This window comes from Lepidochelys olivacea (assembly GCF_965140295.1).
Source record: "Lepidochelys olivacea isolate rLepOli2 genome assembly, chromosome: 6".
In the NCBI taxonomy this organism is placed as follows: Eukaryota; Metazoa; Chordata; order Testudines; family Cheloniidae; genus Lepidochelys; species Lepidochelys olivacea.
In genome coordinates this window covers 40,756,388-40,900,566 of record NC_140416.1, presented here as the reverse complement: position 1 = coordinate 40,900,566, position 144,179 = coordinate 40,756,388, and the positions used below count along the sequence as shown (strand labels likewise).

Genomic DNA, 144,179 nt, shown 5'->3' with positions numbered 1-144,179 from the left:
ATCTGTTCCTGGGGGATAGGTCCATCAATGGCTATTAGCCAGCATTGGCAGAGATGCCACCCATGCTCTAGGTATCCCTCATCTCTCATTGCCAGGAGCTGGGAGTGGATGACAGGGTATGGATCACTTGATCACTTGAACACTGTTCATTCCCTCTGAAACACCTGGCATTGGCCACTGTCGGAAGACAAAATACTGAGCTAGATGGACCATATGGCTGTTCTTGTGATGACTACACTAATTTTCCAAAACAGCAAAGAGTATCATTATTTAATTCAAACATGTCTGCCAGGTATGTGATAGGCTAAGGAGCTTAACTTTAGATCATCCAATTGCACACCCTCCAACTCATCTATTAGTCTTAATGTCCAATTTAAAACATGATGGAAAGCACTGGCAATTCCATGTGTCCTTAGACCAAACTTTGACTTCAATCAGTTGCTTAATTTTCTACCGGTTCACATGGCACCTCAGGATCCTTCGTACACAGTTTTGAAATTTGCAATTATCCTATCTGGAACTCCATATGATTTTAATAGTTTCCATAATGCTTCCCTCCAAACCAAATCAAATGCTTTCGTAAAGTAGATGAAAATAGAAAACGTCTTTAATCTTCATTCTCGCTTTTTTCCATTAGCTGTCAGAACATGAATATCTTCATGATCAATGCAATTTTGGCCTGGTCTACGCCATACTGTTCCTTGCTTGCTAATGCTAAAACTGGCCTTAATCTGTTAACTACTTTCATCATGATTTTTCCCAGTACTGGCAATAAACTCATACCTCTATAATTATTTGGATTGGCAGGATCGCCTTTCTTCAAGATTAGTACAACTATTGCCTTAAGCTAGTCATCTGGTACCTCCTTTGCTCCTATACCTTCTTGTATATTTTTTCTAATGCTTTGTTAGCACTTGTCCCAGCAGCTTTTAGCAATTCAGCTGTTATATTGTCTATTCCTGAAGATTTGCCATTTTTAACTGCTTCACTGCTCATTGACACACAGTTCTTTTTCACACAAGGCATCTGAACTCTTCTATTAGTGCTGCAGAATTCTGCAACAGAAAGACAATAATCTCCTGAGATTAAAACCTGATGGACAAGAAAAAAAAAGAACTGAAATGAAAACTTCTCCATCTGAAAAATGATCACTTTAAAATGAACTGTGAAATATCGCTTTTGATACTTCTGATTATAGTCATTTGTAAAAATGTCCTGCATTGTTATAATTTTGAAAGCAAGAATTTAAATTTGGACAATGACATTAAAATGTAAGGCCGTATGGGTCTAGAACCAAGGCCTATAGAGCTGCTAGGTAGTGGGCCATGGCAGGCTGCCACCCAGCGACAACTCAAGCCAGCTTGCACTCCACTTCCCATGACCCACTGTGGACTCAGACCACGGGAAGTTCCACCTCAAGGGTTTGACAGACAACAGCCCCATGTCCTGATTGACTCGCTGCCCTATATCAACCCTATATAAAGCCAAGGGGCATTCTGGGAAGCATCCAGATAACCGTGTGGATCTCCAGTAGTGGCCCTGTCTGTTCCTGCTCCTGAATTCATGTCTTTGACCTTAGCTTGATTTGGACTTCACCTCCTGACTTGGACCCTGAAATAAAAGTTGGACTCTGTCCCTTGGTATTGACCCTGGCCTGGAACCTGAATTCCTCTGCTACTGCCAGCCTCAGGTTTGCCTCTGTTCTGACCCTTGGCCCAGACTGCCCTTGTTGAGATCCTGACAGGAAGTTGGAGTACTGAGTAAAAAAGGGGCTTATGTCACTTTAGCATTTCAGGCATAATTGTCAGTTTATGAGGATGAATGGAAGTTGCAGGGGTGTAAATGGAGGGGAATTTTGTCTTTTGGACTGTTGGAAACAAAAGAAGTTTAATAACTTTGAAATACAAAAATATGACTTTTTTTGCCAAAATCAAACAAAAGATCTCCAAAGTATCCCTATAGCATGATAAGCTGATAGGAAATTTAGTGACAAATCCTGATGTTCAAACTCAAGTGAATGGTGTTACTTGCATGAGTACAGTGAGCAGCATTTAGAGCTTGTACCTGAAAGAGTCTAAAGCATTTAGCCTTTCCTGCAGCCACAGTTGAAATCTGTTAGAGGAGCAGGAAAGAAATTGAGTATGAAGAATATCCCTTGGTAACTGTCAACATGTACTCAGAAGGCTGTACTACACAATCTTTTCTCCATCTTGAGCCTTTGCTCACATAAGTACCATTTACTTCAGTGTGAGCATCAACATGAGTGAGTATTACAAAGTCTAATCCAAATGTGCCGTTGCGCACACAAGGATCCAGTGCCAAACAGACCAAATAATATACTGCTTGAGACACCTTCTCTACTCAGTGGGACAATATTATAGGTCAAAGTATTGCTAGCCCTGTGAGGGCGTGGTAAGAGAGAGGAGGACCCAGGGAACCCCCTTTTCACTCCAGTGCAGGGGGCAGCCATAATTTGATTTCAAAGCACTGAGGAGTACAGAAGGAGGGAAGTCAAAGAACTCTAGGGTTGGCTGAGTTCTACAGCCTTCTGTCACAACCAATATATGCAAAGAAGCACTGAGGTGAGTGTATTCTATACCTGAGTAATAAGTGTTTCAAGTTGTGTAGGCACCCGGCACTCCCCAGTAAGCATTATCCTGCTCCTGGCTTCGATAACCATAATGCCCACAGGGTCTCCATGTGAGCAATGCCCTTCTGCCCTGCCATCCAGAGCAGCTCAAGCCTTAATAGTGTTAAATTCCCACTGGCACCAACAAGTAGCCTGTGCACAATAATCAAGGTGGGCCATTACCAGCAGGAGAGTGGGGTGGGCGGGAGAAAACCTGGATTTGTGCTGGAAATGGCCCACCTTGATTATCATACACATTGTAAGGTGAGTGATCACTTTAGATAAGCTATTACCAGCAGGAGAGCGGGGTGGGGGGAGAGAAAACCTTTTGAAGTGATAAACACCCATTTTTTCATGGTCTGTGTGTATAAAAATATCCTCACTGCATTTTCCACTTTTATGCATCCGATGAAGTGAGCTGTAGCTCACGAAAGCTTATGCTCAAATAAATTGGTTAGTCTCTAAGGTGCCACAAGTACTCCTTTTCTTTTTGCGAATACAGACTAACACGGCTGCTACTCTCAAACCAGTAAGTAAGGAGTAGCTTGAGTATTCAAGAATGATTAAGCACCTAAGTGTATCTGGGTTTGCATGAATCACAACTGATATTGAAAACACTGATTACACATAATGCTTCTCATTGTTCAGATACATGTTTCATTATGAATGTTTTATCTGTGAAAAATAGGTTAGGACTGTGCTGTGAAAGAGGTTGTTTGTGACTATAAACTAATTAGCTATAAATCAGAACATATTTGTTCTGATTGTACTAGGTTTTGGTTATGAACTATGACATGCTTCTCAAGCTCATTCTAGAGGTTAGTCCCATAAACTAGCCAAAATATGTACTAGAACTAATGTCATGAAGAAAGAGATACTCTGAACAATTAGCACAACACACACTCAGCTACTCCTCCATACATAAGCATACATATATAATCTTAAAAACACATTGTTTCAGTACTTCATATTTTGTGCTAATTCCCTGGTTTATTAGATCCCACTTTTAGTATCTTGCCTCTTCTGCAGTGTATGCACTAACTAAACAATTCCAGTGCTATTAACATTAGGAATAAGTATTTTCAACCACAGCCTTCAATCAGATTTTCCACAAAACTCCTGTTGACTTCAATGGAAGTCCTACGCCTGGAAAAACAGCAGAATATATGGTCCTTTCTGAGTCCTGAGACATTGACGTGTAGCCAGTAGGTAAGCAAAGTCAGTTGGAAGACCAACTGGCACATAGCATTGAAAGATGCAAAAAGCACAACTGCAGAACAGTGGGTGTAATTCATTAGCAAGTGGCACTTATGAGAAGTTGGGAGTTTAAGCCTCAGTAAGAGTATGGCAGTTTTCTTCATGAAAGGTATCATGATTGCATGGATTTTCCAAATGTCTTTCCGAAACCCAAATGAGTCCATAGAGGGCTACACGTGAAACTGACACCATTTTCCTGGAAAAGGGTATGAGTGAGTATTCCAGAATCCAGCCTTATTGTCAGGAGGATTATGAAGGAGGAAAGACTCTTTTGTAATCAGAACCTGAGCAGATGTGCTACAATATGGGATGATTTGGGGGGTTGGAACAAAGGCAGGATATGGTTCTTTTTGAGTACCAAAAGATTGATATGCGTGGCGAAGGGAACAAGCAAAATACAGTAACATATCATTTCGTTTTAGTGGCTGCCTCTTGAAGATGCTGCTTCTATGGATTCTTTTCTTCCTCTAATATCTATTAAGAGTGAAGAAAAGGTCAGAACTGCAGATGTAAGAATAGGGCAGGCCCGGGGAGGGGAGGCCATGCAATGGGTAGAAGGTTAGATTGTAACTATCATCTGATTCGTTGACCATGCTACCTTCTCTGCCAGCTGCCTTCTGCTTTAGTATGCAACTATATAGATTGTGCGATTATCCGAAATGCGTTGGAACTATCCAAACCCCCTGAGTCTCCAAAACTAGGCTGGATATCTCACAGGGAACAGTCTTTTTAGCATCTTGCCACCTCCAGTTATTACTAGAATCCCAAAAGAGCTGCAGACATTTTGCAGAAATGGCAAATGTGCAGCCAAATACTTCAGAACCTTAAAACAAAATTTGGCTCTAAAAATGGACGAAAGTTTTGGAGAGATGCTGGAGTGTTTTATTACACCCATTTCACCTCTCTATCTAGTTGCATCTAAAGTAATCACTGGACTGGAAATCAGGAAACTGTCAGTGTTCTAAGGGATATATCAATCCCTTTACTCCATAGGTTCTCACCTTAGGGGTCCCAACCTCCTTCCCTGTATACCTAAAACATTTTTCTCTTGTAGCAAGGTGTCACAATCTGGAAAAGGTTGAGAGATGTTGATTTACTCTAATGAACTAAAAGTTTTTCAACCCACCCCAATGAATTTCAACACAGACCCTTGAATCCAAAAGCAGTCAATTACCGCATGAGCTAAAACAGGATCCTAAACAGCTAGCAAAATATTGGCACTTATACTCTCTTTTTCAGGCGTCTAATTTCTATGCAGCATAGCCATCATAGTGAGCTGGTAAGTAGCATTCTTAGTTAATTCTCAGTACAATTTGAGCCACCAGTCCTTTTCAGTCTTACTGTTGATAAAACATTTTCCCTTCATTGTATTAAGAATTGCCCTTTTGGTGTTTAAGTGTTAGCAACTTGAAATTAAAGCATGCATTAGGTCTTACAATCTAAAAATATTGGACCGGATCTTTAACTGGAGTAAATCATCACAGTTCCATAGAGATGTCTGTTTACATCAGTTAAGGATCTAGCCCCTTGTATTTGTATTGTTCATCTCATGTCTACATTCTTCAAGGATGAATTCAAGATCAGTGAGAAGCACCATTAAAAATTAGACTCTGACCACCCAGGATATTTCCTGTTCTAAGAATAGGGAGGACTCTGGGAAAGGGAAATAGTGTGGCTTTTTAAACAGCTATGTTTTACCCTTAGATGTTTTTTCTTATACACTTCTGTACTCAGAAATGCATGGACAAAGGAGCTGATTATATCCCATATTGCAGGTGTACCGGTATTGATATTAGCATGAGTAGGAAATCGAAAGGTGTCAGCCTTATATAAATGCATTACTGATTCGTGAAATAGACTGGTTCATTCAGCACTATTAGTTGTAGCTGCACAATTAAACCAAGCTTTAATTGATAGTTTTAAAAAAGGTTCATGGAAAAAAAGCTTAATATTGGATGATTTTGCAGTTATGATTTAAAGGAAAAGACATTGTCTAACAAATCTGTATTTGTTTCCTGCTCTTTTTTTTTTTTTCTTTTTTTTTTGTAAAAAAGGAAATCAGAATCCTGGCCTGATCAAACAAGAATGAGTGGGAAAGTTCTTTGGCAAGATTACTCGAGGAACTTGGCTTGTATACAGTGAAAATACACTACAGATGTATAAATTATGCAGGTTGGAACAGTGTTGGTTAAAACCTTCCATACTGGAGTCATGTGGGAAAGAAAGTCTAGACGACATGGATTAATCTGTTTCTTTTAAACTCCTTCAATCTAGAAACTGCTTAAACTAGCATCTGCACAAGTCCACATACAGAACTATGTAACAAACGCTCTTAACTAGGATCTTACAGGGGGAACAATCACAGGGTTTCAGCCAGTTGGCCTATCAGCTCTTGGTAGAACTCCCATAAAATCCTAGTTAGATCATTTATTGATTTTTTTTTAAACAAAAGAACACTTTATTTTATTAGAAAGGCTTGCAATTGAGTTTAAAATGCTAAGGCATCCTGATGTCATAGCAGCAAACAAGCTCCGTCAAAACAAGAATCCAAACTTCCAAATTCAGCTGGTACACAGGTGTAAATCTAGAGTAACTCCATTCATAGTTCAATGGAGTAATTATGGATTTACAGTCTTGTGACTGAATAGAATTGAGTCCTAGAAGCTGGCTAGAGAACATGTTATCAAATGCACAGCTGTGTCATGTCAACAGTTTCTCTGCCAATATCAAACAAAACAGAGTTTTAGAATTTCAAGTCATGATAATTATTGCAGAGAAGAGAAGAAATAATTTTTAAGTGATGAGGTCTGTCTAAAGCAGGTTAGGAAATCTCTAGTGGGATAAAACAGCTGGAAATATAAATTAGCTTTTGTTCTAACTGAAGACAATAGAAGTATCTCTACAAAAATATTTCAGAAGGAAAACAATAGAAACTTAACTAAACCCGTTGCAAACCAATGATGGTTTACTAGTTTGGATCTCTTTTGTTGACTGTTAAAAGTTTTGTTATTTTTCAAAGACTTTACATTTTTGATCAGTCCAACTACAAAAAAGGTTTCAGAGTAACAGCCGTGTTAGTCTGTATTCGCAAAAAGAAAAGGAGGACTTGTGGCACCTTAGAGACTAACCAATTTATCTGAGCATAAGCTTTCGTGAGCTACAGCTCACTTCATCGGATGCATCTGATGCATCACGAAAGCACATGCTCAGATAAATTGGTTAGTCTCTAAGGTGCCACAAGTCCTCCTTTTCTTTTTGCGAATACAGACTAACACGGCTGTTACTCTGAAACCTGTGGGTATGAATTGGGGTTGTACAGTGAAGAAGATTGTTGTCTGTAGGACCCTTCCTCATTTGTTGCAGATGTTGAAAGGTGTATAGTGAATGAGGCAGGAGACTGCAGGAAAAGGACTGTTGGTATCTTAGTTAAGGTAGTCGAATGCCAAGCTGGAGAATTGGATTCTGTCCTTGCCAAACTGGTTTTGACAAGCAGGGCAAAATGCTGGGAACTGATCATACAATAGAACTTTCTCTCCTCTCTCAAGAGAGGAGGTAGTTGCCAGGAAGCTGGGTGGGGGAAACCGGACTGACAGAGGCACTGGGTAAGCGCAGTTGATACACGCAGTTGATACACAGGGTGCTGTAGCCCACAGTAGTGTATATGCAGTAGCATGGATAGCAGCAGCAGCAGAGGCATGGTTTAGCCGTGCCAAGTATATAACCACTGGTTTCAGACAGGTTTGTACTCAGCACGGCTATGCTGTCACTTATACTCAGACTAGCTCAGTGTGAACTAGCATGAGTACATGTACATGGGCAGGGGAATCACACCCCTAGCTAATAGTGTAAACTTAGCCCATGAGTGAGACAACTGCAAAATTTCACCCCAGCAGAGGTAAAGGCATGCGATCTGAGGGAATGCACTCAGAGATCAAGAAAGGGGACAGGTGCAGCTAGCCCTGCAACCGTAACAGTCATTAATTGTGTGTTCCTCAGTTTCTTGGTGCCTGACTTGAGATCCCAGGGCTCTGATTTGCACAAATTCTGGGAGCTCACAGCTGCAGTTGAACTCAATGGGAGGTGTACTTTGAACATATGAAGTGCCATATAACACCAAGTTCTCTGAAAAATCAGGACTTGTGTGTCTCAAATCAGGCATCCAGAATTAGTGGATACCGAATCTCTGTCCCTCAGTTTGCCATCTGTAAAATGGAGATAATGATACCACCTCATCTCATAGAGATGGTGTGAACATTAATGTCTGGGGCAACTTTAACTCTGGCATTTGCTCACTATTGAGTGTTTGACTTTGCAATCTTAATAATGTTCCTTTAATGTAATTTCTATGTGTAATATTATATAAACTGAATTTCATTCAGGTGCTATTTTCCATAATCATTTGAATGAAACTTTGGCATCATTCACACACAGAATATCAGGTCTAACTCGAGAAGGAAACAGAGGAGTGTGTTTTCTCTGTATAGGATTCTCCTTCATTTAGATCTGAATTTTCAAGCTTTGCCTCAGACATTTTTTGAGTTTGTTTCCTTATTCAAAAGAAATGCAAAGCTGAGAAAGAGAATGAGGATATACATGACTACTGTTTGTGTTCATTCCTGTGCCAACTGAATTTTCAGACTGAGATTGAAGGTAAAACTGTGGGCCCATTCAAGTCAATGGGAGTTTTGCCATTGACTTCAATAGAACCAAAATTTCACTCTGAAACTTTAAAATGTTTCCTTAAAACAATAAGTAAAGTGGTCCTTAATGATCCAAGGATTTTAGCTTAGACATGATTCAGATGTGTCAAAGACAAAGGAAAAAAATCATGAAGAGCACCTGTGACTTTCTATTTTAAGAGAAATCTGCCAGACCTGTAGGTCTGCATAACTGATTATTACCACAGTTGCATGAGACATTCATTGTGATACTGAAGTCTTGCCTGATTTCAAGTATTATTACAAACTTCCCACTCTGCCCGAGTTACCTGGGAGGTTTGCAAGTTTTGTGACCATTGGCCAGTTTTGAAATGAAACCTTTTCCATTGCTTCAGGGTCCAGGGAGCAATTTATGGGTCTGTTAGAAACCAAGCAAAGCTTGACTTTGTCTTCAGCTGAAGTTAGATTTGAGTTTTCAGGTCAATTTGTACCTAAAACTTTGTACAAAAGTCCAAGAGTGTGAATTCATGACAACTGCAACTGTCTTCCCGACACTGATAATGGGTTACCTCCTCTGGTCTCCTTTTATGAACCAAAAGATGGGCACATCTGGAATGGAGAAAATGGTGTTTCCTTAACATAGGTCTTACTCCAGTTTAATTTGAAATTAGGGCTCCTCTGGCTTCCATTGGAATGGAGGCTGGAATCACCCTGAGATTTGCAAAATCATGCAGCCAATTGCAGAACCTAATCCATTGTCATCTTGGGTTTTTTTCTTTGCTTATCACTTTGAATGAAGCTCTGCAGTGGTATATATTCTATCTACCTACACAATGAATAATCTTTAGAAACTAATGGATGATTTGGGGGTTCTTAGAAAATTCAGTAAAGCCTAATAAAGTAGCAAAGATTTGGTCTAGATCCCTTCCTCCAAAGGTCAAAGGTAAATTGATTTACACTGGCTAAGAATCTGGCCCAAAGCCTCAGTGTTTCATTAAAGAAAATACAAGAACAAAATTACATCAGATCTACATCTTCCTTTTAATTTAAGAGGGTGCATTGTTCTAATAGAAACATAGAAATGTAGGGTGGGAAGAGGTCTCGAGAAGTCAGCAAGTCCAGCCCCCTGCACCGAGGCAGGAGCAAGTAAAGCTAGACCATCCCTGACAGGTGTTTGTCTAACTTGTTCTTAAACATCGCCAGTGATGGCGATTCCACAGCCTCCCTTGGAAGCCTATTCCTGAACAAACTACCTTTATAGTTAGAAAGTTTTTCTAATATCTCATCTAAATGTCCCTTGCTGCAGATTAGCCCATTACTTCTTGTCCTACCTTCAGTGGACATGGAGAATAACTGATCACCATCCTCTTTATAACAGCCCTTATCGTATTTGAAGACGGTTATTGGGTCTCCCTCAGTCTAGTCTCAAAAGTAAACATAGCCCGTTTTTCTAGCCTTTTTAAGTTAGGTTTTCTCAACCTTTTCTCTTTTTTGTTGCTTCCCCCAATTTGTTGCTCCAAGTTGCCCACATCGTTCCTAAAGTGTAGTGCCCAGAATTGCTCCCAGAACTCCATGTCAGGCCTCATCAGTGCCAAGCAGAGTGGGACAGTTACCTCCAGTGTCTTAAACACAACACTCCTGTTAGTACACCTGTGAAGCTCCCAATGGTGATGCAAGAGTGTGAGTACCCACCTCAGGGCAGACTGTTAAAAACCAGGACACACACGCCAAACTGGTTTGTAATTAGATTTCACCAGCCAGTTGCACTTTAACAGCCTGAGTCACAGACAATCCACTTGGGTATTCCAGTCCATCTTGCCAGCCAGATGAATGTATCTCTGTGATAGATGGCCCCTTGCACTAAGAATCGCAACAATATTCAGCAAAAACAACAAGGAGTATTTGTGGCACCTTAGAGACTCGGCACCTTAGCCCCCGAAAGCTTATGCCCAAATAAATTTGTTAGTCTCTAAAGTGCCACAAGTAGACCTTGTTTTTGCTGATACAGACTAACATGGCTACCACTCTGAAACCTAGCAATATTCAGGTTATTCCTAATCCCAAAGGGCCAGTCACTTATCCAGGTCAATTGTGCTTTAGGTCTGATGCCAAAAAGAATGCTTGTAGCCAAACCTATAGTAAACTTTACGAAGATGTATTAAATAGGAAAAGGAAATTAGAGTTATTTACAAGGTTAAAGCAAGCAAATATAGACATATGAATGAATTACATCTTAGATTTCACAAGGTATGTGACGGGGCAGAGCAGCCTCGCACTCCTACTGCAGGGGTTAACCCTTCCTTCCTAGCAGAGGAAGCCCTGAGACTCTACTGGGCATGGTCCAACTGGAGAACAGGTATAAAAGCCTGCAGAGCTGCTCAGTCAGGGCTGATCGCTGGAGGGGAAGGAAGCATGCTGCCAGCTCCCAAGGAGGGACAGTCTGCGCTCCAGGATCCGGAGGCCAGCCAAGCCAGGATGCACCCTGAGGCCAAGACAAAGTATGTCACAGGAGGGGAACAGACCAGAGGACCCCCCCGAACCAGAGAACCCGGAGATTGTGTTAGGAAGTGACCCAAGGGAACTTTAGAGGAAAACGGTGTTAGAGCTGCACAGAGGCTTGGCGTGTTTCGGGCTGATCCCTACCGAGCCAATGGCAAGGGGAACTTGCCTCTACCAGAACCCTGGGCGGGACCCGGTGTAGAGGGCAGCCCAGGTCCCCCTACTACCCGCCTGCACCATGGGAATCGTACGGACTCTGGCCGCTAGGCCACACTACCCTGTCTGAGAGGGGTGGCTATATGGCCCCTGGCCACTGGGCCTCACTGCCCTGACACTTGGGGTGAGTTACATGGACTCTGGCCGCTAGGCCGCACTACCCCGCCTGCAAGGGAGGAGTTATATGGAATAGAGATCCTTATTTTCTTTGGTTTGGTGTTTTTATCCCCCTCCTGCCATGGCAGTGGCAAGATACGGTCACTGTTGGCAAGATACGATGTACTGGCAAAACACAAAAATATTTTTATAGTTTCTCTGACTATTTTTGGTATTCTTGGATGATTGTTATAATAGCAGACAGTCAAAGGCTGGAGGCAGTATAGCACTCTTATATTAGCAGCATACAACAACAAAAATTGATATTCAATTGAACTAATCTAGTTGAGACTTTACACTCAACTTGTTTAAGGTGGCATGTTGAATATCAAAAAAATGTGCCCATAATTAAGCATTTGCCAATGTAAAATGTTTTTTAAATGTTTTTAATCAAATTCGTATTATGCTCACAGAACTGGGAAAGTTAGCAAAATGGCAAAGACAAACTGAAACCATCTGAACATTATAACTGTTATTTTCACAAAATATCACATTGGACTTAAACCAGGTCTAATCTTCTGGTTAGAAATACTGGAAATGGAAAATAGAAGTAATGGAGAAGCACATGCATATAATTCAGCTCTAATCTTCTCACACTTGATGTCAACCCTGGTGGTCTGAATGTCTCTAATCCAAAGATTATAATCTTTGGATACTACTTTGTGTCTGATCCAATGTCCAGTGAAATCAATGGAAATCTTTCCATTGACTTCTGTGGGTATTGGATTGGGTCCTGTCTTGCTAGGATGAAATTCACCCCTGTGCTGAAGGCCAGTGCAAGTCCTAGGCGCTATTTAAGTGCCACATTATCCCTCAAAGTAAGCACTTAATTAGCATCCAGGCCTTGTGCTGTCTTGTGTCCTGCAATGAATTTCACCAGTAATAGCAGAGCTATCCTATGGAACCTGATTTAATCAACAACTCCAGGGTGATCTTCTAATAAAGACAGAGCAAATTTATATGCATTTAATTTGAGATAGTTGGGGTATTTTCTTAACACAGGAGATGGTTTAACAAGTGATTTCTTGTAAGTTATTTATATGATAATTTGAGGGGGGCTTGCTGTCTAAGCAGTATCCTGGGCAAATAAATTTAGAGGCTGATGCAGCCGTAGCCCAGGCTTTGGTTATCACCAAGTTAACGGGGTACCCTTTCAAGTAATTATTGTACTGAAATATGTTTTCCATCCTATCACTCTTATACTTTGTTAACTGCTGTAAACCATGTAGGATGTCCTGGAACTTCCCTTCCACAACAAACGTAATTGCCTCAGTCTGACCCTTTCCCCACTGTTTCGTAATAGTGAACCTAAGTCATCAAATGTCTACTTAGTTTCAAGTGTTCAGAGCATGATACATGAGCTAGACTAAAGTTTGCAAGTAGTATGCACAGCAGGCAAAGGACAGTAAATGCTGAGAAAAATAATCCCTAGGAAACAGTGGCTGGCATATAGTCTCCCACATATACATATTTTTTTATGACACAGGAACAAAATATAATAGACCTAACTCAGACATCCTGTAACTTCACTGAAATCAAGGCATTGAGCTACATCAGGATATATTTGGACCAATATGTTTAGAAATATGTATTTATAAGAGTTTGAACTTTGAGGTTAAAACATTCTTATGTTTGGTTTCCTGGCTAAGTCCCTTTATGGCTAACACTATTATTAATTATTATTATTTATTATTAGTTGAATTACAGTAGTGCCTACAGGCCTTATCCAAAATGGGCCCATATTGTGCTAGGCACTGTGCCAACACAGAGTGAGAGATGGTCTCTGCCCATAGGCCTTACAATCCAGATAGATACCTGGGGGAAGTGACTTCCCCCGATGTGCCTCTGTTTTGCTTCCCACCCTTTATCTATCTTTTCTATTTAGATCCTTGGGATATGGATTAGGGGATGTCTCTTGCTACGTGTGTGTACTGGGTCTAGGACAAAGGGGCCATGGTTGATGACTGGAGTCCTAGGTGCTATCATAATACAAAAAAACAGTAAGATAAGAGAGACAAAGGAAACAAAAGTGAAGTGATTCGCTCAAGGATGACACACAGCAAATCACAGGCAGAGCTAGGAATAGAACCCAGGTTTCCTGGCTCCCACTTCAGCTTAGCCACTGGTTGCCTCTGCCACCCTAATATTATCTCTGATCAGGTAAAATGGCCACTGATCATGTTACTACATGAAGTCAACTTTAGGGTGAAGCCGTGCAAATGACTCAGTAACTCGTGAGTCAGCATGAACCCCTGCTCCAGCCACAGGTTCTGAGGGGAAAAAATTCACTGGCAAATTCCAGGCTCACACTTGGCTGTGAGACTGCGGTGGGGGAGAAAGAGCCCCTTTTCCTCCAGCTCAGGGCCTTACCTTCCACTTGCACTCTTGCTTCAGACTCTCTATGTTCTATGGCCAGCCTGTCAGCAGGTTGTGCCTCTGTCATAATGATGAGCATGTGCACTATACAATTAGCAAGCTACCTCCATTGCCAAATTCTACTTTAAGAACAAGGTACCAGATGTACCCTTTCAGTTTTTCATGTTTACTTTTGTGTATTTGGACTACAACAGGTCAGTGATATATCTCCCAAGCCTACGGCCACGTCCCCGCTCCCCACTAGCCTCTCCCCATTCCTGTTAAACAACTGGTTTCCTCCCTTTGACTCCCAAGATAAAAATCTTACTACAGGCTGGCTAGCCAGCAGAAAAGCTGTGCCCCAAGTAAGCATACCTCTGTATATCTGTACACCATCTGCAACACGTGCTAGTTTCTGTACTTCGGGGCTATTCTTTTTCTACAGACATGTGAGTCCCCAGATGGACAGCTTAATATGAATGGGAAAGACAAATGCATAAGAGGGTGAAAGACCTAATTCAATAATGCAATAAATTACGTCCCTAACTTAAAGAATCTTTAAGTCCCTAACTTAAAGAGTAGTCCCAATGACTTCAATAACACTGCTCATACTCTTAAAGTTAAGCATATACTCAAGTGCCTTGATGAATGGAGGCACAAATGAGTAAAAAAGAGAGATAATTTTCAAGATCTAGAGGCTACTTCCAGCAAAGGAGAGTAGAGTATGAACAACTACTTTCAAAATATTTGACACTGTCTCCTACTTAAATTGAAAGAGAGCTGTTTTGCGTGCCATACTTTCCAACGGAAAAGGCTATGGTATGTCAGCATATGAGCAAGTTTACTAAAACCTATTAAGAAATATTCTACAGCTACATAAGGATAAAAAAATCAAATGAGGCCAGAGTGCAAGCGTTTCATACCTATGAAACAGTCACGACCATTCACTAGACTTTTACATGAATTAATGCAATAGGAAACTCAGGCAACGGTTCTTCAGTTCCAGACAAAACTGAAATGGAGTCTGAGGATTGCTACACTGAATCCTCTTCTCTCTACTTACTCTATATATTTCATCATTCCAGCCCCTCAACCTCCATGGAACATTAGGAGAAAACCTGGTTAGGGGATATAATTATTTTCTTATCAGCTTTGAAGTGCATTGAAGACATTTCTTTTTAAAAGTTTTTTTTTTTTAAATCTGTTTGCTTTTACAAACCTTGTGGACAGTTTAGATGTCATATAATTAATGTAGCCTTGCACTTATGGAAACTTGGCTTTGCTGCTTGGGATGTTTTTAGCCAAGGGTATGTGCTTGCTTCTCTACCAGGGAAGGAATGGGTTGTTGATTATTTCTGAGCAAAGCGGCAAATCCTATTCATAGTGTAGTGCTGACAGAGAAAGTATTTTCCCAGTTTGCTATTCTTTTTTCTCTTTCCCTGGAAGTGCTTGTTCTCTCTCCATAGAGGGATCCAAATCGGCAGAGTCTGTTTCCAGCAAAATAAAGAAGTTGGAAAGAGGTACTTACAGCATGGTTTCTCTTGTTGCAGAAGGGACATACTTAGAGGCTAGAGTCATAAAAGGATTTGGGAGTCTAACTGCCACTTCAGGTGCCTAAATTCCAGAATCAGGCCCACTGAGAATCACAAAACCCCAACTCAGCTGCCTTCAAACCCTGTAGGTGCCTAAAAATGCTCAGCCCTTAAAGCTTTGCTGTAAAAGTTGCCCTAGGTATCCATGTTTCTGCCTCCAAGCATGCTGCCAGGTGTCCAGATGCCTATGCCCTAGCAAGATGTACAAACTGAAGGAAGATGGGTGTTCCATGGGTGTTCCACCAAAGTGTGCTCAGACATTGTCTATCAGATTGGGCTCCTACAGATGAAAATGGGAAGAGGAAGCAACTGCCTCATAGCTTCTAGATAGGGTATTGATCTCCCGGTGACTATTGAAAGCAATTCAGGAGATTTTAATAGGATATTTTAAGAAAATTATATTACATCATGTTGGGGGAAAAAGTCTCCCGGAATAGCTTCAGTCTGAGTTGGCAACTCTACTGCATGGCCCTGCCCACACACCACTCCCAGACCCCCTCCTACTTCCCACCATGCTCTGCTGTGGCTCTTCCTTCCCATGTGGCCAGGGCCCTGGGCCAGTGGCGCCAGAACCTGGGGGGCCACTCTTTGAAAGTGAACAGGCCTGGCCCATCCACTTTTCACCAGAGCAGCTTCCTCCCCCTTCTCCTACTTCCCCTACCCTACCTCCCCCCACCCCTCCCCAAGGCCCCGACCAGACCAGGCTAGCCTGGAGCCCTGCTGGGGAGAACGCCCCAGGCAGCTGTGGGGAGCCGCATTGGACCCTCCACCTGCCCAAGGTGCAGGGGGCTGAGATCAGCCCTCAGGCCCGTGTCCCCACCCACCCCAGGCTCCCCGGCTGTCCTGGGCGGGAGGAGCATCCGTGACTACAGGCCGGCTCCCCACAGCTGCCCGCGCAGCTCTCCCCAACCCAGCTCCTGTTACACTAATAAAATAATACCAATAGGATCTTATAAGAGGGATAAGGCAAAATACCACGTTTATTGTAAGTACAAGAGTTAGTACATGGTTTTCAGTCACACAACAAACATATACACACACACACACACACACACAAGTCCTGCAGATGGTCTTTATAGTTACCAGTCTGTGGTAGCTAAAGTCAATCTAATGGCCAGTTAGATTGAGCATGAGAGAGGAGCAGGGCCATGTCGGTTATGATCAGATGCTCCGAGGCTTTGCAGGACTGAACCCAGAGTTCCATGGCAAAACACCCCAGCTTTATAGTTGTAAATTCCCATTTGAGTCCACACATTTTGTAATGTCATCCTGTAATCATTACTCCTTAAGTGGTGTTAATTTTGAGGGTTTCTGCTGTTATCATTCGCCTTCGGGGATGCCTGCCTCATCTCTGAGGTTGTCAATGCTGCTAACATGTTTAGCATGGATACAATGGATATTTTCTGATTGTCTCCCTTTGTTTCCAAGTCTCTCACTTTTTCTTGACCATCTGAACATTTGTGATGGCTTTTACACCTTATCTTTTCCTGGTGCACGCATTCCTCATTCACACAAACAGTCTCTCACAGAAACCTTCAAAGGTATACAGAATACATTGTAAATTAAGCCTTGCTAAATCTTATAACTAAAACAATTCACATTGGGGCTTCAAGCCCTCAACATTTCTCTAATCTATTTATCATAGACACAATAGGAAATTCTGTCTTTTACTAACTAAACTTTATAACAGGTCCTAATTGTAATGCATATGGGAAACAGGATCCCAGTCTCAGACAGTCATTCCTTTCTGTTATTCAAAAAGGGTGGCTGGCAGAATGAAATCAAGGTTTACATCAATTCTTATAGTACAATTATAAAATTTAGCCCTATTCTCCAACCAGAGGGAAGGGCCTTGAAAGAGCTACGAAGGCAGCTGCAAGAAGCCGCGGACCCTCCCCTGCCCCGGGCTAGGGGCTGCTCAGGCACCCCACACCACAAGCAGGTAGAGGGTCCACTGCAGCTCCCCACAGCTGCCTGCCTGAATGGGGGGCCTGGGACATGGTCAAGGGGCTACTTTCACCTCCACCTCAGACACACTTTTGGGAGGGCTCCAGCGCCCTTGGCCTGGCTGGGGCTACTGGAGGCCATGCTGCAGCCAGGGACTCCAGGTGGCTGGAGCCAGTGCTCATCCCACCGAACCACCTGGTGCTCTGGGGCTGGGGGCCGTGCTGCCTGCTGGCCCTTCTGCCGCACAGGGGCTGGGGGAGGAGCAGGTGCTCGGGCAAGCAGGGGAACCCTCTGGGCTCCGGTGGGAGAAGGGGGCAGGAGGCATGGGGCCCTGGGCAGAAGGGGTGGGCTGGCTGGGGGCTAGCCTTCCCAAGCCCATGGTTCACCCACCGCCTATGCTGTAAACCTGGGTTCCTGTCCTGTCCCCACAGAACCTCACAGCTGGCTGGCTGTGAATCTATTTTCTCTCTCGCCATCATGTACAGTACTAGTTTAAGTGCTCCAAATATATCTGGGTCTGGTTCTCCTCCCAATTACACTGGTGTAATCAGGGTAGTGACATCAGTGGGGCGGTCATTGACTTTTCACCACTGTCAAACCAATACAAGGGAGAGAACAGGGTTAGTAGCAGCTGGATGAAGGAAAGAGGGACTATGTGTAGGTAAAGGGGAAGGTTTACAGACCAACTCCTTAGATCAATATAAATTACTGGTTTTTTAGTTGTTTTTCTCCAAGAAACCACCAAATTCCTTACTAGGAGCCCAATTGTGAAATCCTTAGCTCAGCAATACTCTTGTTTAAATGAATGGGAGATTGGCTGAGGATAAGGAAGACTTCAGGTTCATCATTGGATATTGCATTCATAGTTGCTAATGCCAGCTGCATCTTCTGTGGGGCTGTCTTGCTTATAGGTCACGCTAATGTCCTGGAGACATCAGCCACTTCAACTTCCTGAGCAGTGTCTTGGAACAAGCAAATGTGCAAATTTTCAAAAGTGGCCTCAAGTTTTTCAGACCCATCATTCGAGGCCACTTCTGGAAATGCTTTTGGAAGGCCAAAGATACTGCCGCAGAGAATCCAGACCAGTTTTTACAGACTTCTGTTCATAGTAAAGAAATTGGAGAATTCAGTAAGTGCTGTTACAGTGAAGACATGACCGTTACACCTGAACTACTGTTGAATAGAGCTGGTTGTTAAATGAGGGTGTGGTAATGTCCACAGACTTTACTGCTTTTCATCAAACAAAACCCAAAACATTTTGGGTTTTGACTAAAAAGGTTATATTTTTTTATGAAATCTCAGCTTATTTTTGAGTCTGATATTGTGAGAATTTCCTTTTTTTCTTGAAACACGTCTATAACTTGATATAAACTTTATAACTAAATTCCTTGCCTCTGTATTCTTCCTTACTATTTATTCTCTATAAAGATTGCTAGGGTTTTTATAATCTCAGTGTCTCCAGGTCACTGATAACAACTGTGAACAAAACAAGCTACCACACAAACTAAAAGTTATTATTGTCTCAGTGCCTCTGTGATGCAAACTGTCAGACCTTTTCAGTAGATTATGGACTGCTGTGATGAAAAATGAAAAGATTGCTCTTTTTTTTTTAATCCCTGCAGCAAATTTCTAATAGGGATGGTTTGACTCTATCCAGGAGTATTCTGTTAAGAATTTTTGTGCCAAGTTGGAACAAAATCTTGGTTTAGGTTTCAAGAGGTATGACCAGTTGTATTAATATGTAATAAGTACAGACAGAATAGCTAGATAAATAGGTAAAGGAAGGCCCTGCCTTGCTAGCTTTGACTAGGGCATTAATTCTATCATCCTCTGTCATCAGACTACTAGCCTTGGAGATTGGAAGCTCTCAATCCTCTTCCCCCTGTTGCTCAACTAATATGCCTCCTCCCTGATCAGGAAGCATCACTTTAGGGAGGAGGGAGGGAACAACTCCTTCTCCATGCTGATGTAATTAGTAGGGGTTCTCTGCTAGCACACCCAGCATGGGCACCAGTTGTGATATGGTCATTTGTCCATTAGGAAATGAACTGAATTTCATATTTAGAAAACTAGATATTTAAAATTTTGAATTAAAAAGAGGAAAGCATGGGCCAGATCCCCCCAGGAAAAATCCCACTGGAGGCAGGTGTAGTGAAGAGGGACCACCCTTTGAACCCAGGTGGGTAGAGCCAGGCTATGCTCGCCCCTCCCACTAGAAGTCAGGAGGTGGGACAGGAAGGATAAAGGGCAGGTTCTGGAGCTCAGTTGGTCTCCAGCCGCTGGAGGAAACAGATGCATTCTGCCCGCTCCCAAGCCTGAACACGGAAGGGGAGCTCCACCAAACTGACAGAGTGGCTGGAATCTGCTAGATACCCGAGGAGTGGCTAAGACTGCCATTAGCTACCTACCCTGAGGAGCTGAAGGACATCCCACGGATCCAGGTACACCCTGAGGGGAGAAAGTGGCCCAGGGGCAGCTGACCTCAGTCTGGCTGCATTGCTGCCTAAAACACTGTCAGCGTGTTGTGGCTGGATTCCCCGCTGACCCAGTGGCGGAACACTCCACCACTGTTAGGGCCCTGGGCTGGGGCCCAGTGGAGTCCGATGGGCCCGGGTTTCCCTAGTCCCTGCCACCCCACCCCTGGGGTGGCAGCCTCCTCTCTCTAGGCCAAGAGGCCTGTGTTTTTCGGCCATCTGCTAGAGCTAGGATGCCTGACCCCTTTGCGATTCTGCCCTGATTAGAGGCCAGAGCTATAGACTATTTGCTGCCCCACCCTGCATGAAAGCCTGGGCTGAGGGACTCTTTTGCTGTTCATCCCTGATTGCAGGCCAGAGCTCCTAACTGTTTGCTGTTCTACCCTGATTACAGCTCAGAGCCATAGACTGTTCAGTGCTCTGCTAATTCCCTCACTGTAGGCGACACCCACTGACATAGTGAGGCGAAGTGAACCATAGTGAACCAAAGCAGGCGGGACCACCACTAATGCACTACAGGGGGCAATGGGAAGGAAAACTCCTTGAGGGACCCCTCTGTGGAATTGCCAACAGGTCATTCTCTGCTAGGTTTTCCCTCTAGGGAATGGGCAGGGGTACAGATCCTGAGAGCCACTGGATGTTGCGGCCATATGCAAAGAGGCCCTGTGCCTCCTCACTGCCTTGAGCTCCCCTGCATTGTCGGGGCTTCCTACACTGGTCATAGATCTTCTACCACCCTGCCCCTTCCCCCACCCCATCCGATAAAACAAATTCACAGCAAGAAGGAGCTCTGCCGAAAGTTTAACGCACTCCCAGGCATGAGCAGTTTCAGAAGACTCCCTATTTATTTATGGTGGGTTGGAGATAAAGGACCAATCGGCTTTCCTGTCTCTTCCTGCCCTTTCATGAACTAAGTCTGGAGTAGGGGTTAACACCATGGAGGCAGCTGCTCTCCTGCCACACAAGCTGGGGAGCCCTTCCATGCATAAATAAGAACATAAGAATGGCCATACTGGATCAGACCAGTGGTCCATCTGCCCAGTATCCTGTCTTCCAACAGTAGCCAGTGCCAGATGCTTCAGAGGGAATGAACAGGACAATTATCAAGTCAGCCATCCCCTGTTGTCCAGTCCCAGCTTCTGATAGTCGGCCTATTAATTAGAATAAACTGATGTTTAAAATTCTCTCTGCTGTGCAAACAGTCAAAGAATGTAATGTATTGCTCACAAGTCTTCTGAATTCCAACAAAAGTACAAACTGTGGGTAGTTCTGACCTAACACAAAACATGAGCTCTTGGTTGCTATGGTAAATACTCCTTTACAAACAAAGTAAGTTCAGTAGTTACCAGAACCCCCACATGTATAAATAAAACCAGCTGTGCATTAAAGCAAGACATTCTTTCCTCCTATTTTGCCTACAAGTACAGTAGCCTATAGGGGGAAATATACTGTTATTCACAAGCAATTTCGTTCATTAACTAAAATCTCCATTCAAAAGTCTTCTTTATGATGAGAACAATTGCAGATTCTAACTATTATGTTTTCCAGCTGGTGCCAGTCATGCTAATGGAAGTTGCAAAAGATCCTGCCTTGAAATTAAAGGAGCAAAGGACCAGTTGCCTCTGAGCAGCTACATTGTTGCTGTTCTGTTATAGGATGGCTTTCCCTTTCATGTACTCTAATGTCTCTTCCATTTTCACAGGAGACATTACTGAGGAGAGCTATAACTAGAAGTCCTATCAGCGTATTCAAACTCTGAAAACCCCAGGAGTGTTTTGATAGTTCTTTAAGCAGTCCCTTGTACCTTCTCAGTTTACAGGAATGTCAGGATCCATGTCACACTGTCACTCAGATAAAATAATTGATGTTTAGGTTTAAGTATATTTCATTACAGGCTGCACCCGGGAACGTCAACTAGTGTTTCTCCATTTGTATATGGGATATTGCTAGATCCACCAAGTACATAAGCAATTTCAGTATCTTCTCCTGTTGCTGTCCAGGAAAAGTAAGTCTCCAAGAACAATGAAGCAGGAGTAGTCTTTCTAGATGTTTGTCAGATTATATCCTAGAATAGGCATATGACTGTGCACTAGTGCTATAAATAATGCTAAAATCAATAGAACTCTTTTCTTTTCTAATGGCATATGCTAGACTGAATTGCAGCAGATATTATTTGTGATCTTTATAAAATAAGTACCTGGGGAGAGTAAGCAGTTTAATTTCCATTCTAGTACAACATGGGTGCACTGCTTGCTAATTTTGTCAAACAGGGAGGAGGGGCTGAAGAAATATTCATGTTCAGAAGAGAAAATGCAAGACAGAATTTTCTTCCACCTGGAAAATATTGTGTAATAAAAATGGCAAATTCACCATATTGCCAATAAAATTACAAAAGTAAATCAGATCCTGCCAGCTCTTTCTCCTGAATAAAGGCCAGGAAAAAAATTAGAAAAAAACCTGTGCTGATTGTTTGTCATGCAGGTTCCTCTTTAACAACCTTAAAACCTGTTGCTCATGCAATAGTCCCATAGGATTCATGTGACTAAAGATTGCAGGACTGGTCTCCAAATGACATGAAACATCTTATGAAAGCATGCACACTGGAACTGTATTCTGATTCCTAACAGCTGGTCTTGAACCCCCTAATTTCCACAATTTTTATACTCACCCCTTCCCACACATAGCACTGCTACTGCAATAGTTGTACTCCTGCCAAGAGGTGCCTTTGTGCACAACTATACAACCAAAACAATGAGGTCTAAATTAGCTGTTACCACTCAAGAAAGATCTTGGAATTATCATAGATAGTTCTCTGAGAACATCCATTCAGCGTGCAGCGGCAATCAAAAAAGCTCATAGAATGTTAGGAACCATTAGGAAAGGGATAGATAATAAGACCGTAAATGTCATAATTCCACTATATAAATCCCTGGTACGCCCACACCTGGAATACTGCATGTAGGCCTGGTTGCCCCATCTCAAAAAAAGATATATTAGAAATGGGAAAGATACAGAGAAGGGCAACAAAATGATTAGGGGATGGAACAGCTGCTATATGAGGAGAAATTTTAAAAGATTGGGACTGTTCAACTTGAAAAAGATGACGCGGGAATATGAGAGAGGTCTCTAAAGTCATGAGTGGTGCGTAGAAAGTGAATAAGAAAGTGTTATATACACCTTCACATAACACAAGAATCAGGGGATCACTCAATGAAATTAATAGGCAGTTGGTTTAAAACAGGAGGCTACATACAATGCACAGTCAACCTGTGGAACACATTGCTAGGAGATGTTGTGCAGGCCAAAACTATCCCTGGGTTTAAAAAAAAAATAGGTACGTTCATAGAGGATAGGTCTGTCAATGGCTATTAGCCAACATGGTCAGGGACACAACCCCATGCTCCGGGTGTCCCTAAGCCTCTGACTTCCAGACGCTGGGTCTGGAGGTCGGGATGGATCACTTGATTATTACCCTGTTCTGTTCATTCGCTTTGAAGCATCTGGCATTGAAGCCATTGTTAGACAGAATACTGGGGTAGATGGACCATTGGTCTGACCCAGTATGGCTATTCTTAGGTTCACCTAAACCCATTTCCAATGTAATTGACCAACAGAGATTGTTCATAAATGGATCAATCCCGCTAGCACTGAAATCAACAGAAGCACTATAACTGACATCAATGGAAGCAGGATTGTACCCCTGGGTACGCCACACCTATAAAGGCCTGCTTGAGTACTCAGACTCCATAATTTTTAAAGAAGCTACACATGCATCTAAAAATCAGGATTACAAAGCAAAAATATAAATTAATATAAATACAAATAAAGAATATACTTAATCTCATACTTACTGTAAATCTAACCTGACTTCCTATTGTTTATTTACTATTTATCATTTGTGATGTCAGTCTACATGGGTTATTTCCTTGTTAGCATAATGGATTACAGAGGGATAAATGGCAGCTCACCCACAAACCTCCATATGAAGTACAGTAGAGCATAATAAATGTGAGCAGTGTAAAGTACCTACAGACTCGAGAGCTCTGACACATACTGGTGTGGTCTGGAGTCAGTTGTTAGGCCTGTGTACCTGGGTACTGTCAGGTGTGTTGCTTCCATATCACTGTGGGAGAGGCAAGGAGTTGGCTGTTGCTGGAGTCAGGATATGGGGACCAAGCATAATGAATGGACTACTGGGGACTAGGGCTGTGTACTGTTGATCACTGCTCTGCAGCTACATGTCTGCCCACCACCTACCTGTGATAGAATGGTATAGAAGCCCTGCAAACTGGAGTGCACAGATTCTAGCAGAAGGTGGGGAGGACATAGCAAACTCTTGTGATGTCCCTGCTTTTCTAGATCAGTACTTAAAGAAACTGTATAGCCTTGATAGTTCCACTTAGCACACTGCCATGGAATGGAAAGTGCAGTATGGAGCCTGTTTCCTACACACAACTATCATCTAGCAAGCCCACTTTTGTTGGCTACAGAGCTAAGAGCACTTCCTTTAGTGTAGCTGGTGCTGCTCTCACAGAGCAAATGTGAGGGTGAGATTGGCACATCTGGAAAAGTGCCTGGGCATGATATCCATCAGGGATGGACAGGTCCTTTTGCTGTTAATCTCTCTACCTCACGTGGTCCAGTGCATTGTCTTTTGCCATAGAACAGTAGATTCCATTGTGGATTATTTCATGTTATGTCTATGAGTTAATGGAATGAAAGGATTCATATCAAGTGGTGTCGGAACATTTGCTTAACCCCAGATGTGTAAGCCAGATAAAAGGATTGAATTAAAACAGAAGCAGAAAGGGCTGTTAAAGTGGAGGAAATATGAGTGTCTTCCTTGTTTGGTGTTGTCACGCCAGTGTGGGATTCCTTTTCTTCTTCTTTTAAACTTACCAAAGAAAAGGAAATAGCTACAACCAGAGAGCATGCAGTTACAGCAATGCTCCTGAACCGTACACACGTCACACACGGCATCAACATTCCTAACATAATACACTGCATTTATAAAAACCAAATGCAGCCCCGGCAAAGCAGTCACAGATTGAAGTCAATGGGAATTATGCCCACTTACACCATGGCCAAATTTGGCCCATAAAATTAAAAGTGCATTTAAAAAACCCTAATTAATCCTCAATATCTAATAAGCACGTGGTAATTATTAAATTATCCTCATCCTACAGAGGGGACTGAGGTGACTTGTCCAAAAGTCACACTGAACCCATCGAGCTTAGCACTAGAACCCAAGAATCAATGAATTTCTGCTTGCAGTGCTGTGCTCAGACCTGCACTCGCCTGATAACACTGGGGTTCTTAGAGGGGTTCACTCAGCCTAACTCAAGAGCAAATAGTTTTATATTGATAAATACGCTGGTTATAGAGCCGTAATTAGGTTAGATACTGACCATAACATGAATACTGATTCTGGTGTATAAAATGTTTTCAGACTTGCACTTGGCCTGATCAAACGAGCTAGTTTAAAAACTGGACTCTTTTAAAATGACCATGAAGTGTCAGGTATGTTTCACACCTGCACTCTCTGAATGGTTTGCCAACCTCTCTCCCTCCTTCTCTTAAGTGCGCTGAATGGAGGCTGTTTGTTACTAAATATACTGCCTGTAGCTAGGTGTGAGCACCACCCTGGATCTGAAACAATAGCAGTCAAGGGAAGCATTTTGTTTATTTCAAACTCTGTGCATTTGACAGTGTACATTTGTACAGACCTTAAAGCATTTTATTGCTGGCCCAAGTAAAGTACAGCAAATCAACTGACAAGTTACACAAGGCCTGGGCATTTCTGAACCGTCCTAGTGCTGGAGCATCCAAGTGTGCCTTGGGATCCAATAAAACTTTCGGGAGAGGATTAGAGACTCTTTCTGTGACAGCAGAGAAGGTATAACTGACAGCAATTTTTCAAAATTGGTAATTCCCAAAGGGGAATGTGGAATAATTCTTTGCCAGTAAATTAATACAGTGAGATTTCTCCACCAAGTGTATTGCACCTGATCTGTGCTAATTTGCAGGTGCAACTAGCTTACCTGTCTTCTCCCACTCAGACTTACAGGGCTATATGTTATATTTTTCTTCTTTGAGCAAGTTGAGAAAAGGTGCTTTGTCCAGCTGACATATAGGGTTATATTTAGGCCTGGATTCTTCCAGCTTCTACAGGTATAACCCAGGGCCATGAGCTTTTGGCCTAGACAAAGGTGACTCAGTGTCAGCACAAGGTTCCCACAGTCCCCTGTATATTGTGAGCCGTGGAGGTCATCCGTGCAGCCCCATCAGAGTGCAGTGCTAGCTGGAGAGAGGGGAAGGACTAAGATGACTGGAGGAGACACCGGTTCAGCACAGGCAGCCTCCAGTGGTGAGTTTCTGTGGATTCCCAGCTGTATTTTGAACTTGCTGTCTCACCTGGTGGGGCCTCTGGTGAGGATGATGGTGTAAATGACACCTGCCCTCCCGTAGGCCCTCATCCTGCTTCACTTCACTTTATACATCTGATTAGCCACACAGTTCAATGGGACTACTCATGTGGCTAAAGTTAAGCAGGTATATAAATCTTTACAGGAATAGGGCCTTCAGCCTTAACTTTCCAAATGTACAGATGAGGAATTGGATCAATTTGCTCCCTTTGCAGCTGCAGGTGTTGTCAAACTGTGCCCTCCATCACAATATGCTGATCTACCCTGAACAAATTCAAGGACTATCAGTACTTTAATCTGGTAAACCAGAGTAGATGGACGATAAATAGAAGGGGGTGGTAATACCATTGGAAAATCAGAGCTCTTTTGGCCAGGGGATGTGTCCTGCTTTATGATTTTTTATAAAAGCTTTGGGTCTTTTAAACATAACATGCTTCTCAAATTGCAAGCTGTAAGGGTGAAATCCTGGCTCCATTGAAGTCAGTGGAAGTTTTCCCTAAATAGCTGTAGCGTTTTCTTTGGCTATTAAACATTATTATGGAACAAAATGAAGATTCCCTTGGACTTTCACTGTTTCCTACATCCCACCAGATGAAACTAGTGATGAACAGTTTTTGATACTAAGGTATTTGTTATGATAGTTAAAATAGGACCCTCCAATAATACAAAATATTAAGCAGTTTCTGGTGTCTATCCGCTAGTGACTAGCCAGGGGCCATGCCATCAATTTCATTTTACTTCTGACATGGCTAGTTTGAGTTCTAATTCCAGTGGTGAAGGATTTTTTGCATTAACCACATATTCCCTTTCAACCTGGAGTCTTCTGCTTTTGCTTTGCATGATATTTGTTGGTTTGAGAAACTATGACCTAATTTTCAAAGCACGTTCAATGACAGCTGATCCTGGTTTTCTGTTTTAACTTTTCATGCTCAATCTCTTTGACTTTTTTTTTCATTGTCATGCCACATTTTTGTGTCTTGAGAAAAAATAAAACTATTCCTTTTATGCATTTATAAGTATACAACATAAAAACACTTTACTGGGATTTCTGTTTGTTCCCAGCTGAGAAGGTGAACATTTGTATCTAGAGTTCTAAAATGTTCTTAGAAAAACAATGAAATGATCAGGTGTAAAAATGTAGCTGATACAGACAGACTGCAAAATAGCCTGCACTGGAAAGTCCAAAGCAAATTGTCTTGGGGAAATTAATGTGGTTTTGAAATAACTTTAATTTTGCTGTTCCACATCACAGGTTTCACTTTTAAAAAAATACTCCGTAAGCATTTTTAACAGAGCTGTTTCATGTAGAAATGAGTTTGAGTGAATACACAACAAACAGGCCCCAGTAATACAACCAATCCAATGGCAGGCTGGCAGAGACATCCCTGTATTGGGAAACATGTTCAGCTCCCATGGCAGATTCCTAGCAGAATCTGAACCCCCATGAAAAATGAAAATGCTTCTCAGGTAAATACTAACCTTTCTCTTAGCACCTGGAATGTCTACTGACTGAATTTGAAATTGGAAACACGGGTACATGCTGTTGAATGCAAACAGCAAAAGTACTTCGATAGGGGCTGTCGGCTACATACATGGGGAAAAATACAGGCAACATGGTCTAGTGACTAGGTGTGTTAATATAATACACAGTAGCTTACAACAGTAAATATAAGAGAGAAGCCTGAAACAAAACCCTTCATTCAAACACTTCTGAATGATGTGTTTCAAATCCAGATCCAAATATTGCAGCCAGGGTTGGCCTTCAGTAAAAATGCACATCAGGCAAAGTCCCTGTCATGAATTGCTTAGAATCTTTAAAAGGACCTTGTAGAGTCTCATTATAGCTGGGAACTCTGTGTCAGGACTACTGTGTTTCATTCCAGGCCTTGCTACTGGTTTGTTGTGTGGTCCTGGGCAAGTTACTATATATCTCTGGGTAGAAATCTGTATAATGGGTATGAACCTACTTAGGTACATCATAGAGGTGTGGGGAGGTATACTTTTCATGTTTATAAACTGCTTTAACATATGTCTATCAAAGGTGTGGTATACATTCAAAGTGACATTAGTACATTTTGTATACTGTTAAGTACATATACTTTTTTTTCTATCCTAACAATTGACATCTGACTCTCTCCTTCATCCTAGCCTCTTTGTACTGCTCTGGCAGCTCCAAAGAGACCAGAAATATCCATCGTATTTCCCCACATGAAGTTTTTTCCAATGTGGGGGAATCCCCAGCTGGCCCACTTTAGAGGAGTTCCTAAAGAGTCTTCCAGAAGCGACAGTCTTCTGCTACAAACCCACTTGTCTCCCACAAACACAGCACTTATCTTCAAAGAGGAAAGTACTTCACCCAATTGGAACAGAATTCCAAGTTGTGGAAGGAGATGCCCAGGCAGTCTGCTGCTTTTATTCACCAATGTGTTACATTTCCAACTTATTTACGGCTGTGACATCTGGCCACAAAAAACGGTGTTGTTTGGTAACTAGTAAAACAAGCTGATAAAATTATGTATCCAGCTGTAGGGTTTCACCTGCAATTAGTTATAGAGCCAGATGTTTTACATTTGAAGAAGGAATAAAGATGAAATGTTGAGTCAAGCATAAAGGGAGACCTATATCCAGTAGTTTAGTTTCCATATTAGATTTGATTTAACATTGTTATCATTAGAGTTGGTTAAATAACACAAAAAGTGATTCATGCATATTTCCCAAGTAAATGTGCTGCATTCACTGGTTTTAATGGGATTGTATTGCTAATTGTTTGAGAGTGTTTGGATGATTGAACATGTTCATGAGTCCCAGGGCTGTGCAGCAGAACTGATTATTCATCAGAAATTGTTTAGCAGAAGTACTATTTACTTTCTGTGATTCTTTCATCCAATAGCCTGTAACCCAGCTGACCAATCATACATCATTAATCATGAGTGTTGAATAGCAAATAGTCAAAGAGAACAGTTTGTGGGCATCACATAGACTGGCATTTGTTCACATGAACTCTTTGGCTAACATTAATGAATAACACATAAATTTCCAGAAATTGGTACTGATGCCCAGTTTATTCACAGGGTTAATTCCCAGATGAGTCACAAAACATAACTGCATTCATCAAATGTATTTGCAATTAATAATTAGACCAACTCTAGTTAGAATCCAGTGGAAAATGTTCTCTAGCATCTAAGGACTTTCAAAAGTATTTAGCATTGACCTAACTTTGCTCCTGTTGAAGTCAGTGTACATTGAGTTAAACTGCCACTGATTTCAATGAGATCAGAGTTAGGCCAACATCGAGTGCTTTGGAAAATGCAGCCCCTAAAATCTATTTATTTTAATCCACTAGTTTGTCTGTAAGAAACTTATTAGTCTCTGTTTATGTAGAACCTTTGCAAAAGGAAAGTTTTGTGCTTGTGTTCCCTTCTCTAGAACACACAAACACTGTTCCCAGATGTGTGCTCACATTCTTGCCATTTCAAAAAACAAGAAAGTAAAGAAAAAGGCTGATTTAATTTAGAATACAGTGAAGGAAAAACATACTGTTTGCCAAACGGTAACAAACAGAGATTCTCAAAGACACAAATAACACTGAGACACTTGATTATCACTGAGTCAATGAGCATTAGACACTTAACTTCCGTTTATGCCTCTGGAAATCTCCCCCAAAATCACTAGGGAAAATAAATGGGACTTGTGCTCCAAAGTCAGTAATGGTATGTCAAGACTGCAGTGTAAGCCCAGGCTCAGGCTCAAGCCCAACCCCCCCTTTACATCTACACACAAAGCTATCTGACTCAGGCCAGCAAGCCCTCGGGACCCAGACCCTAGGACCTGGCAAGTGGGGATGGGTCTAAGCCCAAATTCCACTGGATCTTGGGTCCACAGTTCACTCCCATTTTGCCCAGGTCCCTCTGACTCAAGTGCTGATACTCCACCAACACTATCCCCCAGTCCAATGGGCCAATGTTCCTATCATTTCTATCCCGACACTAGCCAATCAATTCACAGGAATTGGAAACAACCTCTTGGTTCTAGTACAGCTGTTTGATGTTTAACCTTCCATTCTATTCTGACTGCTGTGCTGCAAACAGAGTGAACGATCTCCTGCATTAGCTATGGCCACCAACAGGAAGAAGTCCTTTGCCAAGCATGTTGCTACCTGGTCATGGAACTGTAGTCAGATTCTGGTAAATCTGTGGTGGGACGTGAGCAAGATGTTCGACTTCAGTAAGAGTACCAGAAATGAACACGTGTACTAAGAAATAACAGACAAGCTGGCAGTGTTGGGGATTCACCAGGCCAGTGACCAGTGCAAGGAGCAGATTAAGTGGCTCAAGAGCAACCACTGGAAAGCCAGGGTTGAGAACCGCATCTCCGGGAGTGCCCTTCCTCTCCCCGCCCTCCATCATCTTGCCTCTTTTACAAGAACTTTGATTGGATGGTGTGTACTGTGCCAAGCACTGAGCCACCAGCTGTTCACAATAGCCTGGTCAGCCGGGATGGTCACCTTCTGACTTCTGAATCTAATGTAGGACCAGAGGGGCGCCAACAGGCACCGGATCAGGCTAGCAAAGTGACTGGCACTCACACCAGTCCCCAAGGAGGATTTGCTGCTGGAGAAGCTGCAGCACATTATGGGTCCATAGTCGGAGGAATTGTGTAATGACCCCACAGAAGAGCAGCCAGCCATAGAGCTTGCAGAAGAGACAGAAGTAGCCACAGTGCCTGGTAAGTGTCTGGCTCAATGTTTTTTGTTGTTGTTAATATATGAATGGGAAGGATTTCTGGTTTATGATCCAATGCAATTTTTTACCAGGCATGGGTAGCAGTGTATATCTGCTAATGGCAGAATGCGTGCCAGCACCTTGGCCTCACCCCACCCCACCCCGCCACCACCATCACCACCACTTCCAAAATAGATACCATGAAGCACAAACAATGGTTAAGCAAGCATTTAATGTTAAACTTTTACTAGATACTTTCACATTCTTCCAAAGATGTGATGGGGTGTTGAAAGTAAGAACCGTATGTTGCCTCCCTTTTAGTTCACCACATCATACAAATTGGCTATGTCACAGCATAAAGAGCTGCCTCCAAACAGAAAACTGTGGGGGGAAGGGGAAATGTAGTGCATGGGTGACTAAATCAATGTCTGAAATAAGACAGGGGATTGTATGTAGTCCAGACATATGCCAGAGAAGCGGGTCTAGATGTGCAGTTCTTTGAGAGCCTGTATTATTGTATGTTTGTGTTTGCATATAGTCCATAAGTAGATGTAGTCAGAGCAGGCTGTATTGTAAGCCGTAGGGAGTCAGTAATCTATGTGGATGCTAAAGCAGCATCCTGCTGATTTCCGTCATGAATTTTGACCCAATCACAGGTGCTGATACCTGCAAACGTTTGCTAAAGTAGGAACACCAAACAAGTAGTCACATTCTGGGGATGGGACACCAGCCTACTCCACTTGTTGCTCAGATGCCATAAGCTTGAACAGCTCTGTGATATGCATGGCTGTAGCTTGGAATAGAATGTCCCTTTGCCATTCAGGAACCTCATGGATTGTTATGTCCTCCACAATGTGGAATGCCTGATAGGACTGAGAAACCTTAGGTAGTAAACCATGGCAACCTTCCATGTCTGGCTACAATGGTCTCCAATTTTTAAACATTTGTAAATTTCATCTTACCACTGTTGGTGCACTTTTTCACTCTGCTCGACCCAGTTGTGTCTGCAGAGCTTCTGGGAACTGAAGTGTTCCTAAGACTTTACTGAAGTGGAGTTTTACAAATTATCATTTTTGGCATTGAGATTCCACAGGCTCTTTTCTCTGAGGATATACCAAACCTTTTTTGAAGCAGAGACAATAATGTACTATTTGTCTGTTTTCAGGCCCTTCCACCTCTGCAGCCCAGCTACGCTGCAGCAGGAGTTTGATTTCAAACTGTCATGGAGTGGTCAAAGAGGAAGTGTTTCCCTGATGAACGTATGGTGGACATCCTGGACAGGGCCAATACCAAAGTGAAAAGGATTCACAGCAAGTGGAAAGGCACAGACAGACTGTAAAGTGCAAGGAGAGACTTGCAGCACAGTTTTCGTAGCAGGGATATCACTTGAAGGAGGAAGACAGAGCGCAGCAGAAAGACCTGTTTGAGAGGCTGCTTGTGCTAATGGCTACAAGAATTCAGGTTCCTGCTCCACTCACACCACATCCTGAGTCCTCTCCACAGCACCATCTCCTGCAGACCAGAAACACATTGGACAATACCCTGGCTGGGTGGCCCATGCAACTGGGACTGAACACTAGCTGGAGAACGCAACTGTACCCCCAGCTGTCCTCCACCCCATGCAATAGTGCCAAGTATATGCTAAACATGCTAGAAAGGGAACGGAGAACAGGGGGCCAGAGGACGCACAAAAGTAGGGAATTTATTTATCTGCACTTGCTTCACTGTTCAATGTTTGTGTTATGTACTTTAGTTTATTACTGGTTTGAGTGTTGGTTTATTATTCGTATTTTAGTGTTGTGAGGGCAGCTGGTCTGCCTGACAGTCTTTTAATAGTGTTTGTTTATAATACAGCCATGTTAACAAATAAAGGCTTTTATTTTATTATCATCATTGCATCACACGATATGTTTATTACAAAGAATAAAGATAAAGACACAATAGGGCACAACAGAAAAGTTGTATCCAAACACAACTTCTCAGTACATCTGTTCAGATAAATCCATAATGAAAATCCACAGTTTATGTCACACAAACCACCATTATTTTCCCCACCCCGTTCATTGTAAAGCAGTCATTTCATCCACAATCAACAGTTAGAATCATAGAATATCAGGGTTGCAAGGGACCTCAGGAGGTCATCTAGTCCAACCCCCTGCTCAAAGCAGGACCAGTCCCCAACTAAATCATCCCAGCCAGGGCTTTGTCAAGCCTTACCTTAAAAACCTCTAAGGAAGGAGATTCCACCACCTCCCTAGGTAACGCATTCCAGTGTTTCACCACCCTCCTAGTGAAAAAGTTTTTCCTAATATCCAACCTAAACCTCCCCCACTGCAACTTGAGACCATTACTCCTTGTTCTGTCATCTGCTACCACTGTGAACAGTCTAGATCCATCCTCTTTGGAACCCTCTTCCAGGTAGTTGAAAGCAGCTATCAAATCCCCCCTCATTCTTCTCTGCTGCAGATTAAATAATCCCAGTTCCCTCAGCCTCTCCTCATAAGTCATGTGCTCCAGCCCCCTAATCATTTTGTTGCCCTCCGCTGGACTCTTTCCAATTTTTCCACAACCTTCTTGTAGTGTGGGGCCCAAAACTGGACACAGTACTCCAGATGAGGCCTCCCCAATGTCGAATAGAGGGGAACGATCACGTCCCTCAATCTGCTGGCAGTGCTCCGACATCAGTTCATAACAATGACTCACCCCCATTTGTCAGGCACAGAGACAGTACTTCATTGACTGTAAGAACTGCTGTACAAAATACTACAGGGCACAAGGCTGGGACAGGAGACACCCAGCAGTGCCAGCCTCCCACAGGGCCTCTAGGGGTATCTGAACTGGGGCTGGTAGTAAAGGGCCCCACCACCCTGCCCTGGGGATTGGAGGAATTGCGGAGGGGCGGGGTGGTATCTGGACCCTGTTTGAGGCTAAGGGAACCTGCTGCCAACTCTACAGCTAGTCAGTTACAAAACAAGTGTTTAGGTTCTGTGTGTGTGTGTGTGTGTGTGTGTGTGTGGTTGGGGTAGGGAGGGGTGGAACTTGAGCTGATCGCACCAAAACAGCAACATTAACAAACTTCCTCAATGGGACTAAAGCACATGTTTAAAGTTAAGCATGTACTTCAATGTTTGCTGAAGTAGAATCAGTGACTGCTGATGGGAGCATCAGGGCTATCTGCTGCACACTCATCTCTAGGGCACGCAGGCTGGAGCAGCCATAATGTGATCCCAAAATAACCTAATCCTAAATTTTCCTATAAACCTTGTTCATTCCCATTTCTTTTCATAACATCCAATCACCTTTCTTTCAATTTCCTTTCTAGTATGTGTGTATAGATTGGAGCAGGGACCTTGTCTTCATCTGTACCTTTAAAGCACCTAGCACACAGTTGATGCTACACAAATAATAACCAATAACTGTGAGTTTAGCCTGCAGGCTGTGTACAGTTGCAAGTTTTTGTGGGTGCAAAGGGTTCGAATGCAGTTTTACCAATCTGCCCATTGCACCCAATTTGGAAAAGTCCACAAAGACTTAAGCAAGTCATGTTAAATACCAGTACCTAAGTCATGCTGTTATAGGTAGCAGAAGGCATGAATTCCCAATCAATATTCTACACAAACCTCTGGGGCTGCAAAATAACTCAGTGTTAGGACTGTTGAATGAAAGCACTGTATGTGCAGTCATTAAACTGTGGAATGGTCAAACGTGTGTATGAAAATAAATATAGAACTGGCTGGAAATACTGTTTCTTCACCTGCTTCTAAACCACTCATCGTGCAGAATTTTATGAGAATGTTTGTTAAAGTGAGAGATTTATTTACAAGGAAATATTGGTATATTTCAGTTGAAACCATATGTTTGGTTTTATACTATTCAATTACAAAATGTATCTAGTTTTAAACATAATGCACTCTAAAAACACCTAGAAATAAAATCCCAGAATGAATATATTTGGCTACAAAATGGACAGTTTCTAACTTTTAAAGACAGAACTGGGAGTTTAAGGGAATTTTACTCTGAAAGTTTTTTAATTTTCTTTTTTTGCTGTATTGGGTAGTGGTCTGAAAGACAGGAGGTTCAAATTGCAAAGTCAATAAGGTCCTAGGATATTTGTCACTCTCTTCTCACCATTATAATGCAATTGATTTTATTTGCCACTGCATTGTGGCATTATGGAGTCTATAAATCCACTCAGATGATAGGAACACACCCTAGGCTGACTTGGGGAAGTACATATGAAAAGGAAAATACTGTGGACACTGTCAGGCTATAGCAAACATGACAAAGAAAATTCAATGTACCTGATTAGAATAAACACTTAGGTACTCATTCTATGTTCAAAACCGGGGACACTTAAGTGATTAGTGAAAAAAACTGTAGGGTGACTGGCCAATCAATTAAAATTGTGTTATAAACTAATTTTTCCCTAATATTTTCAGCTCAGGGAGCCTTCCACCTACCACATCCACACAGGGGAGCAGGTAGCTTACTCAACAGGAAAGGCAGCAACAAAACTGAGGATTATATTTAATGAAAGCTATCAGGGCTGCAGAGGGACAAATTGACCTAAAAAAAACCCACTCATGTGGGCTGCATGCTTCAGAGAATTGGAATGTATGTGGTGGTGTCAAGACATTTCAATTACATCAAATCCAGGACTTGGCAATTTATAAGGTGTAAAAGTGAACCAAAGAATTATTTTATTTATTCTTCAGTACCTCCTTCATGAAACACAAAAAGGCAGAGATGTTAAATGTGCTTTCTTTTAAAATTCTCTTAGCATCAGTTTCTTAAATATGCTGGGCCAAATTTGGCTCTTGTTTATGCCTGTGTAAATCCAGAGTTAACCCACTGAAGTCAGTGGTATTACTCTGATTTCCCTCAGTGTAAATAAGAATACAATTTGGCCATCAGACTTGTTAGGTCAGGGATAGGCAACCTTTTTGGCTCGAGGGCCACATCAGCATTGCGAAACTGTATGGAGGGTTGGGTAGGGAAAGCTGTGCCTCCCCAAACAGCCTGGCCCCCACCCCCTATCCACCCCCTCCCACTTCCCACCCCCTGACTGTCCCCCTCACAAGCTTGCCCCATCCAACCCTCCCTGCTCCTTGTCCCCTGACTGCCCCCTCCTGAGATCCCACCCCCATTCAACACCCCCCCCACTCCCTGTCCCCTGCCTCCCCGCCCCCTATCCACACCCACACCCCCGACAGGCCCCCCAGGACTCCCACACCTATCCAACCCCCCCATTCCCTGTCCCCTGACCCCCTCCCAGAACCTCCACCCCATTCAATCTCCCCCTGCTCCCTGTCCCCTGACTGCCCTGATCGCTATCCACACCCCTGCCCCCTGACAGCGCCCCCCCCCCCGCCCCAGGACTCCCACGCCTATCCAACCGCCCCCTGCTCCCTGTCCCTGACTGCCCCCCCAGAACCTCTGCCCCACCCAACGGCCCCGTGTCCCCTGACTGCCCTGGGGACCCCCTGCCCGTTATCCAACCTCCCAGCCCCCTTACCATGCCACTCAGAGCAGCAGAAGCTCGCAGCCCCGCCGCCCAGGCTGCCAGGCAGGAGCGGCATGCCAGCATGCTGGCAGCACAGCGCGCTAAGGCTGTGGGGAAGGGGGAACAGCAGGGGAGGGGCCAGGGGCTAGCCTCCCCAGCCGGGAGCTCAGGGGCTGGGCAGGATGGTCCCACGGGCCAGATGTGGCCCACGGGCCGTAGTTTGCCCACCACTGTGTTCAATCTTTCACAGTGTTCTGTTCAAATTTCTTTCCAGCCTCTTCTCGGGCAGAACATGTCAAATTTTAAAATGTGTTGTTTTCTCCCGACCCCGGCCAAAAAAAACCCTCTTGATACTACATACAGCCAGTGAAATGTATTTCTGCAGCACTTGGTGCACAGTTTGCTAGGGAGAAAAAAAAGCCAAGATCAGTATTATAACTTCCACTTGTTCCCTTGGGGAGGTAAATAGGACTAAGTGCAAGAATCGTGCGTCCCATTATATACCATTATCCCTTAAGAAGGAACATTCTATAGGCAGTTTACTGACAAACTGTGGGTAATCATTGGTGTACTGGTTTTGACTGGAAAACACTTATCTTACATGAATTAAATATGGATATAAAATAATATGAAATCTATTCAAAACTATGGTACATATAAAAAATTGTCCATTTACAGGCTACACCATTGGGGTGTCATAGGCTATGTTGGCAAAGTCTCTGCTGCAGTGTCACATTGGCGTAGGAATCAGTGAATATGGACAGGGCCAGCAGGGCCGGCCCACAACATTTTGGCACCTCAGGTGGGGAGCTCAAAATGACACCCCCATGGCCCCTCACTTGGGCCAAAACTTTGAAAGGTCTCAATTCTGCCTTCTTCCTGTTCTACTCCTCTCATGCTATTGCTCTGCTACCTACCCCAATAAAGGAGAACTAACAACTTAAAATGCCTTGTTCAAAAATTTTAAGTAACACTTAACTTTCAAATGCCTGAACAGCAAACTTAACTTTTCTTGTCTGCATAGTAAACATTGGCATTTTTATCTGTTTGAATAATCAAAGTAGTGCTTTCCGTGCCTTCTTTGTTGCAAAGATTTGAACTTCTTCCTGAAGGTCTACACTCTGGGCCAGCTCATGCTCTATTGAGATGGTTGCAAGGCCAACCAGCCTCTCCTGTGTCATTGTGGAGCGTAGATGTTTTTTATTAACTTCCACTTGGAGAAGCTGCGTTCTCCACTGGCAACTGTTACAGAAAGTGTTAGAAGTATGCGCAGAGCAACAAAAGCATTTGGAAAGAGGGTGGTCATCTTATTTGTGCACATATATTCCAGAACAGCCTTTGGAGTTGATCCTGCTGAAATGTATCTTGAAAGGGCTTTCAGTTCATCATCTAAATCACTTGCATCAATATCATGCATGTTATCATGTGTCAACACTGTCTCTAGTGCCCCGCATTGCTGGTGTAGGTCTTCTTCAAGTATAGTGAGGAGTTTTGGAAATCATACAACATCCCAAATATATTGCTGTGTTCCTTGAGCTGCATGAAATGTTCTTCAACTGACTGTATTGCACAATCTAGCACCTGGTTAAAGAAGTCAACTTTGAATTGTTGTTTGGGGTCTCTTATGGGATTATCCCATGCCTCATAATCAAAATGTCATCTTCTTCGGTGACTCTTGTATTCCTGAATGGGTGGGAAAATAGCTTCAGTGTGAAGTTCCTCTGCCAACTTCTGTGAATTCTTCAGAAGGTTTTGAAATCCCTCATCTGACCAGTAAGACTGTCAGTTGTCAAGCTTTGTCCAGTTGTTCCATTGCTCCAGATATATCAGGGTCAACATCTTGGTGTCTCTTGCTTACAACATTTATTTCAAACAGTATGTCATGCCACGGCACTAAGCCACACAGAAATTTGAAGTTACGTATGTTTCTGGTGATTCCATTTGCCTCTGCCACTGTTCTCCCACGAACAGTTCCTGTCATAGCATTATCCTCCATAAAGGCAACTATGGCATCATCTATCTTCCCAATTTGGTGTTTGGTAGGCTTTATCACCTCCACTCGACTTTCCCATCATGTGGCACTCAGTGGTTTCAGTGTCAGAGAGGATGTTCCCGATGTTGCTTCAAAATTTGCCATCGATGAGTTGATGCAGAGAAAAATACATAGATGCTTTGAATTACATTAAAAAATTCAGCAGCCTCACTAGAAACTGATGCTGCATCAATGAATCTAGCCTCACTAGAAACTGATGCTGCAACCAAGGTCAATGAATGAGAACTGCATCAGACAAAAAAAGCTTGAGGGTTTAACTCTTGGATCCGTGTCTGCACTCCTCTGTTCTTTCCTCTCATGTTGGCACTGTTATTGTAGCCCTGACCTCTCATGTCAGCTGTTGCAATTCCCGTATCTTCCAGCTTTTTAAGAAGCACATTTGTCATACCAGCTCCTGTAGTATCACCAATGTCAATAAATTATAGAAAATGCTCTGACAGTCACCATTGCAGAGACATTTTCACTAGGCTCTGTTGTTGTTACAAAACGCACCATTAAAGTCATTTGTTCCATATGGCTGATGTCAGGTATGCAGTCCAGAGTAACAGAGTAATATCTTGCTAATTTCAGATCTGCCACAATCTTCTGTTTGACATTTGTTGCCAGTAACTTGTTGATCTCATTTTGAATTGTTTTTCCATGGTAGTGGTATGTGTACATTTCTTGGGTGGTGACTCTTCTTAGATGCTCCTGGAGTATAGCATCAAACTGAGCCATCAGCGCCACAATTTTAAGGAAGGTTTCAGAGTACCAGCCATGTTAGTCTGCATCTGCAAAAAGAACAGGAGTACTTGTGGCACCTTAGAGACTAATACAGCTGATCTGAAGTGCCACGCAGTGCTAGGTTTTGGGGAGCAAGCATTCTCACAATGGCAATGAGCCTTTTCAGAACATTTTGCCAGTAAAGAGACTCTGGTGCAATCTTCTCTTGATGCGGGTAATCTATGGTGGCCTTTAACCTCAGTCTCATCTCAAGTTCTTTCCACCTATGGAATGCTCTCTGGTGACTTGCTGCCTTCTCATGGCATGCCAGATTTCTAGCCAGATTTTTCCAGTCCTTTGTTCCTGTAGAACACAATGTGGCTGGAACATTAGACTGGAAGAGTTTGCAACAAAAACAGTATGCAGCATTCTGGGCTTTTGAGTACATAAGTCATGGCCTTTCTACTTTGTCACCACTGGGGATTTCACACCAGTAATGTGTTGGATGGAAACTTCTATTTTCATTGTCTTTGGGGAACATGAAGTTTTTCACTTGCTGTGGCCCATGCAGTACAAGGAAGTCCCTCAGGCTACTGCTCAAGTGGGTCCACAGTCCTGGATCATCCAGACTTAAGGAACTAAACTCAGCAGCAGCTGTTTCTTGCGCCTCCACCACAATCTTCTCTGATCTACACTTTTCTTCAGGAATGTGCATGGTTACATCCATTTGAGATGGAGACATGGAGGCTGCAGTAACAGCCGGTCACCTCATGGTAAGGCCAGCCCTGATGGCCAGACCTAGAACAATGAAATATTATGTATAATGTGCTAAGTACTTCTCTACCCTTCACTATTTGAGACAGTCAAGTATGTAACCCTGTAATTAGATTAATTTCTACAAACACTTTCAGGTTATCTTTAACTTGTCTGATGTTTCCAATCCATGGTATGAATCTAGGGCAGAATTTGCAGCCTAGTGGCTTCATAAAATGCTGAGGCCAAATTCCACTAGACTCAGTGGAGTTACACCAGAGTTAAATTGGCACATAGTAGAGAATTTGCCTATCAGAAATGTTTGGTATTCAAAAGTCAACTTCAAGCAATAAAATGACCCCCTACAAAAGACATCTTTGCACAGCAAAATGACTTCTGCAAAGGATGTTTCCAAAATGTTTCAACATTCTAATAAAAAGGTGCAAGAAAAAAGCAAATGTCTATCTCATCAAAATTAAGGATGGGATTTTCAAAAGTGCCTAAGTGAGATGGACACCTAAATCCCACTGAACATCAATGGACATTGGGTGCCTAACTCACCTAGGTGCTTTTAAAAATCTCACCTGAGTGTTTACATTCTGTGCAAAGCTGCCGATGGCATATCACGACTGGTGGTGCCTTGGTATACGACTGTGCTTTCGCAAGTACTTCTAAACTGATCTCGCCAACCGTTACATAATTAAAGTTCAGAATGAAACTGTCTCTAGCTCTAGTAACTGAAGTGTACATTGCAGCCCATAATATTATTCCTGTGTATTACTTTGGTATGCAATATGTGCTAAGGGCTATGCAGACAAATAGGAGGACACAGTCTTTGCCTCAAAGCATTTGCAGTCTGAAACTAAAAACAGACCCTAACTGGCTGGGAGTTCATTAGATCTGGCAATACTCTCTCCACCCTATTTTGTAAGGTAGCCGATAACAATCTCCTATGTGGAGCAAAGCAAATAATGGATTTTTCACTTTGGGGGCCAAAGGAGGGAGAGGGTGAAATCAGTTCAATTTGAACCGAAACTTTTTTATTTTATTTTTTGGCTTTTTCTCACCGAAACAAAAAACAACCAAAGTCATTTCCAGTCAAACAAAATGTTTTGTTCAACCCAAAACACTTTTTTCTTGTTTTGCTTTGTTTGTTTCATTTCAGACTGCTGTTCAGGGTTTTCACCCTTTTTTAATGAGCTCAATTTCAGAATGAAACACTGTCTCAAAAGAAAACGTTAAAATGTTTCCTTTCAGAAGGTGTCGAAATGATGTGTTTTGCCAATCCCAGGAAAAAATAATCAGGTTGGTGGGTTTGGTTTTTTTGCCAAAACAATTTCACTAAATTCAATTTGAATCCGCAAAGAATTTCGGTGCCCCCAAATATGCACTTACTATTTGCCACACACACAAAAATGCCCTGCTGTAATCCTATAGCCATTTATGAGACACCAGCCAGTCATGTGTAACCGTCAGTAACAGGATCCTTTAGTTCTTATTTGCTTTGGCACCCTCTGCCTGCTGAAAGCAGTTCTGGGCATTTTAAGTAGAGTAGGGATACACCTCTGTTCACACTGGGAAAAGAAGTATTACCGTGTCGTATACTATCATGTACCAGTGGTAGAGTGCTGGGATAGGTTATAAATGGCTTGTCAAAATAATGCTAGACCTGTACCGTTAAAGTGAGCATTAAATATTTAGGTAAGGAGCTTCAGAATGATTTAGGTGTAACTTGTGAATTGCTCTAATTTATATTGACTTTGACACAATATTGTGCTTATATAAACTGATCTTTAGAAACTCCTCACTCAGGTTAGTATCTTGTCATTAGGGCTGATGCATGTATCATTTTGTAAAATAGTGACCATGCTCTTATTTAATTTAACCCAGTGCTCTTTATGGCAGATAACAAGTTTTAGCTCCATGGAAGAGAAGGTAAAATAGTAGCACTTTCTTCCAGGTTCCTTGCTGTTAGCACCAGCAGGACTTAATATTAAAGAGAGAAGATAAATGCAGAAACTCAGGCCAGCAATTGTTAGAAACCAAGACTGGTGGGGGATAAAAACTTATGTTGAAAATGCCTCTCTAACCTGCTGCTATTTGGTGCATTCAGCATGGAACCCTACAATAAGAAAACATACACACCTATGTATGTGTGGTTCCTTTAAAACAAGTTGTCTTTATATGTCTTTATATATATAGCTGTATAACAGTTCATGGCAGAATAGCAGCCAGTAGTCAGAAAAAGACTGTCAAGCTTTTCCCATATTTCTCTTATTTAAAATTCCTAAGTTCACTAAAGGTTTTAGGTCCCTAAAGCCTGTAGGGCCTTTAGGACCTTACAGCATGCATCTGTTTTCAAAAGACTGGTTGTTTACACCCAAGACCTTCTGATGCTGCAAGGGCGTCCCTGTCAGGTTGCCATGACCCAGGGAGAACTCAGCCACTGCAAATAGCAACATTCTTTTTTCTCATTGGAGCCAAGTACTGAAATTAAACTCTGCTTTAAATAAAAGTAACAGGAGCCCAATTCCACCCTCAGACAAGTATAACTCCCATCTGCTTCAGTGGCAGTTGTATTAGTACAAAACTGGGCATTGATTTCAATGGTTTTGCATGGGGAGTCAGGGCAGAATTTGCCCAGGAGATCAGATTCTGCTCTAATTTACGCAGTTGTAAACCCAATATGACTGGACAGTAAAAGGACAATATCAGTTTGTTTGTTTTTTTACTTGCTTGTAATTCTATCATACAGAAGGAACTGAAGACAGTTTGGATAGGCACCTGGGGGTAAATCGTGGGCCCAGTGAAGTCAATGAGTGTTCCCATTAACTTCAATGTAGCCAGGATTTCACCCACAATCTTCATGGGAGCATACCACAGAGAAGAGCTGCTCCATGGATGGACTCAGAAATTGCACAGAGCTCACACGCGATGACTTTTGTGAGGTCCCTGCAGGGAAGGAAACATATGCAAAGACACTGCTCCCTCATCTAGTGCTTTTGAGGTATTATTATTTTACTTCACTGCCCTCTGAGCCCCACAGCAGAGGAGAGCATCTGGGCCTTTGCCTTTAGGATTTCGGTTTGTGTCACAGAATTTCATGACTGTGTTCTGTCCATGCTTTGGTGTTGCTGCTACCCTGAATTGCGACAGGAAAACACTGAAACTGGAACTCAGGTCTTGGTAGATAAGTAAAGCAGCGGCAGGATATTTTCAAGTATCTTGTTTTAAAATCTTATTTGTCATTGTTAATGTTTTCAGTTTAAACATGTATAGTGGTGGTGGTTTGGAATTTTTATGTCATTTTAAAATGTATGTATTTTAGAAAAGCTCTTCAGTTCATCTTTAAGGCATTTGCCTTCTTTACCATGGAATTCTAGAAGAGACAATGTCCATCCCTGCAAAGTAGTATTCTTCCCGACAGGATGGGCATAGATATTTTATAGTTTGAAAACTACTTTAATTCCATTCTCGATCAAAAACTAGGCTGCTGTTGTGTCCCAGTTTAGAACCATGTAGATGTCGCCTCTAATAAGGTAGCTGCCTGTCTTATTACAGCAAGCTTTGGCTTTTATTCAGGCTTCAGCTATTGAGTCATCGAAGTAACAGAGCCTGTCTCATCATCTTCCTACAGAAGCAGGCATTCCAAAAGTATACCATAGGGAGCAGAGTTGTATTTTGATTTAGTAGTATTTAATTAAGAGCTTGGACAATACATATAAGAGGGAAAACAGCCAGGGACTGAGAAACCAGCAAATGCAACACTGGCAACAGAACTGAAAAGGAAGCACTTAATCTTCTACAAACAAAGAATGCAAAAATGCTGCTAAAATTCCAGGATATTTTCAAGGTCTTAATATATGCAGAGAGTGGAGCAACAACAGTACTAAAAGTGAGTCTTTTGCCTGCTTCTGTAATAGCGAAAGCACCTGCATGCTGTCCAAGCTATAGTGAAGTGATTTACAGCACTGTGTTTCTGGAAAGATAGATAGAAAGCAGAGCCCACCTTAACTCAAATATCAGCCAAACCCATAGACTGGCCATGACACTTGCTTTGAAGGAGACCTATGCAGATAAAGTACTATGTGTGGCAGAAAGAACTGGGAACCAACGAGAATCTGAAGTGAAACAAGAGCATCCCAGGAAGGAGGCTGTTTGAGGCAGCCCCTGCGAGCAAGCACCAACCAAAGGAAGGCTGCCAAGCAAGCTTAGATGAATAAGCTTTAAAACTTTTACAAACACCCAAGGCACAAAAGTTCAGACCAGTCCACTCTGTGTTATATGACAGTTTTCTAAACTTGATCACAAATTTAAGCATTAAAATGTTTCCAAGTGTGTAGGTATTTTGGTTGGTTGGTTGTTTTGTATAGGGCTTTTAGCAATGCAAAATACATTGATTAAAATTAAGGGCCTGATTCTGAACCCCTTACTCACTTTGAAGTACATGTGCAAGTTGTCCTAACTGAGTGTACTGGGATGGCTGGTGTGAGTAAGTACTACTCAAGGTGCATGAGGGGTTGCAAATATTATCCGAGTTATATTGGTTGGCTGGTTTTGTTTGTTTGTTCGCCTTGGGCCCAGCAAAGCACTTAAAAGCATGTGCTTAAATCCCATTAAAGTCAATGGGATTTAAGTAATAAGGGTGAGATCCCTGAAGAGACTTAGGCATTGCAATGCTAAGCATCATAATGACTGCTCCACTGTGGTTAAATATTGAAATAGTTAATGGGCCAGAGAGGAAATGGGAGAATGGGTGAGAATGACTCTGTACTGAGTGTGCTAGCCGCTAAGCTAAAAGTTGTAGGGTGAACACCACCAGCTCCTGGATACTGAGAGAGCCCCAATCTGGTAGGCAGCCTCTGAGCGCACCTACCAGATCAGGCCCTGCATGCGAGTTAGGTGGCTGAATGCCTGTCTTCCCCAGGTTTGTGAGTGTGCTGAGGTTTAGGCATGAGAGATGTATCCAGGATCCCAGAGGGAGGCACCAGCGCACATGCCTACAGGCAGACACACAGGTGCCCAGGGAACTTTTATGGCAAAAAATTAGACAGAGTGAGTTTGGGCACCTACAGGTTTCGGTGGGAGTTTTGTGGATCAAAGTGGAGACTAAACTGGGATATAGGTCCCTAAGCTCGAGACTTAGGTGACTAAGTACCTTTGTGGATCTGGGCCTAAATGACCAAAATAGTGATGAGAAATGCAGAGGGCCCAATACAACTCCCAGTTCAGTCAATGGGAGCTAGATCAGGTCCTAAGTGCCTTAGAATCTTATAACATGCAGAAAGGTTCAACACTGGTCTATAGCTGAAACATTTATGTCAAAGGGACCATCTTAACATTAATGAAGGCCTTCTTTAGGCAAAGCTCTCATGAATTCCAATGGAAGTTTTGCCTGCCTAGAAGTGCAATAAAAATGGTGCAAAGAGAGTTGGGGCAATTCCAGAGCGTATATATGCTGAATTTCTTCTTACCTTATTCTTAGCTTGAGACTTCCACTGACAATTAAAAGCTGATTACACACTAGCCACCATCCCCAGTAACCCAACTGCTGAAACCAGCCAGAATAGTGATTGATAAAAAAAAAATCAAAATGTGTATTTTTGCCCCTAGAAGACAAATATAACTGTATTTTTCATAACTTTTCCCAAAAATACACCCAGCTTTTCACACAAAAACAGATTATCTTGAACACTTTGTGCAGATGTGGCTGCCCCATCTCAAAAAAGTTATATTGGAATTGGAAAAGATTCAGAAAAGGGCAACAAAAATGATAAGGGGTATGGAACAGCTTCCATATGAGGAGAGATTAATAAGACTGGGACTTTTCAGCTTGGAAAAGAGATGACTAAGGGGGGATCTGATAGAGGTCTATAAAATCATGACTAGGGTGGAGAGAGTAAATAAGGAAGTGTTATTTACTCCTTCTCATAACACAAGAACTAGGGGTCACCAAATGAAATTAATAGGCAGCAGGTTTAAAACAAACAAAATGAAGTATTTCTTTACACAACGCATAGTCAACTTATGGAACTCTTTGCCAGAGGATGTAGTGAAGGCCAAAACTAGAATGGGGTTCAAAAAAGAACTAGATACATTCATGGAAGATAGGTCCCTCAGTGGCTACTAGCCAGGATGGGAAGGGATGGTGTCCCTCACCTCTGTTTGCCAGATGCTGGGAATCGGAGACAAGGAATGGACCACTTGATAATTACCTGTTCTGTTCATTCCCTCCGAAGCACCTGGCGTTGACCACTGTCAGAAGACAGGATACTGGGCTAGATGGACCTTTGGTCTGACCCAGTATAGCCATCCTTATATTCTTATGTTGCCTGATAAGATGAAATTTCATTTTCAGCTTTAACTTAGAAAGTTTTATCATATTAAAGCTTTATTCTATATCCTTTATTTTCTCTTTCCTGTTATCAGTGACTAACTGTGTGCTTCGAAAGAGTAAATATCTTCTTTTTATCTTTCCAGACCTCTCATCCTTGTATTTATTTTTCCACACCTTGAAGCCTATATAGAACTATAGTGAAACACTTTAAAAAATACTATGATTGCTCAATTTTTAAAGGGTGGGGAGGGCATAGCCTATTTTCTACCTTCAATAATCAAGTCTGTTAACTTCTTACTTAAAAGGAAGCACACAAAACACTGCTGTTTCTGCAAATGACTGTGTTCAAGAAATGTTAATTACAGAGATTGTAAGGGAGAAGATGCTAGTTAAGTAGGAAATCTTTTTTGGTATTTCTGTCTAATCTTTTCAAACTAATATATTCACTGCTGCCAAAACATTGACTTGTTAAATGACTGGTGACACTTTTCCCTTTGAACCCCTTATTTACTTTTTCAGCACAAATCGGTAGTGGCAGATCTTTATGGACCCACTCGTAGGCATGGTACTGTAGCTTTAATAAGAGAGTCCTATTGTAAGGACTCTTTCCAAACTCGCTTCTTGGCTTTTTAAGTGAGGGAACCGTGGTGTAATTTGAGAGCAGAGAGATCCTAGGGATAGCATTAGCCAAAAGCAAAGCTCCACATTGCCAGTCCAGATGTGAAAGAATAGTAGCAAAGGTCTCCGGAGCCCCAGACCGAGCTATCTGATCTCAGCCTTCCTCTGCACCCCCTCGGCTTTGCTACATTTCATCGGCAAGAGAAAAGAGGGGGAAGAGGGGGGAGAAGAAAATCACCAAGTTTTGGTTGAGACCTGGAAGAGGGGCGGGGGGTGGGATCCCCGACGTAAGTCCGGGCAGTAGGGGATCTTCCAGAGGATCTCCTCTGGCTTGGGAGCCCTGGATGCAACTGGGAGCCAAGTCAGTGCCTTTAATGAAGCATGCTGAGTCTGTGAGGAGTGGCTGGAGGAAGCGGACTGCCTTAGCTGCCGCGGCTCCCTAGGCTGCCCTGATCAGGGGGGTAGCCGGGCAGGGTCGTGTGCGCCTGTTTGCTCCCGCCGATCCCTCTGCGCCCCTTCTGAGCCCCTCTGGCTCACTCCCGCCCGCGGGATGCTGGGGCTGCGCTTGCTGTGGGTCAGCTGCCTGGGCAGCCTGTGCCGAGGCTATTTCGACGGTCCCCTGCACCCGGAGATGTCCAACGGGACCCTGCACCACTACTTCGTGCCGGACGGCGACTACGAGGAGAACGACGACCCGGAGAAATGCCAGCTGCTCTTCAGGGTGAGCGAGCACCGGCGCTGCAGCCCGGGCGGGGAGCAGGGGCCGGCGGGCGGCTGGCCCAGCCTCACCCTGCGGGACGAGTTCACCATCCTGGGCCGGCAGGTGGAGGACGCGGGCCGGGTGCTGGAGGGCATCAGCAGGAGCATCTCGTACGACCTGGACGGGGAGGAGAGCTACGGCAAGTACCTGCGCAGGGAGTCCCACCAGATCAGCGACGCCTACTCCAACTCCGACAAGTCCCTGGCCGAGCTGGAGAGCAAGTTCCGGCAGGGCCAGGAGCACGAGAGCAAGGAGGAGAGCCGCCTCAATGATGACTTCCTGGCCATGCTCGTCCACACCGGGGCCCTGCTCAAGGAGACCCTGGACATCTCCGCGGGGCTCCGGGATAAGTACGAGCTGCTCTCCTTAACCATCAGGAGCCACGACGCCAGGCTGGCCAGGCTCAGGAACGAGTATCTCAAAGGGTGACGCCCCGGGGCAGCAGAGACCTGGGCCTTGGGTTGGGAAACAGCTTCTTGTGGTGGGTACTAGGAGCAGTGGGCACAACGCTGGGAATCCCACCTGCGGGCTTCTCCTTGGAGCGGAAGTGACATTGACAAAAGCAAGCCAAACCTACAAGCCTAGCCTCACCTCCCTGCCCATCATGGCGAGGGGGACTCTGCTTTTCGCCATGCTCTTTGCATTCAACCCTGGGCCGCTCCGTACCACAAAGTATAGGACCCAGCTACAAGGCAGTGGAGAATCAGGCACATTGGTGAGCATTTGCTGGCAGGACTTGTCCCAGTGAAGTTCTGGAGGTAACTGCTCAGCACCAACAAGAAGGTGGCAGTCTGGCCCTAAATAGTGCCCAATATTCAGATCAGCACAAAGTGGGGGATTTTCCCCCTAATAAAATCTTTTTTATATTAATAGAGAAAAAAATTAAAAGCAAATATCATCAGTTAATAGGGCGATTTAGCACATTGCTATGACAGTGTTATTAAAGGGTAAATGTCATGGGCCTGCTACTCTACTTGCCTTCCACTTCTGTCCTCACTCAACACCTATGCAAAGTAAGTATAAAATGCTGCCACAGGGCCAGAGTCTGCCACCTTTACTGATGGTACCTTGTTCCACAAGAAGCTCTGTTGATTTCAAAATAATAAGCTTACTTATAGTGCTACTCAATAGAAGTAAAGGTGCTGTAACCTGTCCTTTGCTAGCATTTTACAGGGACTTTGCATAAGTGTAAAATGGCTGCACAAGGTACCAAACAGCAGAGGATCAGGCCTTGTTTTTTTCAAAGTAGGTCCTAATTGCAGTTTAATAACAGGTGGAGTGTGTTCTGAAGTTCTGTAGATTTTATTATGTATCTCCCACTAACACACAACTTTCTTTCTGGGACTGTATTTATTAGATTTGATTTCTGGTTTATTTTTTTTTAAGGTATGGGTTGTAAATTGTAAACAAATAGCACGTGTATATGAAGCTGAAGTTTACAGGTATGTTTAAATTAAGTGTCCCAATATTTAAATTAAAAAACCTCTGTATTATGTTGTGCATCTCTGATTACAATAAAGTAACTTTGTCATTTTAGATTTTCTACCATTAGTTAATATGCCATCTTTTCCAACTAGATTCTTGATTCAACTACCATAAACATGGACAAAACAAGGTACTTTTTTGGATCCATATTCAAATGCATATGTACTGGACTATGGATCTCTTGAATTGCTTTCATTTTCTTGTTTTGATTTTTTTTTACTCATTCAAATATAGGACCTCTGGCCTGCCAGTAAATCCTTAGCTTTCTTGGTTTGTTAACAGCACATATATTCTGCTTATGTAAAATATTGTTCTGCTAAATAATTTAAAGCTGTGATTTTCATTTCTGTTTTGATAGAAGAAAACCATTCTGGCAAACCTTGTACTCTTTAAAGCTTGCTTGTATGTGACTCTAAGTTATCAAACCCCAAGAGCCAGCTGAAAAGGCATTTGAGATTCAGATCCTGCAAAAACTTATGGACGTGAGTAACTTTAAATAAGAAATAGAAAGCAGAAATAAGCACTACTGCCAGTACTGTTTGTAGTATTAGACCCTCGACTTTTAGAGTCTTATTTTTCTAAACCTGATAAAAATCATTGTCTTGGAACAGACAAAACTTTTATTTGTTGTTACCTCTGTACTTTTGCTAGCTAATCTGTTATTATTTGTGCTCCTAGACAATAGCAAAAGTGCATAGCAGGTTTTTGCATTACGGTTAAATCTTTATTACCATCACTGTTTAATGAATTGGGTGGAATATTAGCTACTGCAATACTGGTACTGCAGGCAGGATCACTGTTTGGATGAAAATAAGAATTGTTCATTTGTTTTTTTAATAAATATTTGAACACAAAATTGAAGCACACATTTTCTTTTATGGTTCTATATGAGTCTAATTTTAATCACAAGGTTGTCAAACGTATCTTTTCAGCAAAACTGCTGGAATATGAAGTGCCTACCTAGTGAGAACTTGCCTTTTACTGAAAAATGTAAAATTATTCAGCACACAACTGCTCAATGCAAGTAATGCTACAGCAGATTTTTTTGCGCTCATAACCATTAAAAAATCAACATATGGAACTTGCAACTTTATGAGTTGCAACAAAAGTTGTTTTGTAAACATGTAGGGCCCAATTCTGCCATCCATACTCATATTTAGCAGTACCTTACTCTACAACTAGTTAATTGGTAAATTATTCAGAAGTGCTCAGTCAGGGACAGATTTTCAAAGGTATTTAGACACCTAAAAATGGACATAGGTGCCTAATGGGATTTTCAAAAGCACCTAGGCACCTAATTCTCATTAGATCAATGAGAGGTAGGCATCTGGGCACTTTTAAAAATCTTATTAAGTGCCTATCTGAATCTTTAGGTGCCTAAAGAAAATCTGACATTAAGGCCTCTTTGAAAATTTTGCTCATTCATTTCAATAGGACTTTCACAGGGTAAGATACTACTTAATGTGAGAAAAGGTGGTAGAAGCTGTCCCTAAAGGCAATATACTTACTTGTGGTGTTTTGCTCTCGAGTCCACACTACTCCTTCACACCAATATATTTGAGCTAGGCTATTGACCATACCTCGGAGAACTTGGGGATTAATTCATACTTCACTGTCTTTCCTATCTTTCTTTATCTCATCTGCTTGGAATTTTGTGCCAAATACATCCGTACTATAACTCCATTTATACTAAGATTATTTAAAAATAACTTTATGGCTCCACTGATGCCAACAGAGTTACCCCAGAGATGAATTTAGCCTTTTGCTTTTAAATTTAATTTAAAGGCTCATCTATGGCCTCTGCACAATCAGCTTTTTAAAAAACAGTATTAAAGCTTGAGTTTTAGAGTCTCAATTTAATAAGTCACTGGCCACAATATAATTTCTAAACCTTATTAAGGGAAGTGAGGTGGCAATTAACATGGCTTGAATCCACACTAGAGGTTATTAAAACCATTTTATACCTCTATTCTGACCCTACAAGAAAGAGTCTCAGACACAGTTCTCTTGAACATAGCTTACGTTAAATTGGTTTAGCTGTACTATGGAGAGGATTTGCTGTCGCATAATGTTATTTGGTCCTTCCAAGCAATCCAACAACACAGAGCACAATGTCAAGAAGGTAAAGGCTTTCAGGGTAGCTACTTCCAAAGCAGGAATTATATAGGGATGTTTGGTATAACTGCATAGAATCAAATTTAATTAATTTAAGCAATTTCCACACACCAAGCTTAGCATATTCAAGTCTGTAACTTTAAAATAGTTCTCCTCCCCTCTAATGTTGTATCTCTGAGAAGAAAATACCTAAGGTATGAGAATGTTTAGGACATAGAACTGACTCCAGATGTAAGCTACTTGAGGGGGAAAAAACAGTTTGTTTACTGACTTAGAGAATCATCTGTAAAGTTTTGGGGCTGAGTGAGTTAAAGGCTCCTTCAAAACTACAGTAACAAGTAAGCTTCTTTACGATAGTTCCAGATATATGGTTTGCTTAAAAAAAAAAACTCCATCACCTGAGTCTACTTCAACAAACTGATATAACACCAGCTTGGAAATGAGCTGTAGTGGATGGGGTGGAGTCATAACAGACAAAGGCAGCTTGCTCTTAGTTCAGCCTATGACTTTTTTTTTTTAAATGATTGAGCGCCAAAAGGGGTGCAATATTTTGACATGATGGTATGAGTTACTAGACAGAAGTAACTGCTGCAATCATTCAATAAGGCCCTCTATTTAAAATCCTCAAGAAATTATCAACGAGATGCTTGAAAGTATATGTTAACTCCTTCAACATACAAACTCAGGAGTTTAAAAACAGAGGACCAGACACTCAGCTGCTGTAACTTGGTACACCTAGATCAACCTGGCCCTAGATCAAAACAAACAAAAGCAAGTAGGCTACAAAGTGAATTGCAATCCTCTGTCATTTTAAAAAGGTCTTAATTGTAATTTTAAGGGCCCTAAAAAGCCGGACAAAATCACTGATAATCCAGTCCTGCAAACTCTTTGTACCAGTACAGTTTATCACTGAGTTCAGTGGGATTACTTGCTGTAGTAAATTCTACACCCATTGCTAAGGATTTTTAACCAGTCCAGACCCCTGCACTCATGCATTTATAATGGTTTTTAAATGGTTGTATCAGGTTAGTTTGTGCCTACACATTTACTGACACAAACTGAACAGATATAAATCCAGTTTAAATACATTTAAGTGTCCATTCATGGTTTTGCATTGGGTTAACTAAATTGGTTCAAAATCACACCTTTAGTTAAACAGGTGATTTTTTTATAATCCAGGCCTAAGTGTTGGCAGAATCAAACCCCCATTTTATTTGGTACTCATCTTAAAAATGGCAAAGTAGATTTTTTTCAAACTTTAGATAAGCAACATTGTGTTAATGACTTATGACCTGATTTGCCATTCCAATCTGGAGTATATTTAAAAACATTTTTGCTGAGATGTAAATATCCATTGGAGAGACTTATCACAGAAACATGATCACACTAGCATGAATTTCAAATAACTTTAGGTGTATATACATACACAGGGACATTGATCTGAATATGGGAATATGGTGGGATAACTCACATGACTGGAGTACTGTCATGGATCGTTATAAACTGTTCAGGAAGGACAGGCAGGGCAGAAAAGGTGGAGGAGTAGCACTGTATGTAAGGGAGCAGTATGACTGCTCAGAGCTCCGGTACGAAACTGCAGAAAAAACCTGAGCGTCTCTGGATTAAGTTTAGAAGTGTGAGCAACAGGAGTGATGTAGTGGTGGGAGTCTGCTATAGACCACCGGACCAGGGGGATGAGGTGGATGAGGCTTTCTTCCGGCAGCTCGCGGAAGCTACTAGATCACATGCCCTGGTTCTCATGGTTGACTTTAATTTTCCTGATATCTGCTGGGAGAGCAATACAGCGGTGCATAGACAATCCAGGAAGTTTTTGGAAAGCGTAGGGGACAATTTCCTGGTGCAAGTGCTGGAGGAACCAACTAGGGGTGGAGCTGTTCTTGACCTGCTGCTCAGAAACCAGGAAGAATTAGTAGGGGAAGCAAAAGTGGATGGGAACCTGGGAGGCAGTGACCATGAGTTACAGATTCGAATATGCTAAGCTTGGTGTGTGGAAATTGCTTAAACTGGGCTCATATCCATAGCAGTGCATAGCAATTCATCAAGATTTGCACCTGAAAAGAGAAAAAGGCAATGTAAGATCTCTACACTGTGAACAGTAAGGTAGTAGTCAACAGGTTGAGCTAAGGACAGAGCATAATCTGATTCTTGGCTTAGCTCAGAAAATCCTTGTTTTTGTGGGTTGCATATAGAACCTTCAGTGAAAGAAATTTGACAGCTATGAATAATGAAGTAAACATTATGCTTAGAATTTGGCTAATTGCAAAAACGTAGTTTGCCCAAAGACTGTTAAGGAAATTTGTTTCCTGAATAGTTGCCCAACTATTAGCCATAAAACAAGCAAATTATGGGTCTATGTTCAGTTCTTGAAATGTGTGACTCACTGACAAAAATAGAGAACCTGCCACATAAACCATCCAGACACTTTTTCCATGTTTTACCAGTGTAGTTATTACAAAAGAAAATAACATCGTGATTGTTTTCATTTTCTTCTTGGTCTTCTTGCTTACATCAGTTAACAACTGGAGAATTCCAAGTTTAAGGAACAAAGCTGTAAAGAAGAAAACATCTATCTTCCATAACTATTGTAGCTCCCAACAGTGTGTCTTGGAAATTCTTGTACTTTGCAGTTGTACTTGAGTTCTGCTGAACCTTGAAGAGGTACCATGGTTGTCTGCAACATGTCATTAGCATTCTCTCATTAGAAAATGCAATGCTAAGTGCACCTTTTCTTCTCAAAAGGCAACCATGTTCAGTATGTGCATCCTTTTTCACTACTTCATTACTTTCATTAGTTAAGTCTAAAGCAGACTGAAGAATTAAAAGAGATTTCACAAAACTGGGAAACTGGACAACAAAATGGCAGATGAAATTCAATGTTGATAAATGAAAAGTAAAGCACATTGAAAAACATAATCCCAACAATACATATCAAATGATGGGGTCTACAATAGCTATTACCACTCAAGAAAGAGATCTTGGAGTCATTGTGGATAGTTCTCTGAAAACATCTGTTGAATGTGCAGTGGTAGTCAAAAAAGCTAACAATGTTAGGAACCATTAGGAAAGGGACAGATAAGAAGACAGTAAATATCATAATGCCACTATATAAATCCACGGTGCACCCACACCTTGAATACTGCATGCAGTTCTGGTTGCCCCATCTTAAAAAAGTTATATTAGAATGGGAAAAGATACAAAAGGGCAACAAAAATCATTCCATATGAGAAGAGATTTAAAAGACTGGGATTTTTAGGGGTCTGGAACACATGATTTATGAGGAGAGGCTGAGGGAACTCGGATTGTTTAGTCTACGGAAGAGAAGAATGAGGGGGGATTTGATAGCTGCTTTTAACTACCTGAAAGGTGGATCCAAAGAGGATGGATCTAGACTATTCTCAGTGATAGCAGATGACAGGACAAGGAGTAACAGTCTCAAGTTGCAGTGGGGGAGATTTAGGTTGGATATTAGCAAAAACTTTTTCACTAGGAGGGTGGTGAAACACTGGAATGTGTTACCTAGGGAGGTGGTGGAATCCCCTTCCTTAGAAGTTTTTAAGGTCAGGCTTGAAAAAGTCCTGGCTGGGATGATTTAGTTGGGATTGGTCCTGCTCTGGGCAGGGGGTTGGACTAGATGACCTCCAGAGGTCCCTTCCAACTCTGAGATTCTATGATTCTATGACTGTTCAGCTTGGAAAAGAGACTGAGGGAGGGGGACATGATAGAGGTCTATAAAGTCATGAATGATGTGGAGAAATTGAATAAGGAAGTGTTATTTACCCTTTTACATAACACAAGAACTAAGGGTCACCTGATGAAATTAATAGGTAGCAGTTTTAAAACTAACAGAAAGAAGTATTTCTTCATACAACACACAGTCAACCTATGGAACTCATTGCCGGGGAGGTTGTGAAGGCCAAAACTATAACTGGGTTCAAAAAAGAATTAGATAAGTTCATGGAGGAGAGGTCCACCAATGGCTATTAAGCAACGTGGTCAGAGATGCAACCTTATGCTCTGGATGTCGCTAAACCTCTGACTGCCAGAAACTGGGAATGAATGGCGGGATGGATCACTAGTTAATTGCCCTGTTCTGTTCATTCCCTTTGAAGTACCTGGCATTGGCTACTGTCAGAAGACAGGATTGTGGGCTAGATGGACCATTGGTCTTACCCAGTATGACCATTCTTATGTTCTTATGTTCTTAGAAACACATCCTGAACCTTTTTTCCATGTGAGAGCAGTTGGTCATGTTTGAACTTATTTTGGAGGGAAAACAATCCTAAGGGAAGGTTGGCTTAGAGAGAAAGTCATAATTCAGAGTTAAGATTGGCAAGTGTGGGATGACAGAAGAATTCCCATACTTAAATCATATTTTCCGTACACTTTCCATATTTCATATTACACATTCCACATTTTACTGCAGGAGCAGTTGCCATCATAAATTTTGTTTCACTGGTAATAACACATTTTACAATAAACAGACTGTCAATGTTTCAAGAGGTTTTTCAGTCTCCTTAATATATTATCTCTTCCTACAAATATATGATCATCATAATTTACACAATTTAGCCTACTAAAGTCAATAGAAAAACCTCAATGGGCTGTGGATCAGGCCCTTAATCATCACTTATTTTCCTCATAATGGTTATTTGAGAGCTGAAGAGCCACATATCTGGACAGTGACAAAAAAGATCCTTCCTGTAAATTGTTTTGATGTTACTGAATAGTTCTTTGATACCATCCAGACATAGAAGGACATGATAAACTTCTTGAGACACCAGAACCTGACCTTCCTTAAGAATTAGAATCTGTCCTAGTTTAATATAAATTTAGTTTATGATATGTGATACATTAACATTTAAACTCAGTTTAATTTCTTCCAAGTTATTTTCATATTTTGATACTTTCATACTGAAATACGATCCTTATGCCCTCTGTAATCCAACATACTTTGCACTAAACATATATATGCAAATAAATGCATTGTTGAAGCTGCATAAATACAATTAATATAATATTCTTTTTGTAATATTTATTCCCTCATATTGCACATAATGTGTATATTCAATTCAGATTACTTGTGTTAGGCTCTAATCATACAAACATATAATTGTATGAGTAGATACTAATCAGACCAGCAGTCCTATGGGCTTCAATGAGACTACTCATGTAACTTGTGGGAGTAAAAATGTGTAGATTCTTACTTTGTACAGGGCAAATACTTCTCTGAATTGAAGTCCAGGTTAAAAGACTTGATACAGCTTTAAGCCTCAAACACATACATACACACTTTTAAGCATAATCTCAGTACATACCCACAACCCATATATGAAACTCCCACCAAACTCAATAGGGTTTGTGTATGACCATTATGACCCTTTGACTGTGGAAGAGGACCCATTCCAAAGGAGGCTGCGGTTGCTCATTATCTGGTAGGAACAAAGCCCTGTGGATGTATTGAGGGATGTGCTAGGAGGAGAAGGAAGTAACTGAAGTGTGTGCAGCAGAATTTATCTTTACTTTGAGTGTGTAGTACCCATTTGGGAGGGCTGCTAAGTCAAAACTAAGCCCTAAGCAGGAACACTGTACACATTTTTTTTCTTCTTAAATTTTGATTTTGTTCTTAACAGACGTAGTATGCACAAATGTGCCCATCTAGCTGTCTGTTCAGATTGCTTTTTATGCCAGTATCTAATTGCCCATTTCCAGCCTCTTCAAAGTTTACATCGTCACTTCTGCTACCACTAATTTTGAATGTCAGGTCTCACAGTCAGTTATTTAACAAATCTATAATTATTAATACAAATCTATTATTAATACACTCTATACCATGCTATACATTTTTCATTTGATTTTTTTAGACTAACCTTAAAACAAGCTACAGTAGGAAACTGATGTTAAAAACCAGGAACACTGAGTCTTTAGGAAAAGAATTAAATCCAGGAAACCATTGTACCATCAACAGATCTTGTAACAATACAGTCATTTATCTGGAGAATTTATCCACTGTTCAGTCAACTATGAATTTTATATCCTGGATTCACTAACATCAGGTAGAAAGATATCACTAACTACTTACATATCGCATTAATGTGTACACTTTGTCTGACAAGTCATCCATAACACCATAACATCCATAAAGGTTCTGCAATAGCTCTTATTGTGTTGTTGTATCCTAATTGTGCTTTTGGGTGACATATCTTAATAAGGTGACTTCTTTCTAAATGCTATGTGATGTCAAGCCTCAGTTTAATCTTCGATTGTGTATTAAATAATACACAGCACCAGCTGCCATTTGTTAGTCTATTGAATCACATAAATGATTAATATTTTAAGAAGACTCTTATCTTTAAAAACATGCAAAGTGATCTAGCAAATCTGATAACCAGACTTCTGCTTCTTCAAAGTAGCAGTAGACTCCTTGGCTTGGGTATTTGGAATTCAGGGTAAACCTAACAAAAATTTTCGTAGGCCAGCAAAAAGAAGTTGGCTCTTTTACTCATCTACTGTAAAACTCATCTACTTCCCAGGGTAAGGCCTCATTCTAATCAGTTCTATATATTGAAATAAATACACATGTTTAATACCAAGATCATTGCCATATTCAGTTTGCAACAGACCTAAAAAGACATTCAAATATCAAAGAGTAGAAATGGTAAGTGAACACTATGGGCCTGCTTCACCATTGCATTACCCATTTTATGCCAGCGTAACTCCAAAGGCCTTATGCCAGTGTAAAATTGCAGTAACACAGTGGTGACTCAGGCCCAGTTCTATTTAAAAATAGAATGGAGTCACTTTTCCTTACAAATATACTGCAGATCCTGCAAACCCAGATGCTCATGCATTGAAGTCAGTGGATTATTCTCTGAAGTCAGTGAGGATTCTCGGGATCACGGCAGGGCAGCTCCCTCCTTTCACCCCTGAAGGTGTTAGGTACCTCATAGTGGGCAGAGTCATGCTAGAGTGGGAAGAGAGCACACAGGTGAGCAGGTTGCACTGCAGAAAGGCGCATAGGCACCGACTCCATGGGGAAAAGGTGGTGGGTCCTGAGCACCCACTGGCAACCCCTCCATCAGCTACCCTCTTCCCCCCAGCCAGCAGGCCCCACCGATCAGCGCTTCCCCCTCTCTCCCAGGGCCTCCCGCCTGCCATGATCAGCTGTTTTGTGGTGTGCAGGAGACTCTGGTGAGGAAGATAGAAGGAGCAAGGGTGCAGCGCTCTTGGAGGAGGGGGTGGAACGGGGCGGGAAGAGGTGGGGGGGCAGAAGAGGCAGACCAGGGGCAGGGCCTGGGGCAGAGCTGGGGACCAAGCAACCCGCGGCACATTGGAAAGTCAGCATAGTAGCAGGCAAACTCCCTCTCAGAATGCCTGTCACCTAGGGTGGCACAGCTCTGCACTGCCTCTCGTGCTGGGCTGTCCCTGACAGGCATGTTCTGACCCTTTACCTCTCGAACTTTTGCCTATCGTTATTCAATCTGACCTAATCTAATATCAAAGACTTTTGTGTAGGTGACTTGGAGACTGAGGTCCCAAGTCTGGTCTGAAGTTGGCCAACACTGCTTTCATCCTGTGCCCCTGGCCCGAAGGATCCGTTCCACTGCTGGTAATAACTGGAGTGCAACTACATTCCTTTCTCCCCAACAACCCTCTATAAGGAGGGCTGTAAGTGGGGCTGGTGTGGAGCTGCTTACCCCGTCCCCAGGGGAATCCCCAGGGTAGCCAGCTACACTAGCTTTATAGCCCTTTAGTGCTGTTCTGTTGCTCTATCTCAGAGAATCAGTCCCATTATTGTTTTTAATATTTATATTGCATTAGCAATTAGAGACCTCAGCCAGGACCTCATTGTGCTAGGCACTGTACATATATATAGCAATGACAGTCCCTACACCAAAGGACTTTCCACTGGGTCTCATTTTGCAATCCTTACACAGGTTGAGCAGTATGTATTTACTTAAATATTCTCATAGACTTCAATAGGAATACTTGCATAAGTGCTACTAAATGTGAATGAGAGTCGCAAGATCAGGCCCAAAGCAAAGGCGATGGGCTAAATTTTACCTGGGTCTTAAGTGGGTGTACAATGTAAGGATCCCTCCTTGTACCTCTTGCATGGCCTGTGTAGCTGCATGATAGAATTGCCTCTCTGCATGCGAGGGAGCACTGGGAGCATTCTGTAAAGTTGGAACAGAGCACTATAGGCTGTGTCTAAATGGCATGATCAAGCCCATATGGTTTTCTAACAAAGTAACTGGATAAAAACTAGACGTTGCTACCTGATAAGTTCTGTTTCCCTTTCGGTTTTGCATGCTATCCCCGACTTAAGAGTTCACAATGTAGTTTGCCTACTAATTACAAAGGATCTGAGTTTGCCACCATTGCTCATACTGAGTAGTCACTTACACCACAAGTAGCCCAGATGAAATCAAAGAGGCAATCCATATAGTATGGTACTTCTCCATGTGAATAAGGGTGGCAGAATCAGGCCTAGAGGAAATAAATAAACTAATCCTACACTACAGGATTCTGTAAAATGATATAGTGAAAGTAACAAAGACGTGAATGTACTGTAAAATAAATGAGTTCCAGATTTCCATTATACAGTACTTCTGACATTTCTATTTTAAAATTCCTTGTTTTATAGACATTCAAAAAATAGAAGGGTAACAGTAATGAGTCATATTTTTGCTGAATGATTATGTAATCTAGCGGGTGTGTGTTTTTTCCCATTTGGATATGATACTTTTCCACTTGGATATTATGTCACACCTGTTATAAATTTAAAGGGCCCAATCCTGCAAATATTGAGAGTAGTACTTACTACTTGGAGTAATCTCATTGCAGAACTGGGGCTATAGCTGCAAAATAATTTCAGTTCTGTCTGCTGTCCATGCTCATTACTTGCCAAAACATTCACCTTTTGGCTTGAAAATGTCCATGCTTGATTTCTGTACAAAGGTAATTATTTTTCTTAATGTTTGATCAAAATCTCCTCAGTTGTTTTAGAGTTTGTTAAGGTTGTGTCTATGTGTGCGTGTAATAAAATATACATTTCTCTTTACAAAAATTCTGAACAAATATTTTTAGACATGGTTTACTTTGAACCTCTTCTGCCCCATTTGTTAATTAACAAAAATGACCATTTGAAAGCTCCATACTGAGCATGTGCAATAGAAAATGTTCTTAAATCTACAGGTGTACGTTTAACAATGGAGGCATTGCACATAAAAGAAAAAAAAGAACTCAAAACTCTAGTGTTAGTGTAACATTAAGACTGCAAGGTCAAGAGCTCTAAAGTCAGGAAATTAAAAATTATGTTTTTTCCAGCAACATCAATGTAGCCACACTACATAAAGGCAAAATGTTCGTATCACCCTTAACATATTGGTTATTAATGTATATAATAACCTATAAATATTTCTTCAATACATTTGTGAAATATGTACATGTGATTTTTGGACTTTTCTGTAAGTGAGTTAAATGAAAGTTCTGGAATAATATTTATAATTAAACCAGCAATACTTTCATCCAAATAAGGTATTATTTGTAACTTGTGTACATGTGAAAAGAGCCAAATTATCTGCCTCTAATAAACTTCCAACCTATCTAATTACATTCACACTGTCACAATTTGTTTATAATTTGCAAACTCCTGCCTTCAGCAGAATCATTTCAATAGGAAAAAAAGGCTCAATGGGAAATTACAAACAAAAACAGAAATGTAAGACAGCTTGAGCATGTTTGAGCCTTAAAGAAAGAGAGGGAAAGCAAGGAATGAACATGAGAAGAAATATGGAGAATGGATTTGGATCATAATTTGAAAGCAATGATGTCTTGTTACTCTTGCTGTACAAAATAAAATTAGGAATGCATTACAACACTGTTTTGGCATATGAAGGTTACTATTTAATAATACTACCAACAAAAATATTTAATTTCCTATATGTCAAAAAATTCAATCTGAGTCCATTCTAATTGCTAAAACACATACAAGAACTCATTCTCTAATCAGCCATTTAACTCCTTCACTGCTTTTGCTCATGCTTGCTTCCAGCAAACTATCCAATTTTTAATCTCTGTGAATGTTTGCTGTTTGTCAGATATGCTGGCTTGAGTGTGCTTACAGGTTGTGTGTTTGCTATTTACATAGAAGCACCACCAGTTTGTCAGGTGCTTTATAGACAACAGCATGGATCTTATTTACCAACAGAACAGATACATCTCAAGCAGATGGTAGTGCAAGCTTCCCTGTTCCCATTCAGGGGTGTGCGATAAAAGAATTTCCCCTACCTATTCAGTTCTTGGCTTCTCCCAGGAAGGCCAATTGCAATGCCAATCAATGCATGCTATGGTGTTTTATTACAAGTGGACACCTTTCAAGCATCCACTGAATACCAAATTAATTTTACGCAGGCCACTGAGCAGCCAGTGGTAAGAGCTTTACACTATCACTACTTTCAGCTGGATTTGAGCCAGTGACCCTGAGGTAAAAGGTTTTCTCTCTCCTGTTAGAAATCTCAACTAAAAAATCCCCACCACAAACATTCCATTGAAATAAATGGAGCATTAAAATATTTGTCAGCACCCGAGATCCTTAGCACAGCAGATAAATGAAGGCATTTAAAAAATGCATTTAGATTCTTTTATAGAAAGCTCAGCTTTCTGAGGGTTGGTGCTCACAGCAGAGTTGTTTGACAGTAATATCATCAGCAACATTAAGCCCCAGAATAAGGGCCAGATCATTTAGTGCAGTGCAGCCACTTTGTACCACGCCACAGGCAGAATCTGACAGTAGAACCAGCATATTTTGCCTCAGGATTATCCTAATTCCAGGGGATCCTCTAGTGGCATAGAGATGCCATATATCCTATGGATTCCTATACCATTGCCCTCCTTGCTGCTGTAATGGGTGTAACTAGAGGAAATTGCATGCCTGAAGAGGGATGGCCAGGGTGTCCATATGTTGTGCCGTTTTGGCCTGTCATGCAGAGTAACCCCCTAAAGAGGATCTCCATATCAGATCCGTCTGCTGATCAAAATAGGTGCTTTTGAAAAGATAAGGCCCTACCTATTCCATAAAAGGAATAAAAGGTCTTCATCAAGGAAAATGGTGGATTCCCCACGTCTTGATAGCTTCAAATCAAGAATGGTTGCCATTCTGGAAGATATGCTTTAGTGAAACACAAGTCATTGGGCTCCATATATACGTATCTGGGTGAAATTCTATTACTTGCGTTATATGGGACGTCAGACTAGATGAAATAATGGTCCCTTCTGGCTTTAAAATCTATAAACCTACAAATGAATCGCTGAACTAGTATTTTATGATAGATTGTCTAACACATGGTCTAATGACCTGAACACAGGCTTGCCAGCCAGGAACTCATGAGTTCTAACCCCAGCTTTGCTACTGATTCTCTGTGACCTTGACCACATCCCTTTACTTCTCTGTGCCTCAGTTTCCTTATCTGAATGGAGAGTAATACAACCTACCTGCCTTAGAGACTTGTGAGAATTAACTAGTTGTTGTTTATAAGATGCCATGTAGTATCCTGATGATTCAGGTCTCTTACCTATAAACATGTTGGGTCAAATGCTCTGCTGATATAAATCCACTGGAATCAATGGAGTTATGCCAGCCAAGAATGGCAAAATTCACATTGATTTTAATGGGGCCAGGATTTTCACCCATACATTATAAAATGTGGTTTGTCTGAAACATGTTAAGACTCTGTGTCTGAAGTTTCAGAATATAAAAAGTGGAATATATCTGATTAAGGAGATTCTACTATGGAACTATAACAAAGGAGGAGCAGAACTCAGCTCTTATTTACATAGATATACATCCACTGTAACTCTAGGGCGAATTTAGGCTTTATATTAATCAATGGAGAGAATTTGGCCATTTAATAGCTAAGTGATCTTTTAGTTTACTTACTAAGCTTTATGTATTTCCAACAGTGTAGGTATCTGCCTTTACTAACATGTCTCCCTAATAACTGTGGTTCTTGTCTTTTTAAGACAAAGCAAAATGTTAAACTACCACTCTTGCAATTAACTACCTAATTATAACTGCACATTTCTTTTCTTTGTATTATTATTTAAAACCTCTTTATTTCACTTTTTAAAACAGACAAGTTTATTTGTTTTGCTCTGCACCTTTTTCACACCACTTCAAAATCTGTACATTATGTTTTCAACCAACTCCACCTAAGCACATCTGCTTTAGGTCCAGCCACAGCTGCACAAAGATACCACTAATGGAGCCACAGCATCCCATCAGTTTCTTAGCCAAAGTATCAGTTGTAATTGACAAATATTCTTCCTCATCAGTTGTTAGGATTGGGTTTGCCTGCAGGGCAGAAAGAACTTCTAGTTTCAATATGAGTGCCTGACAGGGCGGTATATAGAGCTGGGGTTTCAGGATTACCTAATGAAAGAACATTATGAAATTAGGGATTTACTTTCAGTGGGTGACAGTCGCATATGCAGTGCTCTAGGGAAGTACATGCTGGGGTGGGGAGGCAGTATTGGCATATTTCAGAGTAGCAGCCTTGTTAGTCTGTATTCGCAAAAAGAAAAGGAGTGCTTGTGGCACCTTAGAGACTAACCAATTTATTTGAGCATAAGTGAGCTGTAGCTCATGAAAGCTTATGCTCAAATAAATTGGTTAGTCTCTAAGGTGCCACAAGTCCTCCTTTTCTTTTTTAGTATTGGCATAGTTTGCCAGAAGCCAGGGTGCTGAAACAAGTTGTATGGGGCGGGGTGCTGAGAGCCTTTGAACTAAACTGTAAACCCTTGGCTGTACATAATGGAAACCACTTCCAGCCAGGGGGTGCAGTAGCACCCCTAGTTCCAGCACTATGGTCAGAAGGGCTGTGCCGCCTCAGCTCCCATTGGGTTGGGGTGCTGAGCCCGCCAGGGTCCGGATTAACAACTGATTAGCGCACTGAAGCGGCCCCCGGCCCGGCTGGGTGCCCTGCCCCGGGGCTGCCAGCAGCGCCTGCCCCACGCCCCGCAGCTGGCCTCCCCGCGCTGGCCGGTGGCTCCTCCCTTCCGGCGGCGGCAGTGGTGGCCTTTCCACTACTTGGCCCGGCTCCCCAGGCCGCAGGTCCCGTCCTCCCCCGCCATCTGTTGCAGGGCACGGCGGCGGCGCCGCAGGATCAGGCCCCTTGGCCGGCGCTGGGGATTGCAGGTAAGCGCAGCCCGCTCCCCGCGCTCCGATCGCAGCCCCGGCGCCGCGGGAGCAGCTGGCTCTGGCCGCCGAGCGTGCTGGGGGAGGGACAACTTCGCAGCGTCTCCTGTCCCCAGGCCCTGCCGGGGGAGCGAGCCCAGGGCGCCCTACAACAGGGGGCGGGGCACCAGAACACTGGGGCTTACAGGGCGCCAGGGGGGCACCCCAGCCTGAGGGCCGCTGCGGGGAGCAGGTGGGGAGGGGGGGTCAGGTGTGAGAACGAATGTGGGGGATGCTTCAGAGTGGGACACCCTGTGTTTAGGGAAGGATACGACAGAGGGGTCAGGAAGGGGACACTGGCTTTGGAGAAGGAGCTGCGGGGGGAGGTTGCCATACATTTGGATGGTGCTTCTTTAGCACAGGTCATGGATGTGCTCATCAGCTCACCTGCTAGGACTTTGAGGGGTGTTTTCTTGGGGGGGGGGTAGTTACAAATGTCCCCCATGTTTGTGGCCCTTAAAGCAGATGATAACCACCATGAAATGCAGCCACCTCTGGGGTGAAGAGCAGCAGCTCGCTAGCATTCAGTGGTGGTGGGAGAGCAGGGACATGGTTTTGGCCAAGGGCATCAAGGCAACGTGCTGTCCTTAGGAAGTGTGCCATGTGTCTTTAATGGCCAGGCAAACACTCAGGAGCTCCTTGATTTTTCAGATCTCACCTTCTGTATGGTATATTTAGAAGGATTAAGTACTAAATAAACTGTGGACATCTATGCTCCAGTGAGTCTCCATGTTTCAAATCTGAGGTTCAGACTACTAAACCATTCCTTCAGATTGTTAATTTATTACATGTTTAAATTAGATGTTGGGTTTTAGAGATGGATTTCTTGTGGACTTTGAGTTTTTATTTGGGGTCAAGAGGCTGCATGGAGTAAGGTCTCTACAAACTGGCCCTGGAAAAAAGTACGCTTCTCAGATGATTAGAAACATAAGATTTGCCTTACGCTTCAACTAGCAGTTTATTAAATCTGGTAGCTTGCCTTTGGCAGTGAGTAATGGCTGATGCCTCAAAGAATATGAAGAGAAAAATACTTAATGCATCTGGCCAATTGTACACTGCTCTATACTTGGGAAATTTTTCTTTCCTGACCCTGGCAGTAATCAGTTTATGGTGTGAAATGTGAAATTCAATGAGCCCATTTTAACATGTGTAATTAAAAATATTGGTCATAAAATCATCCAGCCCTTTTAAAAAAAAATCCAGTTACAGTAATTGACTTTCTGACCTCCTGTGGGAGGGAGTTCTACAGTGTATTAGTCCAGGGTGTGTTCGGGCTGATGTTTGTAGTGTTTCTACATATGCCAGTTATAGGTGGTCTTGTTGGCCCCTGTGGTCTCAGTGTGGTTTTACGCAGAGTTGGAGTATGAAGTACACCTTGCCAAGTATCACTTTTTAAAGGCCCTCAGTCCTAAGGCAATTTGTAACTAGTGCAAAAAGGAATATTTGCAGCATGTTTCAATAAGACACAAAATCTTTCCTCATCTATTTGTAACTCTCACTTACTGAAATGGTCATACCTTTGCAGCCTAGCAGTGGAGGCATGAAAAATCTGAGCACTTAACAGGCCTCATTTGCTTCACTTATGCATGTAACAGTAGTGATTTTTAATTCTTATTTTACTTTTCAGATAAGTGTCTTATGGTAGATTTGCTAGCATACTGTTTTACTTCCAGGCTGTAAATAACATGTATAAATCAGGAAAGGTAACTGTTTATTGTTTACTGTATTGATTATATTGATTTGGAAGGTTATGCAGAGTTGAAATAGAACAGAATCCAGACACTGGACTGGCAATTAACCCTGTAGGGAACACATGTTTCTATGGTGCTGCATATATATGTACTCAAATAATATAAACATTACAGACTTTAGATAATACAGTGAAATATGATCATACATAAAATAGCTTTCCTTGCTTCCTTTATTGTAAATGCTTTCCCTCTGCCTTTTGTCATAGTTTTGGAGGTACATTCACCTATATTATACAAATGTTGCTTTGCAGAGTCTTTCTGGTATTAAGATATGCTTTGTAAACAGGTGCAATTCCCATCCTGCACCAAAGAGGGTGCACACACTTTGGGTTAGATCAGAGGTGGCCAGTATGTGGCTCCGGAGCCACATGAGGGTCTTCAGAAGGTAATATGCAGATCCTTGTATAGGCACGGGCTGGAGCTACAGGCCCCAACTTTCCAGTATGCCAGAAGGTGCCCACTGCTCAACCCCTGGCTCTGCCACAGGCCCTGCCCCCACTCCACCCCTTCCTGTCCCCTCCCCTGAGCCTGCCGTGCCCTTGATCCTCCCCCCCAGAGCCTCGTGCATGCCACAAAACAGCTGATTGGAAGCTGATTGGGGGTGGCTGGGAGGCTGCTGATGTATTACTGTGGCTCTTTGGAAATGTACATTGGTAAATTCTGGCTCCTTCTCAGGCTCAGGCTGGCCACCCCTGGGTTAGATCCTCAATGAGATGCCCTAACCACTTGGATATAGAGTCATTCTGTCTCACGCTCACCCAATGACTATAATCATTTCCATAGTCAGCTGTTCTCATGTCAGGAATGAGAGCACAGACTCTTAAGAAACAAAGACCCTAGGCTCGATTCTGCTCTTATACCACTGTAAATCAACAGGTTTCAGAGTAGCAGCCGTGTTAGTCTGTATTCGCCATGCATCTGATGAAGTGAGCTGTAGCTCACGAAAGCTTAAGCTCAAATAAATTGGTTAATCTCTGAGGTGCCACAAGTACTCCTTTTTTCTGGTAAATCAACAGTAACTCTATTGAAGTCGTTGGACTTATGCTGGTGTAAAACCAGTGTGTAAGTGAGAGCAGAATCAGGCAGGCCCCTTCCTGCATTTATGAAAATCTTTAGTTACAAAATAGGGTGTGTGTCTATATGGGGACTCAGGAATATTAAGGCAAATCAACTAAAGGTGTGAAGTCAATGTGCAGAAACCCCCATGTGGATTTCTTCATTCAGGAGTAAAGTGGCCTTAGTTTGCTGTAACTAAAAGGCTCACTTTAATTTATATATTCAATACATTGTTATAAAATAACAACTTTGTTGTTAATTTTCTTTACAGATAATGAGCGAAATCGTCAGTTGGGGTTAATTGCTGTAGCTCCATTTAAGTCAGTAAAATGTTGCCAATTTAGCTAAGGATTTGGCCCAGAGCTTCTGATTTTCCTCACCCTTATGCTGTTGAAAATTGAAAAATTCTGCTGAAATCAGTGGTGTTACACTGAAGTAAGTGAGAGGAGAATCATAGAGGTTTTTGTAAATGTATCTAGGGAAGAATAGTATCACGGGGACTTACTTTGCCAGCTGTGTCTAAGCTGAACTCATTGGTCACAACTGGGATTTGTTTTGAAAATGGACAACATGATATGACTTGAGGAAAACAATAAACAGCCTTTTTATTCATTACACAATAGCTCCAGCCCAGGCAATCACTCCACATTGAATCGATAAGCAGAGGGATTTGGCAACAGGAACTCCTGTATATTTAAAGAAGGAAATGGCTAACTTCACCACAAAGGAAATATCTTTGTCTTTCTCAGCTGTTCCAGAGATTCTTCACAGATTGTTAGTGAATTGAATCGTACTAGAATTGAAGGCAGTTGTTTTATGCTTGTGTAACTCCATTGACTTCAGTAGTTACTCTAGATATACACCAGTGAGGGATCAGAATTAGGCCCTGTAGTGGGGTGCGTGCCCCACTCCTGCAGAAAAGGGGTTAAAAGCAGCCTTGCTAAGCTGATTGGGGAAGCAGCCACAGCTGGGGCCATGCTCAATCAGGGCCCAGCTGGCCCTGAGAAGAGGGTTGTGGGCCAGGAGCTGTGAGGAGTCTCACTCCAGCCCTAGAGGGAGAAGGGCTAGCTGCCTGAGAGGAAGGTACCTGAACTGGAGCAATACTGGGAAATAGGGCAAAGGATCTGGGGAGTCCCAGCCTGGTGAAGGCCCCAGCCTGCTCCTCTCCCCTGGCTCCCAGCCGTGCTGCTGGTGAATGCTGGGGGTGGTGGTTCCCCTTGCCTGGGAGCTAGGGGAGCGGAGCGGAGTGGGCTGGGGCTGGGTCACTCCACTTCCTGCAGGAAGTGGCCAGGCCCCCCTGTCCCCTGTGGAGACCAGGGGCTGGGGCCCCATTGGGGTGGGACTGGTAGGGCACGAAAATAGCTAGGGATGGCTCTGCTCCTGGGGAGGGGAGACCCACAGGGTGGGGGTACTACTGGGGCAGAACCCTGAAGTAAAGGGCACCAGGGTCTGGGAGGGACACAGGGGCCTGAGGCAGGTGAGCCACCGGCCTGCAGAGGGCGTTCCAGGCTGGAATTGAGCTAATTCCAAAGACGACCAGCAGGAGGTTCCGCGCCAGTGAGTCTTTGACTTTGCTGCAGGCCCAAATATTGGGGAAAGTAGCAATGACACACAGTGTTTGTACACCTTTTAAAAAAGCATGCTGGAATATTTTCATCACTGAAGAAAATTAGTATGATAGTTTCAACAGAATTGTTTTTTACCCAAAACATGCTCTAAGACATAAGTGCAACATGCTGATGTTAGATTTTGCTGAAATTTTTGAAACAGTCCTTCCCTTTTGAGAGAGTACTAAGGCTGTTTTAATTGCACCCACAGTAAGAAACTAAAGTGAATGTAGAAATCTCAGCTGGTTTCAAAATGGAATAGGCTTTTGCTGCCTCCTTCAAAGAATGACACTGGACTGCTCTCGTATTTCCTGATTAGGGAAAGACCTATGTGGAGAGAATGACCTTTTATCACTTTCTGAAAGTGTCTAGATTCTGGATATGTATTTTAAATTTAGTGTTTGAGAAAGGGTCAGATTGATGGTATTAGAAACTAAAGTCCTCTGTGCACAGAACAAATATAACATTTCCAGTAGTGCAAGCTTTCCCACTTGTAATGGAGCTCATAGTTACTTCCCGTCCAAGATTCTCACAACAATAGGTTATGTAGGGAAGAGTGTAGTACTATGCATCTGATATAGCAACATTTCTATGTGAACAAGAGTATTGGCTATTTTTAAAAAACAAATTCCCTTAGCATGAAAGGAAAAACAAACAAACAGCTGTAGTAATGGTTATCTGATCTCACTTCTCAAATCCAATGACAATTCTATTTTTAAATTTGTTTTTGGGTTGTAGATGTCCTCTTTATAACATAAATTATGCCCAATGGATAGTTCCCACAGTCTTTATTATCCCTTTTTCCAGAGCCCATTCATGACCTGGTTGGTGGCTTCTCTTATTTTGCATGCTGGCCTTCCTTTCCAAACCACTTGAGAGGTTTACTGCCATCTATTTTGGAACTGATTTTGCTTGCCATGCATTTTGAGTGACTCTGTTATCCATCACTGCAAACAGACACCAGTTAAGCAATACACATCAAAGGAGAACATGAAGCTGGTCAGAGGCTCTAGCTGGACAAATTCCAGCTGTAATTTTCCCTGTGGTTAATTAGTCAGTTGTGAAACTCACATCCTTTCAGCATACACACTTGTTTCCATACAGTGGAGCATAAAAACAGTGCAAAGCAGAAGTCTTGACCTGAGACTGATAAGTATCAAATAAATATTTGTAATATATCTATAAACATTAAAAATGAAAATACAGGACAATTGCTTCCTTATTAATGTACCACATTTCTAGTCCTTCTCTCTTTAAAAAGGGCGATGTTTATTTCTATACATTATTCACACAATTATAACTTCTGCACCTAATAGCTAAAGCATAAGGGCAAGAAGCTTGCTCATGAGTGAAACAGAGACTGAAGGCTTTTTGAGAGCCAAATTCTGATCATGCTTCTCTCTGAAGAACTAGAGGCAAGTGTGGAGCTGAATTGTCTGCAAGATATTCTTCCTACGCAAGCTATGGGGAGATTAAGCTGGGAAAAGGAGCAAGACCAGCTGGCAGAAAGAAAGGGTAGATTGCCCTGGAAGGAAGTTGGACTCAAGTCTCTCTTAGGTTGGCTGACTGGGGAAGCAGCTAACCCCATCACCCTCTCCAAAAGCAGCACTGAGCAAACTGGCCAGCTAAGCGTTGAAGGCCAAAAGAGGTGTCAAATTACTGTGCCGCCTCTGTGGAAACAAGAAGCTCCTGCTCCCTTAGGCAAAATGCTTCCTAACCTTCCCCTGGGGCAGTTTATCTCCACACCTTTACAATGGACTGGGCTTTAAAGGCACTGCCCAGCCTTTAGCCATCCTGAGTTATCCTTTTACAAGAACTTCTTGAAATACAGGATTTTATGTAGGACAGCTGATTGTTCCCGCCCCCGCCCCCCAAATAACTTGAACCTTAGAGAATATACAAGGGACTAGAATATCAACTCGTGTAGCTCCATAGTATTCAGGGAAGGTATGATGATTTACACCAGCTGAGGAACTCTGCCCAAGGTTTGCAATACACTAAAATAGCCATCTTAATCATGTTGCTATTTTCACCTTAGTTTGGCATCCAGATCTTCTAGGATTTCAATATTGCAGAAATCCTAATTGTTTCCCAATATTTGCTGAGTAAATCTGTCCTTTAAAGAGTTTAGAATAAGTATCCAATTATTCCATGTTAAAAACAGATTAAAACATTCAAAGTTCTTCCCAAGCGCACACCCTAAAGGTTTGTCTAAAAAATCCCTGTTATATTTGTTAAAGAGATTGCAGGCCATTTTGGTGGTGATAATATTTTTATAGTTAGTAGGAATTGGGATTAATGTTTTGAAAAAAGTGATGAATAAATGCATATAGCAGAAATGATCATTCTGGATATGAACCATTGCTTTAGAAGAGAGAGAGATACCTACAAAGTGTAAATGTGTGCATGTGTGTATAGTTTAGCTGTAATTATGCCTTGCTTGTATGTATTGTTATACAGACTTATTAAAAATGGAGCAAGGTTGATAGACAATAAATGCATCATTGGGATCCTTGAATTAATATGTCCAGAGGGGAAAAAGTAGAAATATTTTATTTTTTCATTCAGTTAAACTAAATAGAAACCAGAAGAAGCGCGAGGATCCCATACTACGCAGGTCTTGCTCATAAACAGTGGGGAAAAATGTAAAACCCTGGACCAAATCCTGCAGTCCTTACTAAGGCAGAACACCTATTGAATCCGTGGGAATGTCTCCTGTGTAAAGACTAAGGGTGAAGCATTAGCCCCATTGAAATCAATGCCAGTTTGCCATTGACTTTAATGGGGGCAGGATTCTGAGCTCGGATATCAAGATTTGCCCACTGGCAACAAAAAAACGGGACAAACCAGAAACAAACACAAAAGCTTTGAAGTGGTGCGAAGTTTTATTTAAAAAAAACTTGGGATTGATTTATTAATTTGGGAAGAGGAGTAATCATATTTCTGAATAAGGTAAATATTCAGTCACAGATTCTGTTCTTAGTTTAATATTTGATGCATCCTGTGTCCACAGATTTCCCTTGCAGGGGGATTGTTCAATCTTCTAACTGATATCATCATTAACTATATAAGTTGAGATAGGATATGGTACATTAAAGCCTACATTTTCGAAAGCAACTAGTGATTTTGAGTACCTCAAGTTTTGGGTGCCCATTTTGAGATCCTGATTTTCAGAAAGTTTTCAGCTCACTGAAAATCAGGCCCCTATAAGGTATATCAAGTTGAGGAGAAGTTGAGGCACCACCCAAATTCACTAGTCGCCGTAGAAAATTTAGGCCTAAATATACATTTGTCTTTGGGCAAAACTTCTACACTATGGGGAACGTGTATTCTCAGGAGTTCAGGGGGAAGGAAGAAAGAGAAGGGGAAATTAGCTTTTTTTTTTGTACATTATCTTTTTATCTCTGTTCTTTCTATAATTAATTTTGTTCTTATTTATAGTACTCGGAGGAACTTGCACTGGTAAAAAGGCATTCTTGCTCTGACGATTTTGTAATCGTCAAAATGTGGAATGCTGTGGTTAAAAACCTATTAAGGACTAAAGTCCACCAAGACTGTTCACGCACTCTGCTGCTAGTGCAAAAGGGCAGGAGTATTCTTATAAGACCGCCTTCCTCTAGGAATCATTGGCAGCATACAGCTGGAGCAGTTCAGCCTTTCAGCATGAGTACAAGTATCCAGAAGGTGGAAGCTTTGGACGTGAATAATTTTGTCCGTATTCAGTGGGAAGATGGGAGTAAGAGCCTTTACCCTGCTGTATGGCTAAGAGACAACTGCCAGTGCCCTGACTGCTTCCTGCATTCTGCTAAAGCACGCAAACTGCTTTTGGAAGACCTGGATGTTAACATTGGGGTGAAGGAGGTCACTTTGACAGATAGACAAAAGGTATTTTTTAAAAGAAATTTCGCTTTCATGTGTACATTTGTATAATAATTCTTGCCAAACCTTTCATCAGCAACCTGAATAGAGAGAATAGTACTGCAGCTGGAATATCAGAATATGCCATAATCATGGATCCGCAAATCATACTGTGTATTTGCAGGATTTCTAGGTATAACTGTCATTTGAGGAATCCAAATCCTTTCATTTTATGTCATTCTTACGGTAAAATCCACTTCAAAAATGTTAAGCATAAGGTATAGGAACCCCCAAATGTTCTTATTTAGTTTTTTCTTAATTAACTTTAGATAGATAAAACATTTTTACCATAGCCTTCACTTCTTAATCTCTAGGAGCTGGTGTGAGGATAAAATTGCAGACTCTTAATACCTTAGTCTTTCACTCCCTCAGACTTCTTTCCCTCTGTGTGTCTAACTCCTTTATGGAGGAAGGATAGTATGACTCCCCCACAAAGAAAGTAACTGTCTCATACCTCGTACGCTGTCTTTCTTCCTGCAGGAGACTTCTGTTTGTGATGTCACAGTAAAGCATGGAGTCCTTAAAGGCCAGAGCAGGGAAATTCTTTACTTGATTTAATAAATAGTTTCTAATTTGTTTTATAAAAGAGCATTTTTAAATTTATTTTACCTGACATTTACAAATATATAAAGTAAAATTTGAGGAGAGAACCCTCCTTTGAGTCAGATCTGCCCTCAGTCTCCACTGTGGAATCTCAGTGAAATCAGTGAGATTGCATGGATGTAACTAAGGGCGGGACTTGACCCTTTATATTCTTGCCAGCAAATAGTAAATGTTATAAAACAGATATGCAAACTCGATTCCCTTTATTTATTTTATTATTAATAATGTCCCTTAGCACTGGTATCTTCAACATGCTTGGGCAACAAAATGGCAAATGAAATTAATGAGGATAAATGCAAAGTAATGCACACTGGAAAAAATAACCCCAACTATACATACAATATGATGGGGGATAATTTAGCTACAACTAATCAGGAGAAAGATCTTGAAGTCATCGTGGATAGTTCTCTGAAGACGTCCACGCAGTGTGCAGCGACAGTCAAAAAAGCACACGGGATGTTAGGAATCATTAAAAAAGGGATAAGAGAATAAGATGGAGAATATCTTATTGCCCTTATATAAATCCATGGTACACCCACATCTTGAATACTGCGTACAGATATGGTCCCCTCATCTCAAAAAAGATATACTAGCATTAGAAAAGGTTCAGAAAAGGGCAATTAAAATTATTAGGGGTTTGGAACGGATCCCATATGAGGAGAGATTAAAGAGGCTAGGACTTTTCAGCTTGGAAAAGGGGGGATATGATAGAGGTATATAAAATCATGAGTGGTGTGGAGAAAGTGAATAAGGAAAAGTTATTTACTTCTTCCCATAATATAAGAACTAGGGGCCACCAAATTAAATTAATGGGTAGCAGGTTTAAAACAAAGGAAATTCGTCTTCACTCAGCGCACAGTCAACCTGTGGAACTCCTTGCCTGAGGAGGTTGTGAAGGCTAGGATTATAACAGGGTTTAAAAGAGAACTGGATAAATTCGTGGAGGTTAAGTCCATTAATGGCTATTAGCCAGAATGGGTAAGGAATGGTGTCCCTAGCCTTTGTTTGTCAGAGGGTGGACATGGATGGCAGGAGAGAGATCACTAGCTCATTACCTGCTAGGTTCACTCCCTCTGGGGCACCTGGCATTGGCAAATGGTCGGTAGACAGGATACTGAGCTGGATGGACTTTTGGTCTGACCCAGTATGGCCATTCTTATGCTTTACAAACGTAGGAGGGAAATAAGGGTTATTATCCCCATTTTGCAGTTGAGGAAGCTCAGATGCAGAGTTGACATGATTTGCTCAAGGCTACACAGTGAGTGGGTGGCAGAGCCAGGACTAATACTCAGGAGTTCCTGGCTTCCAGTCCCGTGCTCTGTCTGTTAGCATGCATTGTTTCTCTGAATTGTCTGAATTCAAGGTAAACGCCTACTTTACCCATACATATGAATTATAATTATTAATTAAACTGTAAGCTCTTTAGAGAAGAGCACCTAGCACAGGGGGACACTAATTCATAACTAACAGAAATAGATTTTAAAGGTATTCCCATCCACTCCTCTTGTGTCTTTCTCCTTCAGTCCTTCCAAGTGGTCATCCCCTTCACTCCCAAACTATTGTCACTTCCTCCACCCTTTTCCTCCTTGTCACTCCCTGCAATGAAGTGCTGCCCTTCACAATCTATTCATGTCCTGCTTTATTTTACTGCTGGGACCCATACAGAACATCCCACTGCTAAGTGCAGCATGGATAAAGAATGAAAGCATCCAGCACCAGTCAGGAAGCCGGGTCCCTTCTTCATTGTGAAACTGACCTCTTGTAAAAGGAGGGAATGTAGGTAATGCTTAAATGGACTTTTGAAAGTGTTTGCAGTTATATAAATAACAAGAGGTTGCCCACAAGAGACATTTTATTGCAAAGTAGCAAGTAATATATTTCAATTATATTTCTAGTAAGCAGATTGAATTTTCCTGGTCCCTTTGGTAGCTGTTTCAGGAAGGCAGATTTAATTGAATCGCTCATTGTTAATTGTCTTTTTTTATTTTATGATATAAGGTGTATATTACATGGCCAGACAAACACACCAGTGAATTTGAGGCTGAATGGCTGAAGAAAAGGTGCTTTTCTGAACAAGCAAGAGCAGAAATGCAAGAAGAATTATTTTTACCAGGTAAAAAGAAAAGGAGTACTTGTGGCACCTTAGAGACTAACAAATTTATTTGAGCATAAGCTTTCGTGAGCTACAGCTCACTTCATTGGATTCACCAGGTAGGGACTAAAATCTAATCTGTTATGCATTTCTTAAAACTATATAGACTATCACATATCTATAGGTCCACAGGACAGCATATATTTATATAATATAGCCCTTGTTTTGTTTTATGAAGTTTTGGACAGAATTTTAAAGGCATTGTAGCTGAAATGAAAAGGGCTCATTTATTTTTCTTGTCTCTATGTTAATAAGTAGCTAAGTGACACACCAAGGATCCTGTGCTAAAGTTTTTCGAGTTTCCTTTACATCATGATATCTAGAGTTTTATTGTCATTCTCCAATAATGTGGTGGTTATGTTCTCTAGAAAATTAATTTCCCTGGCTGGGATGATGTAGTTGGAGATTGGTCCTGCTCTGAGCAGGGGGTTGGACTAGATGACCTCCTGAGGTCCCTTCCAACCCTGATACTCTGTGATTCTATGAATTAACTTGTACACCATGCTATATAATGCTGTTCACATTTCTGTTGACATAATATGATATTGATGCACAAACAGGAAGCACTGTTAAAAAGCTGGCTTTTACTCTTGAGTGACCCACCATCACCAACCCCAGACCACTGGGTTTGCTGCAGTGTGTGGATGCTTATAGCTTTAGCCCCTCTCTCCTTGCTTGCTGTAGTACTGTGAGCAGGTAAAGTACTGAAGCTGACAAAATTTCTGCTCTCATCCTTGACAGGGTCTCTTTATGTCAGTTCTGCTCTGCAAGAAAAGTGATTCATTCTGGATTAAGAGTTATGATTTTATCTGTTAAAACAGGAATGTAGTTTTTATGAAAAGTGACTGGAGACGGGCTGCAAAAATCCAATCTGAAATATGCATTTCCCAAAAGTTCAGCAGTGTGCAGGTTAGGGGTTTGGGTTGGACTCATTTCTAAGCACAACAAAAGGACTGTAACCCTCCTGCCCGTCAGAGTTGGCAGCAACAAGGGCCGGGTTCAATATCTAGGGGTTCCATTCCAATAACACAATGCAAACCGGCTCGAGCTCCCACCCAGTGACCTGGGACAAATATATACCACCCCCGCTGGGCGCCTCCAAAAGGCAATACTTCCCCTCTCGCAAGCACATAGTCTGAGTGTAGCAAAAGTCTTTTAATAACAGAGAGAAACAATGTGGCATTATGTTGGGGAAACACCACCAACAGGATTCATAACACAACCCATGAGCAAAAACAACCCCACCCCAGGCAAATTGGGGCATGCCCTTTTCCCTTTGGTTCTTGAGTCCAGCAACCCCAAATCACCCAAAGTCCCAAAAGTCCAATGCCCCAAAAGTCTCTGTCCCTGGTCAGGGCAGCCCCAGAGTTCAAAAGTTTATCGGCGGAGCTTTACCTCCCAACCTGGGTGGAAATGGGACGGGGGTAAGAGGCACCTTACGTGATCTGAAGCTGACCACCCCATAGCTCCATAGCGGCGCTCCGCTCCGCCAGCCGCCCCACGAACTCCTTCGCGCAGCTGCGCTCCGCTCCGCCAGCCGCCCCACGAACTCCTTCGCGCAGCTGCGCTCCGCTCCGCCAGCCGCCCCACGAACTCCTTCGCGCAGCTGCGCTCCGCTCCGCCAGCCGCCCCACGAACTCCTTCGCGCAGCTGCGCTCCGCTCCGCCAGCCGCCCCACGAACTCCTTCGCGCAGCTGCGCTCCGCTCCGCCAGCCGCCCCACGAACTCCTTCGCGCAGCTCCACGGCCCACAAGCAGCTCCTGCCATCCACACACTGCTCCGCGTCGAACTGCTTCACCAGCCGTCCCGCAAACTGCTCCACAATATATCTTCAGGCTCCCCCACTACTTAACACAACACTCAGTGATTTCAGCTCTTAGGTGAATTCAGCTTATAGTAGGGGAGCCCCAGTGCTGGTGCACTGTCAGCCCAAAGTGAGCTCAGCAGCCTATAACTAGACTTCTAATGAAATCAAAATAAGCTCTGATATTCCACAGTGGAGAGAGGAGGAAGTGCAATCAGCATGTAAGGCCCTCACCAAGGGGCCCATGCCACCAAGTATTAATACTTGTCCCCAGCCTCTCTCCATTCACACAGTTTTGGAACCCATGACCCTTGCCTAGCGAGTGCTACTTAGTTGATGGTGAATCCCTCCATCATAACAAAAGGCCACGTACAGTTCCAAGCACAGTTCCCATAATCAGGGTAATAACAATTTATTCTTCCTGCCCCAATAACAGAGACACTGGGGATCCCACAGCAGCCAAAGTGACCATTTGGGCAGCTATGGTCTCATTCTAGGCGTGGTGGGTGTGCCTATGCAAATGAGATCGGCCCCTGAAGTTCTTTTCCACAACTTGCCACACCTCACCACCAGATGTCAGGGTGGAGCTCATCCTGACACTGCTTACAGGACAATTGCTGGAAGTTTGCAAATAATCATGGGGATGTAGGGGGGAGGGGGGAGGCACAGCAGGAGGTAGTTACTGTTGTTTCATTTTTAACTTTATTTTAGGGAGCTACAGGTGAAAAAAGAAAATTCCAAGACACATGGGGCTTGAAACTCTCCTGTGTCTGGGCTATGCTCAGTACGGAAGGGGAATGAGTATCGGGGAACCAGTTACAGCTTCCTGATTTGTAGCTGGCATGAGTTAGAGCATCCTAACAGAGTTCTGTTCCCTCCCTTCAACCTTCCCTGCCCCTGCCATGGCTCCTATAATGGGGTCAGTTGGAGCATCTGATGCAGGAGCCAGCTGTACACCAGCTGACAGCTTTCCCCTTCACTCACCCCCACCCCCAACAATGGGACTCTCAGCTGGCCCGGTATGGCCAGAATCCAGCTCATTGTACCTCCTGAATGGCACAAGGCGTCTGGTTTAGAATTGAGATCCTGGCACCTGATGCAAAGTTGCACAGAAACAACCAGTCAATACAGGTAAGGGTATTGTTTGCAATCATATAACAACTAAAATTGTTGCAAGTAGGTGGCAGAGTCTGGGAAGACAAAATACTTCATTTGGTTCAGTGGTTCTCGGCCTGCGGGCTATGGTAAATAGGTTGAGAACCACCGATTGGATTAGTAAATTTTTGCCATGTGGCAGAATAATCTGTGGTTGTCTGCCTGTTTGTCTGTTCAATAGTATGGGTTTTATTCATAATAAGACAAACATACATTCTGGGCCAGATTCACCTCCAGTAGCTCCAGGGAAGTTTTCAAATTATAGTTTCTTGCTCAGAAATCTCAGGCATACTGTAATATTGCACCTTGGCATGGTCTGAGTTTTTGTTGGCTTCATTTTTAATTACCAGTTCAAAGGTATACACTTCTAATCTTGGGGCATTTTGTGAAGTCTTCAGATGATATCAGGCCCAAACTCTCAGTCTCATGTTTAAATCAATTAAAACCCTGAATAATTCCATATATTAACTACTCAGGAGAGATTGAATATAATTTATGCTCATGCTTAGCAGTTTCTTATCTTTCTCAAAATCCCTTGTTCTTTTTTTACAGTATCTGACACTAGCTCAAATAGCCTTGAAACATCTGTTCCCCTGAGAGAGATGCTTCCCTGGGTTCCCCGTTACTGCCTGATTCAAAGCCTATTGAAGTTAATGGGAGTCTTTCCATTCACTTAATGGAACTTTGGATCAGGCCGTTGAAACTTTCAGAATGGGAACATTTATTGTATAGAGGCAGAAAGTTAGTCTCCTGTCTTTCCGCAGAAAACAACTCTAGTTTCTCTTCTCCTTTTTTCTGGGGAGGGTTGGCGGAAGGTGGCTTGAGTTTCTCCCTGGGATCCACATGCAGAAAGGACCCATATTTGTTGAGTGTACCTGTCATATGCGGAAGTGTTGGCAGCCATCTCTGTGGCACTTTTTCCCCTGCAAAGGGAAGGTGCTGAGCTGGCTGAGTTGTGGGTAAGGATTGGGCAGTCAGACTTTAATAACTAAGGAAGGGGATACTTTGTTGTTTGGTCAATAGTTTTCAGAAACTTGGTGTTCCATGATAAAGATGAGACAATTGTTTATATATATTTTAATACAGCAATGATATTGATAATTGAGCTGGCTTTATGTTCTTGTGTGTCTTTCTGCTCTTCACCATGTTCCAGGAAAAGAAATGGTTGGATACAGTGAACAGCTTCTTTTAATTTTCCTCAGATTTCATTTACAAATGGAAGCTTTCATTATGTAAATTGAGTGTTTGCTTTCTAGACACACATGGCCTGATTCTCCTCTTACACTGGTATAAATAAGGAGTAACTCTCTTGAAGTCATTTACTCTGGTGCAAAACGCATGTAAATTAAGATGAGAATCGGGTCCCAGTGGTATGATGTTACCAGTCTATCATACCAAGCCAATACTCTTTCTGAACAATTGTAATAGCTAGTCTAATCCCTAACCATCATGCCTTAGGTTAGAGGTTAACCTCTACTGTTGATATTGTCACAGTGGTGGCATTTCTTTTACAAGTAGTTATTTGTTTTTGCTATTGGGTAATTTCGCCTTTTTATGATAGCTGTTGGTAAAGAACAACATTTCTGGTTTCAAAAAGTAGGTGTCAAAAGTATGTCAAAATCATAGAGAGGAGGAACAAACACATCTGATTTATTGAATGCTCCCTGTCCCCATGTGTGTATCAGTATCTGAGGGTCCTGGCCCCAGGTGAGCCAGGCACTAGAGGGTTTTTGCCTTTCTGGGTGTGCTTGAGTACCACTTCCTAATGCTTTCATGTGATCTAAGGTGTCACTGTCCCCTGGCGGTGTCTGAGACCCACTCCCTGCCCCGCCTTGGGTGTGCTGGGATTTGGCGGCCTTTGACTATCTATGAGGGTCTGTCCGCGGCGGCGAGTTGTATGGGCCCATGGTGCCTGGGCTCCAGCAAATTCAGGGCCCTGAAGGCCCAGCTCCACCAACGTTCGGGTCCGGGTCTCTCCCCGGCCCCTCCTGCTGCCCTGTTCACCTCCCCAAGAGTGTCTCTTGGCCCCTCTAGTGCCACATTACATACAAATGTTAAATAATATTAAGTGATATTTGTGACGGTGGACACCTGTCCTTCAGAAACAGGCCTGAGACCATTTCCCGCCAAAATGCCGTCAGATGGTAACTTCCGGTTACTCCTGATGTAGGCTGACTTTGGGTTTCTTGTACCTTCAGCTGAAACAACTGGTTCCTGGCAGACAGGATATTGGACTAGAAGACAACTGATCAGTTGAGTTTGGTAATTCCTCAATTCCAGTGAACTGACAACCTAGCAAAGGCTGGCTCTCCAGTTCATTAATAAGCGCATGAGCCATGCAGTCCTCCAGGTTTTTTTTTAAGCACATAAGTCTGTTTTGTATCAGCCTGTCATAAATATAAAGGGAAGGGTAAACCCCTTTGAAATCCCTCCTGGCCAGGGGAAAGCTCCTCTCACCTGTAAAGGGTTAAGAAGCTAAAGGTAACCTCGCTGGCACCTGACCAAAATGACCAATGAGGAGACAAGATACTTTCAAAAGCTGGGAGGAGGGAGAGAAACAAAGGGTCTGCGTGTCTGTCTATATGCTGGTCTTTACCGGGGATAGACCAGGAATGGAGTCTTAGAACTTTTAGTAAGTAATCTAGCTAGGTATGTGTTAGATTATGATTTCTTTAAATGGCTGAGAAAAGAATTGTGTTGAATAGAATAACTATTTCTGTCTGTGTATCTTCTTTGTAACTTAAGGTTTTGCCTAGAGGGGTTCTCTATGTTTTTGAATCTAATTACCCTGCAAGATATCTACCATCCTGATTTTACAGGGGGGATTTCTTTATTTCTATTTACTTCTATTTTTATTAAAAGTCTTCTTGTAAGAAAACTGAATGCTTTTTCATTGTTCTCAGATCCAAGGATTTGGGTCTGTGGTCACCTATGCAAATTGGTGAGGCTTTTTATCCAACATTTCCCAGGAAAGGGGGGGTGCAAGTGTTGGGAGGATTGTTCATTGTTCTTAAGATCCAAGGGTCTGGGTCTGTAGTCACCTAGGCAAATTTTACCAAACCTTGTCCAGGAAGTGGGGTGCAAGGTTTTGGGAAGTATTTTGGGGGGAAGGACGTGTCCAAACAGCTCTTCCCCAGTAACCAGTATTAGTTTGGTGGTGGTAGCGGCCAGTCCAAGGACAACGGGTGGAATATTTTGTACCTTGGGGAAGTTTTGACCTAAGCTGGTAAAGATAAGCTTAGGAGGTTTTTCATGCAGGTCCCCACATCTGTACCCTAGAGTTCAGAGTGGGGGAGGAACCTTGACACAGCCATACCATAATTGGGTTTGAAAGTCATGAATGAGCTCCACTGGACTTGCATTTCATTCCTTGTGAAATGCTCAGCTATTAAGTTTTCCTGTAAAGGTTTTGAAAAATAAACAGTTTTCAATGGAGCGATTTCAGCTCTGCCATGAAAGTGAGGATGAAGACTGCCAAACTGCTGATGGTTCATCTTTAATGTTTCTTAACTGCTCAGCTTTTTATAACTTGTATCCTTGAATCCTATCCTATGGTAGCAAAATGGAAATTATATTGACTATACTTAAAGAAAGAAAGAATATACAATGCTGACATGATAGAATAATGAAAAATGTGAGTGGGACTGGGTACCACCAGGAAACACTGGCAAAGAACACAATCCTTGTTGAGAACAGCTTTTTAATAGATTCTCAAGCTGTAGATTTTCTTGGATAAAAGAAAAATAATGTTCCCTGTTGTTCCGCATATGGGAAAATAATATATTTTGTGTGACGTAGAATTTTACAATACATTTTATTATGCAGTCATTTAAATAATTTAGATGGAAGAATTTAAGTATTTTAAAAGCACAGCTTCTTTTCAATTTTATAATTTGGAAAAAATACTTAAATCTAGATACCCCCAACCCCTACAATCCCTTCCAAAATTATAAGGGTTTGTAGAGCAACTAATTGCACTAAATGTGAAGGTATGGTCCTGTATTGCCCCTGGCTTTGGGAGCTGAGGCGGAAATATCTGCAAAGATACCTTTGCATTTTTTCCCCTGTTGTTTGTCTCCCCGCTCCCCTGCCCCCATTGGAACCACTCTACTTACAATTCCTCTGGCTCTGGTGGTTCCTGGGACTTCAGAAGTAGCTCCAAGGGGCAGGAAAAGGGAGTTCTGCTGAAAAGATAGTACAGCCAGGTTGTAGTTTCAGCTCCGTGGGGCAAAAGAGGTGGAATGATGTGTGTGTTCATCCCAGTTCATTCACTATTTCCCTCAGCCTGCCTATTCTCTGTCCCTCCCTCTCCATGGACTCAGACCATGGTCAAGGCACAGAGTTGGGGGGGGATCAATGCCTTCCAAGAGTGAGTGGGAAGAATCACATGCTGAAGGTCCTCTCTGCTCAGGCATTAGGATACACAGTCTAAGCCATCGCAGTGAATCAGTAGAGAAGCCTTTCACTTATATTAATGCAAATGTACTTAAACTAAAAGTGATGCACACTCATATCAGAAATATATGCTGGAAACTGTGGGTCTGATCCAAAGCACTTTGAAATCAATGGAAAGATACTTTTGATACCAGCAGAGTTGGATCAAGTCCTAAAAGATCATTGTTAAAAAACAAAAACTAACAAGTCAAGCATAACAGTTTTTAAAGCTGTAGGATATGCTATGTTAATATTGTGAATGACTATCAGTCCAATTTAATCTGAGGTATTTGTAAAGTGTTTATCATTACTTCTGTTATAACCAGTAGTCCAACTATAGAAAACATATAGGACTGTCAGCCAGTTTCTTCTTTTTTAATGGTAAAAAAAAAACAGCCTTCAACTAGTACTTAAGTACACTGAGTTACTGCCAATTTTTGGATATGTTTATTACAGCAGATATTGTTTGCACTGTTGTTGTTGCTGCCAAATTGGTCCCAGGATATTGGAGAGATAAGGTGGGTGACTTAATATCTTTTATTGGACCTACTTCTGTTGGTGAAAGACGAGCTTTGTAAGATTGTCATATTCTGGGGTGCAATTCAGACCAGTGAGAGGTTGTTACTGGTTGTCTGGTAACACTGAGTGACTTTAAAATGCTCTGCTGCTGTAGCTCCTTGTGGGTATGTCTACACAGCAAAGAAAAATCTGTGACTGGCCCATGCCAGCCGACTTGGGCTCGTGGAGCTCTGGCTGTGGGGCTGTTGAATTGCTGTGCAGGCTTCTGAGCTTGGGCTAGCGTCCAGGCTTTAGAACCCTGAGGGGTGGGAAGTTCCCAGAGCTTGGGCTCTAGCCCGAGTCCAGAAGTCTACACAGCAATGAAAGAGCTCCACAGTCCAAGCCTTGTGAGCCCGAGTCAGCTGGCATGGGCCAGGTGTGGGTTTTTCTTTGCTGTGTAGAAATACACATACCCTGTGTGGATGCTCCCAGCCAGCATACAAGCATGCACTTGGTGTCTGTGTGTTGAGCAGCCCTGGTTCAGCAACTCTGACTCTAGCAGCCTGCTTGTTATACCACAATCACACTCTGGTCTACGCCAGCCTTGGTTACTACTAGCCAAGTGACCCCCAACACATCCCCAGTCCCAAATTTCCCCCAAACTGGCCGCCCTGAAATGTCCAACTCTCTCCTGGAACATCCAGAGGAGCAATAAGGTCTGTTGCTCCTTTAAAGAGACAAAATCACAGCAGCTTTCTGCTTTAACTGGAGTTAATAATCACTTCAAGACAAACACAATACTGGGTTAATTTAAAGTAAACCATAAATAAATTATTTAATCCGAAAAAGAGAGGTTTTAAGTCAGTTCAGGTATAAGGGATAAAGACAGAGGTGGCTATGGCAAATAAAAGTGAAAAATGCTTTCTTAACAAAACTACAGTCTTGGTTCAAGGTAAGATTCTTCCCACACTTCCTTCCAGTAAGATGGTCAGGATATCCCACAAAGTGCTCAGTTCCTTTGTCATCTTAGGTTAAAAACCTGAAGAAGAGCTCTGTAAGATCGAAAGCTTGTCTCTTTCACCAACAGAAGTTGGAACAATAAAATATATTACCTCACACACCTTGTCTAACTGCAGATGTGTCATTTTATGGTGGTAGTTATTTTAAGGAACATTTCCCCCTTCTTTCTGTCCATGCAGATGATGCCTTTTTGATATTCAGAAAGCTTTATTCTGAATTATACAGACTATGATCTTGTCTTTAGAATCAATATGAGAGTTGTCACTCTTGTTTGATTTTCATAGCTTTATTTTGGCAGTTGGAAATAGTTGGGAGGGGATGCTACTGCACCCCCTGGCTTGAAGTGGTTTCCATTATATGCAGGGTTTACAGTTTGGATCAATAGCTCTTAGCACCCCCACTATAAAAATTGTTCTAGCACCTCTGTTTGGCAGATTAAACATTAAATGCAAACGGCTATATTATTACAATGCTAAAGTTTCAGATTTAGCGCCTTACTCCTCAATGTCCCTCTCATTGATTAGCAGTATCCAGCTCCTAAATGTAAAGGTTCCAATTCAGCAGAACATTTAAACGCTGAAATGCATGCACAAATGCTTTGCTAAATACAGATGAGATTTCTCATGTGTTTAAAACTAAGCACACATTTAAGTTCTTTGTTGGGTTGGGACCAAAGTCAGGAAAAGTCAGCACAGAAACCCTTTCCAGTGTTGCCAACTCTCATTATTTTATCATGAGTTCCATGATATTTGCTGTTTTTATTTCCTTAAAGCCCAGCTTGTTGTTCAAGTGATTATGTGAGAATTCCAACTTTAATTTTTAAAAAATTGTTTTTGCCCTTATGGTTGTGCAAAAGAGTTTTAAAACATGACCCTAGTGTATTCTAAAGACTCAGAAACCAGAGTGGGAAAAAGAAAACACCACATTTATTAATAAGCCATAAGTTTTCGAGAGCTGATAGTTTTTGAATGCTTTGGGTTGACAATACTATGTATATATGAGAAGTACAGACACTCCTGTGTGGCTGAATTTCCATGGTTTCTTCTCACCTCTTCCTGAAGCACCTATCTGGGGAGAGTTTTACATGTGGGAACAAAAATGTGAGTCTGGTTATTGTGGACCCACAATTATAGGGCAAAAATAAAGGCTCTCTCAAAATCAGGCCATTTAGCGTTCAGCCATTTTGGATTATTTCTGCACAAAAAATCGGATACATTTTTGAATGCAAATATATATACATGATATGCACACAGAGAGATAATTAGAGAAATTGTAGGTTTTCCTAAAACTATTTTGAAAAATTAATCTTTGAGCTTAGACAAAGCTTACAAGTATGTCTACTCGAGGAGAGAATATTTGAAAAAGTCATAAACAAGTGATGCTAAGTGTATATCAGCAGTGGGTTTGCAGTCTACACATGACTAGACTCATAGACTTTAAAGCCAGAAAGAAGCATCATGATCATCTAGTCAGACCTCCTGCACAATGTAGGCCACATAACCTCATTGACCCACTGCTGCAATAGTCTAACAACCACTGGCTGAGTTACTGAAGTCCTCAAATCTTGAATTAAAGGCTTCAGGTTACATAGAATGCACCGTTTCCTCTAGTTCAAACCAGCAAGTGACTCGTATCCTATGCTTCAGAGGAAGGCAAAAACAGAAAACAAAAAATCTAGGCCTCTGCCGAATATAGCAGTCAGTTAGACCCACCAGCCAGACACCTGGAAAAGAATTATCTGTAGGAACTCAGAGCCCTCCCCATCTAATGACCCATCTCCAGCCACTGGAGATATTTGCTAATAGCGGTCACAAATGGGCAGTATGCCATCATAGACAATCTCATCAGACTATCCCCTTATCAATCTCTGTCATAAACTTATCAAGCTCTATCTTAAAACAAGTTAGGTTGTTTGTCCCCACTACTCCCTTTGGAAGGTTGCTTCAGAACTTCACTCCTCTGATGGTTAGAAATCTTTGTCTAATTTCAAGCCTAAACTTATTGACCACCAGTTTATATCCATTTATTCTCTTGCCAGCATTGGCTCTTAACTTAAATAACTCCTCTCCTTCCCTGGTGTTCATCCCTCTGATGTTTTCATAGAGAGCAATCGTATCTTCTCTCATCCTTTGTTTTGTTAGGCTAAACAAGCCAAGCTCCTTAAGTCTCCTCTCGTAAGTTAGGTTCTCCATTCCTCCGATAATCCTAATAACACTTTCCTATTTCTGCTGGAAACACCTTGCCTGATGCTTGTGAGGATTGCATTAACCTTTTTCATGGCTGCATCGCATTGGTGACGATCGACCAAGATACCCAGGTCTTTCTCCTCCTCTGTCACTTTCAAGGGCTTCTAGCAAAAATTCTTGTTAGTCCCTAAGTACATGACCTTGTACTTTGCATGGTTACATTTCATCCCATTTCTGTTGCTCCGATTTTCAAGGTCATCCAAATCTTGTACGATCCTCCTCTATATCGGCAATACCTCCCAACTTAGTATCATCCACAGATTTCATTATCCCACTCCCACTTTTTGTGCAAGCTCATTAATGAAAAATATTAAATAAAATTAGTCCCAAGACTAGTCTTTGAGGAATTCCACTCGTAACCTCCCTCCAATCTGGCAATTCATCTCTCAGCGTGACCTGTTGTAATCTCCCCTTTAACCAGTTCCTTACCCACCTTTCAATTCTTGGAATAATCCCCATCTTCTACAATTTAATAATTTCCCATGTGAAACTGTATCAGATGCTTTACTGAAATCCAGGTAGCTTAGATCTCTTGCATTTCTTTGTCTAGAAAATCAATTATCTTCTCAAAGAGGGAAATCAGGTTCGTCTGGCAAGATCTACCCTTCGTAAAAGGTATTGTTATATTTTATCCTATTTACCTCCAAGTTCTTAACTACTCTCTCTTTCAAAATTTGTTCTAAGATCTTGTATGCAGTTGAGGTCAAATAATGGGTCTGTAGTTTCCCAGATCACTTTTTACCTCTTTCTTATATATAGTTACTATATTTGTAATTCTCCAGTCATTGAGTACAACCCTGAGTTTGCAGATTCATGGAAAACCCTTGCTATTGGGCTTGCAATTTCATGTCCCAGTTCCTTTAATATTCTTGGATGGAGATAATCCTGAGCCCCCGATTTGGTCCCATTAAGCTGTTTGAGTTTGGCTTTCACCTTGGATGTGGTCATTTCAACTTCCATATCCTCGTTTTCATTAGGCCACCAAACTCCTCATTGCCTCAGTTTTTAATAAGAGTGAAGTATTCATTTAGGTGTTGGGCCATACCTAGATTGTCTTGAATCTCCACCCCATCCTCAGCGCTTAGCAGTCCCACTTCTTTCCTTGTTTTCTTTTTATTTATATGGCTAATTAACCCTTTACAGTTGGTTTTAATTTCTTTTGCAAGGTTCAAATCTGCTTGGCTTTGGGCAGTTCTCACTTTTTTACCCTAAAGTTTCTGTTCTCCAAGAGGTAGCTTTTCTTGCTGATCCATCCCTTTTTTCCATTCTGTGTAGGCTTTTTGCTTTCTCTTAATAACCTGTTGAAGATGCTTGTTCATCCAGTTTGGTCTGCAATACTTCCCTACGAATTTATTCCCCTTGCTTGGGATGCAGGCTTCAGATAGTTTCTACAACTGTGACTTAAAGTGATTCTAAGCCTCCTCCATATTCAGATCCTTGAGTTCTTCAGTCCAGTCCACTTCCCTAACTAATTCCCTTAAATTTTTTAAAGTTTGCCATTTTGAAATTAGGGACCCGAATTGCACACCTGTTTGTTTATCCTTTCATTTATTTTAAACTGAATTAACTTATGATCATTTGAATCAAGGTTTTCCTTTACAACCAGTTCTTTTATGAAGTCCCCAAATTCTCACCATCTCACCACTGTCTGTTCAGCTCCACTGGTGGAAGCAATGATGGGAACTCCACTATAGACAAAGGGCTCTTAGCCACCAACATATTTACCACTGTATCATCTGTACCTTCTCTGAGCAAAGTCGGACAACATGATGGTAAGATCCCCGTGGCCAAAGGAACTACCACTGGAGATGAGTCAGTTGTAGGAACACTGGGAAATTTTAAGGTAGAAAAGCTAATGTAAAAGCAGCATAAGGGCTAAACTCTTGCCTGCATGGATGTGTTAGTGAGGGAATTGGGAAGTAGGGGCCTCTTTCCCCCTACATTAGCAGGGAGGGATTCATAAGATGCACTTGATGCTGCTGACCCAGTAGAGCTTATCTTTCAAAATAATAGCAGTGTGGGCACGTTACACATCTCCCTGGAATCGTGTCCTGGATGACAGGATCAGTGAATACGCTGGACAGTATTCCTGCTCCCCCTACCAGCATTGGCCAGGGCAGGAGTTACTGTGTTTGACAGTGTCAGTAAAAGTCTTTTTTTTTTTTTTTAACACATATAGTAAATAAGAACTGAAAAATCAAAGTGTACCATTTCCAAGGATCAACAAGTGGTGCTTGGTTGAGAATAAGAGTGCTTTCCAGCTCTAGTAAAGTGTTTATAATATCCGAGAGCATTACTGTTTTCTTGGAGTTATGCTCTTTCCACTGCTTCAGAGATCTCACCTAACTCCTGGAGGTATTGAGAAGATCAATGCATTAAGGTCTATTCAGCCCTTGGAAGATTTTGAGCCATACATAAGTGCTAAGAAACAAAGGTTGTATAGTGCTGGAAAGGGTAGATGTCCTGCTTCCCAGTAGGATACACAGCACTTGACATTTTTTGCATACAGAAGAACTCTTTCAGTTTATTTGTAAAAGTGATTTAAATATTTGGTTTTTCTGTCCCTTTGAGCTTTGTACATTTGGACTCATGAGATCAGAATGCCCTCTCCAGCAGTAGATCCCATGGGAAAGTCTACTGAGGAGAAAAAAATTACAAGGTTCCACTCCTGGAGTTGTGGGGTGGAATTCACCCTGCAGAGTGAACTTGGGGATCCACGGAGGCCAGGACCTGTGCACTCAGAGGCTCTGTGCATCTGCAGCAGCTTAGGAACCCATCACATTAGCCAGCAGGATCTCTCCCCGATCATTTTTGTACTCTGAGACCTTCCTTAAAAGAGAGTTGCCCATCATGTTGGAGGCTGCAAGATAAGGGAATACATTTTCAGGCTGCCTCAACGGGAAAGGGGAGCCAGGGCAAACTTCCTTAGCTTGGAGCTAGGATTAAAATCCAGATGTATCTTTTCTGACATTGGGAAGGACCAATGACCTATCAAATAGTCCTTGGAATGCTAATATTTATGAATATTTTATTTGGTATAAGAGAGGTTCAGGAAGTTTTTATTAATGAGACCATAAAAAAGATTAAGAAGGAAAAGCATCTTACTTAAATATTCCATCATTTTTTCTCATAATTATATACTTGCACTGATGTATAAAACTTAAATCTGTCTTTTACAGGACACTTTTGACAGGTCACTCAGTGCAGTCCAAAGAGATTTTAATTTTGAGGCCAAGGCAACTTTTTTCCAGAGAAAAGGAAAACATTTGCATTTTAATTACTTTTTTAAAATTTTTCAAACTGGTGAAGGGACATATATTGAGTTAAACACACTAGAGCAGTGAGTAGAAGGCACTGGAATGGCCTCACGAAGGAATTTAATGACGTGAGATTATATTTCTCCTCAAGGATTGCACTGTTTTTCATTTTGTGAATATTTTGAGATATTCAGCAAGTTGTCAGTGAAACCCTTGGTTGCTTTGAAAGAAAGGGTAGACTATAAAAGATGGTCTGTGTGGATGGCTTATATTAGGATATGTGTGTTGTATTTCTTGGACTCTCTCTCTAATGTAGCTTAAGCCAGAGGAATCAGAAATGCTACTTGTGGTTGGAAATTTGCAAACCTTGCAAATGTTGAAAATTGTTGTAATTACACTCTGTAGTCCGTCAGCTCAGTGCAGCTTTTACTAACTTGTATGGCAGTTTATATCTGCCACCAATATATACATATGATCAAAATTTTCAAACTTGGGTGCCTGACTTTAGCACCCAAAACCTGTATTTAGGCACGTTGGTTCTCTTTGCCAGCATTTTCTAGAGAACTAAAGAGAAACCTGTCTTTTTAAATCCACTTCCGCTCCAGATTGTCCCATGCAGCACGGGATAGGATTCCACCCACAGGTCTGATTCTGCAAGCTGCTCAGTGTCAGTACAGAAGTATGCACATGTAGAGCTCATCACAAGCTTAGGGCCAAGATTTGCAAAGGGCTTTTGGGTCTGTGAGAAGGGGGATGCTAAATATATTTGTTATAGTCATCCTTTGAAGGGAATAGGGAACAAAAAGTTCGGCTTTGCAAATGATGTAACTTGCGTTTTCAGCCATTGTGAGGTCTATTTTTTATAGTTTATCACTAGATTCATACAGATTAGCCCCAGGTTAGATAAAATGTTGAGTTAAAATATGCACAAGTTAAACACAACTATTAGCCTATGAAACGTTTTTAAACTTTTTATACTTTGTTTATCAAAGAACATATAATAATCAGGTTCTGACATAAATACGTGTGGGGAAAAAGAGAAGTTAGTTATTGCTGGAATTTCATGCTTAATTCTTATATGGGCTCTAATTCAGCAAAGCAATTAAAGCACACTTTTAGCATTAGAAGTGCCTAAATGCCATGGAAGTTTAGATACTGGTACACTAAGGTTATGTGTACACTAGCACTTTTGTCCGTATAACTTATGTTGGTCAGGGGTGTGGGAAAAAAAAAACCCACTCCTCTGAGTGACATAAGTTACACCGACCGAAGTCTGGTGTGGATAGTGCTATGATGGTGGAAGATGCTCTCCCTCCAACGTGGCTACCACTGCTCATTGGAAGTGGTTTCATTATGTCAACAGGGGAGCTCTCTTCCGTCACCATAGAGTGGCTACACGAGAGCTCTTACAGCAACTCAGCTGCATCGGTACAGCTGTGCCCCATAAGGTCTTCAGTGTAGCCGTATTTGAAAATTCAACATTCACCACCCCAAGTACCTGTAGTGACCATGCTGTCTTCCTATTCTTAGAAGATACCACAGTACCACAATCCCTGCATAATGACAAATGCTATTTCTTGTATGATGCCTATAACATAACACGTATGTTAAGATTATCCACTGGTTTGAAGACTCTCTGGGCTGGTCTACACTGTACAGTTAGGTTGTCTTAACCCTATTGCTGTGAAAAATGTTATGCTGCATGTGATGAAATTAAGCCAATTTAAACCCCAGTGGAGGCATCACAAGGTCAATGGAAGAATTCTTCCGTCAGTTTAGCTACTGCCTTTCAGAGACGTGGATTTACTACTGTGATAGAAGAGCCCATTCTGTATTAAGCATCTGTATACTACAGTGCAACAGCTGCAGCTGTGTTGCTGTAGCATTTCTAATGTAGCTACACCTTTTAATGATTAGGGTGACCAGATCGCAAGAATAAAATATTGGGACACATGTTGGGGACAGCCATAGGCTCACAGCCCCCACCGGAGCCATGGGGGTGGGAGGCACACAGTCCTAGGAAGCCACGGGTTGAGGGTGCGTGGCTCTGGCCCCAGCTGCAAGCCGCTGATGTGGGGAGCACGTCTCCAGCCCCGCCTCAAGCCACAGGTGAATCAGGGGCCCCGCTGCAACTCCGGCTCCCGCCGTAAGCTGCTGGTGGGGGGATACATGGCCCCAGCCCCTGCTGCAAGCCGCGGATTGGTGGCGCTCAGCTCTCGCTGCAGCCCCCAGCAGCAGTCCCGCCACAAGCCACCCACCACAAGCCGCAGGTCTGTCAGGGGGACACAGCTCTGGCGCCCGCTGCAAGCCGTGGGTTGGGGGCGCATGGCCCCGGCTCCTGCCACAAGCTGGGGTCACACAGCCCTGGCTCTGGTCCCCACTGCAAGGGCAGGGGGTTGGGGCATGGGAGGAGGTTCGGGGTGCTGACTCTGGGAGGGAGTTTGGGTGTGAAAGGGAGTTCAGGGCTAGGGCAGGGGGTTGAGGTGCTGGAGGGGGTGCAGCGTGGCGCTTACCTTGGGCGGCTCTCTGGAAGTGTGACAGCTCCCTCTGGGTCCTAGGTGGAGGCGAAGCCAGGCAGCTGTGCACGCTGCCTCACCCACAGACGCCACCCCTGCAGTTCCCATTGGCCATAGTTCCCAGCCAATGGGAGCTGCAGAGCAGGTGCTCATGGCAGGGGCAGCACGCAGCGCCCCCCTGGCCATCCCTGTGCCTAGGACCCAGAGGGCGCTGTCACCCTCTTCCAGGGAGCTGCATGGAGCTGGGTAGGGAGCCTGCCAGCCCTGCGCCAACAGATGCCTGGCAAGGAACCCTACAGTATCGGAACAAATGGCGTCCTGATTGTATATCAGCCTAGACGCAGGACAAAGAGTTAAATATCGGGATGTCTGTATTAATGATACTAAGTGCAGGCATGAGAGTTAAGGTTAGAGATGTAGCCTTAGCTATGAATTTCCTAGCTTTTCTTTGTTAATCAGGAATGCTCTGCATTAGAAATAGCATTGTTTCCCATCTGGAAAGGGGAGTGAAAGCTTCCCCACCCATCCCCCCATTGAGAAGCGTAATGAAAGGATCCCCATGGTTTAAATATTTCAGATATCAAATTTCTCCACTGTTTTCTATTTTAATTTAATTATTCTTTAGTTAAAAACAGAATGTTGAAGAAAGGAAGCAACAGCAAAATTCTGATGACCAATATGACATGGGCATCATCTCGAATTTGGCATAGTTGTGTGCAAATCATTAGTCTAAAAGCAAACTTACAAGGCACTACAAATAAAACTCCTGTGAAAAGAATGAGGAGGAATATAGTCTTGTATTTGGGGAGTACATCTTACATCTGAAGAATGTCTGTCTTGTACAAGTGAAAAGAAGTTTCCCCTAAAGTCCTTAGTCTTTCTACAGATATCCCCTGAAATAGAAAACATATGGTCAGTTGTCAGTATTAGTCACAGTCATTGCTTAAAAAAACCAAGGGTCCAGATCAGAACATATTATGAAAATTATTATGAAAATTAATGTGGAAAATATTTAGCACTAAAAAAGCCAATGTGTGAGCCTTCTAAGAACCAGGGGCCAGCTCCTTAGCTTGTATAAATTGTTATAATGTCATCACCTTTGAAATCAATGGCACTACGACAAATTATGCCAGCTGAAGATCTGCCCCTAGATTTGGTGATTATGCTTTGAAATATGCTAGGGGATGAAATCCTGACTGCCATTCTCTTTCAAATAGTCCCATTTACTTCAGTGAGACTACGTGTGTGAGTAAAATGAACAGAATATTGTCAAGCATAATTTTTAAAAACATCTAATGTTCATTGGCTCTTTAATTATATAAATAATGACATTTTACTATTGTATTATACATAGGAAATAAATATTATTCCCAGTACCATCTTTTAACCATTTAGAGTAATACAGAATCAGTTACAGCATTCAAGATGTAAGAAGTACCACACTCAGCCAGGCCAATGGTCCATCTAGTGGTCAATAAGAGATACATCAGAGGAAGTTGCAAGGAAATCCTGAATTTGACAGTTATATGATTCCAGATGATTCATGTGTTTAATAGGTTCTTCTCCAGTCACTTGCATGTTAGGTAGCTCATAAAACAAATTCATTTTTTTTCTGTATAGCACATATATGATTCTCTGTTTCTACCTGGTACGGCATCTGTATTAACCACTGAGCATATGTAGGGTATGGAGAGAAAGTGTTGAGAAACTGTGTTTGGGGTTCCATGCTCATATTATAATGTATTTTATTGCAAAAAGGAGACTGTGCACCAATAGTTTCTCTTCATCCTCTTTCCACACACTATATTCTAAGCTTGAGGTGTTCATTTCTGTATGGATTGCATTACTTGGGCCCGAATTATGCAATCAGATGAACCATAACACTTATATGGAGCCCCACCAACTTCATTGCGGCTTGGTATAGCTATCTGTGACAGATCCAGTCACAAGAGAAGATCTTTAACAGCAGTGTGTAGTGATAGGAGACTGCCAAAGTTACTGCTTCTCATCAGATCTGTTTCTCTTCCCTCCTCCCCCCGACATCACTTTTTTCAGGGCCCTCTATTCCTACTCCCAGTTTCCTTGCCCAGCCAGTCACAGTATCCCCTGCTAGCTCTTTGTCCGATTTCAGTGTCGTCCTCCCCCCTCAACTCTTAGTCCCCTCCAACCAACCATTTCTTCAATTCACTCCAACTCCAAGTACCAGTTTCAGCATGGAAAGTTTCAGCCCAAATGGCTTATCTGGCAATCTTAATAACAATCTCCCCCAAAAACAGAACAAAACATTATAATATATGTATATATATGTATGTGTATATGTATATATGCAGATAGCTGCTGTGCACATCAAATGTGGACCCCTAAGTTTATTTACACTGTTAAAACAATTATTTCAATTTACTATATATGAATGGAGATAGTTGCAAAAATAATTTATTACAATAAAACCATGTATTAAATGTATGTAGCAGCATTCTGTAAGGTGCACTTGCACCAGATTTTAAACATAAAATTTAAAAACCAAACCAAAATGGGTCCAGGATTCTAAACAGTGTGTACAATATTTTAAAACATGGGTTTTTTTTGTAATTGTGCCTACTTTACAATTACTGGTTATAGTATAAAATGAAGTCTGACCCATAATTCTAAATTTAAGCTTGCATATACCAGTAGCGCAGGCAAACTCCTAAATTAAAGTAACATTTAACATCAGCAGTTCCCAGACTCCTGAAAGTGGCCTGTTGAGAAACTGTGTTTTGGGATCCATGATTAATTTCCTGTCTTTTCACTTTCTCTTTGCATTACCATTCCCCTGAGTTCTTGGCTGAACGCTCCAGATAGAAGGCTACAGTGCAATTAAAACCTAGATGATATCCATTTCAGTTTTGTCTAGTAGAGCTGGCCCTTGTGGGATAAGCTTTAAAATAAACAACTCTTGATTATTTTAACAAAGTAATCTTGGCAAAGGGATAATTATGTTAAAAAGCAGATTAAAATCCCAGCATTTGTTGCTTACAAGGTGTTTGTGCATGCAGTAGTGAACAGCTACAACAGTGCTTTTTATCCAAGAAAATTAATGGGATGATGAAAATGGCTCTACAAATCTTAAGTAGAGCAATTTTGAACAGATGGGTCCCAAAGAGATTCTTTCCCTTGTTGTGCCATGAGGCAGAGCACAGTAAGTATGTAGAAAGTGACAACAGTAACGGTTATAGCAGCTTGCTGGTATGAGTCATTTCAGTTTGTTACAAAATTAAATGTAGACCAACAAGTATAAATATTGATCCTCAGCTGGAGTAAATCATTTTAGCTCCATTAAAGGCAGTAGAGCTGTGCACATTTATATCAGCTGAAGATAAGGTCCAATAATTATTATATTATTTATGAACTGTTACTTTTAACTCTTAGAAGTTTGATACATTTCAGACTCCCAGCCAAATAAATGTTTGAGGATATATTTATATCTGTGCATACATTCATGTCAGTATATGTGGACCTGATTCTCCTCTGACTTCACTAATTATACACTATTGTAACTTAATTGACTTCACTGGAGTTACACCTGACTTACACTAATGTAGATAAGAGGAAAAGTTTTGCTCAGCCCCTGTGTCCTATGGCTGAAGTATGCTCAGTGCAGACAGAATCTTTGGAGAATTTAGCCACCAAACGCTAAGAAGTCTCTACTGAGCATATACAGACACATTTTTCAAAGGTTTATAACTTTGTCACATTTGAGTATTTTTTAACAGGAGTAGCAAAAGTTACATCCCGAACATCAAGATGCCTCCCCTGCCAAATTTCAAGCCCTTGCTCCAGAGAATGGAGGCGCTACAATTTCCCAACTAAAAAAATTGTAACAATTTTTTAACATGACAAAGCTATATATTACTCACAAAGTTCATTCTTAGAAACATCCGAGCCATTTGTGCTAAAAGTTTCCAGAAAATTGAGCATTAGACAGACACCTGGCATTGGAAATGGTTAAAGTTTGGCAAAGTTTTAAGCAACTGAAAACAGGTTCTTACAATGGAAAGTGTTGAGCAACCTTAATGATAGCTCTGCCTATAGTGAGTAAATTGTACTGCATGTGGACAGGAAAAACTGATGGTACAGCCACAGTACACGGAAGCAGTGTGCAAGCTTCCTCAGAGAGCTCTGCCAGAAGTTTTAACCAAAGAACTATTTGATCTAACACAGGTTTCCCTATGTTTGAAGAATATTTGTTTGGCATTTTTAGTTTTGTAGTCTGTAAATCTCACAGTCTGCATATGGATAAAAGGAGGGAAAAATCCAGCAAGATCAGTGTTATCTAGGGTTTCCTACATGTCCGTCTTATCTGCAACCTCCGAGATGACCCTTTGGCATATATCCCTGGATAGTGTCGTCATAATTATTTTCTTTTCTCTAAATTTTTTCCTTCCCCCATTATATTAAAATTGGCCTTAGTTTCAAAAGGCACCATCTTTTAGAAGGAGATACAAATCAGTTCCTTCATTGTGAAGATTTTGCCCTTCTCTGGCACAATTTCACAGTTCTTTGTGGAAGTTATTTTAAATGTGACTGTGTTCTTTGTACTGCATGGAAGGGATTTTCAAAAGACCTTAGGATTGACTTAACTCTGCTCCCATCTAAACAGGAAATTTATCAATAGGACCAGAGTTAGGTCAACACTAAGCACTTCTGAAAACCCCACCCTATATGTTGTGGACAGAATTTGAACCATAAGTCATATGGAACTGATCTGTTTCTGTTTGTTAGTGCTATTATATATTCATGGAGCAGCTTTCCAAGGAAGAAGGCACAAATAATAAAGCTCTTCAAGAGTCAGTTAGAAGAATTCCATTGCTAGCAGATGAATGAGTGAAATTTTCTCTCAGTAAATATAATCAATACCACCTCCAAAGGGTTCGGGAAGAGGAACGGCCATGGCTTCCCATTCCACACCAGCTCAGAGTGAGCGTACTATACTGAAAGGGAGAAGACAGCAGTATCTGCAGCCCCTGCACAGTGGGCGACTTGGGAACAGATTGTGCCTCTGTGACCAGGTGTCAGGTTGGGATACCCAGAGAATGTCACACTCAGGGCAGACTGCAAGAAATAGATTCACCAAGCCAGTAACAAAAGAACTTCTGTATTACCACACTGGTTACAATATGCCAAACCCAGCCCCTTTTAGGCATTCTAGCCCTTGGTTCCCATCCAACTAAGTCTAATATAAAAAGAAAAGGAGGACTTGTGGCACCTTAGAGACTAACCAATTTATTAGTCTCTAAGGTGCCACAAGTCCTCCTTTTCTTTTTGCGAATACAGACTAACACGGCTGCTACTCTGAAATAAGTCTAATATAGTGAGGGGTTATTGAAAACCCTATTCACCGTACTTAAAGTTCTACCAATCCCAAAGGGTCAGACACTTACCCTCAGATCTTTCCCAGATAACACACTGTCAGCCATCCTTAGTAAACTAGCTACAAATTTATTAATAAAAGAAAAGAGTTATTAATGGTTAAGGAATCATATACATACATACAAGTGATTTGTCAGTGTTCACAGATCAGGATCATAGCAGTGATGTTATATCTGTTGGTTTGCAAAAGTTTATTTGAAATTATCTCAACAGGGCAAAATCCAGGGCAGCTTAGATGTAAAGTTTGTTAAAGTCTTTCTATACATTTTCCAGGGTATTCCAAATGACTGTTTGGAAGATCTCAGTCCCATGGTTTAAACTTTCCCTGTTCAAAGTTCAGCAGCCTAGAGATGAAAGTATCAGGCCAGAGGTTTCACTTTTATAGTTGAAATGGGCTGTTAAATGTTTTGAGCACAGCATGTGACTGAGGATTCTTCTTTGTTGAGCACACACTGTCCCATCACTCTGAAGTTAACATTCTATTTACTATGCATGCACAGATAATCCAGTTACACTGATTAACATAAGGCAATTAGCTTGTCCTCCCTTATAACAGAAAAAAGAAAAGGAGTACTTGTGGCACCTTAGAGACTAATAAATCTATTTGAGCATAAGAGTTTCAGAGGGGTAGCTGTGTTAGTCTATTTCAACAAAAACAATGAGGAGTCTTGTGACACCTTAAAGACTAACAAATTTATTAGAACATAAACTTTTGAGGGCTATGACCCACTTCATCAGATGTATGGAGTGAAAATTACAGTAGGCAGGCATAAATATACAGCACAAGAAAAGATGGGAGCTGCTTTACCAAGCAGGAGAGTCAATGATTCAATCAGGGTGTATGTGTCCCATTCCCAACTGTTGACAAGAAGATGCGAATGTCAACAGAGTAGTACTACAAAAAGTAATTTTTAACTATGCCAATTCCATCAGGGTGAATGGCCCATAGTCAACAGTTGATGGGAGATTATTACTTGTAGTGACCCAGTCATTCCCAGTCTTTATTCAGGCCTAATTTGTTGGTGTCAAGTTTGCAAATGAATTCCAGTTCTGCAGTTTCTTGTTGAAGTCTGTTTTTGAAGTTTTTTTGTTGAAGAATGGCCACTTTTAAGTCTGAAATTGAGTGGCCAGGGAGGTTAAAATGCTCTCCCACTGGTTTTTGAATGTTATAATTCTTCATGTCCACTTTGTGTCCATTTATTCATTTGTGTAGAGACTGTCCAGTTTGGCCAATGTACATGGCAGAGGGTCATTGCTGGCAAATGATTGTATATATCATATTAGTGGATGTGCAAGTGAACGGGCCCCTTATGGTGTGGCTGATGTGGTTATGTCCTGTGATGGTGTCACTTGAGTAGATATGTGGACAGAGTTGGCAGTGGGGTTTGTTGCAGGGGATGGTTCCTGGGTTGGTGTTGCTGTTGTGTGGTGTGTGGTTGTTGGTGAATATTTGTCTGACATTGGGGGGCTGCCAATTCCTTGTGGGGTTCAGGAAAATTAAATACAGTAGGAGACTTTACAGTAGCAAAGTTTGATTTTAAATATTTTACAAGATTGATCTCTTGTTTCTTTGGAAATCTGGGTTAAAGGAAGGAAGAGTGAATGATACACACTTACAACATAACAAGTGTCTCAAAGGAAAATGAATTGCAGTGCCGTTCACAGATGTTACCAAATTTCTAAACAACAAAAAATTAAAGCGCCACTGAGTTAGAAATCAGTTAAATACTTCTATCTGGAAATTTTCCATTTTGTGTAGTTACAAGGAACATCTAAAATTAGTGTAACTGACAGAAATAAAGTTAAAATGATATTATCTATTTTCTGTTTATTTTGTATATTTGACAGCACTTTGTACAGTCTCTTTCGCTGTTTCCACTATATAGTCAGAAAGTCCGCTTTTCCTGTAGCTTTTGTGGGTCTTTCACTCAGAAGCAGGGGAAAGCAAACACCAACACCATCCCCATAAAACCACAGATATAGGCAAGTGCACTTAGGGTCAGGGGTAGTAAGCTTTTTTTAAAGTGACTAGATTTTAAGTTGATGGTTTCCCTTTAAATCCTATGAAACTGGGACCTCACCTTGGTGACCGTAATGGAGTGTTTCCAAAACTCTCTCTAGTTATATTAACAGCAAAGTGCCAAACCTAAATTTAGGCTTGGAAATCTCGAAACCATTTCTAGTACTTCACCTACATTTATGAATATATTCCATTGATTGTAACTGCTGGAACAAGTAAATTGGTGATTTGTTATGTACATAATTGCCTAGAGTTTTTGCCCAGAGTATTTTCTTTCTAGCTCAAATGACTATTCCACATCAGATTAATTTATATGATTGCTGTCAGTCATCATGGTACTAATATATATAAATTATTGACTGTTTAAAAAATAAATCTGAGATACAGTATGAACTATTGATGTAGTTTAAGATTGGGAACACTGCCTCAATGATCAGCCTTTTTACAAGATTGCTTTCACATCCCAATAAAACTTGAATAAGCTTTCAGAGGGACTGGATCAGACGTGGGGCTCACGAGAGGAAAATCTTGGCAAGATCTATGGAATATGTAGAGATATATAATAAAGTACTACTCAGTCACAGCCCGCAATCTACTGCCAGTGCTGTCCAATCTGCGCTGCTGAATTTAGATAAGAACTTGTAGACTGTTGGGAAATAGTTTTTCAGCCCTCCAATAACAACTTTTCAGCTAATGCAAAAACTGCTTGAGGCTCAGATCTGAAGATGTTTTTCCTGTATATTCTCTTGGTGAGCTTTCTGCTATTACCTAGGTCTTTCATCTCCTTTTGGAGGCCGCCTTGTCAGGCTACTGTGGCTTTCCACATTGTGGCTAGTTTGGGATACAGTTATAGTGCACTGTTGTATGGTTTATAGTTTGCTGTGGCTGTTGACAGCCCCCAATGGCTGCTCTCCCACTTCCTAAGATTGAGTAACATCTTCTTGGCCAGGAACATAGTGTAACCTGGGAATTCCCTTGAGAGAGAGAGATTGCAAAAGTGTTCCCAGCTATTTCTCGCAGAGGGTCTTGTTCATTTTAGGATGGACCCCATAAATCTGACATTGAGGTGAACATTGAAGCACAGAGAGATGAAGTGATTTGTTTAAGATTAACTGCTGTGTGAGTAGTAGATTTCTGAGCAGAACCCAGGTTTGCTGAACCTATCTATTAGAAGACCGTAAACATTTTTGATTGTAGAAAATTTACATTTCAAGTAACTCATCAAAAAATCCAGTCAGTCTCTCAGCTGGCAGAGTCAGGAACACATGATATTACATGCATAACAACAAAATAACCTACATGACTCTTCAGCCTGGCAATTTGGCTAATTAAGACAACATTTCCTATGTAACTCTGTTTTCGTGGTAAGGATGTAAGAAATTAAAATCAAAACAGTGAAGAAGTAAGACAACTGAAACACTTATTACGTCAAATTGTCTTTTCTTTGGGCGGGATCAACACCCTGCTGCACCATTCCATGCACAGAAGAGACCAGTTGCGTGTGTCAATCTCCCCTCTCCTACATGAAAGGAAAATGGTATTAGTCACCTCCACAGAGCTGGGTAGGACGGAAGAAAAGTGGGGGTGGTTAGGATGAGCTGCATTATACCCCATCCAGCCCTGTTAGGAAATCACTGTTTGCCTCCTGGTTTCTGATCCTTTAGGATACACTCAGGTCACATTTTCAAGCTTTTCTCCGCAACCATGAGGCTTAGAAACTTCCCTTATTTATGGAAGTTTGAGATCTCTCAGAGGCACTTCTCTCCAGGAGTTGGAGCTTAAAGTAAAACATCAAGTGCCACAAAACTCATGAAAAAAATCACGAGAACTGGCAAGACTTTAACTAAGAGCTTGTCTTCGCTGTGTTGTTAGCTCAAGCTATAACTTGAGTTTTGCTACTACACTGAGTCCTGTCCACACACACAAGTCTCTACCTCAAGTTACGTGGTGCTCTAAGCTCGAGCTAGCTGACCCAAGGAAGGTTGTCAAAGCTCCAGTGCTGCTGATGCTGGAGCTAATAATGCAGTGGGAATATAGGAGTCTGAGTTGCAACAATTCATCTGCTGCTAATCCAGTAACACCGTGCTGCTAACCGAATCACGCTGTGTAGCTCTGGTGTTTCGTACAGTGGTCTGGTCAGTCACTCGAGCTAAACTAGCTGAAGTGGAATGACTCAAATGTACTAATTCAAACTGACTGTTGCAATGAAGACAAGCCCTAATCATCTAGAAGATAAATACCAGACTTGGAGCATATCAGTATTCTTTATTTTTTTTTCAGCTAGATCAAGGGATAGATTGAGGCTCAACCTGGGGTTGTTCATGACTTCTCTACCTCAGCAGCATCCCTGGGAAGATCCTCCAAGAGTCACAGTTCCCCACTGCTTTCCTCTTGGTTATTGCAGCCCTTTAAAGGGTGTACCTTACTCTCCTCTCATTCTAGGGCAGCAAATGGAGGGAAGTGAGCCAATGCTCAGTCCACACCCCAGCTACTTGCTTGCAGGAGGTTGTATCCACAGAGCAGAACCCAGGATTCATGTAGGCTAGAAAGGGTGGGAGGAGAGAGAGGAGCCTGACTCCTTTTTATTTCCCTGCTCAGCTGAATAAAATAAGGACTCGGATAACTAGGAAAGCATCAACGGTATCATTCCCTTCTGTACTCTGTGGTGGCTGTTATGTAACCAAAGATGTGGATGTCTGCTTTAGATTCAGTTTATTACAACAGTCAATGTTATAACCTCACTCATCACAGAACGAAATTCTTGGGAGGGTTCCCAAGGGTTACTTTTGAAATTAACTTTCTTCATACATAAATAATTGGAAAGGTTTTCCCTCAGCACATGTAATAATCTCCTTTCATGGGTCGCAAGAAACAGAGAACAGCTGCATTCTTTTACTCAGCACTTGTCTGACAGGGAGTACTTTCACAGCCACGCAAGGCAACTGTCTGCTCTAGCTCAGTTGTTCTGCTTTACATGTTCATTTGTGAATCAGTGTGCCTAGGATAGGCAGGGGCAAGAGAAGAGTGCACGTAGTCTCCTCCTTTGCATACCTTGTGTAACATCCTGTCACAGAAATGGTTCCTGCACTCAGGAGAACACAGAAACTTCTCCCTTGGAGGTCCCTGGGATTCACATCACCCCAAAAGGGGCTGGTAGGTGGTATGGCCGTGGCAGATTCACATCTGCATGCCAGTCCACAAATTGAAATGGCTATAATGTGTGGGAGTTGGAAAAAGCTGTAGCGTGTTCAAGGATTGTGAACTGTGCACAATTCCCTGCATGCTGAGCTGTTTGCAGGCACGATCTCTCAAGGGAGCCAGAAGCCACAGTCTGTCCATGTGTTCCCCATGGGCCCATACAATGGCACGCTGTCCCTTACTCAGGTTGACAGCTAAATGACACCATTCTGTCCTATTCTTTACAGATATTACATCACCATTATACCTGGTACATTTTAAGAAAAATAGAATTTTGTACCTGGATCTTTCTGGTAGTTCTGATGGTATGAAATATCATAAAGAAACTATGAAATGTGAGAGAGGCTCACTAAATTTCTTGCTTCACTGTGTCTACATGCTATAGGCCGAGGGAGATGAGTATTGCCGAAAATGAGAGGACTGGGCTTGATGGTGAAGGGAATGGCATGAACAGAGCTTCTGCACTGAGCTGGGAAGGGACAATAAATCAGGAAGAGGAAGAAGGTGGAAGGCCAGCTGTAGCATGTGTCAAGCCTGTGGTTGCACAGAGGTCTGCATTTTAGTGGAACTCCCTCAGTCACCTCTCAGGCCTGGACTATATGCTGACTCATAGTTCCCCTCAATACTGGAGCACAGGGAAATGTCTGGCTAGAACAAAAAGACCCTGTATGAGTTAAAAATCCATCACTGGACACAAGTGAGAAGCCCCATGTTCAGGATTCTGGGACAAGGAGAAATCCCATACAGTATTTGGGACCCAAACCAGGCATGTCTCTCTTGAAAAAGTATCAAGCTGTCTGAAGTGGCTCACAAACAGGAGTGTCAACCTTGGGGCAGGAAGAAGAAGCAGTGCATAAACCCCAAATTCGTTGTGAGTTCTATACTTAGGTTTTCACTAACCAAGTAACAGGTATGAACTCCAAGCACTACAGCAGCTTAACCATGGAGTCACAGACAGCCCCCCTGAGTACCCCAGTCTATCTTGCCACCAAGGCAAACTTGCCTTTGTGATAAATGATGCCTTACACCAGAAATCACAATAATATGTAGGTTACTCCCATTCCCAAAGGACGAGTCATTTACCCAGGTCAATTGTACCTTTAGATCTCTCACCAAAGACAATGCTTGTAGCCCAGGGGTGGCCAACCTGAGCCTGAGAAGGAGCCAGAATTTACTAATGTACATTGCCAAAGAGCTACAGTAATACGTCAGCAGCTCTCCCACCCACTGGCAGCACCTCCGCACCTCCCGGTCAGCTGTTTTCTTGCGTGCAGGAGGCTCGGGGGAGAAGGGGGAGGAGTGAGTGCATGGCAGGCTTAGGGGAGGGGACGGGAAGGGAGGGGGTGGAGTGGGGGCAGGGCCTCTGGCAGAGCCAGGGGGTTGAGCAGCGAGCACGCTCCGGCACATTGGAAAGTTGGGGCCTGTAGCTCCAACCACAGAGTCGGTGCCTATACAAGGAGCCGCATATTAACTTCTGAAGAGCCGCATGTGGCTTTGGAGCCACAGGTTGGCCACTCCTGTTGTAGCCAATCCTGTGATAACCTGACTACAGATATTAACTAGGAAAAAGAAATGAGAGTTCTTTACAAGGTTAAAGCAGGTAAACATACACACACAAATGATTTAATCTTAGGTTTCAAAAAGTAATAGAAGCTACTGTGATGTGCTTTTTGCTATTTGCCTTTTTGGGCTAACCCAAGCTAAGCAGCTTGGGGATCCCTTGCTTATACTTAGAAATATTGCCCTCTGCAAGTTCCAAGCAGCATAGTGATACAGATCCCGCTGGTCAGGGATTTTTGTTCCCTTCCCCCCAGAGTTCAGGCTGTGATGGGATGAGTGTTTGTGCACATCTCCTCTTCATGGGTGTAGAGGGAGCAATCAACAGAGTCTTTTGTCCACTGATGTTCCACATTGGTTCGTCTGGTGTCTATTGGCCTTCTTTTGTTGGGCAGGAGATGACACCTCTTGGGGTAAACTAGTATTTCACAGTTGGTAATGTTTCTCTGACTGAGAACATTTTCAGTTTCATAGCAACCGCTTTTTGTAGTTACAAAGAAAACACTTAAATATTACCTTATAATGCGGGATACAGATATAATAAGTGAGATTAATGCATGCAGCAACTCACAAGCATTTTATAAAGTCTGAAACACCTCTGTAAATCTAATACATATTTTAACAATACTAACACACAGGTGAGCCAGATTGGTTTCCAGCTGTGCATTTGTCAGTGTTCAGTGAGACTTAGGGCTGCCCTCATCACACACACGGTCTCCCTAAATGTAAGAATGCCCCTTGGAGGGAAAGGACAAGAGGAGACAGGAATAGGAAGGAGTATAAGAGTTAAAAGAAGAGGAAAAATAAGAGGGAGAAAGGCTTTGCCACATTTTTGTCCTAAATAATGGTCCAGATTCTGGCTGCACTTGCAAGAGAAGAGAGGGTGCAGGGGCAGCCAGAATTTAGATTCTCACACTGCCTGACCCCCAGGCAGTGGAGAGGCATAGGCAGCTGTGGAGCAAGACACCCCAAAAGCTAGTCTGCCATTGCCATGTCCTCGTCTGTCTTCTGCACTGGCTGGCTGTCCAAGGTCAATGGCGGAGGGATTCTATGTTGCATTATTTTGGGGACTGATTTTGCAAGCACTGAAGTCAGTAGCACAGCTTGCACTGACATTAATGGGTGTGAGACCATGGCTTTAAGTGCTGTAGTAACCACCATTTCTGAATGTTCTCCCAAAGCCCTCCTGGAGGCTTGCTGTCTGTCTTTGTCCCCTGTAAGCAGAATGACTCCAGGAACTGCTGCTCAGAGTATCCCCCGCTATTTAGCTCTGTCTTTGAACGCCAGAGTCTAGCCCAAAATTTGCAGTATGACTTACAGTGATCTTTTATTGAAAATAACTGTAGTCAAACTTTATAACGTTTCCTATGGTGAGAAGATGACCTAAATATTATATCTCATGGAAAGCCTCGTCTCTTGTGAATTATGTATTTCTTCGTCACTTGTGAAAAATCTACCCTAATACAACGGTACTATATAATTTGTACTTTCTTTTCCAACTATAAATTTCTGTCTGGCTTTTTGTAAATCTTTTTTTTTCCCCTGAACTGGCATCAGAACATATTGTCTGAATGCAGAAAACGTTCCTCCTCAGGAAAACCCGAACAAAAGAAAGAACCCAGGAGTGTTTTCTTCTAGTGACAGTCCATTTAATTTACTTTTAATTCATATTGAGTGCAGCATTCCCCTGGAACCCATATATCTCTCTGTATTAGGAAGCTTATCTGTTCCTGAACTCTCCAACTCAAATAAAATGTGGTTGCTTTAAGACTCAGTAAGGGGTAAAGAAAACCATATTGTTAAAAATGGAAATCAGTAACTCTTACCCAGTTGCTGGCTCAGACTGTAGGCTTAAGGCATCCTTAGAATAGCCATGCTAGATTTAGGGCATTTGGGCAGCTGAAACTATATAAAAGCATATGAGCAGATAACCCTTAATTTTCAGGGGTACATAGCATTTGATCATATTTGTCCCATTGGATGAGTAAAACCTAGGTATCCCTTTGAAACATTGGGAAGTTATGGGTTTACTTTCTTCTGAAATATGGAATAGCATAACACATATATGATATGATTATCCTGCTCTCCCTGACGTAAGCAAAAACTTCCCCTTAGACTTCAGAGCTCCTGTGTGTGTGGCTCCGCTACTGGGGTAATATCAATGACAGGTACATCTGAGTTCTGTATGTGGAGCAAAACAGAATCCCCCTCTCATGGTTTATAGCCTGTATAAATATGCAAGGACTGATTGTGTCTTTAAGCCACCACAGCTCTGGGATGGACATGATGCAGAGTCTGACCAACCCAGTGGAGTTCCAGGCAAGCAAATTGCCTAGGCACAGTGGCCCTCAGAGCACAGGGAGAGAGTGGCTGCTGAGCCAACGTTTTTCAGCATGTGCTGTGCACCCTCCCACGCCCTCCAATGTTGTTGATGCAAAGGGGGCAGTGTGGCAATGGCTCATCCCTTCCTGAGCCCACTTTGAAGAGGCCAGTGTAGTAGCTACCCTCCCTCCACACAAGGATTAAATTGTGCTTGGCCTTGCACCAGGATGGAAATGGAGATGTGCCTGTTTTCTATTTGCACTATGGTAAGGTGATTTTCAGATTATAGAAAGGTTATTTATCTGAATCAAATAGAAATATATGAGAAACAAGCAGGGGGGTTGGGGCGGGAGCTTTGATTTGTTGTTGTGGGCCTTCTGTTTTTCTTTGGCGAGGAGGAGCTAGGTTGGATCAGAGCTGCATTTAGTCTTAATCCACCAGTGATGGAGTTGTAGTTCCAGAGTGATAATGACTGGAGATTTTCTGCAGAATGTTTATGGGAGTACTCTCAGAAGTGGCATGTACTCCGCCTTGAAAAAAGCATTGCCCACGCCCCCTCCAGCCACCTCACCTGATCGTGTTACTTTTGGAGTGCACGGCGCTGCAGTCAACAGTAGTCTCCCACTCAGGAGCACATACTTCAGCATGCTGACTGCCTTCTGCTTGGAGACAGAGGGGAAACAACTCCCTGTGTTCTCTGCCCCCACTAATGCACTCAAGGGGGGATAGCCGCAATTTGGCTCTTTAATAAAAGCTCTTTGAGGCAAGGAGCATGTCTTTTTTCTGTGTTTGTAAAATGCAGGGTACATTTATGGTGCTATATTAATAATATATTTGTACTTTTATTAGTAAAAATATAATATGCATACATTTTCTGCAGTCTTGTGGCACACACATAGTTCACGTATATATAGTTCACAAATATATATTGTTTGTTTGTATTATAGGCCAAACGTGAACGAACATCTTTTAGAAATCATTTTTGATGACAGTGGCCAGAATGTAAATTCTTTTTCTTCACTGAATCGTTGATAAGTATGGAGCATTCTCCATATTCTAATTATGTTAAGGTTTCTTAACTTCTTGGGCCTCAATTACCAAAATAACATCTGTGTGAAATAGTGTTAAATATCTACAACAAATACACATAGGAAAAGACACTGAAAGCAAGGTAGTGTTTGTCCTGTAACTACACACTACAGAGCATTCTGTATTGTCGATTTTAACTCTAACTGGGAATTGTAACTTTTTTATATGTTGAGTGAATTTTCTTTTCTTTTTTGTTGATGTGTTTTAGATGAAACCATTTTAATTATTCTGTTTTTAAAATCATACATTAACACATTCATCTGGCCTATCTTGGTATGTTGATTGTTAGCTCTTCAAGGAAGGGATTCTCTATTACTCTGTGTCCATACAGTACCAATCACAATGGGACATCAGTCCTGACTGGAGTCTCTAGGTGCTACTCTAATACAAACAATGAATAAAAATAACAGCATAGCATGAAACAAAACATTAAAGAAACTGAGTATTGACAGTTTTCACTCTTTTAGTCCATATATTCAGAGAGAGGGAGGCACTTCTGCTTTGGTTTGCAATATAATATTCCTTTCAGATTATACATGGTTTAAAATGTTATTTATATGTTTGTTTGATGTATTTTACTTCTAGAAAACTGTTTGTTTGTGATATGTATGTACCAAAGGCTCCACATGGGTCCCGTCGTGCAAATCTAATTGCAGGACTGGGACCATATTCAGAAATACACAAAAGCAAAGCATTACTTTAAAATAGTTTAATATTGTGAATATGTCCTAACCTTGAACATGGAAATAACTACAGTGATACAAATAAGAAATAATAAAGATAATAACTAAAAGTTTGCTTCAATATTTTTTGTCTTACAGAATGTAAATATTGGGGCTCAGATCTGCAGCTCCCAAATATGTCTTTTGAAGAAGTCTTACACAGTGACGAAAGTGCCTACAAGTGGCTTTCCACCCTTAAAAAAGTAGGAATTGTGCTGTTAACAGGAGCTGCCACTAGACAGGGAGAGTTGGTTAAACTTGGCAAAAGGATTGGTTTCCTGCGTCTCACATTTTATGGGTGAGCTAGTTTTTCAAATGTCCTAGTTCTGCCAGCAATGTAATCACCTTTGATATGTTACGCTTCAAGATGTAGGACCCTTCTTGGGGATTAATTTATTGTAGCTGGATCAGAATTATTCTTGGCTTCACATTAGAAAATGTAATCACTCATAACACTCTGTGGATGTGGATTGCTTTGCCATGCCAGATGGGATATATGACAAATAGCATGGTAGCCAGGAGCAAACTATAATGACAATCGTGATTGTAAAAGAGAATAACAGAATTGAAAACAAATATAAGATGATAATCAACAAGATCTCAAGCCGTGGATAGAGATGTGCCTGATCAAATACCCTGGATCCAAACACCTTAACTTTGGATCAGCATTTGCATTCAAACTTTGTGTCAAACCCATTTCTAGTCATGGAAATAGAGGAGGTTCAAGTGAGAGACTGTCTTTCATATCAGTTTTAAGTACCCACTTCACCACCTTTAAATGAAAGCTCTGCTCAGAAGAGTCAGTCAGCTCAGAAGGTGCTGAAATGAGGGTTACAATGTAAATATTTAAAATACATTTTCAAAGCTGACTAGGCCATGGTGGTTCTGAACCCTTTCCATACCAGGATATACACCAGTTCTCCCCTCCCACCTAGCCAGGATCTCCCTCCCATTTAGCAATATGGGAAGAGTAGTGTGACACCTGTTTGCAACCACCCAGGTGAGAACTCATGAACTAGACTCTAGAGGATATAGACATCACATTAATGTTCATGTAAGCACAGACCCAGTGGTCACATCCCGGTCTGTCCCCAACCCCTTTTCCACGGTGGGCCATGCAGGACCAGTGCAGAGCTCAATTCCACCATGCACATAGGGTGCAGATCATCTTGTATATCCATTTCAGAGCCACCCTCTCTCAACAAAGCAGAACCCCTGTATTGATGGATCCCACAGTATTCTTGATTGATCCCACAGTATTTTTGTCAGCAAGTTAAAGAAGTATGGGCTGGATGAATGCACTATAAGGTGGGTAGAAAGTTGGCTAGATTGTCGGGCTCAACGGGTAGCGATCAATGGCTCCATGTCTAGTTGGCAGCCGGTGTCAAGTGGAGTGCCCCAGGGGTCGGTCCTGGGGCCAGTTTTGTTCAATATCTTCATTAATGATCTGGAGGATGGTGTGGATTGCACTCTCAGCAAATTTGCGGATGATACTAAACTGGGAGGAGTGGTAGATACACTGGAGGGCAGGGATAGGATACAGAGGGACCTAGACAAATTGGAGGATTGGGCCAAAAGAAATCTGATGAGGTTCAATAAGGATAAGTGCAGGGTCCTGCACTTAGGACGGAAGAACCCAATGCACAGCTACAGACTAGGGACCGAATGGCTAGGCAGCAGTTCTGCGGAAAAGGACCTAGGGGTGACAGTGGACGAGAAGCTGGATATGAGTCAGCAGTGTGCCTTTGTTGCCAAGAAGGCCGATGGCATTTTGGGATGTGTAAGTAGGGGCATAGCAAGCAGATCGAGGGATGTGATCGTCCCCCTCTATTCGACATTGGTGAGGCCTCATCTGGAGTACTGTGTCCAGTTTTGGGCCCCACACTTCAAGAAGGATATGAATAAATTGGAGAGAGTCCAGCGAAGGGCAACAAAAATGATTAGGGGTCTGGAACACATGACTTATGAGGAGAGGCTGAGGGAACTGGGATTGTTTAGTCTGCAGAAGAGAAGAATGAGGGGGGATTTGATAGCTGCTTTCAACTACTTGAGAGGTGGTTCCAGAGAGGATGGTTCTAGACTATTCTCAGTGGTAGAAGAGGACAGGACAAGGAGTAATGGTCTCAAGTTGCATTGGGGGAGATTTAGGTTGGATATTAGGAAAAACTTTTTCACTAGGAGGGTGGTGAAACACTGGAATGCATTACCTAGCGAGGTGGTGGAATCTCCTTCCTTAGAAGTTTTTAAGGTCAGGCTTGACAAAGCCCTGGCTGGGATGATTTAATTGAGGATTGGTCCTGCTTTGAGCAGGGGGTTGGACTAGATGACCTCCTGAGGTCCCTTCCAACCCTGATATTCTATGATTCTATGGCTTTCCACGGCTTTTTCCAAATGTTTCACTTGCAGACTTTCTTCTTCTAAAGGGTTCATTTCAAAATGTCACAAAGAGTAAGACACATAAGTATGTGCTGACCTTTAAGAAGTCCCATTGACTTCATGAATTAGGGCCCTAAATCTCCAACTCCCTAATGATCTGCTAGAGGGGTGAACAATCATAGAATCGTAGTACTGGAGGGGGCCTTGAGAGGTCTTCTAGTGCAGTCCCCTGCTCTCAAGGCTCAACTAACTATTATCTAGACCATCCTTGACAAGTGTTTGTCTAACCTGCTCTTTAAAATCTCTGCAACCTCCCTAGGCAATTTATTCCAGTGCTTAACCACTCTGACAGGAAGTTTTTCCTAATGTCCAACCTAAACTGCCCTTGTTGCTATTTAAGCCCGTTGCTTCTGGTCCTGTCCTCAGAGGTTAAAGAGAACATTTTTTCTCTGTCTTCCTTTTAACAACCTTTTATCTACTTGAAAACTGTTATCATGTCCTCCTCAATCTTCTCTTCTGCAGACTAAACTAACCCAATTTTTTCAATCTCTCCTCATAGGTCATGTTTTCTAGACCTTTAATCATTTTTATTGTTCTCCTCTGAACTTTCTCCAATTTGTCCACGTCTTTCCTGAAATGTGACACCCAAAATTGGACACAATACTCAGATGAGGCCTAATCAGCGTGGAGTAGTGGAAGAATTACTTCTCATGTCTTGCTTACAACATTCCTGCTAATACATCTCAAAATGATGTTTGGTTTTTTTGCAACAATGTTACACTGTTGACCCATATTTAGCTTCTGATCCACTCTGAACCCCAGATCCCTTTCCACAGTAGGCAGAACTCCTTCCTAGGCAATCATTTCCCATGTTGTGTGTGTGTGTGTGTGTGTGTGTACAGCTGATTGTTTGTTCCTAAGTGGAGTACTTTGTATTTGTCCTTAATGAATTTCATCCTGTTTACTTCAGACCATTTCTCCAGTTTGCCCAGATCATTTTGAATTTTAATCCTGTCCTCCAAAGCACTTGCAACTCCTCCCAGCGTGGTATTGTCCGCAAACTTTATAAATGCACTCTGTCTGCTATTATCTAAATCACTGATGAAGATACTGAACAGAACCAGACCCAGAATTGATCCCTGTTGGACTTCATTTGAATGCTATTAGCTAATGTCTTGCTGAGCTCAATAGTCTTGTTCTGTCACCCATCCATCTTTGGAGAATAATTTTCAGAATTCTGATTTGCACATATTCTTCAATGACTTATGAAAAAAATAACAAACCCATAACATTTAAATGTTACCATCTGTGTTTCTGTCCTGTTTTGCCAATTGTATCTTATACGTTGGGGTCTGCATAGCCACTAAAACCGGGACATCCAGGGGCTCCTAGCCAGGCTTTTTTCCCTGATCAGATAATACAAATTCCAGCTAAACATGTATTTGAGCACCTCAGTTCAAAAGTTAACAATATGGGTGCAACAGTGAATGTATCCCTTTTTTGTCTGAAAAGATTTAAAATAAATAGGAGAAGACAAAATCCAAACCTTGGCTGGAAAGCCCACATTCCTTCCATATTAGAACAGAGAAGCAAAGATTTACTTCCCTCTTATAACGTTTTTGTATGAGGCCACATTCAAGTCATGTTGGCATATGCAGGGCTGGCAAGATTGATAAGCACAGCACAGTGATAATGGGAAAAATATGTTTATCTGAAATGTTAATTTGGGAGGGAGGGAAGGGAAGAAAAGATCCTTTTTTCTCATTATGTTGCTTCTTGTTAATGAAGAGATGCAGTGAAAGTCTCAGCAAAGTAAAGAAATGCTTGAATAATGCCAATGAAGTGTTCATTTTATTGGGCTAAAATAGCTCAATCACTAATTGTCATAGAAAAATAAATTATTTGGGATGCTACCATCATTCAAGTTTACTGAAAAAGTTCTGAAAGCCGGAAAAATCGCCTTCATGATCCCGTAGCTTATTTCTGGCACTGGACAAGTTCCTTCTGATTTAATTTCCATTCTGTCATTTTTTTTGTGTCCACCCAGCTACTGAGCTCCATTTCTGGGGCAACTTCTGATCTCAGTCACATGGATGCAACAGCACTGAAATCAGCAGGGTTGCATGAATGCAATAGGAAAGAATTTAACTCTCTATATAAAGCACCAGTACCTGGGATAAATATACTAAATGTAGTTTTATTTGCCTTTTAAAAGTTTTAAAGCAACCTAAAGTGATTAACATTGCAATCTTTCTGAAACAGGAACTGTATTTAAAATCTATGGCCCATCCAAATGTTACTGTATTTCAAAAAGATGCCTGTGAGCCAAGCTAGGCATCATTGTATTATGGCTAGTCTGGCTGAGAAAATGCCCTTATTACTTGGCCTTTGGCCCAATAAGAGCATATGAATTACTCCAGCCATCAGCACTTACTGGTGGTCAACCAGAAAAGAGTATTTTCTCTGAAACAGCTACTGGTCTGCTTTTATTTGATTGGCAAAGGAAAATGTGCTAACGGATAAAATGGAAGCAAAATAATGAGAACTATATGTTTACCTAAGGTTTTTATCCAATATGTTGGTCTCCTTCAAAAACTTGCCAGTTTCCTTAGATAACTAAATAATGTGACTACAGTAGGCAACCACTGTAGGCATGTAAAAAGATGTTATTTCCTCTGTCAAATATAATATTTACAGTGGCCGAACTTAAAAAGTTTCTTTTATTTTGAAAGACTCCACCAGTTTGAGAGAGGTTCCCTGCACTTAAAATGGGGAATAATGCTGGAACAAGAAATTTCCGTCAAGCCAACAGAAACTTCTTAAGTGAACGGAGTGTGTGTGTAATGCTGAACATCGGTCTAGCTGAAAGTCAGACATAACATCTTTTTAAAGTGTTTTACCTATTGAGTCAATACAAAAAAAAAAAAAGAATATTTTTGGTGCAATACACTGAGATTGGTATCCTGTGATAGGATAGGAGCTACACTGAAGCTTTTAAAAAAAAGCTTTACTGGGTGATTTTTGGATTTAAGGTGATGTGTTTTCAGCAGGAATTTGTTGTTTTTCTTTTTGCTCACCAGCCCAGTAGGAACAGTGGTTGAGATTTTCAAAGCTCACTAGGAGAGTGAGCCTTTAATGAATTATTTAATGGGAGTTGTGTAGCTGAATCCTCTACTCAGCTTTGAAAACCACACTTAGTACTTGTAAATATTTTCTTCCCTTAAAAGCTTTTGTACTGGCAAGTGTTTCTATTCTTGACCATTCACAAGATATCAGACTTTAAAAAAGGGGGGCAAACTCCAGCCATTTTAATCCAGCTCTCAAGCTCCTGCTGCAGAGCAGGGTCTGGGGCTTGCCCCGCTCCAGCCAGGGAGCAGGGTCAGGGGCTGCTCTACACAGCTCCCGGAAGCAGCGGCATGGTGCCCCTCCAGCTCCTATGCAAAGGGATAGCCAGGGGGCTCTGCTCTGCACACTACCCACGCCCCAAGAGCCGCCCCCACATCTCCCATTGGCCATGCTTTCCAGCCAATGGGAGTTGCAGAGGCTGTGCCTGCAGACAGGGCAGCATGCAGAGCTGCCTGGCTGCGCCTCCGCATAGGAGCCAGAGAAGGGACATGCCGTTGCTTCCGGGAGCCACTTGAGGTAAGCGTGGTTCCAGTCAAGCTAAATTGTCTGGATAGGGAATGAGGCTAGAACAGGGGTGGGCAAACTCTGGCCCACGGGACATGTCCGGCCTGTCAGACCTTTTAATCTGTCCAGGGAGCGGGGTTGGGGGCTTGCCCCGCTCTGCGCATGCCGTAGCTCAGAACAGCTCCTGGAAGCAGCAGCATGTCCCCTCTCTGGCTCCAACATGTAGGGGCAGCCAGGGGGCTCCATGTGCTGCCCCCACCCCAAGCTCCACACCTGCAGCTCCCATTGGCCGGGAACCATGGCCAATGGGAGCTGCAGGGGCAGCGCCTGCAGATGAGGCAGCGCACAGAGCCACCTGACTGGCACTGGGCCTCCGCATAGGAGCCAGAGAGGGGACATGCCACTACTTCCAGGAGCTGCTTGAGGTAAGCGCCGCCTGGAGCCTGCACCCCGATCCCACTGCTGCCCTTCAAACCCCTCAGTCCCAGCCTGGAGCACCCTCCTGCAGCCCAAATCCCTCATCCCCAGAGCAGCCCGCACCCCCCAGTCCCCCACTTACCAACCTCTGCCCCAACCTGGAGTCCCCTCCCACACTCTGAACCCCTCAGCCCCTGTCCAAAGCTCCCTCCCCTGCACCCCACCACCCTTCCCCAGCCCAGAGCCCCCTCCTGCACCCTGAACTCCTCATTTCTGGCTCCGTCACAGAGCCCGCACCCCCAGCTGGAGCCCTCACCCCCTCCCACAACCCACCCCCTAATTTTGTGAGCATTCATGGTCCGCCATACAATTTCCATACCTTGATGTGGCCCTCAGGCCAAAAAGTTTGCCCACCCCTGGGCTAGAACATGTTTTAAATATAATTTTAACACAGATTTAGTTTCTGTAGATGGCTTTATGCCCACGCAGCTCCCATTACAGGATCAGGGCCACAGTGTGGCCCAGTGCACAACAGCTGACAAGATCATGTTAGGAACCACTTTATCCTTAACAGTAGTTAAAGCAAGCTTATAGCTCAGTGTTGACTAAAACCTTTGTCTTGTGTGTATCCTTATGTATCAGGTTTCTCAGTAATTAACATTTCAGGGAAAGGGAAAAGGTTTGTAAATTACCTCACTTCTCCAAAACTCATTTTGTTAGCAGGATATAGCAAGACAATTTCAACTGTGCCACGTTTCCAACTTGACTAGTCGTTCAACGTTTAAAAGAAAGTACGGGAATATTTTTTATTGTTTAAAATCTTAGTCAAAGCATTTGAAAATTGGCATGTTCACTATAGGATATTCGCTACATAAATGAAAATGTAAAGTTGGTGTACAGCTTAGCATCTCAGAGTGAAATCTCATGAGCTTTCTAGGTATGAAAGGCAAATTTTAAATCAGGAGACTAGCTTTTCATAGTATTTGGCCTTTGGGTGCAAATAAAAACAAATCAATAACATGATGGAATCAAAAGCCTGTGTACAGAATGGCACTGAGAAAATATTATTTTACTCTCTCGTGCCAAAGGAGAGCAGCTTATTATAAAAGGGAACATGTGCATAAAAGGGTATGTACACTAATAGAGCTGTGAGCGCTTGTGGAAAAAATCTGTTGAACAGATATTCTTTTTTTTAAACAGATTGCCAAACTTGCAAGCATAGAAACTAATAATATACACTACAGACAGCTTGTTATGATAGATAGATTGAGCTTCTTTAGACTCTCACTATAAGGCAAGTTTCCCAATCCTTTAATCATTTTCATGGCTCTTCTCTGAACCCTCTCTCTGAACATGGCCTAATTGTTTTAGTATAGAGTTCAGAGCCAGAAACCCTTTGGTCAAGTGTACTCATCCTCTCTAAATCTCTGTTTTCTCATCTCTGAATCAGAGATAATAATACAGTAGTTAACTATCTCACAGAGATGTGAGAACTCATTTGTTAATATTGTCCAGTGCTCTGAAAAGGTAAAACGTGAATACGTACTAAATGTTACTGTTATGAAAATAAGGAATACATTTACAGTTTAATTGCACCTGCAAACAACGTGTTCACACAGAGGTAATTACCTGCATACATGAAGTCTGATGCAAAGCACGCTGACGTCATTAGAAAGACTCCTGTTGATTTCACGTGGCTTTGGATCGGGTAATGGTTACCATTTTCTGCATGCATCTTCACAGTTTGCAGACATAGTGGAGCCACTGTGTTTTGAACGTTTATCCCTGTATGAATACATTCTTTTGTCTTGTTTAGGAGATACTTTAGCCTCAGATACTGAAAACTGAAATTTGGGCAGATGTTGGCTGAACCTCATTTCCTCTCTCAACTGATCCTCTTCATTTCTGACATTCAAGTAACTGCACTCTCTCGCTCTCACCCACCCACACATATTATATTTAAGGTGACACCATCTTCCTGAGTGTCACTCAGCTGCCCTCTTGTTGTAGTTAGCTATTAGTGGTTTCATCCCTAACTGAATGTCCAGTAATTTTGAGGGTGTAACTAGCCAGATCTTTAAAAAAGAGGTTTTGCTAATGGATTTTGTCATAAATCATGGATGAAATCCACCCTGCGCAGAGAAGGGCCAGCACAAAGCTTATGCACCACTTAATTCCCACTAAAACCCTAAACTTAATGTTTAAGTAAGACTTAAGAGGTGCATAAGCTTTGGCACTGGTGTAACTGCTGCTGGAATACTGTCCAGTTTGGTATCCACAGTTAAAAAAGGTTGATAAACAACAGGGTTCAGAGAAGAGCCACCAGAATGATTAAAGGATTAGAAAACATGCCTTGTAGTGATAGACCAAAGAAGCTCAATCTATTTAGCTTAACAAAGAGAAGGTTAAGGGATAACTTGATCACAGTCTATAACAGTGGTGGGCAACCTGCGGCCCATGGGCCACATATGGCCCATCAGGGTAATTCGCTGGCAGGCCGTAAGACAGTTTGTTTACATTGACTGTCTGCAGGCATGGCTGCCCACAGCTCCCAGTAGCCGCGGTTCGCCATTCCCAGCCAATTGGTGCTGTGGGAAGCGGCATGGGCCACAGGGACACGCTGGCTGCCACTTCACGCAGCTCCAATTGGCCGGGAACGGCGAACCATGGCCACTGGGAGCTGTGGGCAGCCGTGCCTGCGGATGGTCAATGTAAAAAAACTGTCTCACGGCCTGCGAGCGATTACTCTGACAGGCTGCGTTCAGCCCACACGCCGCAGATTGCCCACCACTGGTCTATAAGTACCTAGTAGGGGAACAAATATTTGTTAATGGGCTCTACAATCTAGAAGAGAAAGATATAACATGATCCAGCATATGGAGGTTGAAGCTAGACAAATTCAGACTGGAAATAAGGTGTAAATTTTTTAACCATGGGCATAATTAACCATTAGAACAATTTACCCAGGGTTCTGGTGGATTGTCCATCACTGGCAATTTTTAAATCAAGATTGGATGGTTTTATAAAAGAACTTCTGTAGTTCATAAGGAGTTATTTTGCAGAAGTTTTATGGCCTTTGTTATACAGAAGGTCAGACTAGATCGGAGTAGGCAACCTATGGCACGCGTGCCAAAGGCAGCACGCGAGCTGATTTTCAATGGCACTCACACTGCCCGGGTCCGGGGGGCTCTGCATTTTAATTTAATTTTAAATGAAGCTTCTTAAACATTTTAAAAACCTGATTTACTTTACATACGACAATGGTTTAGTTATATATGAAAGACTGATAGAAAGAGACCTTCTGAAAACGTTAAAATCTATTACTGGCACAAGAAACCTGAAATTAGAGTGAATAAATGAAGACTCGGCACACCACTTCTGAAAGCTTACCAACCCCTGGACTAGATGATCACAATGATCCCTGCTGTCCTTGGAATCTATGAATATATGCATAGGTCTTGCACTGGCCCTCTGCACAGTGGCGAAATTCACCCATAAGAAATTATCATCATCATTTGTAAAATCTGAAAAATAGCTTTAAGTGTTTTAATACGGGTTCGTATGAAGTAAATGCATAGTAAATATTTAAGGAAACAGGTTAATGCATATGAATACAGTTATGTAGCTATTATGTTCAAGATTTTTATAACAATTTTTGCCTGTTTTCAGATTTTTGTATTCATTGTTATGTCAAAGCTAACAACATTTTCAAAAGTGTTTATAGGTTGACCAGACAGTAAATGTGAAAAATCGGTGTGGGGGTAATAGGAGCCTATATAAGAAAAAGACCCAAAAATCGTGACTGTCCCTATAAAGTCGGGACATCTGGTCACCCTAAGTGTTTATAAGGGAAAAGTCTCATTGTTTTGATGTCATTTGTAGTTGGAATTCATTTAAAAGATCATAGAATAGAGGGAGACTTAATATTCAATTACACTTACTCATTTCTCCCCTGATGATTTTTTGGCTACATTTAGCATCTTTCCCCCCAGTTTTAATGCGTTTCACTTTGAGACACGAATTATTAGGAAATTTCAGCATCTGGTGGTGGCATTTCCATATGCAGACCAAGTAAACATTTTTTTAGTAAGAACCTATTGAACCTGCAGTTCTTAGTAAAAGACTTTAGACCCTAACAAAGAAGTTTGATTAGTGCTTATGTGCAGTGTTGAGGGTTTTTTTAAAAAAAACTATAATACAATAATAATTCATAATAATTCCTTGTTATTTTAATAGCACTCAAATCCAAAGGTCTAACAAACACTGTAAACCAAACTATAAATTTCAGATTGGCAGCCTTGCTAAATTAATATGCCAGCCAGTTTGCAGATTCTCCCAATAACAGAACAACGGTAAATGAAGCTCTCACAAATGGAAAAAAGAAGCACAAGTCTTTAATCTTGCACAGATGCCCTTTCGGAGCACAGAAATCATGTACATTTACTTTTATTTATTATCACTCATTTTTAAAGGTGTCCCTACCAAAATATTTAGGGTTACTGTATATTTTATGTCTGCATGGCAGCCACGGGCACACAGACTGGCTTTCTGGTGCATCTTCCAAACTGTTCTTTTTCTCTTCCACCTGTGCTGCTCCCTCCAAGTTCTGTGTATGTTGCTATACTATACAAGGTTTCCATTCAGTCACTGATGTTCTGGATGAGTGGATCAGACAAACTGCACTCCCCAGATACTGCAGCTGTAAGGCAGAAGACGATTGGCTAAGAATGGGGGTTTCCTGCTTCAGTCAGTTGAGAAAGCTTGGACAAATAGATACGTAAGAGATTCCTGGTGTAGCTGAAACGGGACCACACCAATGCGCTGTAGGTACTTTTCAGAGTGTGCCAACATGGGGAATTAGAGCACAACACATTAGAGCACTTCACAAATTATGCCCCTTTTTGTGGTTTGCCATCATTTAGACAAGCCCATGGTCTCTCTAGTACCTCTTATAAAGCCAGAAACTCACACTGTTGTTTTCCTCTAAGTCAAATATTTTTAAAGATGTATTTGATTATGCTTTTCAATGGCCAGAGAACCCCTGCTTCATGCTGAGTTTTCCCATTTCTGATCCAAAAATATGGTATATTTTTTGCTAAACTGGGCTTGGGTTCCAGAACCTTTTAATTATTGCGGCCTGAATTTCAGTGTGGTTTCAGATTTCAGTGTCAGTGATTCCCAGTCACAGCTAAGAGGCTAGCTTCTCAGCTCAGGTGGGCTGTATGTATTGCTAGGTAACACACATGATAGTTGTACCTGCACAGTGCTTGATTTTCTGCCATGCAGGCTGTGCAACTGAAGTTGGTATCTGACCTTTGTTACTGATCCATAGACCATGCCCAGCCCGTTTTGTTCTCTGTCGAGGGATCAGAGTCCTCTGCGATTACCCACTTTTTCCTCCTTTACCTCTTGCACCAGCACTCTCATCTGACAGCAACTCTCCCTGTGACTGAGTTTTAGTTTTAGCAATGTTAAGGTTTGAATTTCCTAACTTCTGTGCATTACATTTTCAAGCTGGACATTGCATTAATGTAGCTTTTTGCATTTAATCGATATTTGGCTGTAAATTAGTAACGTGATCTTTGATAGAATCTCCTTACATGAAACAAATGTTCCAGTGGATTAACTCCCATAGCACTACGTGGTTTAACAGAATGAACGTGCCTTTTTGTAAAATGTCACCGTAATTCTATCATGTATTTTTAATTCACCAGAGAGAGATATTTTCTCAGAAGCAAGAGCATTACAGTAAATTAAAGTGCTTTGGAGCCATTAAATTGCTCTGGAGCCTGCCATGACAAAGCTACCCTCAACACTAATGACAAAGGATGACATAACACTTTTTTCTTTTCTTTTTTCTTAAAATTAGTAACTATGCAAATGTGGTTGAGGTCTTCATATTTTAGAACTGAAGTCACACGTGATGAATACTTACTATACCATATAATTAAATGAATTTCCCCATGACAGTTGAACACATTTGTTAATATTATTCTGGGGTTTCTTCCCAGCAATTTTATAAATCTGCCTTTAGCATTGTTTGGCATTCCTATACTTTAAAAATCCTTGTCCCAAAGCAAAAGTTTTTGTATCCAATATATAAATCATTTTGAACTGTGTTTTCGAGTTTAACCTGGGCATTTTATAAAAAATAAGCATTATCTCTATATTTCAAATGGCTTGTGTTTTGTATAGTTAGTCTGCAGTAATTCACAAGGGGAAATGGATTTTCATATTTTTCTTTTTAAATCATGTCTTCTTCAGTGATTACATGGACTGCATATGTTGACTTACACTTCCCAGACAAGTGTCTGGATCTATATTACACGTTTGCCATGAACTGTATTTAATTGTATGAACTTTGTGCAAACCAGAACATGTGGTTTTTGGCCTTAGACTTTTGCTGCATGGTGTGTCATTTGAAACATATTTTGACTGCATTGCAATGTGGTGTCTGCATGTCTTTGTACTCAACCACCTTACAATATATAATTTGTTGCTGTTGTCAGCAAGACTCATGCTGATTTTAGTTCATCCATCTTGAAATTTAATAAAAATGTAGAGGTAAAATAATGGGACTAGCTCTCAGAAAGTACGAAGGGAAAGGCAAAATATTATATCTTGACGTCTTTCATCCAGAGATTTTTCTTTGAAGGGAATATGGGAAAGGCCATGTCGTAAAGGGTACTCTGTATTTGACATTTTCCCTGTCATTTAAAGGCTTAAAATTCATTGAAAAAGAAATGCAACTTACAGTGCTTCTTTGTAACACAGACCAACTTGGGGAATGGAAATGGCAAAATTGAACAAAACATATGCCAAAAATTCTGTCTTCCCTTACACCTGTGCAACCCCAGTAGGTGCTAAGCTGATTTACACTAGCTGAGGTTCTGGCCTGTCCTTCCGCTGAATGTTGGCACAATACAGCCCTCAGAGCTTTTATGAGAAAAGTAAAGGCAATAGCCTCAGAGGTACAGCATTGGGGGCAACTTGTCTGGCCTACTCTACACAGACTAGCATCATTTTTGAAGTGATTGCTTCTGTTGCACAGTTGCTGAAATGGCCAGTTCAGTGCTGTGAGGGGCACTGGTGACTCATTGTTCCCTTTCTCAGTATAACAATAATTCTATATTCAGAATTTTTTAATAGCTCTTTTGTATTGAGATTTCATAGTTTCATTGTACTTCGCTGGCTTAAATGGCAGACGGCTTTAACATGTTTCCTCTTTTTTTTTCTTCTTTCCTTTCATTGTAAAGTCCTACTTGGCAAGTGGAAGACAAATTCGATGCTAATAATGTGGCTTACACATCTGGGAAGCTCAGTTTTCACACTGATTATCCTGTTCTGTATCATCCACCTGGGGTAAGGGGAACCTACTGACTTTTCCACACAGCAAGGTGGGGAATCTCATGGTTTCTTTCGTTTGGAAAAGCGACAGGTCATGTGTATGTTGAGCAAAAAATAGATATATGTAAAATTGATGAATTTCCTGTTTTTTAAAGTTCATCAATCCGTAGGAAGAATTATGATTATCTAGTCTGAATTCCCATATAACAGGCCATAGAATTACACAGTAATTCCCACAGTGGAGGGAATTATTCTTTCCTGCTATATGAGTGAACACTATCAAACCCAATAACTTGTGGCTGAATTAGAAGCTATCTTTTTAGGAAGACATCTGGTCTTGATTTAAATATTCCAAATGATGGGGAATTCACCACTTCCTTTAGGTAGATGCTCTGACGCTTAGTCAACCTCACTGAAATTAAAAATTGCATCTTATATCCAATTTGAATTTAATTGCAGCTTCCAGCCATTGGATTTATTTAGGCAGTTGTCTGCTAAATGAAAAGGTTCCCTCATACCAGATACTTTCTCTGTCGTATATATGGGCTGAGATCAAGTCACCTCATCACTTTCTCTAGAAGTTGAAAACAACTTAAAACAATATTTAAGGAAAACTTGTTCCTAACTGGTACTGAATGAGATGGCACAGGGAGGATCAAGTAAAATCAGTAGCAGTGATGTTTACTTCCATACATTGTAAGTCATTAATTTTGTTTCAACTTCTGATGTTTATAATGGGAAAAATTGCTGCTCCAGTCTGCTGGAATTCTTTGAGTCAACAAACTAGTAGATGTGGGAGAACTGGTAGATACAATTTTTTTGTACTTTCCTAAAACCTTGACAAAGTCTCTTACAAGAAGCTATTAAGCAAATTAACTAATCAGGGTGAAGGTGAAGTTCTGTGTCCTGAATTAGGAGTTGGTTAAGAGACAGAAAAGAGCAGGGATAAATAGTTAGTTTTCCATGTAGCAAAAGGTGAGCCATCGAGCTATTATAGTGCTAATGTTTTGTAAAATATTCATTAATGGTCTAGAAAAGACAGTGAACAGTAAGAAGATACAACATGATTGAAGTAAATCAAGATTACGGAAAAATGTGGGGTACTCCAGAGTGGCCTAACAAAACCAGCTGAATGGGCAGCAAGGATAGCAACTGAAATTCACTTTTGACAAATGAGAGGTAGTGCACATTGGAAGGAAACATTTTAAAATACTCATACTAGCGGGGACTAAATGAAAAAACTTTTTACTTAGGAAAAAGGTCAGGAAGCCACTGTAGATGGCTAAGTGAAAACCTCTGTGTAATGTGCAAGTCAAAAAGAGCAAACTGCATATTAGGATGCAGTATGTTGCACAAAAATCATATTGACTATATTACAGTGCCATTATTCAGTTCAATAGGGTCCCTCGCTTTGAATGCTGTGTCCATTTCTGACCACCGTATCTGAAAAATAATGTAACAAAAACAGAAGTTCAGAGATGGGGAGAAAAAATCATTAGAGGCCTGAGAATACTTCCACGTGAAGAGAGATTGAAAAGATTAAAACTAATGGGAACTGGGCATACCTTAGGCAGCTTTGAAAACTTTATTCTAGGTGTGTGTAATTCAGAGAGGAGACAAACAGGAGAGATGATCAAGATATAAACCTAACGAGTGAGAGAAGGTAAATCGCCACTTCTGTTTACTTAAGCATAATACAAGAAACAGGGGATATCCTGTGAAACTGGATGGCAACAACTTTAAACTAATAACAGGAAATGCATTTTTACCCAGTTAACCTGTGGAACTCTGAGTCACCATGACAGTACAACATGATTCACATAATTCACAACAGACCTGAAAGAGAGTACCACAAAGAATGTATAACTAACAAAGATACTACAGCAAACATTTGTATCTTCAAATTTCATACTTGCAATCATCCCTCCCAACCCCACCCCACCCCAAGGCTTGAAGTAATGATTTTGTGATGAAATGAACAGGCCAGTAAGATCTATTTCTGAAGAGGTGCCAAATCTTTCACATTAATGTGCTACTTGCTGAAAATTCATTTAGATGCTGTTGGTTAATGTGGAATAGGAATAGAGTGGTAATTCATTAATAGGAAACAGATGTGCCTTAGCTCACTATCTTATCTGTGCCAAAACCACAAAATCACGTACTGCCATAAAACATTTTAAAAAAAAAGAAAAGCACAACCTGTTCAATTCTAAAACCCTACTTTAAAATAAAAATTGTTTTTTAGCACATTAGAAACATATTTACCACCTAGGCTCACAATGCATGATTGTCCTAATTTCCTAATTATTATATAGTATCTGGGTACTTTAATGTATCTAAAACAGACTATCAGAAAGTATAGCCCTAAATGGGTGGTGGTGAAGTTTTAGAGGCCACCTATAAAAATATCTGAGGATTTTTCAAAAGTTTTGATTTCATTCACATGATATCCTGTTAAAGATGAGTGCTAGTTTTGGTTGGAGTTTCCATCTCTCTTGACTGGAAAGCTAATGTCTCATTTTGCATCCCTTGGAGTTTTGTCATAGGGCCATTATCACTGTGGGCTAAACTGTCACAGCCCTTCCCTAGCCATGTATGCCCCTGTTTGCTCATGCACAGATTGCAGTTCTCGCCACGGTGGTGAGAGAAGAAGCTGCTTACCTAGTACTCCCTGCTGTAAGCAAATGGGTGTTCTGTCTCCTGTGCACCTCTACATTCTGTCCAGAATAGCTGGTGTGAGATATAGAGTAGGAGCAAGCTCCTCTGTGAAAAAGCTGAAGTAATGTACTCCCTCCCCAGCGCACGGAAGGAACAGGGAATGAATTGTGAGTCCCTGAATCACCTTTGTGCCTGGGCCAGTGCAGCCATACACCATCCCTTAACTAGGGCAGGTTGTAATTAGAATCTAAACTTCATTTCATTAATGGTTATGTTGATTGATTCTTCTTCTGCCTCAACAGTTACCCCTGTTTTTCTGTATAATCACTGCCATATTACATCACCCCATACTACAGGGGCAGCTAACAATACCTGAATCTGTTCCTTTCCCTCGCTTCTTTGCCTTACTTCCCATTTTCTTCAGATCTAACTCAGTTCCATTACATGGGTGCAGTCCTCTATGACTTCAGTGAAAGTTGCATGGTCCAATTCTGTGTTTAGTTACACTGGTGTAAGCTGCAGTAAGTGGACCTGATGCTGCTCTCCTGGATGTCAATGGGAGTTTGTCATTAACTGGGAGCAACACTGAGCCCACTAGAGTTATCCCGGATTTACATTCGTGCAACTGAGAGCAGAATTTGGCCCTTCAGCTCCATCTTGTCCAGTTTTTTGAGAACTCTGAACACACCATAAACAGAAGTGTATGTTTCCTGAGGGTCCATTATTGCTGTAGATATCTTAGACCTGTTGTCCTCAATAAGCCAGTGACATACACTGACATCCTTGGTGAGCACATTTTTCACACCTAATTATGTCATTTCTGCAAGTGGAAAATAATCCCCTATATTTAGAGAGGCTGTAATGACCACAGTGTGTTTTTAAAATTATATGGCAACAATAACCAGTTATACCAACCTGACTCAGGCCAGAAGAAAATTATGGAACCAGAGCTTTGTGATTTAGGCCTAATTCACCACCCTGTTACTTAAGTTTTACCCCATTGTGACGGTAGATCCAGACTGGTGTAAAACTGGGGTAATACAATGGGGCTACAGGTCCTTTTAGGATATTTTTAAATGACAGGGCAGATGAGTGAACTGATGATAATGAATTATTAAATATCCAGGCTGTTTCTTCCTGTAATGAGGTGTTAATTTGTTACAGATTCAGTTTCTTCATTGTATAAAACAAGCAGCTACTGGAGGTGAAAGTGAAGTTGTGGATGGATTTCACATATCCAACAAGCTGAAGGAGCAAAATCCCCAAGCCTTTCAAATCCTCTCCTCCACCCTTGTAGACTTCACGGATGTTGGGATCGACTACTGTGATTTCACTATGCAGTCTAAACAGAGGATTATAGAGTGAGTAATAGTCAAGGGTGTGATTATAGCTAGCAAAATCCCAGTAGTAGCTCATACCATATTGCTGGTTCACCAGGAATTACAGAGTTACACACAGTGCTTAATTTGTGCCTAGGTTTGCCAGGGCTGAGCCCCAGTACCTCTAGGCTTGGCAGTTCATAGCCCAGGCACATCTGGGCTTGCTGCATTAGTTATGAATGTAAAAAAATTGTTTGAGTCCCAGCAACGCTTTCATTACAAATTTAGTACTGGTTGCATAGCAACAATTTGTTTGAATGAAAAAGTTCTATTTGCATCTTTCATTGTTTCTCTTGCAGAAAGATGTTAGAGGGTCTGTGCCTGCCACCTTGTGGGAAAACAGTGTTTCAATTTTGTCTTTAAGTATTATTTCTTGTCAACTGAATTATGTTGTACTATAATGTGTCAGTTATTCTTTATTATTTTTATTATTAAATGTATCATGTCTCAACTTTCCCTACTCATTCTTTCCACCCTCCAGGAACTCACAGCAACCATAATAACCTTCAGTTGATATCCTTCACAGCTGCAAATAGAATTTAGGAGCAGTTGGTCTTCTATCTAAATTCTATATGAAATGTTCACCAATGCTGGGGCACTGCCATGTTTTGAAGCTCCTAGATAGAAAAATCTCTGATGTTACATAGAGGCTGTCTTGTTGTATTATCATCATCTTTTAATCTTGTTACATGACAAGGAGGTCAGGTTAGATGTCAGAATGGTCCCTTCTGGCTGTAAAAATCTATTAATCAAAACACACACACATACAGATATATAAATTGTGTGTGTGTGTGTTTTGATTTTTTATATAGACAGAATAAGGGTGGGATTTTCAAAAATACCAAAATATTTAGGAGCTCAAGTCCCTTTGATTATTAATCTTCCTAAACCCTGACCCATTGATAAACTTGGAATCAGCAGCCTGATATGCAATAATGTACAATACTTTGTCATAGCACTGCACTTCACTGTTGAACTGTACTGTAACAACCAACAACTGAAAGGGGGAAGTGAACCTGTCCCCACCAAAACAAAAATATGCTAAAAGGTTTGAGTGGCATGATAATACATTTTTCTCTCTCTCTCTCTGTCTCTCAGTGTAGATTACAGAGGCCAAGTGGTTCGTATCAATTATAATAATGCAACAAGAGACACTGTTTTTGACATACCTGCTGAAAAAGTGCAGCCATTTTATGCAGCTCTGAAGGAGTTCATTGATCTATTGAACAGCCCGGAACATAAGTTTACCTACAAGATGAAACCAGGTCAGTGAATAAGTTGCTTTTGCTTATGGTAATTGGAAGATTTTTTTCATGCCTTTGCCTAAGAACAAAATCCTAACCATTTGAATATGTTAGTACAATGCTGGTATGAAAAGACAGCCTTGGTCCTCTCTGAGTACCCAGCATGAAACACTTGGGGCCAGATTTGGAGAAGTCCAGAGCACTCATGACCACAGCTGAAATCAATTGGAGCTGTGCTTTGAACACGTAAAGTGCTATACAAATGCTAAATATTCTGGAAAATGAGGTCTGAGGTTGGGCATCAAAATCAGTGGACACCTTAGACAGTTTTACCCTTAATTTCTCTGTGCCTCAGTTCCCCATTTGTAAAATGGGGATAATAGCACTGCACTACCTTACAGGGTGTTATGAAGACGCATTCACTATTAGGTATGAAGCAATCAGATACTATGATGAGAGCATCATAGAAACCATGATGGAGGAAATTAATTACTCTGTCTTTGGAGTTGTGTTTAAATAGTGTGCAGTAAATAATTCATGGGGCCCAGGCTGAGTGATGAGGATAACACAGACCGTTGAATAGCTGCCCATTAAGTGAGCACGTTCCTGCTGTGCACTGTGTGAGCAGGGGTCTTGTGGAAAAAAGTAGCATGTGATCACTTAATGAAGGACTGTTGCTGTGTCTACACTTGGAGCTGAGAGTGTGAATCCCAGTTCCCATACACCCTGAATATAATAGTGTAGCTGTGGTAGAATGGGCAGCAGCAAGCAGTGGCACTGACTAGCCACCCTAAGCATGTACCCAGGGGGTTCCAGTCGGGTTTGTACTCAAGGTGACTAATCTGTTCCTGCCGCTCCCTTCAGTCTTTGCTACCGTGATTACCCTACTATTTTCAGTACACAAATGCAATGAGGGCTAGTACAAGTACGGCTACATGAGTTGAGAATCCCACCCGTAGTTCCAAGTATAGACGTAACCTGTATCATAATCCATACACACAAGAGGACTGAATTAAGGCTGCATGGGTTAGCTACATTCTGGCATTTCTTAACTCTTAAACACTTGACTTTGTAACCTGAATGTTTTTATAATGTAGTTAGATATGTTACACACAAAAAATACAGGCTGTTCTGAGCCTGTTGGCTGAAAATTACCCTGGTGCACAGTGCTTGGGCAAAGACATGCCATGCTAATATGTCGCGGTCGGGTTGTGCAGCAGGGCTACACATGAAGGCATCTGCCGTCCTGTGTGCTGCAGAGGGCAGCAACGTAGATGGACCAGGGGATCCATTGTTATATGTCTCTAGTGGCACTGTTGCCCCACACACGCAGGGCGGAGGTGATGGAGCACATGCTTTTCCAGCCCATAGGCTGCAGTAATAGCTGCCAGGGGTGTGCACTGCAGACCCACACCTTGCCTCTGGGTTATGGGTGGATTTTACTTGCTAGCACCCATGCTCATCACCTGCACAAAGCCTCTGGCTTTGTGTATGTGAAGTGACTTCACCCACTAAAACCTTTTGTCCAGATTATCATATGTGGAGCCTTGATCGAGGTCGGGGGGGAGCCTCTGGGTTATGGGTGGATTTTACTTGCTAGCACCCATACTCATCACCTGCACAAAGCCTCTGGCTTTGTGTATGTGAAGTGACTTCACCCACTTAAACCTTTTGTCCAGATTATCGTATGTGGAGCCTTGATCGAGGTCGGTGGGGAGCCATGAGTGCTATCTATTTCAGCCACTTTCCCAAGGTTGCTCCCCCGGCTGGAGACAGCCCCACACACGAGAACTTTATTAGCCCCTCCCCTGTGCTGGCTGTAACAGGGAATAAGGCTCTGCCCTAGCTCACTGCACCAGAGGGAATAAAGATTCACACATCTCCTGGGAGGTTGCTGTGGGCGACTCTTATCTGTGGAGCTGTCTCTTTCCTCAACCTAGTTGTTTTTTTACTCATCACTCATTGTTTAAGGCACCTGCATTTGTTTCTTCCCAACAGTTCTTCATCCTTGCATGATACTTCATGCGGCTTCCTCCTCCTGCTTCTCTGAGCAAACCTTTGTGGTCCCTCTTCCTCCAGTGATCCCTTGTTGGCCCCTGAGCATCATCCCTCGTGATCTTTTGTTGTCCTTCCTCTGCACGATCCCTTGTTGTACTTGCTCCCCTTGCTCCGCCTTGGCATGGTCCCTTGTGGTCCCTCTTTCTGCTCCACATGATCCACATGGTCCCGTCTCCTCCTCCCCCGGCATGTGATACCTCGTGGTTCTTCCTCTTTTGCCACGGATCCCCCGTGGTCCTTCCACTTCCTCTGCATGATCCCTCATGGTCCGTCTTTCTCATCCTCCATGCAGTCCTTCACAGTTCCTCCTCCTCTGCACAATCTCTCATGCAGCCGCCCTCCCCTCACATAGCCCTACCTGGTTACCCAGAGTCTAGGAAACTGGTTACAGTCTCTTTCACTGCAGATCCTACCTCTCTTCCTCAGTCTGCTCTATTTAACAGCTTCCTAATCCTTTGTCTAACATTTCCCATCTAGGTCCTCCTCTCCCACCACACCTATGGAATCAGCCAGACTCCTGACTCCACAACAGCGGTGTAAACTTCAAAGGAATTAACATCTGCTTTATCCATTTGAGAACAGGCAGTTTTGTTTCTCTTTCTCCAGTTTCCTGCCTTATTCACTACATACCTTCCAACGTGCGGCAGGAGTCCTAGAGATAACACCCTCCTTGACTATATAAACCTGATTAATTCCCAAAGCACTGAATGAGGCAGGAGTGCCTTTGGGTGGAAAAGTAGTATGTATCAGAAGCCATATGCACAAGGAGGCTGAATTAAGGCTGTATGGGCAAACTTAATTCTGACATTTCCTAACTTTTTAGTGCTCGACTTTGCAACCTTAGTAATGTTCTTTTAATGTGGTCTTTTGGGATGTCATTTTCTCATGTAAAAAAAAAAAAATCTGAAAACACAGAAATTCCATCATGTAGCATCATATTGACACCTGCCTGGGTCATCAAGCAGGTTTGGAAACTTTAGATCCTCTCAGACCTCTGCCACTTGAGCTAACAGAGCTATTGATAGCAGCAGCAGGCAGAGTACGTGGATTGGGCATAGAGGGAGATAAAACACAGTTTGCAAGTAGGTTTCGTACATATTTGCTGACAGCAGAGGAATGTAGAGTCTCAGGACTCCTGGCTTCAGGTCTGCATTCTGGAGGGGATTTTGCATGGAAGGTGCTCAGACGTTGCAATGGTGGGCAGCAGTGCAAAAGCCCAAAGATAGTATGCGCTAAGTGCTTATTGACCCTTTTGCCCCATCCCCCACCAAGTCTGGCTCACCCTCTCTAGCCCCTTCCCCCAGTTCCTGCCTCCATTCCCTCTAATCCTATCCAGACCCAGGCTCCTACCTCTGTTCCCCCTGAATCACACCTGTATACCACCCAGACACCTGCACCTCTCCTCCCTAACTCCCTCTGCTGCCCCTTCCCCCAGCTCCTGTTGGCTACTGCTTCCCTGTCTGCTTCTCCCCACCCTTTGGCTCTTTCATTCCCCTCTCTTCATGTTCCCCCACACCCAAACACACGCACACCCCCACCATTCCTCACCTCGGCCTTTTAATCAGGCTGCTTCCCCCTTCTCACTGTTGGGCACCATCAGCAAGAGCATTGAGTCTACAGGACAGAAAGTCCATTGCTCTCAGTTCTGGTGCCCGCACCACAGCAGCCCAGAGCCACAATCGCTGGGAAGGTCCTGCTTAGCCCCAACTCCCAGAGATGAGGCATGCTGAGTTGTTCTTTGGGGATAGCACATGCGCAGTGCAGTCACACATGGAGCTGTGTATTCAGTGCCAATAGAACCTTTGAAGAATTTAGCTCCCAGACCGTAAGAAGCTGCTTCTGAGCATGTGCAAACCAGACATGCCAAACCCCTGAAAAAAACACAGAAATTGGGCTAGTTTTTGTCCTAATTGGCTTGTGAGTTGCTTGTTGGCTAGTTTTTGGCTTGTTGCTTGTTGCCTGTTGCTTGTTGTAGCTTGTTGCTTCTGTTTTTTGATCGGCTCCCGGCAAGCAAGGACAAGGGGGAGAGAGAGTCAGGGGTGCACAGTGGGACCACCACAGTCCCAGACTGCACACCGAAGGGATCTAGTCACATAGAGTGTTGGGGGACTTAGGGATTGGCTTGTTTTGAAATGGGATTAGCTTGATTTTTGGCTTATTGTGAAAGTCGGGGTGCTTATTACCGCATGAAAGTTGGCATCTGGGGTGCAAACGGCAGTTTTTCAAAGGCTCAGAACTTGGCCAAATGTGAATGGTCCCTGACTGAGGAGTGAGAGCCTCCTAGCTCCATTTTGCACTGAAGTTATCCTCTACAACAATGAATTGGGCACCCTGTACATTTCCCCCCATTCAGGTGACAGAGAAGGGTGGGGTGGGGGAGTAGAGGCTTTGCTGCATTGCCACCATTGGTGAGGTCATTTTATTTCATGTCAAGCCCCTTTCTCTGTGCTGGTTGGATCCATGCAAAGTGGTTATTTCAGCCATAGGATTGTAGTACTCCTGCAGCCCCTATAACCCTAGTGATGTGGGAGGGAGTTGCAGTTTGCAGAAGATACAGTGGCTAGGGCTCTAGCCTGAGACTTGAGAGACCTGAATTCAATTCCCAGCCATAGACTTCCTGGGTGACTGGGGGAAGTTACTTAGACCCTCTGTGTCTCAGTTCCCCATCTGTAACATGGTGATAATAGCGCGCCTCAATGCCACTGGGATGTTGAGCATCAGTATATTGATGATTATGAGGTGCTCAGTTACCCCAGGCACAGACAAATGTAAGTGATGGAATGTTGTGCTTTCTCAGAATGTTTACATTTCTCAATTGTGGGGAATGGGTTTTTTGGGGCTGCGGGTTTTAAGAGACACTCAGACAAATGCATTTAAATCACGTCAATGTGTTATATATTTGAAATGATGGAAAACATGACAAAGTTGTGAAGTACATTGTTTAATATCTTCATAGGGGACATAGTAACATTTGACAACTGGCGTTTACTGCATGGTCGCCGGAGCTACCAATCAGGAGCAGAAACATCCCGTCACCTTGAAGGTGCTTATGCAGACTGGGATGTGGTAATGTCAAGACTCCGACTCCTGAGGAAGATCATTCAGAATAGCAATTAAACTTTCTTCTGGTTTAGCAATTAGCAATGCCTCGGACGGTTCATCTTTGTTTTAAAAAATACAAATGTATTGGATTTCCAACACCAAGCATACATTTTACAACCTTCGCTAATGTAACCTTTGAAAGACTGACCATATTTTTTGAAAGTATGCTTTGTTGAAAACAATATCTCTTATAGTATGTCTTTATTCTGCTGTCATTGTAAGTGGTATTACAACTTACTGTACTAGTTTGAAACTGGTTAGTACCAATACATCACAAATAGGCCTTTCCTTCTCAGAAATCAGTCTCTCCAGGTGAGGCATCAAGAAAAGCCTTTCATGTGTCACCCATTAAGTGTTTATAATGGACAGCAGCTTTCTGAGAATTTTATATCTATTTTCAGAGAGATAAAACCATTTTATATATAATGACTCATTTTCTTTACCCCACCCCCAAAAAACCAACAACAGCTTTAGAATCTCCAGTGAGGTTAACAAGCAATTCTACTCTGAAAAGTGACTATTCAAAAATAGCATCTTCTTACTCAACAGATCTGCTCTTTGTGTATGGTTCAGAGCCACTCCTGCTTAATTTCACACTACCAGTTTTTTGAGTGTTTTTAGTACTTTTTATTCCAGTTAGCTCTAAAGAGTCCATACAGCTATAAGAGAGGAGATGGACTCATACCCCTCCTTATCCGTAGTAGTATTACAATACTACCTAAAGTCCAGAGATCAGACCCCTACTGTGGTGCTTAGCATATACTTAGTAGAAGACTCTCCCTGTCCTGAAGAGCTTTCAGTCTGTACAGATGAAAGATGTTTTTGGCCCCATTTTACAGCTAGGAACTGAGGCATTGAGAGATTCAGCATGAGAGTCACATGGGGGACTAGGCTCAGCATTGCAAAGGCTAACTTTTAGGCACCTTGCCACTGAGTGGAATTCACAGCCCTGAGCTAGGCACCTAGGCTCCCTATACAATAGAAGGAGAGACTTAGTTGCCTAAAGATAGGATTCACAAAAAGCAGCAGATTGAGCTAGGAGCTGCCTAAGATAGCCAGTAGGAAATGCCAACGAGAGAGATGTGGCCTAAACTCCACTCTTCAGTAGGTGCCTAACTCCAGGCCGAAGGGAATCCCTCCACTTGGGAGTCACAGCCATAAGCCTTTCCTGGAATTCATTGCCTAAGCCAGGTCAGCCCTTTCCCAAGAAAAACAGAGGAGGGGCCCCCTCCCACCAACACTGGTAGTCACCCGGAACATGGGAGGCTCTGGTTCAGTTCCCCCTTCTGTCTCAGATATCCATAGTGACCAACATTTCCAAAATAATTTCAGGGAAATTTGTGGTGGTGTTTAATTTGCTAATAACCCCTATCTGACTAGACACACTATATAAGTTCCCTTATATTACTTTGCTAAATAATACCATAAAAACATGTATTTTAACTTATTAATGATCTTGTTGAAGTACTGTGAACATAGCACTCTTGCTTTCTTCAGCCTCTCGTTGCTCAGGTAGAGCTGGTAACAGTACTGTTTGCAAAACAAATTCATTCTGGTGGCAAGTACACCCCTTAGTGTCTTAGTTTTGATTTCACTTCTCTGATGGGTGCAAATTTTTACACATATGCTGAAAATCCTTTCACACCCAGCACTGCTATGAGACAAACTCAGATAGCTTTGGAAAGCAGTGGAAACTGTGGTGTCCCTGACACTGGACTTTTTAGTTCACCCGTCACAAAAAAAATCACTAGCATTGATTCTGTTTCAAATTCAAACTTCCTTGTTAAATGGGAGGTACCAAATTCATTATTGAGGCTCTCCATTTCTTCTGTGGGAATTACTGGAAAGGTCGTCAGTGTCTTCACTAGAATAGAAAACTCATGTCTGCTTCTCTTCCTGAAATCTAACACAAAGACTGTAAAATGTCTGTCTTCTCTGGGAGATTTTCCAGAAGAGCTTTCCTAGCTTCACTTTCATTCACTTCACATCAGAGTAAAAACTTTTGCTGATAGTGTCACAATGAGCACTGCATTGCATTTCTTCAGATTTCAGGAATGGTGAGGCACAAAATCCAACAATTTGTTATCCTCCACTTAGTTTTCTGGATTTAAGAAATCTACCTTTGACAATTCTTTTGTTTCTTTGAGACAGGATGGCTTTATGTATCTTCCAAAGATCTTTTGAAACAGCTGCATAATGCGCAAAAACAGGTAGTACAGTTCAGTTTGTAGATTTTCAAAAATTACTTTGAGATTTTACACCAGGATTTTTATTACCTTGGGGGAAAAAATATGCCTTCAAAGCTGGATATTGCTGAAGTAGTCTGGTTAAACAGTGCTGCAAACTTAGCCATCGACTTAGCACATGGTTCAAAAATTTTCTGCTTTCTACACTGCAAAAATCATCAAATTCTTTCAGTATTTCTTTTCTTTTAGAGCTTCTTGAAAAGTGACCGTATACTCTAGTTATTGTATCTTCAACATCTACTACTAACATCTGTCTTCTCAAATACAGATACATTGGTCCCTATATTATACTCATTTAAATCTAGAAATCTCTCTAATACCAGTTCTTTTCTCCATTAAATACTACACTAGTAACACCAATTCTTTGCAAGCTTCATCATGGATTGCATCGATACATACCATGAAAGGCATGGAACAGATTGCATCGCCAGTTCCCTTTAAAGCATTCTCAGCAAAGGCTTGATCAATATTGTGTATTCATCTTCGAGTGCTGATCCGTCTGTGTATTCCACAGTGGGTACACATGTGTTCCAAGCGCCTGGAGCCGGAGAATTATGAAATCAGAATTCGTTGGTCCACACATGTGCCCTAGCTCACCTCATAACTCTGACCGAGGCTTTCTCTTCCTCGAAAGATTCTGAACTACCCAATGAACCATTAATTCCTCCTCCAAAACATGCCTTCCCAGACAGGAGGCCTGGACCAGCTTGGGATTAACCTCCACCTCATCACCTGCCTCACAGCTGTTGGTACCCCATGCCATGGGGACCTCTGCCACCCTCATCCAATTCATTTTATTGGCCTTATTGGGAGCCATGTGACCCATACCATGCTGCCGTGTGCTGGGGAACCATCTCATCCACCTGTCTGAGAGGGCAATCAGAGCTTCCTCCTAATCCAGCTGAGGAGGAGTAGGAAGACATGCTGGACCCAGCAGTTCCACTAGAACCAACAAGATTGTCATCTTCATCCCCAGATGAGGTGGTGGCTCTGATGTCTCCATCCTTCTGATCACTATAAGCAGTTCCAAGAACTACTTTGCAGAATTGCAGAGGAGCTGCAGATTCCTCTTAAGGAAGTTCAGGATCCTCAGCATAAGCTCCTGGACATCCTGCTATCCTCTGGTTCCAGTCAGATAGCGCTCCCTGTTAACAAAGCCATACTGGAGTAAGCTAGAGTGCTCTGGCATACCCCAGTTACTTGTGCCCCTACTCCTAAGAGGGCAGAGAAATATTACCATGTCCCAGCAAAGTGGTGGAATTTCTGTTCTCTCATCTTGCCCCAAACTCTTAAGTGGTCCATGGAGAAATCTAGGCAGCAACACCCATGATCTACTCTAACTGATAAGGGAGGCAAACATCTTGACTTATTGGAAAGGAAGGTCTTTTCTTTTTCTAGCCTTCAGTTCAGGATAGCCAATTACCAAGCACTGATGGCTAAGTACGATTTTCTGAACTATTCAGAATCTGTGGACTTTGCTGACAAGTTTCCGCAGCAGGACAGAGCTTGTTTCCAGGCTTTTATAGAGGAAGGCAAGATTGTTGCCAGGACCACTCTTCCATCAGTGGTAGATGCAGTTGAGACATCTTCAGGGGTGATGGCTACAGCCATTTCAATGTGCAGGGAATCAGGGGTTCATGCTTCAGGGTTTCCCAGGGAGCTTCAGAAACCGTGGAGGATCTGCCCTTCAATGACGTTCATCTGTTTAACAAAAAGACAGGTGAGTCTTTGCATATCCTGAAGGACTCCAGTGCCACCTTCCGCTCCCTGGGTGTATATATTCCTGCCCCACAAAGAAATTTCATAGGCAGTCGGACAACCCTAGACTGACGGCTCAACAGTTCTAATGTGCCTAAATGTTGAACTAAGGAGCCTTCCACCTCAGTGGCTTGCCCAGCATCACACAGTCAGTCTGTGGCAGAGCTGGGAATTTAACCCAGATCTCCTAGAACTCAGCCCACAAGGACATCCTTCTTCTCATGCACCCTTCTTGCATGATAAAATACCCTCCCCAGCTGTACTGCAGACTCACTGTAGGGTCCAGAATATGGGACACACGATGGTGTACAACAGCAAAGTACTGTCAGGTTGCTTGGGTACTATCCTTCACAGAAATGAATTTCCTTTATTCAGATTTCAATTTGGAAAAGGGAGGTTTAAAAAATATATTCTGCTAACCAGAACATATTTTGTCTGTTAGTTTCTCCCCCCGCCCCCAACAACTCAGGATTACAGAAACAGGTTATTTTCACACTCCTGATATGAGAATGTGAGAAACTGAGCGAGTTCTTTAGAACACTAAAGAGTGAATTTTGACATCTCAGAGTTTGGGCATCACATTATAGTCTGAAGTGACAGCATAAGCTCGTGGTATGTCACAAAACCTAGCTTTTAGTAGCTATTTGATCCCTCAACATTTCCTTCAAAAAATATGCAGGCAGTCTGTTTGTACATCTCTATTAAAACCAAAACCCCACAGCACTGTGTTTTAATTGTACATTAGTTTTCTTATATATCATTTGCCACATAGTGGTGTTAAAGTGAATTAAACTGTGAAGCAAGACACCTGGCTTTATACAAATGCTTATAGGGGAGTGTCATTTTGTGCATTACTTTTCCGAGAGCCATTTTAGTCATATGCTTATGTATTATTAAAAGTTGCTTTGGACATTGGATTTTGCTCATATGCTGGAGAATGGTGGCCAGGAGATATTTTTCCAAAGATAGCAATTTGATTGGTTGTGTATATGCCCAGTGCAGCCAAATTTGTCTTACCTCTATAGTTACCAATCAGCTACAGAAGCTAAATTCTGACTCAGGTGGTTGCACTGAGCAGTGCATCCTCTCCTACAGCAATGCAGGTGCAGTATTCATCCAGGTGAGCCTGGGGAATCTGCAGTAACATGCACTTGTTTGCTGCCTAGTGTGTGCAGTTTGGTTAGCATGTACCAGTGACTGCACCCCACCTATCTGGAAGACTATGCTTGTGCCGCTATGCTTCAACACAGTGGAACCTATCTCCTGGGCATGAGAGAAATAGACTGTGCATGGAGAGAAGTGTCCCATGCCCTCCTGTCACGCTGAATGTGGCCTTTAGCAGGTAGGACCATAAAATCTGAGCTAGTGTTCAGAGAGGTAAATGGCAAAACTCCCAGTGGTGCAGGATCAGGAGTACAGACAGCATGAATTCAGTCCTTTGGCAGTTGTAAGCCATGGATTTGCTTGTGTGTACGTTTTGCATACATCTGTGACACCAAATGTAAAAAGAAAAGGAGTACTTGTGGCACTTTAGAGACTAACACATTTATTTGAGCATGAGCTTTCGTGAGCTACAGCTCACGAAAAGCTTATCCCTGAGGTGCCACAAGTCCTCCTTTTCTTTTTGCGAATACAGACTAACACAGCTACTACTCTGAGACCAAATGTAAAGTGGAAGGTAAATAAAAACAGACTACCTCTCCGGTTCATATGTCACTGCTTTGTGTACATTTGTATTCGTGTAATATTCATGTTATCCCAAAACATTAAATGCACTGTGCTGCTTAGTTGGCACGTTCCTTTTATGAAAGGCATGTCCTGTGTGCTAGAGTGACTAGTTTTATATTCAGAGTCATGAAATGTGCTGTACACGTGAAGCCTTTGAATGCTGGTTGTCAGAGTCTTGATTTCCATGGTAAGAAAAGCTGATTTTAGTGCTTTAACTCCCTGCTCCTTTTCTGCCGATTCCAAGGACACTTTTCACTGATGATCTATGTGCCTGTTACAAACATAAGATTATTCATGAATCTGCAAACTCAGAGACAGAGATGGCATTCATTTCGCATAGGTATGTGTGCATGCAGCTATATTTAGTTCATTTCTTTATTAGCAAAGCATGTGGCAGAGTGTTTTGTTTCAAAAAAAGCAGGGTAAGAATCTGAATTAGGCTAGGCAGGATCATATCATCGAAGCAGCAGAAATCAATAGAAGTTAGGCACCTACCTATGTGAGGGTCTGGACACCGGTTCCCAGTGGTGTTGGGAAGTAGGCGGTACCATGGCCAGCCATGGGTGGGGGCGGCTGTATGCTACACTCTGAGAATGAGTATAACAGTGTACACACTCCCACTGCACAATGGGGAGCTCCAGGAGGTATTCTGAATGCTTTGTGGTGTTCCCACAGGCTGCAGTTGAGTTAAAGCACGCTTTACAATGAGCTGCAGGCAGTTGACACAGCCTAGCCATAAAGGTCTGTGGCCACAGTAGTATGTAGAGGTATAATTCTGTGCAAGACAAAGTCCATAATACTTACACTGCTCTACTAGAGCACAAACAAGATCTAATTAATCCATGCGACACCTCTACCCTGATATAACGTGACCTGATATAATACGAATTCAGAGTTACTGCTGTTAAGTGTTATAAAGGTAAAGGAGGCGGATGGGCAAGCAGGGCGAGGAGGTGAATGGGGAGGCAGGTGGGTGGGAAGATGGCGAGCAGGAGAGCGGCGGATGGGGGGAGGCACGCTGGACAGACGGTGAGGAGACTAGCGGGGAGGCGAGCAGTGCAAAAATTAAAGTGATGAGAGAAGAGCAGGAAAGGAGGAGGAAGAGAGAGAACAAAGGGAAGCCAGGCGAGAGAAGGAGACAGTGAAGGAAAATGCCTGGGAAAGCAGAAAGATTGCAATTCTCTGGAGTTGCCTTACCCTGCTCTACATAAGAGGGAAGCTACAAGGGCCTATTTTAGGGACCTCATGAGGCAGTGGGGAGGGAACCCTGAGTCCAGGGAGGCTTTGCTTACTAATGGGGTGGCAGGGGCACAGTGATGGTGCAAGTGAGATTAGGGACCCCCTCTGGAGCCTGTATTCTGGCCTCGTGTTTAGCAGCGCCCTGACAGCCGTTATCGGAGACACTGGTGCCAAGGGAAACCTCTTCGTGTTCGGGTTCTTCTGAATGCTCCTTCACATTGAGCAGCATCCTGGCACAAGGTCTAGGGAAGCTTTTGGTTTCAAGCTGGTTTGTGGGGCTCCCTGCATCATATAGCTCCAATGGGATTATAGGAAGAGGGGCTTGAGAGTCAGCATCTCCCTGCCCCACCTGCTTCCCCTGCTAGGCACAGACCCTTCTCCCTCAGTGAGTCCGCCCCAAGCTTCCCAGCCTGGCGCTGAGCTGTGAGTCACAGGATAGTAAGTGCTCCATGCTGTATGGGTCCCAACTCCCATCAGTCCCCTCAGGCTTTCGCTGCACCACTACACCAAGGGGGCCTGCGCTGCACCTCTAGGGAGCCCCCCAGCTCTCCACCAGGACCGTCTCCAGAGCTGTGGAACTTCTCGTCCCGCTAGCTGCCCTGGCACCTCCCCTCCAGACACTCCTCGCCTTGCTGGTCCCAGCATGTCTCCTGCAGCGCCCCTGGCACCCAGAGCTTACCCCCGTGCCACAAGTGTCTGTCCTTCCCCTTCCCGTGCTCACACAGCCACCAGGAGATACTGATTTCTCATCCCCCGCTCGCTCCTCAGTGCTCCACCAGGACTGCCCGGATCGCCCACTGGCCCACCATTGAGCGCATAAACAGCCCCCCACTGACCCTTCCACTGCTAACCTGCCAGCCCTCCCCACTGCTCCATCAGAAACCTCCCTCGGTGCCGCATTACTTCACCCCCTGCCATGTCACCGACCCCCCCCCCCCACGATATAACACAATTTGACCTAAAACGCTGTAAGATATTTTGGCTCCCAAGGCCCGCGTTATATCAGGGTAGAGGTGTATTATCACAGCTTTACAAATGGGGAAAGTGAGGCATGGGGGTTAAATGACTCAGTCTGTTGTCAAACTGGGACTACAACACCAGGGTTGCTGACTGATAGCCCTTTTCAGTCACACATGGTTGTTTGATTTCATGGCACAATTGACTGGTGTTCTTTCTCCAAAAGTACTCTTTACTAGAGCAGTGCACAGGGTTACTCTAGCTGCCATAAGCAGGCAGCCAATGCCCCCGCTCAGCACTGAGGTGTCTAAGGGGGGTGTTGGGGCATGCCACCAGTCAGAGATGTAGGGCCAGAGCTCACAGTGAGGTCTTCAGGAATCCTTGGCCAACTGATTGGTCCCTAGGCCACTGCTCTAAAAGATGGCATAGGCATAATTTGACTTCTATATTGGGCCAGGGGGGCTCCAGGCAGGCCAATGTAGCTGTGCGTGGCAGGGACGGAGGCGCAAATTCTGGGCCTGTCCAATGCTTTCAGGGCTGGGCCCTCTGTGGGCTCACCGCTGGCCCATGGGGCTGCATGCCTGCCCTCGTGTTTGTTTGAGTTTTGCACAGGGACCTGGGGGGCGAATTAACAAGGGACATGGGTTGGCCAATGTGCAGGAGGCCCCAGCCCAGAAGGTCGGGGGGGAAAGGGGGGCACCTTGGAAGCCACATCTGGAAACCACCCAGCCTCGCCTCCTTGCACAGCAGCTGGCCAGAGCTGAGCCAGGCAAGTGACCTTTGAGGCCAGGCGAGCATAAGGAGGGGATCCCTGCACTATGGGGAGAGGGGTGATTCAAGCAGTTTGAGGGACAGCCAAACCTTTACATTGTGCCCCCCCATCAACTTATACAGTTAAATAGTACCTCCTCCCACCCGGCAGGACGCCACATATCTGTCAGGGAGAGGGGCACCGTGGCGCGTGCATGGCCCCATGCGTCAATAGGGACCAGGGCCAGCAAGATAGGGTTGCCAAGTTTCTAATATCAGCAAACTTAACACCCTTGACCTGCTCCATGCCCCCCCACACTTCCCAAAGTCCTGCCCTCCACTAACTCAATTTCCTCGCTTGCTCACCCCCACATTTGCTCACTACCTCATTTTCACCAGGCTGAGGCAGGGGGTTGGTGTGTGGGCTAGAGGGCTCTGGGGTGGGGCTGGGAATGAAGGGTTTGGGGTGCAGGAGGGGGCTTGGGCCAAGGGATTTGGAGGGGGGCTCAGGGATGGGGTGCAGGAGGTGGGGACTGAGGGTGTGGGCTCATGTTGGGAATGAGGATGGGGGGTTGGGGTGCGGAAGGGGGAGTGTGAACACTGGGGGTGGGGGCCAGCAATGAGGAGGTTCAGAGTGTGGGAGGGGGCTCTGGGCTGGGCCCAAGGGGCTTGGAGTGTTGAGATGGGGGGGCTCAGAGTGGTGTTGGGGAGGAGGGGGTTGTGGGGGTGCAGAGAGGCATGTGGGAGGGGGGTTGGGATGCAGGAGTGGGTGAGGGTGCAAGTTCTGGGGTGTGTCTAGCGAGGAGGGGGTTCAGGGTGCGGAAGGGGGCTCTGGGCTGGGCCTGATGGGTTCAGCACAGGGGTGGGAGCTCAGGGCTTGGGGTTGGGGATGAGGAGTTTGCGGTGCAGAACAGGGCTCCGGGCTGGGACTGAGCAGTGTGGGGTGTGGGCGGGGGCTCAGGTGGGAGCTGGGGGGGTGCGGAAGGGGGTAAAGGAGCCATCAGTGAGGGTTTCAGGGTATGGGAGAGGGCTCAGGGCTGGCAATGAGGGATTTGGGGTGCAGGAGGGGGCTGGGACAGGGGATGGGGGGGTGTGGGTGCCAAGAGGGAGTCTAGGTGTGGGAGGGGACTCCAGGCTGGGAAAGGGGTTTGGGGTGCGGGAGGGGGTTCAGACTCCCAGTGGCACTTACCACAGTTCCCACTGGCTGGCCAATGGGAACTGCTGACCTGGCCCGCAGGGAGGGGGCAGCGCAAAGAGCCTGCCTGGCCACCCATGAATCTAGAGGCCTCAGGGACCTGGCGGCCACTTCCAGGAGCCGTGCGGAGCCAGGGCAGGCAGGGAGCCTGCCTTAGCCCCGGGCCTCCGCTACGCCACTGACTGGACTTGGCGCCCAGTGTCCCTTTTCAACCGGGCATTCCGGTTGGAAACCAGACACCTGGCAACCTTATGTCCTCTGCCCACCAGGGGTGCTGGACTCCGCCAGCCATCGCTGGCTGCCACTCTACCACTGTATACAGTTGTCCCCTTTCCCCCACCACCCCTGCCCATTCTAGCTGGCACAACGTAGGGCTACTCTCAGCTTACTCTGAGTTACAAAGGGTTGATTTTAGGGCCCAGTCATGCCTAGGAATCCTAACGGTTGCTTAGGGCCACCTTTGTTTTCCCCCACCCCACAATCTGCATGGTAGAACCAAAGCTCTTGCGCACAGGAGGTCTGGCTGCAGTAGTGGTATATGCACATTACTTGACTTGGGCTCCCACCCCTGCAAACACTGCCACATATACTGCTTCCTATGGTCTCCTTAACTTCTTTGGAACTAGTCATGGTAGTAAGTCGAATGCCCTGTAGTAAGTGTTTGCAGGACTGGGGATCTGAGCGAGAGGCCACACTCAGTATAGAATGTGTTTGGTTTTATTCCATGCAAATAAAGCCCTGTTGGCTTGTCTGCGTATGATTTTGTAAATGAGCAATGATAAATGTTTTGGTCCCATCCCAAGTCGTCGTTTTTATGTACTGTAATCAGTTTCAATACTAGTTTCCAGCTGGCATTTTCATGATTGCTGGAGGAAAGCAAGTGGCTTGAGCATTTCAATACATGCCCTTCCTGAGGGGGGTTACTTTTTACTACATTTTCAAATATATTAATTTCAATTACAGTGTATAATGCTCGCTTTATATTTATTTTTGATTACAAATATTTGCCCTGTAAAAAACAAAAAAATAATTATTTTTCAGTTCACCTCAGACACTTACTGTAGTGCAATCTCTTTATCATGAAAGTTGATCTTACAAATGTAGAATTATGTACAAAAAAAACTGCATTCAAAATTAAAACAATGTAAAACTTTAAAGCCTACAAGTCCACTCAGTCCTACTTCTTGGCCAGCCAATCACTCAGACAAACAAGGTTGGTTACCATTTGCAGGAGTTAATGCTACCTGCTTC

General features: G+C 42.5%; 2 protein-coding genes across 3 annotated transcripts; both read left to right on the top strand.

Annotated features, from left to right (window-relative positions):
* Positions 1-46,903: 46,903 nt before the first annotated feature.
* Positions 46,904-49,996, top strand: FIBIN (fin bud initiation factor homolog). Its single transcript, XM_084631956.1, has one exon. It carries the CDS (start codon positions 47,446-47,448, stop codon positions 48,082-48,084), a length of 639 nt encoding a protein of 212 aa, XP_084488082.1. The 5' UTR covers positions 46,904-47,445; the 3' UTR covers positions 48,085-49,996.
* Positions 49,997-64,262: 14,266 nt separating this feature from the next.
* Positions 64,263-138,869, top strand: BBOX1 (gamma-butyrobetaine hydroxylase 1). Of its 2 annotated transcripts, none has more exons than XM_084631658.1 (8): positions 64,263-64,471; positions 72,545-72,809; positions 75,444-75,558; positions 108,944-109,142; positions 122,524-122,629; positions 126,437-126,633; positions 127,750-127,916; positions 132,910-138,869. In XM_084631658.1, exons 2-8 carry the CDS (start codon positions 72,588-72,590, stop codon positions 133,068-133,070), a joined length of 1,167 nt encoding a protein of 388 aa, XP_084487784.1. In that variant the 5' UTR covers positions 64,263-64,471; positions 72,545-72,587; the 3' UTR covers positions 133,071-138,869. The 2 variants fall into 2 exon arrangements, with proteins under 2 accessions (XP_084487784.1, XP_084487783.1); XM_084631657.1 differs by having other exon boundaries at positions 64,346-64,471; positions 72,366-72,809.
* Positions 138,870-144,179: the final 5,310 nt, after the last annotated feature.

Bases quoted from the DNA above. Each gene is read 5' to 3' on its own strand.
- BBOX1 (XM_084631657.1), top strand. From the start codon at position 72,429: ATGTGGAATGCTGTGGTTAAAAACCTATTAAGGACTAAAGTCCACCAA. The intron at 122,630-126,436 runs GTAAGGGGAACC...AATTTGTTACAG, and splicing joins TTCTGTATCATCCACCTGGG to ATTCAGTTTCTTCATTGTAT. The intron at 127,917-132,909 runs GTCAGTGAATAA...ATATCTTCATAG, and splicing joins TACCTACAAGATGAAACCAG to GGGACATAGTAACATTTGAC.
- FIBIN (XM_084631956.1), top strand. From the start codon at position 47,446: ATGCTGGGGCTGCGCTTGCTGTGGGTCAGCTGCCTGGGCAGCCTGTGC.